Source organism: Aotus nancymaae, unplaced genomic scaffold, assembly GCF_030222135.1.
Source record: "Aotus nancymaae isolate 86718 unplaced genomic scaffold, 86718_ANA_hifiasm-v0.15.2.pri h1tg000062l, whole genome shotgun sequence".
Lineage (NCBI taxonomy): Eukaryota > Metazoa > Chordata > Mammalia > Primates > Aotidae > Aotus > Aotus nancymaae.
Window position 1 is genome coordinate 27,174,464 of NW_026988476.1, and position 122,356 is coordinate 27,296,819.

Sequence of the window (122,356 nt, forward strand, 5' to 3'; positions counted from 1 at the left end):
GGGTACTGAAGCTCGTGAGGTGAGGAAGACGTTGCAGAGGACAGTGTGTGTGCAGGTGTATATTTAAAATATGTGTGTATATACACACATAAAGTCCCCTAGCACTAGCTATTGAGAAAGAATAGGGTCAGACATCTCAATAATAATAACTGCATCTCATGTACAAATATCAGTTTCTAATTGCCAGTTTCACTAAAAGGTGGAGGAATAGCTGATTACAGAGCTGGGGCAAGGCAAGTACAGAATGAACTTGGAAAATCCTGTTGTGCCGAGAAGAAAGTGCTATAAAAATCATGGGAACATGCCAAAACAACACAGGAGACAACCTGAAGAGGCTCCTACTGACCAAATTTGGGATAATTTGAGATTTGGTAAAATAACAGATAATTGAACAGAAAACTATGAATACATAGTGATACTGAGAATTCTGATTAGAAGGATACATATATTTATACACACACACACTATGATGGCTGGTTAAGGTGGCTCACACCTGTAATCCCAGCACTTTGGGAGGCCGAGGTGGGCAGATCACTTAAGGCTAGGAGTTTGAGACCAACATGGCAAAATGCTGTTTCTACTACAAATACAAAAATTGGCCAGGTATGGTGGTGTGCACCTGTAGTCCTAGCTATCTGGCAGGCTGAAGTGGGAGAATCCTTTGAACCCAGGAGGCAGAGGCTGCAGTAAGCTGAGATAGCGCCACTGGATGCCAGCTTGGTTGACAGAGTGAGACTCTGTCTCTAAATAAATAAATGTATCTATCAATATCTATCTACCTCCAAAATATTTACACAGGGAAAAGTAATAGTTTTACAGTGGAGAAGCCTAGTAAATAGTACCTTAAGAACGTGATAAAACTGAACTTCAACAGAAATGGAGAAAATTGAAATTGTGTACTAAGTGATAGGATGCAACAAGTAAACAGAATTGCATCTGTGGTACTCCTGCTAAAAAGCACAAATGGAATCTAATTACGAGGAAACAGAAATGCAAATGTGGGGTATTTTACAAAGTAACTTCCCTATAATCTGTAAAAATGTCCAGAGTCACAAAAGTCAAGGAAAGACTGAGGAACTGTGTCACAATGAAGGAGACTAGAGACACTACAACCTAAAGCAATGCATGATTTTGAACTGAGATCCTTTAAAGGAATTAGGACAGCTAGTAAAACTTGATTGGGGTCTGAGAATTAGATAATAGTAATATGTTAATGTTAACGTCCTCATTTTCATGTATTGTAGTTCTACTGGAGCATTTTTTCTTCTTGGAACTACAAAAGTACTGGAAGGTGGGCAGCATCATGACAGCGACTTATTCTCGAAAGGGAATAACTTTATTTGTACAGTATTTACAACCCTTCTGTAAGTCTCAGATTGTTTCAAAATTGTTTCTTTAAAAAGCAGAATGCAGAACACTAATCAGTAGATTCTCATGATTAGAGTTGATAAAGAAATTCAACATGATATATAACTAAGAAAACATAATTTTAATCATGGTAAATTTTGTTCAGTTCCTGTGTCCATTGTGCACATGTTCTTCAAAACTGTTTTGGTTTTGTTATTAATTTCCTTAGAAATTTTTCTCATGCATGACTTTTTGAATCTTGTTTAAACACACATACACACACATATGCACACACATGCAATTAAGATAGCAAAATGTTCACAGATGCTGTAAAGTTATGTGAATTCTATTTTTAAAATAAAAAAATGTACATATTACTATAAAAATAACTTCTCCCTCTTGTGGCAAAAACTGAAAATACATTCTACTGGAGAACTGTAATAGAGAGGCACTTAGGTATTATTCCTTATAAAATATTTTCACATCATTTCATGTGAATCCCCCATGTTATCCTCTAAATGGAAAACAGTATTTACAAACAATATACTTAGAGGTAGCTTCACAGTTTTCTTTACATCCAGCATTGTCCAGACTCTATTTGGAGATTTTCTACAGGAAAAAGCTAAGAGTTACTTATTTTTCTAAAGACAAGGACTCACTATGTTGCCCAGGATGGTCTTCAACTTCTAGTCTCAGGTGTTCTTCCCACCTAGGCCTCCCAAGTAGCTGGGAAGCTGCAGACTTGATAAAAGTGCTACGATAAAAGGCCAGAGTTGAAAGGAACCAGTTACAGCATAAAGATTAAAATGATAGGCAGGCAAAGGAGGACAGCCTTACTTAAAGGCATCTGCCAATTGATTTACAGGGGCATCAGGAAGGCTTCTCACCTCTCAAAGCTTAATCTCAAAACTCTGAAAGTCCATCATTGGAGATTAATTCCTTTATTAGTTCTATCCAACCTTCACTTAGTTTATTAATATAAAGATACGCTAGAAGGGATATGACATTTTCTTCAAGATTCCCAACGGTGAAAACAAAGAAAGTCACTCATCTGAGCCAAAAATGAAACTTAACTTTCTTATTCCAGATTCCTGCTTCCTTTCTTAACTCTCCATATTTCCTCCTATTAAGTCACTAGGCACTTATAATTCAACGTTTTACTGACCTTTCACTGATTATAAAGTAATTTAAGTGGTTTTTGAAAGTAAACTTAATTCCAGTTTCAGACTTTTAAATTAAAAGTGGCTCAGTTGGATACTGTCTCTTAAACACAGTAATGTAAATATTAGTATCTTGGCTAAAATGAATTATTGACAATTTTAATACATGTTGCACAGTACATATTAATATAGAAAAATACATGTTATCAGCAGCATAATGTTGACCATGTTCTAATCCATTCCACCTGCTCAAATATTAGTGCAAATAATTATATATTTGTAATGCATCACTGCTGTCTAGCACAAATCTATGCCTTCTGAATAAATGACTTTCCTCTAGCTTGATTGCTATTTGAGGTATGTGATATATTCCTATTTAAACTGGCTTTGTATGGTGAAGCAGACTGCAACCGTCTAAACCACTTAGGAAATGAGCAAGTGTGTTTAATTACTCATCTTTCCCCGCAAAAAGTAATCATAAAAACAAAAGTTAATGATACCTATCAAATAATAATGATAAAATACATAATGCCTAGTTCAAAAATAGGAATTTTGTTAAGCCCAGGGGTAGCCTAGCTGCTCTAATTCAGCAATTAAAATTTATTTTCTCTAAATGTCATGTTTCTTTCCTATATACATTTGAACAGTTGTTTCCTCCCTAAATTTGTAAAGAGAAATGACTGATCAGTGGTAGAAATAAGAGTTATGACAGCCTTTAAAACCCTTAGCATGCAATTTTGATTACATGAAAATGACTACCTACTGTTAATATACTAAATGTTTTGCCTTATATTTTCACTCCAGCATTAGCTATTTAAAAATTACCAATGCACTAAATAGTTAACACAATTGGCAAGCCTATGATATTTAAAATAGTTTTGGAACATAAAAACACTGATTTCTTCATATCTTCAAGGTAGAGTTGTCATTTACTTCTATGTCACAAAATATAGTACAAAATATTTGGTCTCTTTCTATTGTGAAAATTATCAAGCTGGAAAAATATATAAAATAATACCAATAAAATTTGTGATAGACATATTTCTAATAGGTACAAACTTAATATTAAAGTTTCATGACCGCTTATAAAATTTTAAAAATCAGATTTAAAAAGTATGACCACACATCGAACATATTAAGAAAAACACAAGAGTAAATTAGATACTGACCCTATATGCTAACACATAATATAAATGCTACAATAAGACTCACATTGGATGAAAAGATTAAGTAAAACTAATGAACCTATCCAACTAAAGGATCAATTTAATGTTACATAAGGAGAATAGCATATAGAACCTAAAAGTGAGTGAGAAAAGATTTAGGTTTCAATCTGAGGATTTTACTAGCTGTAGACCTTGACTGGTCTACTTACCTTTCTATGCATTAGGTTTTTCATCTGTCAAATGAAAATAATAGTATCCAAATCCTAGGGTTGCTCTAGAATCAAATATTATATGCAAAGGACTTAGCACAGTGTGTGAGACTTAAATTAATACATCTAACTATAATTATCTTTATTATGCAGTAAAATTTTTAAAATTGCTAACTTTTAACTGTATGTATAATTATTCAGTCTAACAATATAGACTGATCTTTTCTTCTAAAGTACATAATAATGTATTACAGGGCAGATCAGAGAGAAATAATACAGAACCTGAATATAAACTAATTGAATGAAAGCACAAAATGCTTTGTGTGTAAAATTCAACAATATATGGGTAATGTGCAGAATATTTTTGAATTAAAAAAAGTTAAAATCTTCCAGATGTGAGCTTTGTTAGTAACAAATTATGTACTCACTGAACCCTGATGTCTCTCCAGCACAGTTCAAGCATGCCTTAGCCACTACCTTAGGAATCTAACCACTTTAAGGGGTTTTGTGGCATTTCAAAAATCAAAATCTCTTTATCCCAATACTTGTAAATATGCACCATCATAGGTAAGAAAAAGGCATTTTAGGGAAGCAGTGAAATCTCCACTTGGAATTAATCTACTGACTGATAATCAAATTATTTCACTGTGAACCAGAAGACTAGTATTTAAAAAGCAAAATATTTAGAACTGAAAGAGGGGAAAAAAAGAACAATCTACAATGTAATATAAATTAACCTAATTTAAATTAGATTTTAATTTAACCTACTTTGACAGTTCTTTTTAAAACACGATCCTAAGGACTTGCAACTATGGCAATCCTCAAAATTGGACCAAAAATTTCTTGGAATGGTCAGGTGGTCATTTGTCTAAAGATCCTTCCAGCTATTATTTAATAATTCTTCATAAGGACACTTCATCTACTCTGGTTGACTGTCATTTTCAACATCATAATTTACGTAAGGTAGGCTTCCTTTATTAAACTCGTATTCTGTATTTCAGATATTTCTCAAATTTTAGAAAAACAATCTGCAGTGTGTTAGAGTGTATTTTTTTTTTTTTTTTTTTTGAGACGGAGTTTCGCTCTTGTTACCCAGGCTGGAGTGCAATGGCGCGATCTCGGCTCACCGCAACCTCCGCTTCCTGGGTTCAGGCAATTCTCCTGCCTCAGCCTCCTGAGTAGCTGGGATTACAGGCACGCGCCACCATGCCCAGCTAATTTTTTGTATTTTTAGTAGAGACGGGGTTTCACCACGTTGACCAGGATGGTCTCGATCTCTTGACCTCGTGATCCACCCGCCTCGGCCTCCCAAAGTGCTGGGATTACAGGCTTGAGCCACCGCGCCCGGCCTAGAGTGTATTTTCAACTTCATTCAATGCATTACCTAAATATTGCATATTAGCTCTTGTGATACTGTGGAATATTGCAAAGATTGCACTTATTTAAATGTTGGTTAAAGTTACCTATATACAAAGCTCTATTCTCTACCTAAAATTCTACCATGTGAAAATGAAAAACATTTTACTTATTGATCATCTCTTCTGAGCCATAAACTTTGGGTAAAATTTTGTGATGGCTATAAATATGAAAATATTTAAAAAATCAGAATACAAAGAATGCATATTGCTTCACACGACACTTTTTTTTTTAACCCCCTTAGAGGAAGACCGTCTCTGTTTAGGCTAAATTTCTAGTCTTGTTTAGGAAAGTGAGAAGACCTATGCTGTGAAAAATTTTAAAAACCTTAAATTTTTAAATAAAAAATCATTTATAAAATTCAGGATGGATGGCTCTAAAATATAAAAAGAGTGAAATAAAAAAAAAACAACTGCAGGGAATTTGTTTATTGAGCATTAATGTTAACACTTCTAAATTAAGTATTCACTTACGAATTTTGTCACTGTCCTATCAATGGACATAATAGAAAATATTGCACAGAAGTCAAGCATGAAAATAATTAACAAAATAACTAGGCAACAAGTATATGCTTTACATTTTAAAAATTAATCCAAACAAAATAATTTGAAGCACTTCTCTGATTTGGAAGTCTTAAAATGTTATCTCATGTTTTATTTGAGATTTTTTTTCTTTTTTTCTTTTTTACAAATTGACACTGTACAAAGAGCTTAAGTGGCCAGTAAAACTACTGCCTTAAAATTGTTGGCTTTAAGTAACAGAGGTAAAATTTGAATTCACATCAGAGCTTTCTAAAATGGCAACAGTACAAGCATATGACTTTCTCTAGTATCCAAAACCTGTTCTGGCTCTCCCTTAGCTAGAAAACAAGACAGCCTTTTAAAGCTGCCTTAATGTCCTAAAATGCTTTGAAAGAAGTTGGTATACTTCATTCCCTTGCTTACCTTGGTAACACTGGACTAAACAGAAAATGAAAAAAATTCAGTCAATAGTAACTTAAACAGTACTAAGTTAGCTCTGGACATAGAAGGTTTGGTAAAGTTGATGACCTTCAGAATAAGGATCTCGGAAGAAAAGCAGTTTTCCAAAAATAGGCTAAAAAGCCTATATTAAAGAAAAAATGCCAAGAGTGAATTGAATACTTATCTGTTCCTAGAAGACTATGAACAACACAATGGGAACTGAAACACTACATATAATTTAAAATGCATTCTCCCAGAGCAAGTTCATAAGGTTTATAGAATAGTAATGGCCTTTCTAAATTTTCACTTGATGTTTAAAATTTTATAAGTGATTTATTATGTCATCAAATTAAGCCAATTCCGTAACTCTATCCAAGTAGGAATACCTTCAGAAATGCTTTGAAAAAGGATAATCACAGGCCTACAGACATGAAGAGCAATCGGTCTTTGCAAAGCTCATCTCCAAATCTATCATTCTCAATTCCTCTTAAAATAAGACTAACCATATGTTCAGCCATTCCATCTTATTCAAGTTTAGCATTATGATAGAAATCTTAAAGGGCTGCATTGTTGCTAAACACTGTCAATATTTCTTATATGTACAATTTAGACTATACCTCACTTTTTTTTACTTCCCTTTTAATATTAAAATAATGAATAAATATGGTCCTTCAGTTAAGGTCCTCCATCTTAAGTGAAATATAAATAAGGTAGTTTTATTAATTTCTTACTAGAATTGGCTTAAAATCTATTTACCAAATAAGAAATAGTAAACTTTTAAGTTTTACCCAGAAAGCAGAAGTATTCTGATCCACTCCTAATGTCTACATAAAACATTTCATCATTTCAGTTTAGTTTATGACATTTTTCTTGGACTAGTATTAATGTTGTACCTCAGAAAAAAAAAATCTAGACAACCAACTACAGAAAGTACGCTTAATTGTTAACTTTTTGAAAGAGGCAAAAAATTATTTAGGAAAACCTAAAATAATCTGATTAACAATTGATGCTGAAAAGGTCATTAAAAACTGAGGAATAATAAACGTGGTTTTCCTGTATTTCAACTGTTATTAATGCAAAACAGAATGGCAAAATTTCTAAATGGAATATGTTGAAGTACAAGAACGGAAAACACTGGTAACATTTCCTTTGCCTTCTGACAGCAACATTTTCTAGGATGAAAACAGTGACACGTAGTTTTACAAAATCTGAAATTTCCACATTCAAGAGTGAAATTAAAATTCAACTTAAGGGGAAAAAAAACAAAATATAGCTAGTGGCATCCAAACTTGAAATAAAACCTCAAAGGTAAGTATGGCTGCTGTTTTGTTCCAGTCATTGTTTCACAAAATATTGGCTGTGTCATAAGGTATCTCCTGTGCTTTCTATCAACCGAGGCCTACTGAAGAACAAGACATTCTTGTGTAAAGGAATTGACATTGAATTCCTTCAATCTCAGCTGAAGTGTCGAGCAAGGCGGGCAGATCTATAATCAGCACGAAGTTGTACGAAGGAGTGAAGTATGTTCTTGTCCAGATTAGCAAGTTGTTCTCCTGAGCAGACTTGCTTTAAATTATCTGGGGCAACTACCAGAAGATTGCAAAGAGCATGCAGAGTATCAAAAAGATGTAATACCATTGGAATCTGAATTGAGAGAATAAAGAAAGTAACATTGAAACAAAATAATTTCCAGTTTCACAATTAGCTTGTAACTTCTTACATAGTCAGGTGGGACTTACTAGTGTGGGAGGGGTTCAACATGTTAAAACTTTGTAAGATCACAAAGCATTAAAACTTAAAGATTTCAGTAGCTACTTAAACTTGCTATAATATTTTGAAAAGATTCATATGTCAATTTTCTTCAATAATAAGAATTATATATACTGCAGTGAACTAAAACTAGTTATCATTAGTATATATCATTTTTCGTAATTTAAATGTTACAGAAAAATTCAAGACATAAATGAAGACAGAACATTATTTTCCTAATGTGTGGCATATGCAGCATTAGTCATGGATGTCAGTAAGTCAAAGTCTGTAGAACTGAAAATGCAGCATGTAGCAAAAATGTGTTTAATATTGAATAGATGAGCCAGGCGTGGTGGCTCATGCTGGTAACACCAGCACTTTGGGAGGCTGAGGCAGCAGATCACTTGAGCCCAGGAGTATGAGACTAGCCTGAGCAACGTTGTGAGATCCTGACTCTGAAAAAAATAGAAAATAAAAATTTAAAATTAAAAAAAAAAGATTGGAACAACACTTTTTCAGGTAGAATGTGTTAATCTATCTCATACAATATCAACAAAACTTATAAACCTTTTACTAATTATAAGCAAATATCAATTTTTAATGATCTGACTTATGTTCCTAGGCCTATTTGCAAGTTTGATGTTTTTGTGTATACATACCTTGAAGTCTTTGGCACACTTCCTATATTCAGCTACATCACAAATTGCCAACATGCCACCCATACAACTGTAGGAATATTGTTGAAGATGCTCATAGATAAGTCGATGAAAACGTACTCCAAGTTCCATCAAAACTGTATCCACATTCTTCCCATCCATGGAATTTTTAATCTTCTCCACTTGTTTTCTTACATAAGCACAGACTTTTACACAGGCCTATAAAAGTTTTTCTACACTCATTACATAGGAATATATACCAGCTTAGCTAAAGAGGAAATACATAGTTTCTCATTAATCTGTAAGTATAAAAGAAAAACATCTAGGGCACAATAGGATACATCAATAAAAATGTTAACAAATATTAACAAATTTATTAACAAATATTAACAAATTTATTATTATTAAAAATTTAATCATTTTACTCACATTAGTATATTGAATCAAAACATTGTTTTCATCTTCTGGCTTAAAATCTGTTTTCTTTTGTTCTGCAGCCAAAATATGCTTCATCTGTCCAATCATACAATTTAATGTCCTAGAGAATTGAGAACACAGCATTATTTAACCCATCTAACTTATTCTATGTTTCTGTTTAATTATATTATTTATGCTAAATTAAATTAGTTATTTGATTTCCTATCACCATAAAACTCTTTTACTATTGATAAACTTTAGATATTAGAAAAAGTAAGCTCTACGTCTTAATATGAAAGAGCTCTTGGTTTTATTATCTTTCTGCTCAAAAGAGAGAGCAAAGATTCTTTGTGCAGTATTTCAAGGAAATCCTAAAATCTTAGAAGCCTGTCACTAATTTAATTCCTTAACAACTAAGGATCTTCAAAGTCAAACTATATACAAGTTGAGTATCCCTTTCCCAGAATTCTTGGGACCAGAAGAGTTTTGGATTTTGGAATTTTTCAGATTTTAGAAAATATCTGTATATACATATATACATAAGATATCTTGGGGATGGGACCCATTCTAAACACAAAATTCATCTATGTTCAATATATACCATATATATGTAGCCTGAGGGTAATTTTATAAAATATTTTAATAGTTTTGTACATGAAACCCATTCACCGAGCCATCAGAAAACAAAGATGTCACTCAGCCACCTATGTGGACAATCCATGGCTGTCTGGCATCACCATCATTCTTGACATTGAATTTACATGCTACCAATAAGCAATCATTTTCTTATACTTATTCACATGAGTACTTAACAGTAAAAAAGATGACATGCCATTAATACAGAGAAAAAATAACATGCTCAAGGTAACTAAACAGCACAGTAACATCACCAGAATACCCATATTGCCTGTTAAACAACAACAAACAATACAGCAGACACAAGAACACCCCAAGTGTAAAAGGAACTCAAACAACTCAATAGCAAAAAAACAAATAAGCCAATGTTTAAAAGGCAAAGAACCTGAATAAAAATTTCTGAAAGAAAACACATAGATGGCTAACACGTATATGAAAAGGTGCTCAACATCATTAGTCATCAGGAAAATGCACTCATCACTTCACACCTGTTAGGATGGCTATTTTCAAAAAGGCAACAGATAACGAGTGTTGTCAAAAGTGCATACAGACATTTATACACTGTTTATGGGGATGTAAATTGGTACAGCCATTATGGAAAAGTACAGAAATTCCTCAAAAAATTAAAAACAGAGCTACTATATGATCCAACAACCCCCCTTCTGGATAGCCAGGCATACCTTGTTTTATTCTGCTTTGTTTTATATTGTGTTTCTCAGATACTGTGGTTTTATTTTTACAAGTTGAAGGCTTGTGGCAACCCTGTGTCAAGCAAGTCTATTAGTGCCATTTTTCCAACAGAACATGCCCACTTTGTGTTTCTGTGTCACATTTTGGTAATTCTTAACAGTATTTCAAAACTTCTTCATTACTAAATCTGTTATGGTGATCTGTTATCAGTGATCTTTGATGTTATTTTAATTGTTTTGGGTACCACAAACCATACCCATATAAGACAGTGAACCTAAGTGATAAATATAGTGTGTGTTCTGACTACTCCAGTTAATGGCTGTTTCCCTGTCTCTCTCCCTCTTCTTGGGCCTCCCTATTCCTTGAAACACAATAAAATTGAAATTAGGACAATTAATAATCTTACAATGGCCTCTAAGTGTTCAACTGAAAAAGTCACATATTTCTCACTTTAAATCAAAAGCTAGTAATGATTAAGTTTATTGAGGAAGGCATGTTAAATGCTGAGATAGGCCAAAGTAAAAAACTTCAGGATTCAATAAAAACAACATTCTAATAAGGATGAAGACAGTAAGTAAAAATAAAATCAAATGTTGTAGCAAGATGGTAGAATTAAGACAAATAATTTTTCTTCTCTAAGAAGTATTTTCATGCTGCTATGATACGGTGTTTTTATAATTTAAAAAAATGCAAGAGACAAAACCAACAACTTGCCTATCAATGCCAGTATCCAATTTCATCTCCATTTGTTCAATTATTTCCTTTTTCTTCTGAAGGCATTCAGATAACTTAGGAGAAGAGCTATTGTATATTTAAAAGGAAAAAGAATCATATTAATAATCCAATATTTTCTATAAGTTTTTCATATATCTGTGGGTATTACGTTATATATAAATACATCCATATATACAGATTAATACTGTTAACAAATCCAAGACGCGTATAACAAGCAAAGTAATTATTTAGCATTCACTATGCACAATTCATTATAATAGTTAAGACTAAAAACAACCAATTAAAAGGGAAGAAAGGGCCCGGCATGGTGGCTCACCCCTGTAATCCCAGCACTTTGGGAGGCCGAGGTGGGCAAATCACCTGAGATCAGGAGTTCGAGATCAGCCTGGCCAATATGGTGACACCCTGTCTCTACTAAAAATACAAAAATTAGGCATTATGACGTGCGCCTGCAGTCCCAGCTACTCGGAAGGCTGAGGCAGAAGAATCACCTGAACCCGGGAGGTGGAGGGAGATTACAGTGAGCTGAGATTGTACCACTGCACTCCAGCCTGGGCGACACAGCAAGACTCCATCTCAAAAAAGGGAAAGACAATGACTACTTAAATTTGTTATTCTGAGCTCTGAGAAGACATCTCTCAAGAAAATAAATGTGACTTTAAAATTTTGTAATTATTTGGCTTTCTTTATAAACAAATATCTAGTGTAATCGTAAGAAAAGTTATAGACTATCACAAAGGTTTTAATAATACAGTAAATCATACTATAAAATTTGGAGGGTAACAGCCAATCCAGTTGTATTTTTAAATTTTTAAAAACCTAACATACATATTTGCCTTCTGAATGCTATCGGAATGTCAAAAGACCCAAAATATCAAAAAATATGCAACCCTAATAATTGTGTGAATTCTCTGCTTTGTGGTATAACAGCTCTTAAAAAGTAAATTTCCTTCCAAAATATGATTCAGGGATTACAAGTGACTCTTATCTTTGAGACTGTTTCTGGACTTGTCTTGTCACATCAATGTTTACAACAAAATGTCAAAAAAATTTATGTATTTTTCTTCTTCCATAAAAACACTAAAGGGATAGTTTTGTAAAGCATGCTCACATGTACACCATCTTACTGAATTCTCATAAGCTTTATAAGTTCACACAAATTGATATGAAGATGCGAACCAAACCTTACTTAATGCCTCATTAAAATCTGTCCTATTGATCTCAGAAAATTATTTGTATATCTTTTACATTACATCAAGTGGGTACATAAACTGTGTCTATCAGATCTTTTAAAAGATGTCAAATTTGCTGAGTTTCACTAAGCTGGAGGTCCTCTTTCAAATTAGATTTCAGTTTTAGGTGACAGATTAAATCTTTTGAAATACACCAAAATTAATAATATAGTGGAAAGAGAAAACAGAAATGCAAGAAACAGTATTTTATTTCCTAAGAACTTTTATATTTTTATTTCATACCACTTGTCCAGTCTGACATTTTTGTGAACATGTACTTTTTAAATTTAATAAATTTAAAACATGTACTTTTTAAACTTAATAAAAAACATGCAGAATATTATGTAGAATACTGTATTATTCACTGAAATATTAATAAATATCAGATAATTTGACTAACCTTATTAGTGGCATAAGGTGATCATTAAACTGCTTGTCAAAAAGATGAAAAATAGTATTGGCCTGTTGCACAACATCCAAAAAATAAAGATTTGCATTCCTAGAATCTGAAGAGGGAATTCCTAAAATTGGAAGGCATACATATGTTAGAATTATCCTTGAAATCATCCTTGAAGAAATTCATTTTGGCAACAAAAAAAGAATGTGGTTTTTAAATCTATAACATAAATAAATGCAACCACTGTTTTAATACATCGATAATGGCTTCTGTGGACAGAATAGGAAAATCAAGCTTAAACTTATTAATTTATTAGTAAAACTCATCCAAAGTTATTTTTATGCCCAATTTTCACCATCTACTTAGCCTTCATGATTCACATAAGCCATGAATACAGTTGCACCATTTTTCTTATAAACAGGCCTTTTTTTAATCTCTGATAATAGTTCAAATAATCTTCTCATTAGTCTTCCTCATTCAAGTCTCTTTATCTTTTATCCTAGATACTGCTGCCATAGTAATATGCCTAAACTGACACATTTCCCTTACTGTACTCTCCACTAATTCCTCAAAAAATACTCAAAATGTCCTCACTGACTACAAAATAAATTCCTGATTTTATTCTGGAATTTATTCAGAATAAAATAAAAAGAGAATCAAGCCACTCCATATTCTGACCTCAAATATCAGCTGACCTCTCTGGATTTCCATGTCCTCCTTTTTGTAAAGAATAACAGATGAACTCTAAGGTCCTAGATGTTTATGTTTCTAGCTAAAATTAAAACACTTAGACTAAGGAAGATATGCATAGCTAATGAGAAAATACAGGCTTGATACCTAAAGTTCTTTGTCCTATAATGATTTTTTTTTGTCTTAAAAATGGAAAACAGGGCTGGGCATGGTGGCTCATGCCTGTAATCCCAGAACTTTGAGTGGCCAAGGTAGGCGGATCACTTGAGGTCAGGAGTTCAAGACCAGCTTGGCCAAATGGGGAAATCCTGTCTCTACGAAAAATACAAAAAATAAAAATTAGTTGGGCGTGGTGGTGCATGCCTATAGTCCCAGCTACTTAGGAGGCTGAGGTGGAAGGATTGCTTGAACCCGGGAGACAGAGACTGTAGTGGACTGAGATAGCACCACTACACTCCAGCCTGGGTGACAGAGTGAGACTCTGTCTCAAAAAAATAAATAAATAAAAATAAAAATAAAAAAATAAAAAAAAGAAAACAAAGGTGTTCCCCCCCCATTAAAAGACAAGATTACCAACTTGTAAGAAAATTGAAGGCTCCAATTGCAAATGAACTTTATAAGAGAAAAAAATAAAATACATATGTAGAAAATATGAATCCTTGTTATTAATAAAAGACATAAAAATTAAGGAAATATTGATGTATTTTTTCTTTATAGGCATCAGAATTTAGCTACAATGTATGTTTTTAACCACAAAATTATTAAAAACTTTAAAGAATATTCAATAATCACAGAGAAACTGGCACACACAAATAGTCCAGCAGCAGCATAAGTTGGCAGGAAATGAAACCTTTAGGAAAAGAGTTTAAATCAAAACAAAATCTTGGGAGGCTGAGGAGGGAGAATTACTTGGAGCCAGGAGTTCAAGACCAGAATAGGCAACAAAGAGAGACTCCATCTCTACAAAAAAAGAAAAAATTAGCTGGGCATAGTGGCAAGGACTTGTAGTTCCAGCTACTCAGGAGGCTGAGGCAAGAGTATTGCTTGAACCCAGGAGTTCAAAGTCGCCATGAGCCATGACTGTGCCACTGCACTCTAGCCTGGGTGACAGAGTGAGACCCTGTCTCCAAAATAAAAATAAGGGCATATCAAAATTATTACATACACACACATTTTTTTTTTCATTTTTTTTTTCTGTTTCATTTTTCTTCATTGTACTTTCTAATCATTTGTCGATCTTTTCCATAAGAATGTAAACTCCACAGGTTCAGGAGTAGGCATTTAATAAGCATGTGTTAAATGAATGAATTTTGGTGAGTGGAGGCAGACATTAACAGATAAAAATTTCATTGTTATAAGTGCTATAAATAAAGTTAATGCAATGATAAGATAACGAGGATAACTAGGATAGGAAAAAAGGGCTACTTTATCTATGGTGATCAGCAAGGGCCTCTCTGAGAAGATAACATCTTTGTTGAGATGAGATGGTTGAAAAAGCCAGCCATGAGAAGAGCTGAGACAAAAGAATTTTGGGGATAGGATAACACCAAGTTCAAAAAGACTAAGCAAGGAAAAACAATGAGGGTCAGAGTGACTGGGGAAGTGAGAAGAAATGCAATGTGAGATGATAAATGCATACTAGGCCAGATGAAAAGTCACGCTTTTCTAAAGTTTGCTGTTGTTTTCCCCTTAAGAGTAACAGGGAACTACTAAAGATTTTTAAATAAGGAAATGAAATTAAACTTGCTGTTACATGAGTCAGTAACGTGGAGAGGCAAGAATGGATGCAGGGAGATCAGTGACAAGTAGACAGAGATAAATGGTGTTTAAATTAGGGTGACATCAGTGAAGATGGAGAAAAGTATATGAATTTGACTTATGCCTGGAAGTATATTGAGAGGATTTGCTGATGGACTGGCTATCAGAATTGATTTCTGAAAAGGAGGAATTAAGAAACTCCTCAGTTTTGTTGGGGCATTGAGCAACTGGTAAAATGGTAATGCCCTTTAAAGGAATCTGACATATAATAATCATGCATATTGGTAATGCCTTTTAATGACACAGGAAGAATGAGAAAGAACAGGTTTAGAGGGAAAATAAAGAGTTTCATTTTGGCTATGTTAAGTTTGAGATGACCACTGAATAGATGAAACAGACAATTGAATTAATGAGACTGGACTCAGGTCATTATTATGCTACTAACTACTAAGCCCAAAAGACCAAAAGCAAAATAAAATTTTAATTTGAATTTATTTTTTTCCAGACTTAGTTTTGAATACTTCTCTTTCTAAATCTTACATTGCTCAATTCCCCAACCACAACTGTTTTTGCCTTCATTTTTTTCCTTGGTATTTTCTAACTTACAGCATTGTAAGACATTGTGTCATACATTATAGTGACTTAGGTAGCTTATTATTTTATTATGCTGTATGTAAACAATATGAGAGAACTGTTCTGTATAGCTTTCAGCACCTGGCAAATCCTTGCATTATAAAAGCTCAAACTTCATTGTACTGAACTGAATCTGACATACAGAGATGATTATATGCAAAACATCATTTTGTATACAGTTTAAACAAGCAGGATCAAAGGAACTTAACACAAGTGTAACACAAATACACTCACCAGCAAGTCCTGTTTCCAAAGCATAATCAATATGCTCAATACATAAAAATTCCACAAGGATGGTAAAAATTCTGAAGGCATTCCTTGGTAAGTCAGATGGATCAGAGAGCTTAAAAACAAAAATCAAGCAATATCATTCCTCAAGTCTACCTTTTTAAAACGCCAATTTTTTAAGATATCCATTTTTTATAAGATACAGTCAGTATTTCAGGTATCAAAATAACTCATAGCTCTCCCCAGAACCCCCCTACACAAACACACATACATACAATTATAATGCTCCATATTTGTTTGTAACTCTCCTGACTTCGAGCAATGTTTTTCAAATCTGTATTACAATCCATTAGTAAAATCCAAGTATACTATCATAAAATACATACCCCACATACACATATACATGTATGTATACATGGGGCTAACTGTAAAATGCATTTCTTACTGCGGATCGAAGAGGTTTGAGAGCAACTGACTGAGCAAAGAACAGTCTAGTAAAACTCAGAACAAAAAGAATGCTTTGTTTTATTGCACAGTGGAGATGGAGAAATTAATAACAGATGCACCATAAAATATGACTGGCTCAAATAATATTTTTATCATTTCCTGATTAAGCGAACCTTTGAGATGTTATTTAACCCCACCATGCTTCAATTTCTTCATTTGTAAAATGGGAATAATATTAGCAGTACTTACATTCTAGACTTGAGATGAGAACAAAATACAAAAAAAAGCATAAAGTGTTTTTAGCACAGTACTTGCATATAGTGAGCTTACAATATTCATTTTGGTGCTGCTGCTGTTGCAACTAACCTAGCTATTTCATAAAGTAATTATTAGTTATGCTGGGAAAATAAAATTCTTTTTTAACAGTCAGAAAATTACTCTTGACTTCTTATAATTGCTTTCTATATTATTTATACATTGATTTTTGCTTCTGTCAAACCTATTTGGAGTCTTCATTAATGTACCCTCTTGGGGTTAATATTTATTATCTGATATACTAAATTTGAAGTTGATAAAGAATTCTATAACCCACTTTGAATTCCCACTGATTATAAATTTTGATTTGGTATTACTCAGCTTCCTTTGTGGTCTTATTAATAACTACCCCAACCATTACCCCTCTCTCATCAGCCTTTTTACTCCAACATTCACCCTCCCTTCTCTAATTACTGATGCTCAAAAATGCTGTTACCTTCTTCACAAGCCATTCTTACACTCCACCTATTTACATCCAAACATCCATGTGTAACAGACAGAAGGGGCAGATGGAAAATTGGTAAGAATACAGAAGACTTGAACACCATAATCAACTAAGCCTAACTGACATTTATACAATACTCCATCCAACAACATCACAATACATATTTTTCAAGTGCATAGAAAAAAGATGGACCATATTCTGAGCTAAAAAAAAAAAAAAAAAAAAGCAAGTCTTAATAAATTTAAAATGGGTTCACATACAAAGTATGTCCTCTGACTGAAGAAGGAGACCTAGGCATCTAGGACCTCCTCCTTGACTTCCACACTGCATTTCAATAGAAGAAAAGGCTGGCCGACTGGCAGTGCCTCTTAAATCACCATCCTATAAGATAGCAGGAGTGATATGGGGGAATCTCTAGGAAGACACTGTTTTTACTTAAGATTAAATCCCCACCCCATGCCTCCACTGGAAACCAGAAACCTTTCACATGTAATTCCTAAAATTGTAAACCCAAGACCCTTTCACATGTAATTACTAAAGCTGTAAACACAAGACCCTTTCATATGTGATTTCTAAAGCTGTAAACCCAAGACCCCTAAGGCTGTAAACCTAATATCTAGATCATAGGCATATATAAAGGCAGAGCTTCTCTTTGTTAGGGGAGCTTGGCCATTTGGACAAAACATAAAGCCTTGCTCCCAGGCCATATAATAAAACCCCTTCCTCTCTAGTTCAGTGTCCAAGAGGTCTGTTTCTCAAGGCCGCTCCTGCTTCATGACCACAATGGAATCAAATTTAAAATCAGTAACAGAAAGATATCTAACAAATTCTTAAATATTTAGAAACTAAGTAACATGTCTAAATCATGTTTGGGCCAAAACAAATCAAAAGCAAAATTAAAAGGATTTGAATTGAATGAAAATAAAACACAACATACAAAAATTCTGGGGATGCAGCTGAAGTAGTATTTACAGGGAAATTTATAAGACAAAACATCTATATTAGATTAGGAAAGAAGAAAGTTCTCAAAGCTTCCACCTTAGAAAACTAAAAAAACAGGGGACAGGGGCAGAGGAAATAAAACCCAAGAAAGCAAAATAACAGAAGTAATAAAAAGTAGAAACTGATAAAATTTAAAACAGAAAAACAATAGGGAAAAACTAATGAAACCAAAAGCTGATTCCTTGTGGGGGAAATAAATCCGTAAAATGAATAAACCTCTAGCCAAATTGATAAGAAAAAAAAATGACACAAATTACTAATATTAGGAAAGAGGTGACAACACTACAAATTCCACAGATATTAAAAGGACAAGAAAATATCATGAATAATTTTATTCCAATAAATTCAACAATTTATGTGCACTACACAAATGCTTTAAAACATAAAAACTATCAAAGATGACTTAAAAAGAAGTAGATATCCTGAATTGTCCTATATCTACTAAAGAAGTTGAATTTGTAATTTAAAATCTTCACACACACAAAAAAAATTCAGGCCCAAATGACTTCACTTGTGAATTTTACCAAACACTTAAAGAAAGAAAGAATACCAATTCTAAACAAACTCTTCCAGAAAATTGAAGGAGGAGTGGTTGATATATTTCCCAACATATCCTATAAGGCTAACATTACCCTGATACTAACACCAGACAAAAACTTCAAAGGGGGAAAAAAAAAGTCAATATCCTATGAACACAGATGTTAAAATTTTTTTACAAAAATTTAGTAAACCTAATCCGACAACATATAAATATGACAAAAGGTCAGCTGATGACCAACTGCAGTTTATCAAAGAAGGAATGCAAGGCCAACATTTGAAAATCAATCACTATAATTTACTATATTAACAGAATAAAAAAGTTTTGCACAAAATCTAACATCTATTCCTCATGCAAACACTCACCTAAGTAGGATAAAAAATTTTCTCAATCTGAAGAAGAATATCTATGAAAAACCCAATTAGTAATATACTTAATGGTGAAAGACTAAATGGTTTATTCTTAAGATCAGAAACAATGCAAAGTATTCACTCTCACCACTTCTATTCAGCAGTGTACTAGAAGTGTGGCTAGTGCAATAAGGCAAAAGAACAAAATAAAAAATATATATACTGGGACTGTCTTTGTGAGCTGATAATATGATAATCTATACAGAAAAGCCAGTGGAATATACAAAAAAAAAAAAAAAAAAAAAAAGCAAATAGAACCAATAAGTGAGTTTAGTTAGGTTGCAGATCTGAACCCAAAAATATGAGACAGGTTTCAATCAATTTAGAAAGTTTATTTTGCCAAGATTAAGGACATTCCTGTCACACAGCCTCAGGATTTCTGCCAACATGTTCCCATCTAAGTTGGTTGGGGTACAGCTTGGTTTTACAAACTTCAGGGAGACATGAAACATCGATCATTATGTGTGATGTTCACTGGTTCCATCCATAAAGGCAGAACAACTCGAAGGGGTAGAGGGTGCTTCCAGGTCACAAGTAGATAAGAGACAAACGGTTGTATTCTTTTGAGTCTTTGATCACCCTTTCACTGAATATACAATTTGTATGTCAGAGGTGGGTAGAGGAATAATCACTTATGCCTTAATCTGGATCAGTGAATCTATATTTTTACATAAACAATAGAACAGAGGAAGCAATCAGATATGTATTTGTCTTAGGTGACCTGAAGGATAACTTAAGTTCTCTTCTTTGTCCAGCAACCGTGAAGATAAGCTATCAATTTACATTGCCAAGGTGTGATTCAATAAAACTGTTTTAGGGGACAGATCTTGAGGCCCTCAGGAATTTCCTTATAGGAAAACTGTGAGGGAGATATGTAGCTTTTTTATCTTTATAGCTATCTTATTTAGGAATAAAATGGGAGGCAGGTCTGCCTGATGCATTTCCCAGCTTGAGTTTTTCCGCTTTGGCTTACTGATTCTGAGGTCCAGAGATTTATTTTCCTTTCACACAGGATACAAGAACAACATAAAGAAATCAATTGTATTTCTATATACTAACAACTAAGTTAAACTAGAAATTAAATATAAATTTTAAAAAGACCACTTACATTACACTATAATAGCACCTAAATATGTCAACTTCCCCCAAGTAGAACTATAGAGTCAATGTAATTCCAATGAAAATCTCAGACTTTTTCAGAAACTGACAAGCTACTATAAAACATAATATAAAATGATTTATATGAAAATGTTAGAGGACTTATACTACCTGATTCAAGACTTATTATAAAGTTACAGCAATTAAGAGAGTATACTACAGGCATACAAGAAGACAGACCAATGAAAGTGAAGGGTCCAGAAACAGAAGAGTCCAGAAACAGACCCACATATAAATGGTCAACTGATTTTTGACAAAGGTTCTAGAGTAATTCAGTGGGGAAAGGACAGTCTTTTCAATAAATGAAACTGAAACAACTGGATGCCTAATTGTAAAATTGTGAACTTTCATCCACAATATGTATAACTTAACTCAAAATTGATTATATGTCTTAATGTAAAGCCTCAAACTATAAAACTGCTATAAGAAAATGTAAGGTCTGTTTTCACCGAGGACGAAACGGAGAAACTGAGGCCAGCATGAAAATAATCCAATGCAAGGGAATTTATTCAGGCTCCCGGACGAGGTTCTGCGGTCCGGACAGGAAGGGCTGGAGAAGTCGCGCGGACTCCTCTCAGGCACGGGGTTTTATAGGGAGTGGAGGCATCCGATTGGCTGTGGCCAAGGTGGGTGGGACAAAATGGAGGGGAGTGGGACCCGGATGGAAGGAGGCGTGTCTGAGCTCCCGGCAAGGGGAGGGGGCGTGTCCGAGCTCCCGGCGAGGGGAGGGGGCGTGTCCGAACTCTCCACGACACAGCCAACCTTACAGAAAACATAGGAGGAAATCGTTGTACATTTGGTTAGGCAAAGATTTCTTATATATGATACCAAAATCAGCATCCAGAACAGAAAATTATTATTAAACTGGATGTCATCAAAATTAAGAACATCTATCCTTTGAAATACTGATGAGAAAAGACGAGCCACAGACAGAAAAAAAAAAAAATGTGCAAATCACATCTGATGAATTTTAACAATACAGAGAGCTCAAAAAAAAAAAAAAAACCAGACAATTTTATTTAAAAATGCACAAAAGATCTGAACAAACACTTCACCAGAGAGTATATATTGACGGCAAATAGCACATGAAAAGATGCTCAACATCAATCATCATTGCATTAGGAAAATGAAAACTAAAACTATAATGAGGTATCACTACACACTATTAGTTTGGCAGTTTCTTGAAATAGCATATGATTCAGTTATATCACTATATAGTATTTTTGAGATTTATTCATGTTGATACATGTAACTCTACTTCACTCATTTAAATTGTAGTCTTCTACTGTATGAACTATACCAGTTTAACAATTCTCTTTTTGATGGACACTGAGTTTGCTTTTAATTTTTCACCATGACAAAAAATGCTGTTATGATGTTAGACATATCAAAGAACCTATGAAGTTTCTGTAAGAAATTGCCAAAGTAATCCTCAAAGTAACCGTACTAAATTCACTCCCATTGGTGGTGTGCAACAACGGCTATTGCTCCACTTCCTTGACAATACTTGGTCATCAGACTTCTTAATTTATCCCAACCTAATGAAAATGGGATGGTATTTCTCTAAGTTGCATTTCCCTATTATTGAGACTGAGTATTGTACTGGTGATTTACATTTTCTTTTTTGTAAACTGCATATGTGTTTGCTTTGACTTCTTTTCTATTGATTTACATTCACATGTATAATTTAATTTACTGTCTCAATACTTATAGATTATGTACACCAACATAAATAATTAAGACTGTCTCAACTCTCAATCCACTACTGAAGAGCCATATATCTCAGTTCTTTATCTGCAAAATAACAACCTCACAGAGTGGTTATATGGTTATATGATGAAATAAGCCTGTATGATGTAAATATACACATAGGCTTATTTCATCATATAACCATATATTTATATATATACAAACACATAGGCTTATTTCATCATATAACCACCCTGTGAGGTATGTAATCTACATACAAGCAAGATATATATACATACACACACGCGCACACTTCAAGTGCTTAGAAGAGTGTCTGGCACTTCTCAAAAGAAGACATTTATGCAGCCTCCAAACATATGAAAAAAAGTTTATCATCACTCGTCATTAGGGAAATGCAAATCAAAACCACAATGAGATACCCTCTCATGCCAGTTAGAATGGCAATCATTAAAAAATCAGGAAACAACAGATGATAGAGAGGATGTAGAGAAATAGGAATGCTTTAACACTGTTAAAGTGCAAATTAGTTCAGCCATTGTGAAGATTCCTCAAGAATATAGAACCAGAATTACCATTTGACCCAGCAATCCCATTACTGGGTGTATACCCAAAGGATTATAAATCATTCTACTATAAAGACACATCTACATGTATGTTTATTGCATCACCGTTCACAATGGCAAAGATTTGGAACTAACCTAAATGACCATCAACGATAGACTGGATAAAAAACAAAATGTGGCACAGACACACCATGGAATACTATGCAGCCATAAAAAAGACTGAGTTCATGTCCTTTTCTGGGACATGGATAAAGCTGGAAACCATCATTCTCAGCAAACTAACACAGGAACGGAAAACAAACACTGCATGTTGTCACTCATAAGTGGGAGTTGACCAATAAGAACACACAGACACAGGGAGGGGACCATCACAGACTGGGGCCTGTCGGGGGCTGGGGGCTTAAGGGAGGGATAGCATTAGGAGAAATCCTAATGTAGATGAGGGATTGATGAGTGCATCAAACCACCATGGCACGTGTATATCTATGTAGCAAACTTGCATGTTCTGTACATGTATCCCAGAACTTAAAGTATAATGAAAAAATAAAAAGCAAAAATAAGAGTGTCTGGAACATATTATGTACTATAAAATTATTAGCTATTATTGTTTCATACAATCTTCTGCTAGTAGTATCATTTACAAATGTTGTACTGGCCCGAGCTAGAAAGTCAACACCAAGATTATTGCCGGCGGCCACGGAGGACTCCCGTCTCTCCAACCCGTGGCCCTGAAAGGAGGGTGTCAAGACGTTTTTATACCCATAAAACCACCTCGGGGGTGAGGGTGAGGGGCGGGGGTGGGGGTGAGGGGCTTCAGACATTCCGGAGGGCTAGTGGATTCTGTAAATCACCTCCTGGGCGAAGATGAGGGTGAGGGGCTCTGGACATTCAGAGGGCCAGGGGACTTTTGACATTCTGATTGTTACTTAAGGTTCACAAAAGTCAAGATAAGCATTTGTTTACACATTGTCTGGGTAGGGTGGAAATCACAGACCTTAATTACTTATTACAAGTCGCAGGGCCCAAGATGGCATGGGTTTGGATCGCTTGCCTGTCACATTAGGGGTTACAGAGAGCAGTTTCAACAGAAAGCTGACGTATGGTTAAGGTATGCAGTTTTATGGGGCTTTTACCATGTCACAAAAATACTTTGTCACTCTGACTTATCTGTTTTGTGGGTCAAGGTGGTCAGGGGGTGACCTATGTTAATTCTAGCTAAATAATTATAAGCTTGCTTGGCTCAGAGTATAGCGAAGTTTATATACCGAACTGTACAGTTAATTAGAAATCAAGCAGCAACAGGAGGCCTAAGGTAAACATCATCTGAGAGTACAGTGACACCAGGGAACACGGGGGTGGGCGGTGGTGGTTGCAGCAGGAAATACTGCTCTGGTCCCACGAGACTGCATGAGGGTCTCATAAAGAGGGCTTATGCAAAGATCTCTGAGAAGGGAGGCGACCTCTGCTCACAAGATCCGGGATGGTCTTTGCAGATGGGAGCTGGTAAGGAGGAAAAAAGCCTTGCACGGCAGAGATCACAGAACGCCTCAGGCTCGGCGTAGGTTCTTGGAATATGGAGTGATTTTAATTGCTCTGTGTCTTCAATGCTCTGGAGACAAAAGCCCCTTGATGCCTGGGTGTGGTCAAACCACATGCCATCCACTATGCTTCTAACGCAGCCACACCCTGATAACAATGGGTGATAAACTCAGAATACTAGTTTAGCACATCTTAAAAGGTCTCAAGTGCTGTTAAATGCTCAGAACACCAGCTTAGCATGTCTTAGAAGGATCTCAAGTGCTCTCCTCCCCATCTTACCTACCCCTTCACCCTCCACTTCTACCTCCGTAAGATCAATGAGATTACGCACATAATAAAAGTGTTTGGGTTTCCAGGCTTGCAATGGTCCCCTGGACCCATGCTATAAATTCTACTCTTGTGTCTCTGTCTTTATTTCCTTTTCTCAATCCCTCTTCACCCACATACCGGGTTGGGACTGGTACCCAACATGTTTATTTTGTTTAAAGTGTGCTTATTAGAGAGGAAATTCTAAGTTTTACTGGAGCCATGTGTTCATTCTTTCTCTTTGATGTCGATGTTCTTAAAACACTATTCTTTCCCTGATGTACCATTTCTTCATGAGAAAAGTGTAACTGACCCTTTCACATCTTCATTTAATCTTACAGGACAAAAATTTGATCTGCTCAACTTTCAAGTTATATTCACATTTATTCCTAATATTAAAATTATTCTGTTCTCCAAAACAAAATCCTATCTTTTATTACAAAAAATAGTTGCTCCTAATCAGAGAAAATTTATATCTTAGTACAACAAGGTAAGACTTAAAATACACAACTACATACAGTCAATTCTCCATATCTGTAAGGTCCTTATCTGTGGATTCTGCACCAGCAGATTCAACCAGCCACAGATCAAAAATATTCAATAAATTTACAATCACTCTTACCCTATGACATCTTTCAAAGGCTTGTTTGGTTTCTTGTAGAAGATTAACCACCACTTCTTGGGAAAGAAAAGTTTCCCCATGAGTATCAATACTTGGCCCAAGTGGCAAGTTGGTACGTTGCCTAATTCTCTCCTTCAAATCTTGAATACTAGTACATCATAAAGACAAATGGAAAAAAGAAAACACTTTACTTAGATTTCAACTTCAAGTACTTCCAAACTTAATATACATCAACAACAACAAAAATGGAACAATGGCCAACAGACCTCAGTTCTAATTCCAATAACTAGTTTTGTGAAATAAAGCAAGCCTTGATCTCTAAACAGAAGATTTTCATCTGATAAATGAGTAGATTTGGACTTCTAATTCTGAAGTCACTTTACAATTCAGCCTTACAATTCTGACTCAATAGCAAAACTTGTTGGGTTTCTTTAGGAAGTCAGCTATTCCAAATAGATTAGCATTCTAAATAACTAAATAGTTCTGTTTAAAAAGAAAACTTTACAATTTTAATAGTCATTTAAAAATTTTTCACATTTATTCATGATATTAAACAAGATGTATTAAACATAATTTAGCTATTCTTAATTACTGAGGGTCACCTGAAACACTTATATGGGGTATCTTTGGAATATTAGACTTTTTTTGCTCCTAGGATGTGTAATTCCAGACTACTGTAAACTCACACACACAAAAAAAATTCCTATTACTCATTAGTTTTTCTTCTCCCTTCCTTGCTACTACCTTTCAGGTATTACCTCTTACTACTAATTTTAACTCCCTCTAATCATTATTTAATACACAACAAAATGGGAAATAAGAAACTAGTTTGGATACATATGTGTGGGGATTCTGGACTCTGCATGACTCCGCTGTCTTTCTGTCTCCTTTTAGAATCAACTGGGTTCTAGGCAGTTAAAGCCTGGTAGCTGAGATGCCAACTATTCTTACAGCAAGTTATTTTCTTCTAGTCTGTGAACAACTGCAGGCTTTAAGGTATTAATTTAATAGTTTTTACGCTAAAGTCTCTGAATAAAACTCATCAATTCAAGATACTTAAACTGCGAACTATTTTCTATTTTTTTTCACACCTGCAACAATAACCAAAAAATGATGTGTTTCCTGGTCAATAACCTGGAATTTATTCTATCTAGGAAAAAAAAAAATGAAGGAAACTATGGAGCCTTTTGTATTACCATGTTCTGCTTTACTTTTGAGACAGGCTGGAGTGCAGTGGCTCAATCTCAGTTCACTGCAAGCTCCACCTCCGGAGTTCAAGTGATTCTCCTGCCTTAGCCTCCCAAGTAGCTGGGATTACAGGTGCCCGCCACCACATCCAGCTAATTTTTGTTTTTGGTAGAGATGGGGTTTCACCATGCTGGCCAGGCGGGTCTCAAACTCAAAATCTCAGGTGATCTGCCTATCTCAACCTCCCAAAGTGCTGGGATTACAGGCATAAGCGACCTCGTCCAGCCTACATTTTAATCATGTTACGTCAGGTCATTTCAATGTGGTTTAAGAGCAAGATTTGATCAATAACGTAACAATCTGAATTAAAATAACTCTTCATAGAAAATTCTAATAGTCAACATTTGATAAACTTGCCCAAATATAATAAAGTTATTAATGTCTTTAGTCTTAATGGTAATATTTAACAAAGACACTCACCCTCCTGTGCCAATAGATCTCTTTTGATGGTTTTTCGAATCATAATAGCGCTGTAGAATCATAGCACTTCTGCTTTTCAAATATCCAGTCTCCACCTCAATATAGTTCTCCAAATAGGAAATGAAAATGGATTTGATAAGCTTAGACAAGAAAGTCTGTTTATCAGTACCTAAATTAAATTCCATCAACTTGCTGGAAAGACTGCTGGTTCTTTTCATGGAAAAGAGGAAGAAAAACATTAACATATGCTTTAGGTATAGTAACAATACTAAGGAATACAAATTTTTATAACATGACTTTAACGACTTGTGTTAAGCCACTATTTCTTAAAACTATCAGAGAGGTACTTAGGATGCAGAAATCAACTCTACAGAAATCAACTCTACAGGGTTACATATAGACTGTAATATTATGAACAACTTTATGGTTTTGAGAACTGTTATAAATTCCTAGGTAAAGAAAATGTGAGGCAATGTACCAGTCCAGAAATAGCGACAATGACAGACTGGCCTCAAGTCTGTCTAATGCCATTATCTATCACATGGTACCCAAAACAGAGTACTAAGAGGTCTACTGTCTGTTCACCCTCTTTTGTCTTTGTCCCTGTGGACTTTCCTCTAATTTTCTATTTCCGTTGCTGAAAATAGGGTCATAACACTGTTGCTGTTGAGATGGACTTCCTCATTTGGAAAAACCTTCTCCCAAAATGAAGACACTGAAGAATAGTAATAGGATTGGGAAAAGTCAAGGAAAAAAAAACAAACAAAACTATATATGAAGCTTCTGAGACGACCTCTAAGTAACACTGACATTTACAGAAGCACAAGACAAATTCCTACAGCTGAAATTGTCATTTGTTAAGATTACATCACTTCCTTTTGCAGTTTCTAAAGTTTTGACTGCAGATAAATGTAATTACATTAAGAATTAGAGACAAGATAAAGCATATCCAACTCCTCAAGTTAATGTATTAAGAATGTTCTACAATACATTCTTGTATAATAATAGTCTATACAGCCAAGCATTTAATGCTAAAAGGTAAACTGCTGACAAACTTACTCAAAAATACCTGAATTCTTCTTCATTTTTTATCAAAAAAATAAAATCTGATTATCTATTATTTTCTAATCATTAAAAATTTTACCTTGTATACAGATCATAGAGATTTTTGAGATACTGCTCTGCATCAGACTTCCTACATTCTTCTAACTGCTCTTTCACGAAACTCTAAAAGAAAAAGGTGAACATTCTATTAGGTAAATACTAAATTCTGTAACTTCTCAAGATATTTTTTCATTAAAATTCACTCCACAGTATTGAACTTTTCTGACTTAACAATCCAATCAAAAAGGCAATGTACAGAAAACAGACCAATCAGAAAAAATTTTCAAACAGGTTTTTAAAATTTATCGCTTCTCATATTTACCTGTAGAGGATCTATATCAGTCTTAGGAATAAGTATTAAGAATTCAGAAATACCTTTTCTCTTAAACTGGCCTATTCTGTTCCATGAGGTACATCAAAAAAAAAAAAACAAAAAACAAAACTGAGAGTACAAACAATAGAGTGAATTCCTTAAAGCAGCATTTCCCAAACTGAGCTCCAGGCAACAACAGTGTTCTTCCAGACATCTATAGGCATGACTCTAAAATAGGCTTTCTTGGATAGGAAATGTGTGAAATGTTGTATATTAGAACCCACTTCTAGAGAATTACAACACACATTAGTACATTAAAAGACTATCAAAAGTCCTGAATTGTGTTAAAAAAAAAATAGCAAACATTTATTGAATGTTGTTTAATCCAGTAGTAAACATAGTTTAGGAAATGTTGTCTAAAAGTACAGTGATATGGGGGATAAATTAAATTTCTGTGTTTTCCCTTTTCATGTTAGTACCATATTATTAAAAATTCTACAGACAGCTCTTGTAATTCTTATTCAGTTTCACAAATGACATCTATTGGTGAAAGCAAGGACCAAAAAAAAAAAAAATCCCCAAGGCTATCTTACCACAATATGTTATATTACTACTACAATGAAATACAAATATCAAGCCTGTTCTCTGATGATACTTACTGATTAGCACTTTTCTCTTAGTGAATAACAAAACATTTTTTTTAAAAGCAGGAGGATTCCTTTCTCCTTAACTACATTACTATTTCTAAGGTCACTATATAAGTAAACTAAATTTTAAAGATACTTTTACAATATAGGGAAAAAATTACACATTGCTTTAAGAACTATTTGTTACTATTTAAAATTACCTGTAGTTTGATTTCAAATACATTTTGAATAAGTTTGGCCAGTACTGTTTCTGGATTACTGAAGACATCTCCAACTTGTTTGTTCACTCTTTGACAGAGTACTGCAGCATCTTCAAATACATCATTCCTTAAATAAGCACCCTAAACAGGAGAGGCATTTTACACAGTGAATATATAATTTCTAAATGATTTTAAAAGACCAATTAGCATAAAATAAAATCCAATAAAATGTACTGTTATGTTACCTCCTGGCACTGCTTTATATAAACATCAACACAATGGGAATAACCCTACAAGGAAGAAACATATTGTTATTATTCTGGTTCAATTACAATAATTATTTCAATAAAAGCGTTACATGCCATAAAGCTATGTCTATTTACTAGTAAATGGCCAATAGCAACAGCTATTGGACTTAAATAAAATTAACTGTAGAGAACCAATAACAAACATATCTTCTCCCTAGTGACTTCTATGATGAAATTTATCAGTTGGTACATATCCTTGTTGAACCTTAGACTGAAACAAGAAAGCTGAAGTATATAACTGAGTTCTTTAGAGTAATTTTTGTCCTATAATCATCTCCTTCCACTACAAAACATACCCACTCACACACACCCACCCACATGCATATACATAAACACACACACACAGAGTGGGAAAAGGTTTTACATATATACGTATTTTATATACATAGAAAAATATTTATTTATGTATTTAAAAGTGTGTGTATATATATATAAATTAAAAAGTATATATACAGGGATTCACTCCATCACCCAGGCTGGAATGCAATGGTGTGATGTTGGCTCACTACAACTTCTGCCTCCCAGGCTCAAGTGATCCTCCTGCCACAGCCTCCCAAGTAACTGAGACTACAGGCACACGCCTCCATGTGCAACACGAGCAACATAAGTGCACTACTGTTTCAAGAGCCAGTCTCAATACTCATTGAGATTGTACCAAAATGAAAAGTCCAACAAAAATAGCTTCCCTTTCCCCAATCTGATACAAATCAAATAAACAAATTGAAGGAAGAATCATTTCTTTAAGCACTTTTTTGCAGAAATATACTCCTATACAGGAATTCTCTCCCAAGTTCACATTCTAGGAAAACAATTCCATAATACAACTTCCTTTTGTATTACCTCCTGACGTCCCCTGGATTTAAGTCTTTTACTAGTCATATTCCATCTACTCTCTGGTTCCTATATTCTACCAGATATTTACGGTTAAGATTTCTTTCTTTTTACCTATATCATAATAAGTAAAAGCAAAAAGGCAAGCTGGGCATAGTGGCTCATGCCTGTAATCCCAGCACTTTGGGAGGCTGAGGAGGGTGGATCACGAGGTAAGGAGTTCAAGACCAGTCTGGCCAACATGGTGAAACCCTGTATCTACTAAAAATACAAAAATTAGCCGGGCATGGTGGCACATGCCTGTAATCCCAGCTACTCGGGAGGCTAAGGCAGGAAAACTGCTTGGACTCGGGAGGTGGAGGTTGCAGTGAGCCGAGATTGCGCCACTGCATTCTAGCCTGGGAAATAGAGCAAGACTCTGTCTCAAAAAAAAAAAAAAAAAAAAAAAAAAGCCAACAAAAAGCAAAAAGGCAAACAATATGATTTTATCAAACTATAAAGATATTTAATGGATAAATCAATTTTAATTCAATATTAGTATTATTTAATATAAAATCTTAAATATCTAACATTTAATACTACTTACAGAGTGTAAAATGTACAAATTACTAAAAACAATAAAAATTATTGCTGTGATATAGTTACATAATGAATGGGGGAAAATCAGAGACTATAATACATAGAACTTGTAAAACTTCCATAACCTTGAAAACTAGTCTTCATTTGTAATTCTTACTATTTACCTTAAAATGAAGTAAAACTGCTGCTACTTCTCTCATTCTGGAGATTTCACCTCTTCTTTGAGCACTGGTAAATTCCTGAATCAGCTGGCATTCTAAATCATGGTATTTACCTAAAAATAAAGTCATTCAGTTACACTGAGGCATACAAGGTATCCAAGTTTTTTAAGAGTATCTACATTATTTACAAATACAGTAAATATGAATATAGCTTTCTTTTGAAGGAATAACAAAAACAACATGAGATTACAGGCAGTGAACCTAGCCCCTGTTATATACTGTGGCATAGAAATCTACAATTTCAAAACAAAAGACTTCCAAACTGGTAAAACTACTGAGCTTTCCAGAGTCTTGACTGTCATTTGCCATTGTTACTTAAACCAGCAGCTGACTGGAAAAAATCCTCCAGATGCTATTTCTGATAGCAATAGATATGAAAAATCTTACTCATGAAGCTATGGAAAGGGTGAAAAGGACTACAGAACTCTTTCACAGAGTTCTGATGCCTCTACATGAACAATAGTGGATCGATGACTGAACACCAAATCTCATCCTGATAATATGCAGTATTCATATTTTTTTCCTTTTTCTTTTTGAGAGAGTTTCGCTCTGTCACCCAGTCTGAAGTGCAGTGACGTGATCTCGGCTCACTGCAACCTCCACCTGTCGAGTTCAAGTGATTCTCCTGCCTCAGCCTCCCAAGTAGCTGGGATTACAGGTGCCCACTACCCTACCTGGCTATTTTTTGTATTTTTAGTAGAGACGCAGTTTCACCATGTTGGCCAGGCTGGTCTCGAACTTCTAACTTCAGAAGATCTGCCCACCTCAGCCTTCCAAAGTGCTGGAATTACAGGTGTAAGCCACCGTGTCCAGCCCTATTCACTATATTCTTGAGGTTAATATAGTTCTTAATGAACACTTGAACTTCAAACTAATCTACTGTGATCAAAAATATTCTCAGCAAGTCTAACTAGCTGTGTCATCCTTATTTTAAGACTTTTTTGAGAAAATACGTGAATCTTTGAATTTTCTATGCAGTGGCCCACTCTAACAGTCACCCTGGCTACCATGGAACCTGCAAATTTAGTCGCATTTTCAAAAACCTAGAATGATCTAACCTAAAATAAAAGACAAGACGGGCAAGAACCAAACCAATCATGCAAAGAGTTAAATAGATACCAAAACACTCACATAATCTTAAAAAAGAAAGAGAGAGAATCTTATTCAGAGATACATACATGGAAAGCATACAATTTCCAAAATACACTGTTATATTAAAAATTAAAGTTATAAAGCTATTGTATAGTATGGTAACAATTATTTAAAAATAAATGAGGATAGAAGTACATATAAATACCTATACATATGCACACATATATATATGCACACAGATATATATAGAATTTATGTCTTACGCTTGTATACCCATAGATTATTCTGCAAGAATATCCAAAAAATTGGTAATGGTTGTTTTCAGGGAAGAGAAATCAAACTCAGAGATGGGGTAGGAAGATGACATTGTTCCCACTTCTTCTCCTTTTGCTGTTTTATTTTTACCCAAGTAGTTTTTTTTACTTATTATAGAAAAGTAAAATAAATACAAGATCACTTACTTGCAATTTTCGATTTAACTTCTGAAAATCTGAAAGACAAAAACCAACAATGAGGTTCGTTAGTTGTGACAAACATCCTATGCCAATTTAAGATGTTAACAAAAGGGAAAACCGAGTGCAGGTTATATGAGAACCATCTGTACTATTTTTGCAATTTTTCTGTAAATCCAAAACCATTATAAAGTTAAAACGTTATTGTAAAAAGAAAAAAGACAAAGTCAGAAGAGAAAATACTGATAGGAAGCATGCCAGGTGATAAAACTGAATGTAGGTAATTCAGATGGGGTAGCTGGTTCTCATTTAGGAAATTCACACATTGAAATTTGATTCCCTTTTAAAAGAATCAACTGCTCTGAATAAGGCACTAACAGCCAGTCCCAAAACTGAGTTACTGTTCTTACTTATATTTGCTGGCATTTTAAATAAACTTGATTATCTGTCTTCCTCCCCACTCCCATGGTTGTTGTTTTTAAAAATAAAAATAAAGTTCTATCACTATTATTTAAAAGAAAAAGATGATCGACAATCAAATAATATACTATATGATAATGATATATTAATGACAAATGATAAAAGGACCCAGCAATGTGCCTAGCAGAGTAGCCATTCAATCTTTACAAATTAAAAAGCTAAAATACCACACAGTAGGATTTTTTCAAATCTTAAATATCAAAGTGAAATGCATAGCATGAAAAAGGAATCTTTTAAGATCGTGTGTAATTGTTTGAAGAGAGGAGAGTAGCTACCAAAAGAGACACCAAAGACAAATGAAGAAGGAAATGAAAATCTAGAGTGTTATACAATGATGTATCAAAGTCATAGCAGATCAGATCGCCTATGAGGCCATCTTAATCTGTGTGAAAAAATTAAGTCTAAATAGGATATATATTCAACTCCAAGGCTTGGTGAAGAGGCTAAAACAAAACCATAAGAGAAGTATGTACCTGAGTGGTGGTGAATATGAGTATGAGAGTGAGAGAGAGAGAATGTGTGTGTGTGTGTGTGTGTGTGTGTGTGTGTGTGTGTGTATGCATGTGTGTTCTGGAGTGGAAAAATAGAATGAAGAGAGTATGGGGGGAGTGCAGTCAATAATTATCATGAACCTATTTTGAGCTAGACATTTTACCCATTTAAGTAAATAGTCCAATTCTGAAATGAGATAAAGTTAAAGAGAAGTGTTAAGTGTTGGTGGGTGACTTTAAAAATTATTACAGTAAGTTAAATCATAATGCTGGGCAACTACCATATTATTATTAAGAATGACAAATGATCATTATTGCTAATTCTTCATGGTTATCAGACTTGAGAATAAAACAGATACATTTTTGGGGGAATTCCATTGCATGTTTGGGAGATAATGGTTAAGCTTTAAGTATAGCAATATATCCATATTTTATCTGTTCCTAAGATTTTCAAGTATCATCAAAATATAACTGTTTATTAACATATATTATTTGAAATACAGTAAATCATATTTCCTTCAAATATTCACATGGAGGAAATACTATTTTACCAAGAGTTTATTAAAGAGTCTGACATTCCATAGACTAGAAGAAATCATGAAAAAATCTCCTTCTCAGTGGATAATTTATTTTAGGATGAAATCTAACTTAGCAATGGCTCTGGGGCCCTGCATTTTTGAAAAAGCGGTTCTTAACCTGAAGTCCCTAGGAAGAGTTCTGTGGATAGAGTCTAAAACTCCATGAAATTGTAAACAATAATCTGTGTGTATCTTAATTTCCTGAAGAAATGTGAGAGCTTTCATCAGCTTTTCAAAGGTGCCCAAGGCCCCCCAAAAGCACAAGAACCTTCATCAAGAAATAGAAAAAGTGTTTTCTCTATCCCCTACCTGGCTCTCAAAGTCCAAAATGTGAAAATCCAAATTTTACCTTAGTCGATTTCAAAATCCTCCATCTATTTTTTTTAGAAGACAGGGACTGAAATTATTTCAAGGCCTATCATTAAATTTAGATATTAAGAATAGACTATACTTTTTCAATAAACTATTTTATACTGCACCTTGTACAAAGTGAATGAACTAGCAAGTAAATAAACCAGCAAGTGCTCAATAAATTCTTGTTTAATTAATAAGCAAAGAAAATCGTACAGGAAAAAAACACAATTTTAGTTTATAAATTATACTATACATTCAAATTAACTCTTGAGAAATGTACTTGCCTATCAAAGGGTAACTCTTGGGCAATCAGGTGCAACTTCTGAATGATGTCTGCTGCTTCCTTTATCTATTAAAAAATAAATAAAAACAATAATTAAAAAAACTTTTAGGCATATCATATCAAAAAATATATATTTGAAATTAGTAATATCTCCCTGTATATGTCCACAGTCCCTTTCCTAAAAAGTTTCCTTTAAAAATCCACAACAAATAAAACTTTATGAGCAACAAGAATATATCTGGGGTGTTACCAATAATCAGTCAATAAAACATAAACATTTATCTTTCTGGTACTGAAATGCTGTGATTTTTTTTTTTTTGAGACGGAGTTTCACTCCTGTTACCTGGGTTGGAGCGCAATGGAGCGATCTTGGCTCACCGCAACCTCCGCCTCCTGGGTTCAGGCAATTCTCCTGCCTCAGCCTCCTGAGTAGCTGGGATTACAGGCACGCGCCACCATGCCCAGCTAATTTTTTGTATTTTTAGTAGAGACGGGGTTTCACCATGTTGACCAGGGTGGTCTCGATCTCTTGACCTCGTGATCCACCTGCCTCGGCCTCCCACAGTGCTGGGATTATGGGTGTGAGCCACCACGCCCGGCCCAATTCTGTGATTTTTTGATGCCACAATCCCTTCCCAATAAAACCTGTAGTTCAAGTTTATTCTGAAGAAATTCTGGAAACCAAGTGTAAATCTCTTCTAAGTTGATGAATCCAAAAAGGATAAACAAGATTTATAAAAATGATTTAGGGCATACGCCACATACATCCTACATTAAGCTAAATGCCTATTATTTAATAATCATATGAATTTATAACACCTGTAAAAGCAAAGATAAAGTTTAATATAAAGCCCCTGGATGAACTATAATATAGAAATGTGCGTATTTATTCAAGTTATGGAACTAAGGAACTTAGGCAAGAGTTTTAAAATTCTTTAATGCAGTTATCTGTGGTTATTTACACAAAATAGTATAGGGGAGTTCTATAATGTTCATTTATTCTTTAAATTTCAAATTAGTTCTTAGTTTTACTTTGACACAATTTTAAAGCTGATTTTATGAAGATTCATTTTATTTTACATTTGAAAAGACAGTGAGACTCATTAACACGAACAAGAGCTAAGAACATCAATATAGATTTTTTTTTCTTATTTTTGGAGACAGTCTCGCGTGGTCGCCCAGACTGGAGTGCAGTGGCGTGATCTCGGCTCACTACAACCTCCATGTCCCAAGTTCAAGCTATGCTTATGCCTCAGCCTACCAAGTAGCTGGGATTAAAGGTGTGTGCTACCACACTTGGCTAATTTTTGCATTTTTTTAAAGTAGAGATTGGGTTTCGCCATGTTGGCTAGGCTGGTCTTGAACACATGACCTCCAGTGATCTTCCCACCTTGGCTTCCCAAGTGCTGGGATTACAGGCTTGAGCTACCATGCCCTGCCCAATATAGATTTTTCTAAGTAGGCATGTGAACTCTGACAAGCAACTGTGAATAACAGCAGAGCCTCTTCCCACTTCTTGCTCCAAATTATAGTGAATATAGCATTTCTGCTTCAGTTATCTCTTTTCTCCTAGTCAGCAGGTCCCTGTCATTTTCAACTACAAAACACTAACTCTGTCCTGCTGTATACAGGCACAGATACCACCGCAGTATCTGTCCTCACTATGCCATTTAGTTGTATTAGCAAAGTCCATAATTTTCTCCTCACCAATACCTCCTTCAGAAATAATATACTTGGCACACAGCCTGCTCTATGTTTCCACCAGGAGTTTGTTTTTGTTATTTCAAGAAGTCATCATTATGTGCTATTTGCAAACTTTGTTTAATGTACTAACTAGTTGTTTTTATTGAATTTCCACAGGGAATTATTTTATAAAAATTGTGTAAAGCACAGGTAGCTCTTAAGGCTACAATAATATGACACATTTAGTCAGTTAAAACATGCTACAACAATAAGTAACAAAAGCTGTCAAAACTATAATCTAATAGTTATTGATATTTGGGTGAGGTAAGAGACTACCCTTGCTAATAGTGTTAAAGATAATCACAGTCATCAAATATCATCCACATAAGAAAGAATAAGCTGCCACTCCAGGTGAAAAAAAAAAAAAACGAAGAAAACCCAACATACATGTAAGGACAGAGGTAAACATATAGTAAGTTTTTTTTTCTCAGATGAGAAGATTCCCTTTTTTTTTTTTTTCTTGAGACAAGGTCTATCTGTCACCCAGTCTGGAGTGTACTATTGCAATCACAGCTCACTGCAGCCTCAACCTTCCGGGCTCAAGCAATCCTCCTGCCTCAGCCTCCTGAGTGCCAGGACTATGGACATGTGCCACAACAACCAGCTAACACGCCCACACACACACACACACACACACACACACATATATATATATATATATATATATATATGTGTGTATGTATGTTATGTAGAGACAGGGTTTCACCATGCTACCTGGGCTGGTCTCAAACTCCTAAGCCCAAGCAATAGTCCTGCCTTGGCCTCCTAAACTGCTGGGATTGCAGGCACGGGACACCATACCCAGCCAAGATTCTAAAAAGGAACAATTAAAAAAACAAAAATGACTAGGGGGCAAGAAGAAAAATAACATGATGTGTTGATATCTTATCCCATTCTAATTCCTCCCATAATCACACATTGGTCTAGCTCTGTGGGTGCTTTTTCCTTTTCTTTCCATTGGAAAGGTGACTGGTACAGAGTCCAGAAATTGAGATAGCTAAGAGTTCATCTAATAACTGGTAATCTAATACCATATGAGTTCTGAAGGATGGCTAAGTGGTAGAACCAGGCCAAAAATGAATTCAACTGCAAAGATATGGAAAAAATCTAAGTACCCATCAACGAATGAGCAAATAAAGATAAATATGGTATATTTATACCATGGAAAACTACTCAGTCACAAACAGGAACAAAATAACGTCTTTTGCAGCAACATGGATGGAGCTGGAGGCTATTACTCTAAATGAAGTTACTCAGGAATGGAAAACCAAATACCATATGTTCTCACTTATAAGTGAGAGTTAAGCTATGAGGACACAAAAACATACAGAGTGATATAATGAACTTTGGGGACTCTTAAGTGGGGAAGCTGAGAGGGGAGTAAGGGATAAGACTACATACGGGGTACAGCGTACAATGTTTGGGTGAAAGGTGCACTAAATCTCAGAATTTACCACTAAAGAACTCATCCTTATAACCAAAAAACTACCTGTACTCCAAAAACTACTAAATTTTTCAAAAACACCTTTTATTTAGAGGAATTATCAGGACACACAAAACTATTTTTCAAAGAACTCTAAAAATTATAAATTCTATAACCCTATAGAGTTATATTTTTAAAAAATGTGTTGTTTGATTCAAACTTAGTGTCAATAATACTTGGCCTTTACATTCCACTATCTGAAATATTCTATGGAGTAAATCTAGAATAATTCAGAAAGACTGTATTCAATACATGAGTGGACAATGTTGCAACATACATATGTGATCCATAAGAATGTCCATTTTCTCACCCATTTTGTTTTTTTTCCCCTGAGGGGAAGAAAGTGAGCTAAATTATCTTCTTTCAAGATTATAGAGCAGCCAATACCATGTACCCTTAGACCAGGAGTAAGAGACTAGTGCTATGAAAAGGATTAACAAACAACTCAGAATTTTTTTCAATTCATCTTGGTCCAAACTGCTTTAATTCTTTATAAGAGATCTTTATTCAAGTAATAAAAAGCAGAAGTTCTGAATTCCTTATTCCTTTACAGAATGGCATCTCAGCTTATCAATGATTTATGTCAGACCACCACACCACCACCCAATGGACTGTAACTATTTAAAGACCACAGAAATTCTATTATTGAAAGACATCTGTGAGATACTTATGAACACAGTTACCATAGCATTTTTAAGCTACAAAAAAATTTCATCCAAAAATGCCAGAAAATTTCATCAAAAAATGCCAGAACAATAAAAGCTTTTAATAAGTCAGCTACTCAGTGATTTGAAGTCTAACTCTGGAAAGTCATTATTGCAGCTCATAATTACGGCAGTGACTGGTTTTATCCTCTGACAGCACTTACCTTTTCAGAATTTATAAAAACATCAGATTTCAATTCTCCATCTAGAAACTCATTAAAGTATTTCATCAATTTCTGAGCCTCCACTGCGCGTTGTCTGGGTGTGTTTACCCCCTCCAACTGGTCTCCAAGGTGACAGACTTTAGTTGCTACATAACTAATGTGCTCATCCAGTTCTTGGAAATGTTGGAAGGCAACCTAGGAAAAATGTGCATAACCATAAAATATAATCAGTGTGCTCAGTTTGTAAGTAAATACACATCAAAACCAAACCAATCTCATTGCTACTAACTAATGATAACAGAAGTTATATATGAGATAATCTAAAAATTCATGCTCATTAGGGTGATATGATCTGAAAACGTGTTTGCAAACTATTAAAAATAATCATATTTATCATGAGTACACTTATTAATCAACAAAAAAGCAAACAAAAAAAGCTATTTACTTCTTCCTGTTTTAACAAAAAATTCAACACCATTTAGCCCCAAATAATGATTCTGAAAACAATTAGCTAAGTATCAATAGGATCAGACATCTAAAGAGCTCTCTTGCCACTAAACTGAAAAGAATAAAAAATATGTCAGTGGGAGGCCGAGGCAGGCAGATCACTTGAGGTCAGGAGTTCGAGACCAGTCTGGCCAAAATGGTGAAACCCCATCTCTACTAAAAATACAAAAATTAGCTGAGCATGTGTGGAGGTGGGCACCTGTAACCCCAGCTAGTCAGGAGGCTGAGGCAGGAGAAGCACTTGAACTCAGGAAGCAGAGGTTGCAGTGAGCCAAGATCGTGTCACTGCACTCCAGCCTGGGCAACAGAGCAAAACTCTGCCTCAAAAAAACAAACAAAAAAAAAGTCAGTAGTAAAATATACCAATTTATTTTAAATATTTACAAAGTGATGTTTACATATAAAGAAAAATAGTTCTTTCCCAGTTTTGAAAACAGAAAAGTAGTAATTATACTACTAAGGCAAAAGTATATTTTACTTTCTAGAAAATTCTTTTCCTTCTCATGGGGTACACTCATTGGCCTGTGGCATATGGAAATTGTGTGCAATGAATGCCTTGTAATTGCCAACAGAAGAATTGCTGATAATCTAGTGTGGGACTTTTGTTCTAACCTTAAATTGAGGTGAAGAGCTGTAAACATTTATTGAGGACTTTATCTATGCCAGACTAGACACTGTTCTAAGCATATTACATGTAGGTACTTATATAATCCTCTCAACAACACATTTTACAGATTTAAAAAAAAATGAGGCATGAAAAGGTTAAATTGCTTGAGATTACACAGATCATAAGTGGCAGAGCTAAAACTCAAACTCAAGCAGACTGGTTTCAGAGTTTATTAGCTTAACTATTAATATTATTATTATTACCAAGGGAAAATTGCATTAGAAGTACTTGGTTCATCCATGTCCCTACGAAGGATGTGAACTCCTCGTTTTTAATGGCTGCATAATATTCCATGGTGTATATGTGCCACATTTTTCCTGTCCAGTCTATCATCGATGGGCATTTGGGCTGGTTCCAGGTCTTTGCTATTGTAAACTGTGCTGCAATGAACATTCGTGTGCATGTGTCCTTATAGTAGAACGATTTATAATCCTTTGGATATATGCCCAGTAATGGGATTGCTGGGTCAAATGGAATTTCTATTTCTAGGTCCTTGAGGAATCGCCACACTGTTTTCCACAGTGGTTGAACTAATTTACACTCCCACCAACAGTGTAAAAGTGTTCCTATTTCTCCACATCCTCTCCAGCATCTGTTTTCTCCAGATTTTTTAATGATCGCCATTCTAACTGGCGTGAGATGGTATCTCAATGTAGTTTTGATTTGCATTTCTCTAATGACCAGTGATGATGAGCATTTTTTCATATGTTTGTTGGCCTCATGTATGTCTTCTTTTGTAAAGTATCTGTTCATATCCTTCGCCCATTTTTGAATGGGGATGAACCTGGAAAACATCATTCTCAGCAAACTGACACAAGAACACAAAATCAAACACCACATGTTCTCACTCATAGGCGGGTGTTGAACAAGGAGAACACATGGACACAGGAAGGGGAGCACTATACACGGGGGTCTGTTGGGGGGGAGGGGGGATAGCGGGGGGGTGGGGAGTTGGGGAGGGATAGCATGGGGAGAAATGCCAGATATAGGTGAAGGGGAGGAAGGCAGCAAATCATACTGCCACGTATGCACCTATGCAACAACCCTGCATGTTTTTCACATGTACCCCAAAACCTAAAATGCAATTAAAAAAAAAAAAAAAAGAAGTACTTGGAAACTGTCACCTTAACTACTTAAAAATGCATTCCTTATTAAATTACTGACTTCCTTATTTTTCATAGCCACATATGTTTAAGTGATGGAATCTAAAACATTGAAACTTTAGCAGAAATCAGTTTGCTAATCCCTAACACTAAATAACTAATGATCCCTGGGAGGCAGCAAAGCTAAACAATCTTCCAGATTATACTAAGGCCAAGAGCAGTAGCTCAAACCTGTAATCCTAGCACTTTGGGAGGCCAAGGCAGGCAGATAACCTGAGGTCAGGCCTTCAAGACAAGCCTGGCCAACATAGCAAAACCTCTACTAAAAATAAAAGAAATTAGCTGGGTGTGTAGTCCCAGCTACTCAGGAGGCTGAGGCAGGAGAATCACTTGAACTTTGGAGGTGGAGGTTGCAGTAAGCCAAGATTACTAAACCACTGCACTCCAGTTTGGGCGACAGAGTAAAATTCTGTCTCAAAAAAAAAAAGGAGTGGGGGGTGGGGAGGTAATTAAATTCCAGATAAAGCCCAGCCTGTAAATGGAATTCAGAGGTTCCAGATTAAGTCTAGGACCTAAGAAAGATTAAGAAGTTTGGCCTGCTTAGCCCCAGGACCAATCTAGTGATTTGGTTTTACTCCAAAACAGATTGAGGCAGTTTTTCCTATAGTTACACTAGAATTCTCACTGATGCACATCTCTTATGACTTCTGTAAAACTTTCCAGACCAGGTTTTCTTTAGGGAAAACTTAATCCAAACAATAGCTCATTTCATATTACTTTATGATTAAAGAGAATGCAAATGACTACCTAAATATCCAAGCTAATAGAGTCCCTAAAACTAGAGGTCTACTGAGGTGTCACTCTTGAAAGTTTTTATTGTTAGAGGAGAATCAAGGACCACACTCAACTGGATACAACTCTATCCTGAGAAAAGAGTACTGTGATCCTAAACCAACGCTCTGTAGAAAGCGAATGCCAAGAGTACCTGATAACAATTCATTAATATTTCATCCTATGGAACTGAAGCAGTAGAGAGAAATCTTGACAGTTACTATCATCTGACTAGACTTTTTTTTTTTTTTTGAGACGGAGTTTCGCTCTTGTTACCCAGGCTGGAGTGCAATGGTGCGATCTCGGCTCACCGCAACCTCTGCCTCCTGGGTTCAGGCAATTCTCCTGCCTCAGCCTCCTGAGTAGCTGGGATTCAAGGCACGCGCCACTATGCCCAGCTAATTTTTTGTATTTTTAGTAGAGACGGGGTTTCACCATGTTGACCAGGATGGTCTCGATCTCTTGACCTCGTGATCCTCCCACCTCGGCCTCCTAAAGTGCTGGGATTACAGGCTTGAGCCACCGCGCCCGGCCCTGACTAGACTTTTTTTAAGAGCTTAAAACTGGAAGGAAATCAAGATATTATAGCATATATAAAATACCCATTTCTTAACAAAATGTTTACCTGATTGCTTTTCTGGAGCTCTTGTACCTTCTTGGCAAATTCCTTGGCTTCTTTCTGACATTGTTGCTCTAGTTTCTCTACTTTCCTTTGAATCCTTTCATCCATTATCTGGAGTTCCTGAATATGATTTACGAATTCTTCTAATAATCTAATAGAGGAAAGTTTGAATATGTATCAATCTACCTATTATTAATCCTTAGGAACTGATGAGTTCACTTATAATCATAAAGAAAGTCTTAATAAGAAGAGTTCCTAGAGCTTGAAATGATCATGTTAACTTTCTCTATAGCATCTTGTTAGAAATTTCTTCATCAAAAGATAAAGTTGTTCTGTAACTTCATAACATCCTCATAGTTTTGTCCAGGCCACATGGCTTTCAAGCAAACATGACATTTGAAAATACAGCCAGGCTTGGCCGAGCACGGTGGCTCACGCCTATTATCCAAGCACTCTGAGAGGCTGCGGTGGGCGGATCACCTGAGGTCGAGAGTTCAACACCAGCCTGACCAACATGGAGAAACCCTGTCTCTATTGAAAATACAAAATTAGCCGGGCATGGTGGCACATGCCTGTAATCCCAGCTACTCGGGAGGCTGAAGCAGGAGAATCACTTGAACCTGGGAGGCGGAGGTTGTGGTGGCCGAGATCATGCCAATGCACTGCAGCCTGGGCAACAAGAGCAAGAAGAAAGAAGGGAAAGAAGAAAGAAGGGAAAAGAAAGAAGGGAATGAAAGGAAAGAAAGAAAATATAGCCAGACTTTTGACTTTTTGATGAAATAACTCAGAGGTGAATGAAAACCTCACCCAGAATCCCCAGTAAACCCCTAGAATAGAAAGACAATTTTTTTTAAATAGTTCTTTTTAAAATAGTCAAGAAGGTAAATGTACCATATAAAAATATACATTCCAGAGTTCAGTGACTTTCTGTTCTCCAATGTACAACTATATTTAAAACAATAACATTTAAAGTTTTTATTTTAGAAGTATAACCAACCATATCGAATTTATGACTTATTAGAAGAAATGTTAAATTCTTATACTCAATAAAATTCCTTCTGCATACCAGTTAAACTGCTTCTTTAAAAGAATGTCAAAGAAAAAAGAAAACCTCAAGCTTTTAATGCTCTGTTGTATTGTATCTTTTATTGGCCAATTGTTAACTAAAATCCTTGCAGAGGAGTGTTGAAAGCAATCTCAATAGTCATCTCCATTCTAACACTAATGTGTACTAGATTAGATCCATGGGGAAACATTTTTTTTTCACTTCACCTTTTAGGATCAAAAGCTTCAGGTCCACCTCTAGAGCCTCCTCCTGGGGTTCTCCATACAAGACGTTCAATATATTCATCTGCCACAAAAGGCTCCTAGTTTATGAAATAAATACACTTTAACAAAGTTTCATATACAAGTACTTAATATTATCTATAAAATTAAAACAGCTTCTACTAGGTACAAACTTGAAATTAAATTACTAATTACTTAAATACATCTATATTATTAAAATGTGCAGGTATTTTTTTCAATTAAAAAATCTTCTGACAAAGTTTTCTTCTTTTAATTATAATGAGCAAGGCAGGAAAGGATAAACTGAAATTCACACTCTCATTATTGTTAGAAATGTCAACAGGTATAATCTTTTGGAGGCCACTGGTAAGTATTAGGTAACATCAACAGTGTTACAAATGCTTGTAGACCCTAACAGTAACTCTACTTTTAAAATCTAAGGAAAAAGCATATATGAATGCAAACATTTCTGCAGAATGTTCATTGAGCATTATGTATAATACTAAGAAATTGTTTACATAAATAATATTCACAAAGCCATAACTGACAAATTAGGGTAAACTTACAGGATGAAAAACAACGTTCCTATTAAAATCATGATCATGTAAAAAGTTTAGAAATGAGAACAAAGTCTAACATATAAAAGCTGATGAAAAAAGCAAGATACAAAATCTTACAATTTTCTAAAATAAAAAACCAAGTTTTTAAAAAGGATATTAGAGAAGGTTCAATCAAGAAAATAAAAATTCGAATGTTCACCATCAGCATATAATACATTTTTAGACTAATACACACTAATTTACATACTTTTCATACTACCCTCTATCATGTAAATGGATATCACATATTGCCTCCTACCTAGCATGTAACTTAAACTAGTGATCAGCATTTGCTAGTGATTCCAATTTGAACTTTTATATCTACAAAGATTTTTCTTAAACTTTTAAAGATATAAAGTACTGACATGTTTAAGAATTAAGTCCTAAGGATGAATATTCTTGCAAAGTAAAATATTTGGCACTCTGAAATACAACGAACTCATTTAGCAACATATCATCATTTAGATAATCAGCCTCTAGTCTGCCTCACTTCCAATGAAACAAGAATTAATGCAAATCTAATAATGTTTAACGTACATCTAAAATTGAGAAATATTGACTAAAGATGAATTTATATTTACAGTACTTAGAACTTTAGAAACTAAGCTACTTAAAAATTTTAGAAAATCTGGCCATCACATGAAATACCCTATATAATGAAATGGTGGTGACAGCTAAAGTTTTTAAGTACTTACTAAGTGCCAGGCACTGTCTAATATTTTACACTTGATCACACTCAATACGTATTATGGTAAGTAGTAAGTCTACAAGGCAGGTTCTATTAATACCAATTCATTTTACAGCTGTGAAATTACTTGAGGAAGTAGTCAGCCCTTCCAAAAATCTACAATACTTCCATTAAAAAATTTCATATAGTAATCATGTTCCTTTTCCCTATCATTTTATTGGCATATATATTTGTGTAAATTCTTAGTAATCAGTTCTGATGTGCCTTTTCCCAACTGGTCTGCCTAGAAGACTGGCCTTTTTGCAGTGCACCTACTCAGAGGGGGAGTCTTTTCCTAATGCACACAAAGGTGCCTTATGTGAGGGGCAACCATGGTTCAAAGCACATTTTGACTCATGCTAGTAGTACTACTTCAGACAGGTGGCTGTACATATTTATTTTCTTCAGTCAATAATTTGAGAACCCTGACTCTGCAGCAGGCACTGTGCCAAGTGTGGCAGGACTAGTGTGACAAAGTCACAATTCCCGCCTACCTTCCTCCTGGGAATGCCTATACACAATAATAACTCTCCTATCCTATTCCTTCTCTCAAAAGGAGCTTCAGCCATTTACTTTAATAAGGAAAGGAAAACACGCAACTATTTTGAAGTCTGTTGGATACAGGGTGCTACGTGGCCCTAAAAGCATCATAGACCATGTCAGAGAGAGAACATATGGGGGCCAGGTAATAGATTCCTGGCCAGGATCTGGCAGAATCAAACCAATATATTCATGAGCACACCTAGTGGTCATTTCTGCAGTCTACAAATGTTTAACAGTGACAGACACACTTAGTAGCTGATACGACTCCAACACTTGGGTCCTTGGTCTACAGAATAAGAACTATTATAATGAGGAAGCTGAAGTAAAAAATCTGTAAAATTGCCCCTGTCCAGCCAAGGTAGTTAATCATGTGGGATGGCAACAATTAATGCTACCCTTAAGAATCTAAAGTAGGCCAGGCACAGTGGCTCATACCTGTAATCCCAGCACTTTGGGAGGCTCAAGTGGGTGGATCACAAGGTCAAGATATCAAGACCATCCTGGCCAACACGGTGAAACTCCATCTCTACTAAAAATACAAAAAATTTCCTGGGCATGGTGGCACTCGCCTGTCGTCCCAACTACTCAGGAGGCTGAGGCAGGAGAATCACTTGAACCCAGGAGGTGGAGACTGCAGTAAGCGGAGATTGCGCCACTGCACTCCAGCCTGGTGACAGAGTGAGACTTCGTTCAGAAAAATAAAAAAAAATCTAAAATAGAGATCTACAATTTTTTTCTTAAAAGACCAGATAGCGAGTATTTTAGGCTTGCAGACCGTAGAGTCTCTCTTACAATCATTCAACTCTACCACTCTGGTACAAATGAAAACATATACAACACATGAATGAGCATGGCTATGTATCAATAAAACAGGATTCTGGGAAGATGGCAGAGTAAATCTGTCTCCCCATCAAGGTAACAACTGCACTGACAGAATCTTTCTGTTTTGGAACTCTGTAGGATAATGAAGGCTTATATCTTCCCAGGCGGAGGCTAAGACAAGAAAACATGGTAATTTTGGTCAATTTCAGCTCTTAGCACTATAGCAGCTACCCAGGTCCCACCCCAGCCCTGTGGCAGAGTGCTGTGCACATATTCCTGGAACAACCTGCACACAGCTTTGTAGGAGCCAGCATGGGCAAAAAGGACCCTGTCCTCCAAATATCTGGGATCCCTTCTCTGAGGGTTAATTGCTGCTTCAGCCAGCAGAGGCATAAAGAGGTGAGTGGCCTTTGTTGTTGCACCTTCTCCATTTTTGCAAGCCCCTCTCTTTCTGGATAAAGTGACTGCCAGAGGATTTAAGCCAATGGATCAAAGAAGGAATTACAAGGCAAATTAGAAAATACTTAAGAGATGAATGAAAATAAAAACACAACATACAAAAACGTAAGACACAGTGATGACAGTGCTAAGGAGTAAATTCATAATTAGAAACATTTATATTAAAAAATAAAAAGATCTCAAATCAACGTAACTTTAAAACTTAAGTTACTAGAAAAAGAAAAACTTAAGTAACAACAACAATAAGAAAAACGAAACCTGAAGCTAGCAGAAGGAAGGAAATAATAAAGATTGGAGCAGAAATTAACAAATTAGAGAATAGAGAAATAGAAAAAAAAAAAAAAATCAATGAAACCAAAAGTTGGTTTTTTGAAAAGATCAGCAAAATTGAAAAGCCTTTAGCTAAACAGACCAAGAAGAAAGAGAAGGCTCAAATTGCTAAAATCACAAATGAAAGTGAAGACATTACTACCAATTTTATAGAAACAAAAAGGCTTATAAGACAGCATTATAAACAATTATATGCCAATGAATTTGATAACCTAGATGAAACAGAAAATAATAGACCTATAACCAGTAAGGGGACTAAACCAGTAATCAAAAATCTCCAGACAGAGAAAAGCCCTGGAACTGATGGTTTCACTGTAGAATTCTGCTAAACATTTTATAAAACTAATATCAAGCCTTCTCAAACTTTTCAAAAAAAAAAATTGAGAAAGAGGAAACACTTCCTAACTCACTGTATGAGGCCAGCATTACCCTGATATGCCAAAGCCATTCAAAGCCTGTACAAGGAAACTACAGACTAATATCCCTTTATAAACACTCATGCAGAAATCATCAATGAAATATCAGCAAACCAAATTCAACAGCATTACTAACCTGATTATATATAACCTACAGAACAGGAGAAAATATCTGCAAACTATACATCTGGTAAGGGGTTTACCTAAAGTATATAAGGAACTCAAGCAACTCAATAGGAAGAAAACAAATTACCTGATTTTTAAAAATGTACAAAGGGTGGCCGGGAGTGGTGGCTCACACCTGTAATCCAAGCACTTTGGAGGCCAAGGCGGGCGGATCACCTGAGGTCGGGAGTTCAAGACCAGCCTGACCAACATGGTGAACCCAGTCTTAAAAAAAATAAAATAAATAAAAAATAAAAATGTACAAAGGGCACGAACAGACATTTCTCAAAAGACATACAAATAGCCAACAAGTATATGAAAAAATGCTCAACACCATTAATCATCAGGGAAACGCAAATTAAAACCTCAGTAAGGTATCACCTCACACCTATTAGAACGGCTATTATCAAGAAGACAAAAGATAAGTGTTGGTAAGAATGTGGAGAAAAGGGAACCCTTCCACACTGTTGATGGGAATGCAAATTAGCATAGCCATTATGAAAAACATTATTGAGGTTCCTGAAAAAATTAAAAATAGAAATACCATAAAGATCCAGCAATCATACTACTAAATACATATCCAAAGGAAATGAAATCAGTATATCAAAGAGATATCTGCACCACCATGTTTATTGCAGCATTATTCACAATAGCTGAGACACAGAATCAATCTAAGTGTCCATAATGAATGAATGAAGAAAGAAAATAAGGCATATACTCACAACAGAATACTACCCAGTCATTAAAAAGAAGGAAATCTTGTCATTTGAAAAATACGATGAACCAGGAGAACATTATATTAATGTTAACATTATATTAAGTAAAATAAGCCAGGAATAGAAAGACAAATACCACATGATCTCACTTATATGTGGAACTTTAAAATGTTGATCTCAAAGAAATAAGACTAGATTGGTGGCTACCAAAGGCTGGGAAAGGCAAAGTGCGGGGAGAGAAGCCTGGTTCTCTCAAAGAGAGCCTGGTTAATAGATACAAATACACAGTTAGATGAAAGAAAAACTGAAAAATCAGTTGGCATTTCTATATACTAACAATGAATAATCTAAAAAGGAAATTAGTAAACATTTCCATTTACAATAGCATCAAAAAGAATAAAGTACTTAGGAAAAAAATAAGGATTAACCAAGGAGGTTAAATACTTGTACAATGCAAACTGTAAAACTTTGAGAGAAATCAAAGACATATTAAATGGAAACACATCCTATGTTTACAGACTGGAAGACTTAATGTTGTTACAATGTCAATACTACCCAAAGTGATCTAGAGATTCAACTCAATCCTTGTCAATATCCCAATGACTTTTTTCGTTTTATTCAAAAATAGACAAGAAACCCCAAAAAGCCCAAAACAATCTTGGAAAAGAACAGAGCAGCAGGGCTCACACTTCCTGACTTCAAAACTTACTACAAAGCTACATTGATCAAAACAGTATATGATACTGGCATAAAGACAGACACACAGAACAATGGAACAGAGTAGAAAGCGTAGAAAAGGCTTTCGTGGGTAACCTCTTTGAGGTGTCTTTACCTATGTTTCCTTTAGTTGCACATAGCCTAATTCTAAGGTTTTGGTATTTTGCAAAAAGGTTTCTAGAGCAAAAGCTGAATCCTTACTTTGTGACTTTTTTTTTAATGACAGCTTTGACTTTTAAAAGTGAAACCAAATCTCATTGGGCAGATGTGGCAGCCAAGTGCATCTCTGTAACCCTGGCCCCTGGTGCTGCTGGCCTGGCACCCCCACTGCCAAGGGTGGGGTCTCAGGAGTCAGGCAGGGCCAATACAGGTGTGGAAGGGGGGCGGGTGGGTGAAGGACACAGAAGGGGTTGTGCTATGGATCATGTTGTGTAAGTGAACCAGACCACCCTGATGACACCCATAGTAATGTTGTCAAGGTTGGACTGGCCAGGGGTGGGTGGATTAGCAGCACTTGGGAGTAGTGGCCAGCGGCCCCGGATGCCAGCCACGGAGCTGCTGCACAGAGCCTAGTGTCCATAAGCTTCCAGGTCGGAGTTGGAGCTTGGGATGAGCCCCTGTGGCGCCTTGGCCCTTCGGTGGTCCCTGCCAGGCTCTGACCTGTGCCAGTCAGTCATTGCTGGACTCTGGCCACACATTTTGGTGTTCTCATCTACTTGGAAATAAGCCAGTCTTTTTTGCAAGGTCAGTTGACCAAGAGCATATTTCCCCTCTGTTGTACATCGTTCTTTTGTGTTTTTGTTTTAAAGGTGGGTGGAGGGAGGGCAGGGTCTACATTTGTTGCTTGAGTTGATGGGTCAGAACTTTAGTATACACATGTGTCCTGAGTGACAGGTCATTTTGTTGAACATAAGCACCTTGGTAACTAAACCCTTCTAATAGCTACAAAGGCTTTAGTTCTGTATTGATTAAGTTACTGTAAAAGCTTGGGTTTATTTTTGTAGGACTTCATGGCTAAGAATTAGAACATAGCAAGGAGGCTCCTCTGCTGGAGAAATGTAAATTGTAATTATAAATAAACACACAAACCTTTAAAACTTAAAAAAAAAAAAAAAAAAAAAAAAAAGAAAGCTTAGAAAAAAACATCCTCACATATTTGGTCAAATAATTTTTGACAAGGGTGCCAAGACCATTCAAGAGAGAAATGGCAGTCTTTTCAGCAAACAATGATGGGAAAACTGGATACTCAAACGCAAAAGCATTCAACAACAAAAACAAGTAATCTGATTCAGAATTCAACAACAAAAACAAGTAATCTGATTCAAAAATAGGCAAAGGACTGAATAGATAGTTCTCCAAAGATATATAAATGGTCAATAAGCACAAGAAAAGATGCCCAACATTGGCTTGGTGCAGTGGTTCACACCTGCAATCTTAGCATTTTGGGAGGCTGAGGCAGGCAGAGGCAGGAGAATCACCTGAACCTGGGAGGCAGAGGTTGCAGCGAGCCAAGATCACTCTACTGCACTCCAGCCTGGGTGACAGTGAGTGGCTCTGTCTCAAACAAAAAAAAAAAAGGTGCCTAACATTACTAATATTTAGAGAAATGTAAATCAAAACTACCATGAGATACCACCTTACACAGGAAATGGCAAATGGCATAGCTATCAGAGGAGTAAGTAAAATTGTAAGACCAAGGACAAGGATGTCTAGAGTAGAGGCATATGGACAATAATATGGAAAGAACTGTCCTCCCAAAACTCTTATGTTGAAGCCCTAACTCCCAAACTGATGGTATTTGGAGATGGGACCTTTGGGAGGTAATCAGTGTTAGATGAGGTCATGAGGTAAAGGCCCACATGATGGGATTTATGTTCTTACAGGAAAAAGCAACCTCTCTCTGCACACACAAAGAAGAGATTACATGAGCACAAAGTGAGATGGTGGTGCCTACAAGCTAAGAGAAGAGACCTCAGCATGACAACTACCCTACTGGCACCTTGATCTCGGCCTTCTCAGCCCCAGAACACTGAGAAATAAATTTCTGTTGTTGAAGCCATCCAGTCCATGGCATTTTGTTATGGCAGCCTGAGCTGACTAAGACAGACAGATATATGAGATTGGGTGCAAAGTACGAAAATCTTTGCATAACATGTCAGCACCAGAGAACATGTACCATGAAAGAGGAACTAAGCAACCAAGTAGAAAAAAATAACTTTGCTTGGCATTATCACATTGAGCACATGAACAAAGCAGACACAGTACAGACAGAAAATGGCCCCAACTGCAAGGGGTCCTACTTCCTAAAGCTGATCCAGCTACTGTGAAACCAAATATCTAGCTTAACAGTGACAGAGATCAACTCTAAGCCCCTAAAATAGCCCCATTCAAGACTAGCCACATGGTTGGCAAGTTGACTACACTCGGCCCTTTCTACGCAAGAAGAAAGAATATTTTACTTTGATAAGAAGAGAAACATTTGAGCTGGGTTTGCCTTTCCTTTGTAGATGTGTTATCCAGATCGCCCTTCAAGAAGCAACTTGCCCTAACTGCTAATAGTGCTGTCAACAAAAAGCCTTCACGGGCAGTATTTTCAGGGACCTCATCAGATGCAAAGAGCCACTTCACCCAATGTCATGCCTTTCCCAATGTAGCCCATATCCAATGACTGATTAAGATGGGAGTATAAGGGCCAGACCACTTTGGTCCAAGGCAAGACAACTCTGACAGGTCATTTTAGTTTCAGACCTCCCCACAGGAGCCATCAACACTGCCATTGGACCAGTACTGTAACTCTACTTCTCCGTGTGCCCAATCTTGCATCTGTGCTCTGCCCCCTCATAAATGTTTATCCATGGCTACTTCCTAAAAAATATTCTGCACACTAAACTGTCTCAAAATCTCCTTCCCAAAATACCCAACCTGCAACACCTTAGTAGTCCAGTCAACAGATGGCAGTGACTCAGATGAAAGTAGCAGTGGCCAAGGTGCTGAGAAACAGTCAAGTTCAAGAGGTTTTAAGGTATGCATTCATATAAGTTGCTGATAGATTGGATATGTGAAGAAAAAAAAGAAATCAAAGATTACTCATAGAGGTAGAGGTTTGCAGCCATAACAACTTTGTGAATGGGGGTGCTAATTACTGAGATAAGGAAGATAGCCAAGGAGATGGATGAGGGAGCATTGAAATGAGTTTTGTTCCACATATGTTATATTGTAGATGCCTATTAGATATATAAGAAAAACATAGAGCATGTAAATGGAAAAACAAGTTTGTACTACACAGAAGAAGATGGAGCTTGATAAAATTTGAATCATCAACATATAGATGGTTACCTAAGGACTGGATGAGATCATCTAGAAGGAAGAAAGCCATAAACATTTGGAGAGGAGAAAAATAATCCAACAAAGGAAAGCAGGAGGCACCAAAGAAAATTAGAGGTCCAGTGTTCTGGAAGCAAAGTGCATGTTATCCTCAGAGACAAATGATCACAAGGGTTTAAGAGAAATCGGCAATTGATCCCTAAGGGATGGAAATCCTAAAAGAGCAAAAAAAAATTTTTTTTTAATTCTGCTTATAAAAGCAAATAAATCCTAATGTCTCTGCTTTCTAATACTTTACCTTGCTGCAAAGGTGCTTATGAGAAAAAGATAGCCAAATTAACACATCATAAGACCTCTAAATGACCAAATCCTCCCAAGAGACTGCTCAATTCCCTGTAATACAAATACCTGTAAACAATTTTTTAAATCCTTTAAAATTTTATAAGCCTGACAAAGGTATACCTTCACTTTGTTTTACTACAGTAATCAAAAGAAAAATTATCAAGCCAAAACAAAAATCTAAGAATTATGCACTAAGATACTATCACATGAAATTTAGCTTTACATAATTGGTTGTTATATTGCTCCATTAAACTGATTTTATATGCTTTACAAATGTTATCAATTGTAAGATTAAAATATGGTGTTTGTCACTGTGGAAACAGTGTGGTGATTCCTCAAGGATCTAGAACAAGAAATACCATTTGACCTAGCAATCCCATTACTGGGTATATACCTAAAGGATTATAAATCATTCTACCATAAAGACACATCCACACATATGCTTACTGCAGCACTGTTCACAATAGCAAAGACTTGGAACTAACCCAAATGCCCATCAATGACAGACTGGATAAAGAAAATATGGCACATATACACCATGGAATACTATGCAGCCATTAAAAAAGGGCAAGTTCATGTCCTTTATAGGAACATGGATGAAGCTGGAAACCATCATTCTCAGCAAACTAACACAGGAACAGAAAACCAAACACCGCATGTTGTCACTCATAAGTGGGAGTTGAACAATGAGACACATGGACACAGGGAGGGGAACATTACAGACCATGACCTGTCGGAAGATAGGGGTCCAGGGGAGGGATAGCATTAGGAGAAATACCTAATGTAGATGATGGGTTGACGGGTGCAGCAAACCACTATGGCACATGTATACCTATGTAACAAACCTGTATGATCTGCACATGTATCTCAGAGCTTTAAGTATTTTTTTAAATGGTGTTTGTTGTCATTTCTACTGAAAAATCCCTTGGATGTCAATCCCTTGGTCAGAAACATAAAGCCCTAATTTAAACAACGTTGCTTCCTTGACAAAAATCCAACTTTTATATTTTCTTCTATCTCCATTCCCAAAAGTAGATCCAATAGATTGTGTTGGAACCACCCACACACTCAAAGAAACTAGAATATTTTCCCCTATCCTAGGTTAAAAAAAAAAAAAAAAAAGTCTCAGGTCATTTCAGAGAGATATTTCTGTATCCTGTTAAACCAACTAACCCATTGGTTCAAAAATACTGCCTATCATATATTTTCCTTAAATTTATTATGGATACCACTGTCTAACAAATCATTAAAACACTACCTCCTTTTAGTCAGAAACTTCCCTATATAATTGCTACTACACTATCAAATTCACATACACTTTTTTTTTTCTTTTGAGACCGAATCACTCTATTACCCAGTCTGCAATGCAGTGGTACAATCTCGGCTCACTACAAACTCCAACTCCTGGTTCAAGCATTTCTCATGTCTCAGCCTCTTCAATAGCTGGGATTACAAGTGTGCACCATCACGTCCAGCAAATTTTTGTACTTTTAGTAGAGACAGGGTTTTGCCATGTTGGCCAGGCTGGTCTCTAACTGCTGGCCTCAAGTGATCTGCCCACTTCAGTCTCTGAAAGTGCTCGGCTTACAGGTGTGAGCCACCACACGCAGCCAAGTTCACATTCTTATGCCTACGCTTTAGGGTTCTTAACTTATACCACCCACCCAAATTGCTCTGTACATCAAAACGAATAGCCACACTTCCATCAGACTATTCCAGTCTTCTTTTCAAGCCCACGCAACTCCTGCTTCCTACCCTGTGGCCAGGTAACTCACCCCACCAAGTATGCCCTTTCTCCTCCAACAAGTTAAACACTGCTAAACCATCACTCAAAACCTGGCTTCGTTCCTATTTCTTCTTTGAAGGGTTCCTTCCCTACATGGTCTCCACTGATTTCTCCACTCTTAAACCCCTATGAAGCTTAAAAGTTCAAATCTCAACAAAGAATATTACTAATTGTCATTTTGTCATTTATTGACTTATAATCATTTTCATAAGTTTCACTCTTTTCTCCATACTTAAATTGAAAGCAAGGGGAGCTGTGTCATACATTTCTCTTGCTTTTCAGCTGTAGTCAACAGAACAATGCCGAGCACACCAAAACACTAGTTAGTTGGGGGCCATGGCTGGAACCCCTCATGTCTTGAAAGACATGCTCCTGATCCACATATCCAAAACCAAAAAGGCAAGACCACCACCCCACAACCCAGAAATAAAGAACAGGCATTACATGCTACTATCAATCTGAGATTCTAACAGAAACAAAATATGAGCCTAATACAATTCTGGCATGACAAAGAACTAAAATAATTTTACATTTGGCCTCTACTTTCTAACCCCATTTTCTTTGATTTTCAATGAGATTCTTTACATGTTTTCTGCATATTAACAAATAATTTATTGACTACCGATTTTTTAAAAAGCATCACACAATGTTTTGTCTCAGGCTACCAAAATGGATTTCAAAAATAGCATGAAAAGGTAGAAAAATAAAACACACTAAGACACAAATGTAAGACAAATTTTGAAACAGTACGTTTGAAAACTACTTGCGACACTACAAGATAAATAATTTTACCTTTTAAAATTAAAGTCAATTTTAACATCCAATCTTGAAGCCCCGTAAACTATGAAATTAGCCAATTAATCATGTTATCAGAATTGTTTTGAAGACTACCTAAATGATGGTAGTTTATAGACTCTTACAAAATATTTTAGATTCTCTTAAGCAAAATATTTTTCCAGGCTAGTCTATATCTCATTTTGAACAATAAAGTAATATATCTGATGTCTATGTCCAAAAGGGAGAGGTAACAAAATGTTACAATTCCTTTTATACTAGTCTCAGCAGAATCATATAACTAGATTTAAAATTTGTAGTGCAAGAATGTTTAAATATCATCATAGCCCAGCTATTTCACCTCATTTTTACATATGAGGAAACTGAGGAAATGAAATTTAAGTCTTTTAAAGGTACTAAACCAGTATTCTAACCCAGAGATTTTTCCCACTCTATTATAGTGCCTTTAACATTATATAGACTGTGTAAATTATTACTTAAAATATTTAATAAAATCTGCCATTAGTATTTCAAATAAAATTAAGTATATTTACAAATTTACCCATTAAATATTTTTACAGGCATTTAATAAACACCTTTGAGATGAAATTAAACAAGAGAAGCAAGGAAACATTTGCTTCTTTGGTTTATTATATCCTGAATAAGCAAAGATATATAAACAACTATATTCTCTTATTATTTTCATATTTCAGCTTCAAGGAAATAGCATCAGAAAAGTTTGTGAAATTTAAAAAATATATGTTAAACTATTAACAATCAAACTTTCAAATCATATATCAGTCAACTAGAACTTTCATTTAACTTGTAAGTTTTATATTTGCAGGGTGTTACATTAAATTGCAATCGACTTTTAAAAGAACAAGGCAATCAATCACTCTTTCAAATCTCTCTAACACACCCCTCAACTATCTAATTTCCTGGGAACAACAGGAATTCAGTATCTTAGATTAATTACACACGTGCATTCTATAATACTGTCCTCAATTTAATGACTTGCTTATTCCAAGAGTTCACTTCCAAGTTGGTCTGACTGGAGAACTCCAAAGCATAAAATACCTAAATGGAATTCTATTAATCTTAAGCATCAACCTCTACCTCTATCACTGTCTCCACTAAGACCAGAATAAGGTTATTAGATCTTGGTGTAAATAAGAAATCAATCAGCCTCCGTTCCAGTTATCTATTGCTGCCTAACAACCACTCGAATACTTAGCAGCCTGTAATAGCAATAATCATATTTTCACAAATCTGTGATTTGGGAAGGGCTCAGCAGGGAAATGGGTCTCTGATCCAGGTGAAACCAACTGGGGCTGCCCAACTAGGCTAGAAGATACTCTTCCAAGATGGCAAGTAGATGTTTATTGTTAGCTGGGAGTTCAGCCAGAGCCAAGGGTGAAGGGCCTTGGTTCTTTCAAAGGGCTGCTTGGGCTTTCTCTTGGCATAGCTGCTCAAGTCTAAAAGGTTAGGTCATCAAAGGTGATCCATCTGGCCCTCTATGGGGCCTACCTTTGTAAATCACTATAAAGCATCACTTCTACTGTAGTCATAGGCCTGTACAGATTCAACAAGTGAGCACAGACCCTACTTTCCTATGGGAGGGGCATAAACTCACAATGTAGAATGGCAGATCTTGGGGCCATCCTGAAAAATATAACCTTCCACAGTCACTTTTTGTAACCCTCTCCTACTATAATCTCCTATCTCTTAGATCAATTACTCTGAGTCAGCTTAGACTGAGAAGACTGAAAGCTTTCCCTCCCTAACAGATATTCAATCTAGTTCTCATGTGAATCCACTTAAATTGAAAGAGGTTGCCACTTAATTTTTCAAAATGGATACTACTCTTTTAATGGTACTCTCCTAAGCAATTTAAATTTCTCAACTCAATTTAGTAATCAAAATAAACTTCTGAAGTAGATACTATTATTTTCACCATTTTACAGATGAGAAAACTGAGGCACAAAGAGGTGGGTAACTTGCTCAAGATCACACAACTAGTAAGGGGCAGAGCGGATAGATGTCATCCACCTCCTGGCTAAATTACCACCCATATAAAATGATAATTCCTAAACTGCTATCTCTAACTGTGATCTCTTTTTGAGTTACTAACTCATATTTCCATCTGCCTTGTGGACTTCTTTACCAGAATGTCTTGCTAAAAACTCAAAGTGTAAATATGTACATATTTTTAATGAACGTATTATTTCTTCCCCCGAAAGGGTCCTTCTAATTTTCTCTATCACAGTTAATGAATCACCAACTACCTACTTTCCAAAGTTCACAAATTTGGAATTTTAACTGCTCAGTAATCAAATTCTTTTGATTCTTCCTCTGAAATGTCTTTTCAAATTTCTTCTCTGCCTCCGTTGAATTAGGTTAGACTTTCACCTGCCTAATCAGTCAATAGATAATTCTGGAACACTACCAAATGACAAGAACTGTCATTACCAAATGACAGAAACTATGTCAGGTTGCCCATGATCCCTATTTTCCCAGCTAACAATTTCTTCCCCATCGAAGGCCATTCTTCACACTAACATTAAAATTGTTTGTCTCACCGACCCCTACCCAAAAAAAGTAAGGTCAGCCCTCTTGCATGATGTATAAAAGGCCTTCTTAAAACTTCCCCTGCCCCCGGCTAGGCACAGTGGCTCAAGCCTGTAATCCCAGCATGTTGGGAGGCCCAAGGTGGAAGGATCACTTGTGTCCTGGAGTTTGAGATTAGCCTGGGCAATATGTGACATTCTGTCCCTACAAAAAATAAAATATTAGCTAAGCATCGTGGCACATGCCTGTAGTCCCAGCTACTCAGGAGACTGAGGTGGGAAGATCGCTTGAGCCTGGGAGGTCGACACTGCAGTAAGCTGTGATTACACTACTGCACTCCAGCCTGGGTGACAGAGTAAGACCTTGCCTCAGAAAACATAAAAACTGATGGTCTCAATGCCTTGCCACCACTCCTATTCTTAAAACATGCACATTCACATCCTAATTGTTCTCAACTGCCTCACCTTACAACAAACTGGAGTCATCTTGTGTCCCTGCCTTGGAATACCCATCTCCTTAAGTTTCTAGTCATCCATGAACATCCAATTTCTATATGCCATTATTAAATGAAACCTTTCCTAATAATACCTGGAAAAGATTCTGTACTCCCACTGTATTAATGTATTAACATGTCCATCTCTCTCAACCAGATGTTTCATTCACCATCTTTTAACTCTAGTACCTGGAATGATGTCCAGCCTAGACATTCAATCAATGTTTGCAGAAGGAATACATTTTATCATATACAAGATACTACAATTGGTAGCCAAGTTCTATAAACACTTACTTAACAACTAATATGGTTAAAATAAGTATCATTTCAGCACCCTGACAGTAACGGGGTGCTCCTTACTTGTATATCTCATGTTCAATAGTATATACCTGGCTAGCTAATTGAACAGGAGACATCGTTTTCAACAAGTCTGTTTAAATAGCTTTGGTAATTTAGTTTGAAGAACTGAGACAAATAAATGTGGGAAAATGTGTTCTTCAATATTCACACTTTAATTTGGAAGTCAAACAACCATTGCTATCACAGCAAAATTACCTGATCTCAAGCACTATTATCAAAGAACCTATAGTTACAGAAAGAAAAAAAAAATGAATTTTTAATCCTGACATTTAGGACCTCCACAATTAAACCCCAATTTACCTTACATGCCACTCTTCCTCTTTACGTGTGCTATACTCCAGCCAAAATGAACACTCCCCTTATCTCCAGGGCCTACAACCCTCCCTTTGTCTTGGCTTTTATTGTCTGCTTTACTGAAAAGTCCCTCCACCCAGTTCCACAAACTGAAATCTAACTTATCCTCTGCAGGTAATTCAAATGACACCTTCTGATCCTTTCCTTCTTCTAGAGGTAATCTTCCCATCCTCTCAATACCTATTGCACTTAATCCAGACCTCTCTGAAACCATTTATAACCTTATTTTTAGAGTAAGGAATCAAATATCTAGCTACCTTCTCTCCCTCTATTTGATAATAAGGGCAGGTTCTATACTTAATATTTTCCAAAATATGTAATTCACAAAATTAAGTTAACAGGCAGTAAAAAATAAAAGTCTCTTAAAAAAAAAGAAAGAAAACAGTCTCATTGTGAAAAAAGTTTGGGAAATGGATTTCTCAGACTCTTTAACATATTAAGGTATACTATAAATCTCCAACAAAACAGACTATGCTCATTTCCATAACTTATTTGGTCACTGAACCCTTTTTAGTTTCTGCAGCACATCTCGTAAGATTAATATTTCTATGACATGCACTTTGAGACATGCAGCCTCGTTAATTTCAGAACCTTATCTTGAACTTAATAGGTACTCAACAAATATTTGTAGAATTAATGAATAATTAACCCTAGTTACCAACCAGGAACTCTTCCATAATGGTCACCTACACAGAGAAAAGGGAAGATTCTTGAAGAATCATGGGGGAAAAAATAAGCAAATGAGAAAAGAAGGTCCTCAGTAGTACAATAAAAGGAGAGAGGAATATTTGCAACAACATAAAAAGAACTGGTGGGGCACGGTGGCTCACGCCTGTAATCCCAGCACCTTGGGAGGCCAAGGTGGGTGGATTGCTTGAGCCCAGAAGATCAAGACCAGCCTGGGCAACATGGTGAAACCGTTTCTGCAAAAAGTTTTTAAAAATTAGCTGGGTGTGGTGGCAGACACCTGTAGTCTCAGCTACTCTGGAGGCTAAAGTGGGAGGATGGATTATGCCTGGAGGGTAGAGGCTGCAGTAAGCAGTGATCATACAACTGCACTCCAGCCTGCGCAACAGAGTGAGACTCTGTCTCAAAAACAAAGAAAAGAGAAAAAAATTTAAAATTTCTGAGCCCAGCCACTTTGTATATGTAGAAGATATAATTTATCCATACCACATAAGAATCCCTATTTAGAATGTCCATCCTGAGATTTAAAAACACTGTAGATGGATCTTTTCAGAAAGATCTGTCAACAAAGGTTGAAACTAAGAAGGTATTCTGAGAAACTTCCAGGATATACACTATTACAATAGCCAAATCATCTATTACTAAATCATTTCGGTCAACTGAGAAAACATTAGTTTGATTTTGTTACATGAAGTTGTTTTTGTTAAGAGTCATGGGACCAAGAAGATTTTAAAAGAAGTAAGAGGCAGTGGCTCACGCCTGTAATCCCAGCACTTTGGGAGGCCGAGGCGGGTGGATCACGAGGTCAAGAGATCGAGACCATCCTGGTCAACACGGTGAAACCCCGTCTCTACTAAAAATACAAAAAATTAGCTGGGCACGGTGGCGCGTGCCTGTAATCCCAGCTACTCAGGAGGCTGAGGCAGGAGAATTGCCTGAACCCAGGAGGCGGAGGTTGCGGTGAGACAAGATCGCGCCATTGCACCTCCAGCCTGGGTAACAAGAGCGAAACTCCGTCTCATAAAAAAAAAAAAAAAAAGAAGTAAGAGTTAACACAATTTAATTTCATGGATTCAAAAGCTTTATTTTGTTTTCATTTAACTTAACATGAAAAATGAAAGCACAATTCTATTTAATAGTGCATGAAAATCCGGATGCATAAAAACTAAATATCCTTGACTACACCTTGCCTTCTGTTTCCCACAGTTCTCCAGCTGTGACTAAGAAAGGCAAGCAGGAGAAAAAGATACTTCCTGTGATTTGTACTACAACCTAGATGCTATGGCAGGAAACTGCGCAGTGATAGAATTTTTTTTTCCTCCTCCCTCCAAAACAAAGAGATCAACTTTTCACTTGGAGCTGAAAACTTACACAAGAGTAGAGTCCACTGGAGGGCTGGATTCATAGCCCTATCAGAAAAGATAGATGCACTTCTTAATTGTAAGTATTAAAACTTAATTGTAACTATTACGCTTTTAATATGAAGCAACAGGCTACGTACAGTCAGGAAAAAAAATTACATAAGTTTTAAGATCTGTAAATATATTTAAATTTGTTCTAAAAATCCTCTGGCCTAAGCGTAGTCTGAGGACTACTGTCTCTATTATCATTGAATCTTTCTGGCTACCATGTAACTGGAGTCACTAAATTACGTTAAATCCTAATCTGGTTTCACTACTTAACCTAATGGCAGAACCCCAGAACGCTAAAATATGTATTTCCCCATCTCCTCCCCTTCCCCTCTGGGGGGGGTGGGAATCAAACATATTTCCAAATAAGTTACTGAAATAATGTAAAACATTTAAATAAAAATATACATAAGATGGTCTGGTCCAAGGCACAACTGAAACTGTCAAGCAGGATAAACTCAAAGGATAATGTCTTATGAACTGTATGACAACATATATAATAGTTTTCTGATAAGAGCTGGCTTGTCAGCAAATGTATTAATTAAAGATCTCAAACAACTTCATCGTTTTCTCCCTTTATAAGATGTGAAAAATAAAACAAGGAACCACAGCACTACTTAGTACTTTGCCCAGGGACTCAGTAAAAGTTCTTAGCAGGAAAAATGTCTCCTCGTTCTTGTGTCAATAAACGGATGACACAATTTTGGAATTACAGAAATTAATGTAGCATATCTCTCAACATTTATCTGAGAAAATACAATATCTCTTAAGTCTTTCTTGTAATTACAATCCTTCATTCACAAATTAGTCTTATTACAACTTATTATAACAATAACATATAAGTTACTCCTCTCAAAAAAAGTGTTATCTATCCAAAAGCTGACTGATATGCAAAATATAGTAACAATAACAAATGTAAAGTTCCATTTGTTATTAAAACTGTGGCATTCAAATTTTAAGCCACAAAAGCTGCTGAATCTTAGGCAGAAAAAGGATACCATTTTCATTTATGAAGAAGAATCTTAGGCAGAAAAAAGATAGTTTTCATTTATTGTAGATTACAGTCTTAATTATTACACTTTTGTTACTCAATGTGAAACACAAGCATACACACAAAAAAGGGGTCTTTCTTTTTTTATCTGTTTTCATTTCTTTCACACAAGGATATGCTTTATAGGTTTCATTGTTTGGTAGTCCAATTAGAGTTTTCCTATTCTATTATCTCAAACTTTTATCACAGCTTCTTACAGCGGACTTCACGAAATTAAATTTTAAGGTTTACACACTGAAAACGCTCGAGGAAAAACATTAGTATTTTCACTATTAAGTGTTAAGGATTCTCTAGCTTGCAGGTAGGTGATATTACAATACACGTAAATGCATATAATACACTTAAGGTGTATTATATATAGGAAACGTTAGTTTTATAGTGTTCATTTTGGTTTCATTTTATAATACACGTAATTGCCTTGAGTTTATTACATGAAATAAAGTGTTCACTTGAATTTTGCCTCCCTTCAGTCGAAAGGGGTAAATAGGTCCTATTGTCCAGAAAAAAAAAAAAGTCCCAGCCTTTTCAAATGCAAGGTTAAACTAGCAGGCACATGAATGCCACCTGCAACCTTACTAATGGAATGATTATTCAAAACGAGAAGCCCCCAAGAGCCCCGATCTCAAGTGGCTTCCTCCTATTATTGCCGCGAGGACCTCAGCGACAAGACAAGGCTCGCCCAACCTGAGGCTCCTGGCTCTCTTTCCTCGTCCTGAGTCAGCCCTTCCCACTCCTCATCCCGTACAGACATCTTCCAACACCCGAACCTTCCAGACTCTCCCTCTTGCTCCCGCAGACAAAACCAACCTTCCTCCCTTCGGACGCCCGGCTTCCCCTCTCCGCCGCACGGCCGCCCAGCCCACCTCGGCCCCAAGCTACTCCTTCCCCATTTCACGCTCCGCCCGCGCTGACACGGATCCGCCACCCCAACCCCTCAGTTTTGCACCTCTCTCCCGAGGGCTCCTCCTGGGCAGCCAGCGAACGCCCGCTCCTCGGCCCGCCCACCCAGCTGCCTGCAAACCCCGGGCCTGCCACTCCCTGAAGAGCCGCCGGGGCCCACCTCGAAGAGCTCGGCCGTGGTAGCCATCCCGGCCGGCTGAGAGGCTCGCCCCGCACTGGATGCCGTCTCCGCTTCACATGCTGCGCCTCAGAGGCGCGGCGCACAGGTCTCCGCTTGGCTCGCCAGCTCCGGCTCCAGGCCGCCGCGGGCTCCTCGACTCCCCACAGATCCCAGGCGGGCCGGGAGAGCGGCCATGAAGCGAAGCCGCAGACGCCTGTCAGCTGCCTCCCGGCGCCGCCCGCGCTGCTCCCATTGTCACCGCCTCATACGCCGGAAGTGGAACTGCGCGCGCCCGAGAGGTTGTCGGGAGGGGCCAGCAAAGAAAACGAGCGGCGGGCGAACCGAAGAGAGGCTTGACGCTGCGGTGTATGAGGAACTGTGATCCTTGCGGGCCACCATCCCGGAAGTGGACTTTAGAGGAAGAAAGTACCAGAGTTGCAGGGGATACATGTTTCGAGGTTTTAGACGGGGGTTCTTAGAACTTTCTGCGGTATGTGTTGGTCTGTAGTAACTTAGAAGTGTTAGTCATCTCCCATAAAGGAGCTACCCTCTCTGCTGAGAGCGACCGGTATGTGGCGCAGGAGGAGCCCCGGGGCTTCTGGTAAGAGTCCATCTGAGAAAGCCGGTCTGCGCTGTTCCTTGGTGGCCACCTTAGTTCTGAGATGAGCTAAAGCTTTAGTGGCTTACCATGGCTCAGCGGGCAGTGTGGCTCATAAGCCACGAACCGGGAACTCCACTTCGTGGCACCGTGAGATTCTCCAGGTAAATGCAAATCTGAATCCTCGGGGATGATGGATCAGAAGATCGATGAAGTAGCTTAGTTTTGGGGATGCTTCGTGGCCCAGATCCTCCACGAACAGCTGCTTGACCTTGGTCTTGCCAGTTAACAGACCTCTGTTTCGTCTATTAAATGGAGATTTTAATAGTCCTACCTTACAGTGTTGTGAGAATTGAGTTGATGACTCGTACCGTTAAGTGTTACGATATATGTTTTCTATTGGTATTGTGTTTTAAAATGACCTCCGTCTGCTTAGGATTGATGCGTAGATGACTAAAGGAAAGGAAGAAAATTTACTGAGCACTAAACATGTTTCAGATTTTTCAACTTGCATTGACAAAATCGTTCTGGAACATTTTAACTTACTCTACTGATAAATCCATGATAAGTTATACCAGACTTTATTTTTATCTTGTTAATATGTGTCATTTGGTAGAAATCATTAGTTTACAGTTCCGAATTGTTGAAGAAAATAGAAATACAAAAAAAATTAATTGTATTCGCTTTTTCGTAGATTGTGCTAAGTTGACCTGGTCCCACTTTTAGAATTTGCCCTGTGTAATCAAAATAGCTCTGTTAAGAAAACTATACAATAACTAATTGTAAAATGTTGGTGGCAATCGAGTAATCTATTTCATCTTTTATTCTCTGGCCATTGATAGTTCTTTTTTTGTCACAATTCGTTCTTCCCTGAAGAAAGCTTATAGGGAAGTGTTAGCATAGTAGAATTGAGATTGAGGCCAAAAAAATGATTGTAATTTTAAATTAAAATTGGTTGGCAATGGATATATGAAAAATTCCTTCTTTGCAACCTAAAAAGATTTTATTCCTAAGGGCATCGGAGTTGGAGTTTACTGTTTTCCCCCAGGATTTCTGGCTAACCTTGACCCCATCATTTGTTGTTGGACCTCAAATACAGGAGATTAACATTCTTTAGTCCATGGTTTTATCAGGCGTATCAGTCCATCCATAATATCTCTCATTTTACTTTCCCTTTGGTTACCTATTTCTAACTGCTGTTACCCTTCCTCTCACAGGTAACTCTTAAATGTTCAATGTTACCCTTTTTCATTGTGTGCATTTTATAGATTACATCATTAAATGTGCTTTAGACTCCACTTCCTAATGTTAAGTTTGTCAGAATTCTCAGTATTATTTTAAAGAAACATCCATGATACTTTATGTTCATCTAGAACAGCATGTCCTATGCTCTATGATGATCTAAAGGAGAAATGTTCTTAATCTGTACAGGCTAACACTATGGCCACTAGCCACGAGTAACTGTTGAGCTTTTGAACTGTAGCTAGCATAACTGAGAAACTCAATCGTTAACTTTTAGTAATGTTAATTAATTTTTCTTTAACTTTAATGGCCACGTGTGGCTAGTTCTACTATGTTGAACAGTGCAAATCTAGGCCATTGTTTCTTCTTGCTCTGTAGTACTCCATGGTTCACATTCTTCTCATTTTACCCATCCCCTTTCCATGTCTATGCCAATTTTGATTAAATACTGCCAAATAATCTGCTCCACAGAATGCTTTCAGCCACCTGAGCAAGAAGGGGTTCCTATATCTCCATTCTTTTCCTAACATTGACTTTTTGCCACTAAAGGACCTCTTATTTGCGTTTCCATTTCTGTATGTAGTAATTATTGTTAGTCCTTTAAGTTTCCTCCACTGTGAATTACCTGTGCACATCTTGTTCTTTTTTTCTTTCAAAGTTGCTTGTTTTTTCCTGTGAATTTGTAGGAGTTTGTTTTGTATTCTTCGTATTAGTCCTATGTCATTTTTAGATAGCACAGATATTTTCAGTTTTGTTTTAGTTTGGTTTTTTGGTGTCCCTGGCTGGGCCCTAACCAGATATTTTCTTTAATTTGCCATTGTCAATTAACTTTATGTTGCACTTAGTTAAACTGAAATCACTAATTTTGATGCAATCAGAATAGTTAATGACTTTTGGGAATTTGTTGAAGTTTTTCCGTATCTGTATTTCCCAAAAATATCTTCCTACATTATCTTCTCTTAACTTTATAATTTCATCTGTTACCTTTAGGTCTTTAACCTATATGTAGTCCATCTTTGGATATGGTGTTAAGTAGAAATCCCATTTTGTTTCTCTCTGTACTGTGGGCCAGTTTTTCTGACATCATCTTTTAAGCAGTATGTCATTTCTTCATTAATTTGTGGGGCTATTGGTAATGTTAATTATGTCCCCTTATATAAATGTTGGTCTGTCTGAGTTCTACTACTTTGTCTTGTGCCAATACCATATCTGTTGCTTTGTAGCTTATCTTAATATCTCATAGAGGTGACCTTTTTACTGCTTAAAAAAATAAGTTTCTTAAATCCTAGTTTTCAGAATGTTTTTCCACTGTGCTGAGGCTATGATTTCAGAATAAAAAGTCAGATATGTTTGGATGGGCTTTTCAACATGTTTATGGAGGTAGCAAGTTGGTTCAAACAATTTAATTCTGTATCATTGAATGAATTAGTTAAATTTCATTATATTTTTAGTTTTCTGACCTGTTGGGGCTGGTGTTAGGGCTAAATAGATATGCGCTGACACATCATCCACATATATGCCAAAGGGAAGTGGCCAGTATTTAAGATTTAAGGCTGGGTGTGGTGGCTCATGCCTGTAATCCCAGCACTTTGGAAGGCTGAGGTGGGCAGATCACCTGAGGTTAGGAGTTCGAGACAGCCTGACCAACATGAAGAAACTCCATCTCTACTAAAAATACAAAATTAGCTGGGCATGGTGGCACATGTCTCTAATCCCAGCTACTCAGAAGGCTGAGGCAGGAGAATCGCTTAAACCCAGGAGGCCGAGGTTGAGGTGAGCCAAGATCGTGCCATTGCACTCCAAACTGGGAAACAAGAACAAAACTCTGTTTTAAAAAAAAAAGAAAAAAAAAAGATTTAAGAAGGCAAATGATCTTTCCTCTATCTAAGTACTTATTTCCCATAACAAAACTTGGTTCAGATTCTGGTTTAAAGGTTTGCTGTCCAGATAGTAATAGCATCAGCTTACATCTGGCTTAGGTTGGTATCATACCCCATAGTTGTAGGGACATTTAAACTTTGAGTTCTTTTTAGAAAAAGCATATAATAAATTTGAAATGATAGGTTGAGTCATCCAAGAAAATATTTATTTAACACATATTAGGGCATTGTATAAGGTCCCAGTCAGTCGTGAAACTTTTATACTTAAGAACTTTAATTATCCTCTAGAAAACTAGATAAGAGATTGGACTAGAGTTTCATCCAGAGATCTCTACTATTCATATACAGAGACTTAGAGAAAAAAATGGCATTTACTTGCTATGCCATTACTGGTGTGCTAACTAATGTTTCCCCTTTCTCAATCAAGAAAATGCATCATAATGTAGGTGAGATTTACCTACACATGAATAACTGTTCTTTTTGGGGTTTTTTGTTTGGTTGGTTGATTGGTTGGTTGGTTTTTTTGTTTGTTTGTTTTCGGGGTGGGGGGTGTGTGTGTGTGTTTTGAGATGGAGTCCCACTCTGTCTCCCAGTCTGGAGTGCAGTGGCATGATCTCGGCTCACTGCAACCTCCCAGGTTCAAGATTCTCCTGCTTCAGGCTTCCAAGTAGCTGGGATCTCAGGCGTGCACCACCACACCCAGCTAATTTTTGCATTTTTAGTAAAGACAGGGTTTCATCATGTTGGCCAGGCTGGTCTCAAACTCCTCGCCTCAAGTGATCTGCCCACCTGGGCCTCCCGAAGTGCTGAGATTACAGGAGTGAGCTACCGCACTCAGCCTACATATGGATAACTTTGAATACATTCTTATTTATGTTTTTAAAAAATATTAGTAAACATCAATATTTTATTAGTAGAAAACTGTTTTAGCCAGGTATGTTTTTGATTCTTAGTAAAAACTGCTGATTTGTTGCTACCCCTTTATTTTACAAACAAGAAAATAGGCTAAGGAAAGTTAAGTGATTTACTCAAAAGTTAATAGCTGATAAAATGACATTATTCTGGACTTTGAGTGGAGGGAGAAGGAATGAGACAAAGTACATGTTTTGGAACTAAGAAACTGTGATTTAACAGATTTCTGTAAATGAGCAAAAGCATCTTCTATTCCGTTTTCAACCGGAGAAAAGATAAATTAGTAACTGCTTACTGTTCAACTCAGAACATGCAAAAACTTTCTGATTTTATTCTTTTTTATTGCTAAAAGTTTATTCCAGGGTCATAGAGATAAACCATTATTACTAAAATGATCTTTTATGTTTTTGTAGGGATTGGCAAGAAGACACAGGGTACCTGTCATTCACTGTAGGTTGAGTAGAATAGAACATTCCTTTTAAAATTGTACTGTCTCAACTAATGAATCCAAAATTGTGGAGGGTTAAATTGAACCACTTTGTTAGTCCTACTCTATCTAAGATAGAATCAGAAGGAAAAAAAAATCTTATAGGTGCCTAAAGTGGTTCAAGTATATGCTCCTTGCTTACCAAGATGGAATCTGAGTGGCTGAGAGACAAGGATTTTGAATTAGAATCATATACTCTACTTAAACTAAATAACTAAACTGAATTAAGCATTTTCAATAGTAGATTCTATACCAAGTATGAAACAGTTACTCTAGTAGTAACTTAATGAGCATTATAATTTTTTGGTTGTTGGCTTTTGTGGATGTGTGTATATATTTGTTTCTTGTGTAGTTTATTGTTATTTCAGTTTCCCTTATATTTGGGAGTTTTTAAAAATTCTTTCATCTTGATTTTACTTGGAAGAATTATTTATAATGTTTCTGTTTCCATAATGTAGACGGTATCCAACCGTTGAAAAACGAGCCAGAGTCTTCAATGGAGCAAGTTATGTGCCTATTCCTGAAGATGGTCCCTTTCTTAAAGCACTGCTCTTTGAACTTAGATTATTGGATGATGATAAGGACTTCGTGGAGAGTCGTGATAGCTGTTCACGCATCAATAAAACATCCATCTATGGACTCCTGGTAGGAGGTGAAGAACTCTGGCCAGTTGTTGCTTTTCTGAAGAATGACATGATATATGCTTGTGTTCCACTAGTTGAACAAACTCTGTCCCCTCGTCCACCATTAATTAGTGTTAGTGGAGTTTCACAAGGCTTTGAACTTCTTTTTGGGATACAGGATTTTCTTTATTCAGGTCAAAAAAATGACAATGAGCTAAATACAAAATTGAGCCAGTTGCCTGACTTGCTTCTGCAGGCCTGTCCATTTGGTACTGTATTAGATGCCAACTTACAGAATTCATTAGATAATACCAATTTTGTATCTGTGACTCGGCCACAGAAACAGCCAGCTTGGAAACCTGGAACTTACAAAGGAAAACCACAAGTTTCTATTTCTATCACCGAGAAAGTAAAATCCATGCAATATGATAAACAGGGTGTAGCAGATACATGGCAAGTTGTTGGAACAGTGACTTGCAAGGTGAGATTTTTCTCTGGTGTTTGCTTTATCATTTTATTTAACATATGGAGAAAAGTAACATTTGCTAGTTGTGTTTTAAATGACATTTTTTATTTTTATCTTAAGCAGCAGTTGTTAAATGGCAGAGTAATATAGAATTTTATAATGTTATCTTTTTATATACGTTACCAATTGTATTAGTTATCTGTGACTGTGTAATCAATTGTCTCACTATCCCCAAAATAGACATTTATTATTTTCATAGTTTCTGTGGGGATTTGTTTAGCTGGAAACTTTCAGCGTAGCATCACTCATGAAGTTGCAGTCAGGTTTTCAGTTGAGGCCGTAGTCATCTGAAGGTCTGACTGAGGCTGGAAGATCGACTTGCAAGATGACTCATTCACATGGCTAACTAAATTGGTCCTAGTTATTGGAAGGAGGCCTTAGTTCCTTTCCACATGGACTTCTCAACTGGTTGCTTAAGTGTCCTCACACTTGATGATTGGCTTCCCTCAGACCAGAAGATCTGAGAGAGAGACAGAGAGACAGGCAGGCAGAAGTTATTCTTTTTATTACCTAGCCTGAGAGATTACGTAATATCATTTCCACTACGTTCTGTTTATTAGAAGCAAGTCACTAAGTGCTCCATATTCAAGGGGCATGGAATTAGGCTCCACCTATGAAAAGAGTAGTGTCAAATAACTTCAAGACAATGGAAATAACAATACAGTTAGCAGTGATTAATGCCATGTTGAATAATGATCAAAAATAAAATCCATAAAAAAAAAATAAAATCCTCCAAGTAAACTTTCTACAGGTTTATATCAATAGTATTCTCCTTTCTTTATTTTTCTATCTTCCTTTATTCTCTACAGTTATGTACACTTTTTATATATCAAATTTAATGTTGTGTGGCTATATATAAATCTTATCAATAAAACTAGATTTCAAGAGGAGAGAATTAGAACGGTCCTGACACAAAAATTGGGTCTATTATGTTCCTGTTTAATGTTAAAATTACCTACAAGTTTTTGTGTCTATTTTAAACTCACATTTATCATGGTCAAAAATACACTCCAGTTTTTCACTTTATTAGAAATAACTATTGTAAATGGCTCCAAAATTGAGATGTTCATGGATGATGTCATTCTTAAATTTTACAGTAGTTGAATCTTTTTTCTCATAAGTTCAGTGAAATGAAAATAGAAAAATAGGGCCCAGCACAGTGGCTTACTCCTGTAACACCAGCACTTTGGGAGGTCAAGGTGAGTGGATCACTTGAGGCCAGGAGTTCAAGACCAGCCTAGCCAACATGGTGAAACCCCATCTCTACAGGAGCATGCCTGTAATCCCAGCTACTTAGGAGGCTGAGGCATGAGAATCACTTGAACCTGGGAGGTGGAGGTTGTAGTGAGCCAAGATCATGCCACTATACTCTAATCTGGTGACAGAGCTAGACTCTGTCTCAAAAAAAAGAAAATAGAAAAATTCATCATTTCTGGTTTTTTTCATTCTGTAGCAATAAACAAAGAATATGTTCTATATGATGGAATACTAATTAATATCATGGCATTTAATGTCTCTTTTCATTGATAGGTTGACCCTAGTTTTCTCTTAGGGGAATTTCAGATTGGTTTCTACTCTTAGTTCTGATACAGATTATCATGATGGACAACTTTTTTGTTTAAAAAATGTTCTTAAGGGGAGAAAAAAATGGGGGTATACCTTAACCTATATACTAAATGTTTCTTTAAGATTGCATGTACATAATATAACTGTTAGCCAAACATTCTTTAAGTAGTTCAGGAGCTTACTATTTAAAGGAATTTTATTGTGAAGCCCACTGTAAGTGGAAATAATCATCTTTGTTTTATCCTACTGTGATAGACAACCTGGTGAGCCAAAGGCCAGTGAACCAAAGTTCTAAACCTCACTCTACCACTAATTTTCTGTTATGTCTTTAGAAGGTTACACAATTTTGTGAATCTTTTCTAATTTTTAAAATGAGATAAACTCTTAGGTGCCTTTTTTTTTTTTTTTAAACAACTTCTACTTTTAAAGTTTGGATTTACATATGCCAGATTGGTTTAAAGGGTAGTACAACAATTCCTTCTAGAATGGATGTTCTCATCCTATAGTAAATGACTGATGATCTGGCATTTTAAGTGCATAGATAGATTCATTGGCAGGTTCCATGATGGTTGATGTTTCTCTGACCCTTTAAGAATGTTAAGAGATTAATTTACTAAGTATAAACTGAATATTTTGAAATTTTAATGGTATTTACTATTGATGTTTGCTTATTTTATCTCCATAAATATGTATCAAAAAGAAAATTACTTTCGCTTATTCTTATTAGTTCACATGTAGCAGATGTTTTAAAAGTTGAAACCCAAAATTTTCTTTAAGTTTTAAAGTAAGATTATTAGGCCAGGTGCGGTGGCTCACACCTATAATCCTAGCACTTTGGGAGGCGGAGGCAGTTGGATTGCCTGAGCTCAGTAGTTTGAGACCAGCCTGGGGAACACGGTAAAACCCCATGTCTACTAAAAATACAAAAAAAAAATCAGCCAGGTGTGGCAGCATGCGCCTGTAATCCCAGCTACTTGGGAGGCTGAGCCCGGGAAGTGGAGGTTGCAGTGAGCTGAGATGGCACCATTGCACACCAGCCTGGGTGACAGAGTGAGACTCCGTCTAAAAAAGAAACACATAAAGTAAGATTATTTGGCATATTTATTTTTAATGTGACTGCCATTATTGTAATTGTCACTGACAGACCTTAAAAAGGCACCTATTATATATAGTACTCTTCGTAACGCCTGCCTGCTCTTTAAGTACTTACATTGTACAGCAGATACATAGTGAATACCCACACATGTTGAACAGTAGATAAAACATTAAAAGGTGAAACATTTCATATTAGAAATTAGAAAAAGATAGCCACTCAGCAAATGTTTTTTATTATTGTTTCCTATGCATAGAAATGTGTCAGGCACTAGAGATACTAAGAGAAATGTAAAGATTCTTGCTTTCAGAGAATTTAAACTTTGAAGAGAGAAATGGACACAGATACCTGTAGATAGTGGACGGTTAATGTATGGTGCAATCTATATATATGATGGTGCATTTGGAGCTAAGTGTTATGCTTTCAGAGTTCACTAACTCTTAAAATATTGTGTAGTTCTGGTGAAACAGAAGATATCAGTAATTCTTATAGGGCTCAGTTGGTCAGTTTGATTTAGGCTTTAATAGAGGTGAATTTAGAGTTGAGGTACAAAGACCCTGACTACCTACACAAATGCAAGTGAAGTGTGTCAGTCTGGTTGGGCCAGAAAAAGCCACTATAAGATTTATGGGAGTAAAGATGTTTAATATAGAAATTAGGGCTTATTCAAGAGACACTGAGGGAATAAGTCTTTGATCCTCTAGTTGTAGCCTTTTAGAAACAGTCACTAAAGACTTTAGTCTGGAGACTGGAGGAGCAAAAGTTCACAAAGAAGTCTAAGAAATTTCTGTTACTACCTGACAGTGGAAATTCAAAGAAAGGTCTGCAGAAGCGCAGCATCTGGCCTCTTTGGCCTCAAAGTAGGAGCTCAGGGACAGGTGTGAGAAGCTATCTTATCTGGCTTTAAAGACTTTTCCAGAATAATTACTTCCTTTTTCCTTTTCCCTTGTGAATCCCTCATAAGTACGTCTCATTGGCAAATTAACCCACACTGCATAGGGAAGAAGATCCTGGGCTTCTCTACATAGCAAAGGTAGGCTGTAGAGGTGATACAGAATGTAAGGCTTCACAAAAAGCATCAAATGAACTAAGACCTGAAGAATGAAAGCATTTACAGGGAGAAAAGAACATTGCAGGTGGAAGGAATAGGAAATGCAAAGGTACATATGGAGGTATAAGACAGTATGATTTAGTTAGGGAAATGCAAGAGTCCAATATGACTACGTGTGAGTTGCACGGTAGAAAATGATTAAGGAGGTAGATGGAAAAAAACATTAAAAATTAGGCAAAAGGCATGAACAGACACTTCTTAACAGAAGACATACATGCAGCCAACAAACATGAAAAAAAACTCAACATCACTGATCATTCAAGAAATGCAAATCAAAACCACAATGAGATACCATCCCACACCGGTCAGAATGGCTACTATTAAAAAGTTAAAAAACAACAGATGGCCGGCAAAATTGCAGAGAAAAGGGAACACTTTTACAGTATTGGTAGGAGTGTAAATTAGTTTAACCATTGTGGAAGACTAGCGATTCCTTAAATATATAGAGGCGGAAATACCATTTGACCCAGTTATTCCATTACTGAGTATATACTCAAAGGAATACAAATTATTCTGTTATAAAGATACATACACATGTATGTTCATTACAGCACTATTCACAATAGTAAAGACATGGAATCAACGTAAGTGCCCGTCAGTGATAGACTGGATAAAGAAAATGTGTTACATATGCACCATGGAATACTATGCAGCCATAAAAAGGAACAAGATCATGTCCTTTGCATGGACATGGATGGAGTTGGAAGTCATTATCCTCAGCAAACTAGTGCAGGAACAGAAAACCAAACACTGCATGTTGTCACTTATAAGTGGGAGCGAAATAATGAGAACACATGGTCACAAGGGGGGAACAACCACACTGGGGCCTGTCAGTTGTGGGGGCTGAGAGAGGGAGAGCATCAGGAAGAATAACAAATGGATTCTGGGTTTAATACCTAGATGATGGGATGATCTGTGCAGCAAAACACCATGGCACACGTTTACCTATGTAACACACCTGCACATGTCCCCAGCACTTAAAATAAAAGTTGAAGGGAATTAAAAAGGAGGTAGATGAAAGCCAAACAATGAAAGGCTTTACAAGTAATACAGAATTGAAATAGAATCACTGAAAGGATTTGAGCATGGAAAAAATATAATAAAAATTGTGTTTCGTTAAGATAGCTCTGGCATTGATGGAGGATTAGAGGACTGACTAAGGGAAAGCAAGTCCAGAAATATTTAGAGGACTATGGCAGAAATTGTAAGGGCCTATATCAATGTGGTTCAACAGGAATGGAGAGAAGTCAGAAGATTTAAATTATCTTTGTAACAGAGTTTTAGAGATAAGCAAAGGAGTATATGAGGGCTCTCCTGGTCTGCGGCTTGGGTGTCTGAGAACATGATAAAACCATTAATAACACAGAAAGCAAAGAAAACGGTACCTAGAGAAAAGTGAGTTAAATTGGGGAAAATGACTGATAAATTTAGAAAAGCCTCAAACAGATTTGCTTCTAAGATTTTGGTGATAATCTTTCTGTTTGCATTTCAGTGTGATTTGGAAGGAATCATGCCAAATGTTACCATCAGCTTGAGTCTCCCCACCAATGGATCTCCACTTCAAGATATTCTAGTTCATCCTTGTGTAACTTCTCTTGACTCTGCAATTCTGACTTCTAGTAGCATTGATGCAATGGATGACTCTGCATTTAGTGGGCCTTACAAATTTCCATTCACTCCACCTTTAGAGTCATTCAACTTATGCTACTACACTTCCCAGGTAAACAACCTTAGAATCATTGAGAGTTTACTAATCTTTATATTCATAAATACTCTTGATAAGTAAATAATTCATACTCGGTTATGAAAACTTAGAAAAAGTTCTATTTATCAGACAATAATTGATGGATGAAGATGAAGATTCAGGCCGGGTACACTGGTTCACACCTGTAATCCAGCACTTTGTGAGGCTGAGGCGGGTGGATCACTTGAGGTTAGGAGTTTGAGACCAGCCTGACCAACATGGTGAAACCCTGTCTCTACTAAAAATACAAAAAAATTAGCCGGGCATGATGTCGCGCGCCTGTAATCCCAGCTACTCAGGCAGCTGAGGCAAGAGAATTGCTTGAACCTGGTAGGCAGAGGATGCAGTGAGCAGGGATTGCAAAACTGCATGCCAGCCTGGGCGACAGAGTGAGACTGTCTCAAAAAAAAAAAATAAGATGAAGATTCACTTCTTTGGTGTCTGTAATTGTTTGTAAATGGCTTTCAAAATAATTTATTTTTTTAAATGTTCCCTAAAAAGGAGTTCATGGTCATGGGATAGATTTTGGTATGATTTAGTCATGGTTTTAACCATGAACATAAAATAACCTCTCATTGCAAGCAACCTGAATTACAGATATATATTATCATTAATAGCTATTTATTGTTTATTGAATAACTGCTTCTGTGTCAGACATTGTCCTAAGCACTTTACATGTATTTTCTCTAGTACTGTTAATAGTCTTTAGAATAGACATTATTCCCATTTTACAGCTAAAGAGAGTCTCGAAGTGAAATGATTTGCCCAGGTCATATAATAAATGTCACTACCTGGATTTGAACCCAAATTTTTCAGACTCCCAAACCCCTTTGCTACTATACCAGTTTATCTCTTGTCCTAGTTGTGAATGAGTAAGTTAGAAAAACCTACTCAAGCTAGCTTAAGTAGAGCAAATTTATTTTGAGAGTGCAACAGGCAATCTCATTGCCATTTAAGGATAAGAAAAGAAGCAGACCCACTTGTAATGGGACTAGAACTAGAAAATTAAAATCAATACCACTCTGTACTCAGAGTGCACTCCGTCACATCTCTGCTTCTCAGTCGTCTCTTTCAGCTGGCTTTCTCTGCTTACACATGACCTTATGGCTCTAGGGCTTGCACTGTAAAAGTAGTCTTTCTGTGTCTTACTTCAAATGCACCAGAAGTCATGATTGGCACACCCTAGGCTACAAGTTGTTTCCCTTTCAGTCCGTTATTCATGACCAACCAAGTAAGTTACTGCTGAACTAGGGGATTGGAGAATTTATGGGATTCAGTTGGAGCAACAGGAGCTGTGGGCAGGTTGGCAGTGATCAGTATGCCTACTGCATGCCCTATGCTGCAGGTCAGAGAACATGGAGGCGGGAGCCTGGACAAGCAAGTATAAGAACAAGAATGCATTGGACACTTTTGTAAAGCAGTTTTCTCATCTCTGAAAACAGAAAAAGAAGAATCCTTATCCTTATAACGAATATAGATTCATCATTGTTCTTACCAAAACGACTTGGAATAACCTCTAAGTCATTAAAAGTAACTATTTTCTCAGTTACTTTTGGTATTTTAGACCCATTAACCTGAGAATTATATAGACATTTATGTTTCTTTTTAGGTCCCTGTCCCACCAATTTTGGGTTTTTATCAAATGAAGGAGGAAGAAGTACAACTAAGAATAACTGTTAATTTAAAACTTCATGAAAGTGTGAAAAATAATTTTGAATTCTGTGAAGCTCATATACCTTTTTTCAATAGGTAGGAATAAAATACATACTGCCATAATTTCTTCCTTCCTTAATACATTCCCACTGCCCCGTAATACATTGTCTTTGTCTTTTACCTTATTTTTAAGGCCTAAAGAATTTTATTTTATTCAACTGAATGCTGATTTTCATGATATAGTCATAAAAATAATCTGTTTACTTTTAAGTATGTCTTTATCTTTCTAGTTAAACTTACTAGTAAATTATACTCTTAAGCCATTGTAGCTTCCTCAGGAATTATTTTTTACTGGCTTTATTTCTAGCAATTTTTCTGTATACAAGTCAAACCAAACTGTCAACATCTGGTGAATTAGCCAATTATAATATTACTTTCTTATCAGTTCTACTTTTAAATTTATTCTGCAGCATAGTTTTTTTTTGTCAAAGTATGTCTACATATGTAGTAAAATCATAGTTTTAATGTTATAGCAACCCATGTGACTATATTAATACATTTTGTATGATTTCATAGTTGTCTTAAGGATTAATAATGAAATACATATTATCACCAAAAATATTTCTGTGGGTTTTGGTGTTTTTCAAGATTTAATATTCATTATTTGTTCTATTCAGCAAACTTAAATACAGATCTGCTTTTATGATGTCCTTGTATTAAGTAACAGTGGCCAAGTTTGACTTAGATCTCTTAAAACTGTTATATCTATGATCTTTCTCTATTTTGCCCTTTTCTTTTTAAAGAGGTCCAATTACACATTTGGAATACAAAACTAGTTTTGGCCAGCTCGAAGTATTTCGAGAGAAAAGCTTATTGATCTGGATTATTGGTGAGCAAGTTTTGTTTATTGATTTTTTTCTTATCATTTACAGTAGAATCTACTTAATTTAGAATAGTTGATTAATATATTTGTGTTTTAGGCCAGAAGTTCCCAAAATCAATGGAAATTAGTCTTTCTGGAACTGTAACTTTTGGAGCCAAGAGCCATGAGAAGCAGCCATTTGACCCAATTTGTGTTGGAGAAACAGCATATTTAAAGGTAAACATATTTATATGGCTCACTACAGTAGAGCCCCTTCCTTTGTTTCTAAATTGCATATTTCTAGTTGATTTTTTTATATTTTCCACCAATTATTTTAGAATTCTGTTCTTTTCGTCTGGGCTAAGTTCTCTTTTGGATTTTTGTTTGATCTTTGTTGTTATTGTTTAGTATTAATCATTCTACTTCACTTAATACTTGAACATTTTAAGGAGCCAGGCATGGTGGTGGGTGTCTGTAGTCCCAGCTATTGGGGAGACTAAGGCAGGAGGATCGCTGAAGCCCAGGAGTTCAGGGTTACAGTGAGCTAAATTGTGCCACTGAACTGCAACCTGGACAGCAGAGTGAGACCAGGTCTCTTTTAAAAAAGGGTTTTTTGTTTTTTGTTTTTTTGTTTTTTTAAAAAAGGCAGTTAACCTAAATACCCTAACTTAACCTAATTCTACTCAGCTCTCGGTTATCAAATTTGAGATTTGGGCCAGGCATGGTGGCTCTCACCTGTAATCTCAGCACTTTGGGAGGCCAAGGTGGGTGGGTTGCTTGGGCCCAGGAGTTTAAGACCAGCCTGGCCAACATTGTGAGACCCTGCCTCTACAAAAAATAGAAAAATTATCTGGGCATGGTGGTATACACCTTTAGTCACAGATTTTTGGGATGCTCAGATAAGAGAATCACCTGAGCCTGAGGAGTTTGAGGCTGCAGTGAGCCATGATTGTGCCACTGCATTCTGGCCTGGGTGACAGAGTAAGACTCTGTCTCATCAACAATGACAAAAACATGGACATTTATACACAAAAAAATAAAAGATGTAGTTCTTGCCCTCCAGAAATTTTTCAGTGTTGCATGTCAACTATTTATCAGTGCTAACAGCTTTGGTATTTCAAGAAAGAAGTGCTACATATAGCTGAAGTTGTGGAAAGCTTTACAGTGGAGGTGAAGTTTAAGCCAAACTCTGAGGCCTAGATATGCATGAATATGAAGACTTGAAGGTTGACTAACATTTGTTTAGGTAAAGAAAATACTTAAAAGAGTGAAGATAAACAAGGCATGCTTAGAAACCAGTGCTAAAAATAGTAATACTATATGAGACTGGATACATAATTTAGATTCAAATTATAGGAGGTTTGAATCTGACTTTTATTCCTTTGGCTGATGGTGTATTTTTTTTAAGTAGGGGGGTAGTCTTTCACAAGTGATACCTCATGAATGTTAATCTGGAATGGATGTAAGGAAGGTAAGTAAAAATCTAGAGACAAGCCATTCTATAGCATATTAATATTCCATATGAAAGGTTAATATTATAATGAGTTAATAATGCTGAGTTAGTGTAGTGTCAACAGAAACAGAAAGGAAGAGAGAAAAGTGAAGGGACTGCTGTAAAAGCCGTGATAAAAGTAAAATCTTGACCACTAATTAAATACAGACACAAGAAATGGTATTGTTCAAAATCATATGGAACTTAAACCAAACTGGACGCTTTTTAGGAGGGTAGAGACGTGAATTCATTCATTCATTGTTTTATTCCAAATGTCTAGTCCAGGACCTAGCACATAAATATTTGCTGAATGGATGAACATACTTAAAATAAAATATAGATGTGGAGAAAATTGGGGAGGAATGGGTTTCATATCATATTTCTTGCTGGTAATAGCAACATAGCCCATTGTAAATGTTCATTGAAAGCTAAAAATCTAAAGCTTGATTCTTAAGAGAAGGCTCAGCTGTATACAAGGATTTAGGAATTATCTACAGAGAAGAAATAGTTGAGGCAGTGGAAATAAATAAGATCAGAAAAAGGTAAGATAATACAGGAAGATTCAGAAGAACAAATGAGGGAATCGAAGGAGTGATTAGAAAGGTAGCAAGAAAACCTAATTAAAATGGAGTAAAGAAATCAAAGATGAGAAATACAGGCGATTAGGTGAAGTAGTGAAGTCAGAAGTATTCTGGTGATAATTCATTTCTTCTATCTTGGCTTTACCTATGTCCAGAAGCTTTGTTTGAAGGATTATTATAAAAATTCCTACTTCAGATACCTTTCAGAAAATGTAGAATGTTACCACACGTTGTATGTCCTTCAAAGGAATTATAATTTTTCTATTCATTCCCATCACTAACCAGTTGCTCACTCACACTGAAAGCGTGTAGTACATATTTGTGTTCACTGAATGATCTAAGTGTGTTTTACAATATCTTAGTTGTGTGAGAGTCAGTCTTGTCATAACTTCTAGCATTCAGAATTATACCAAAAAAGCAAGCAAAAGCCCTTTATTATCAGAGATCATTCGAGTTGCAACAGGAAAAAAATTGCTGAGAAGATCTGAAAATTGCATTACATTATAAATCACATCTTATGCATGTGATCAGTTAGTTTGATAATTAATGGAGAAAGTTAGGAAATGGGAGAAATTTGCAGAGAATAGAGATAGGAGAAAAATACATAAAAAGGTGTCAGGATACTGCAAAAATCTGGAGCATTTAGCAGCAGAGATGAGGAGAATCACAGCAAAGGAGAATTGGAGCTCCATGAAACAGATTTTTTCGTAGGCCATGTGAATGTCATTGTAACTTAGAGGCACCCTGGTACTATGTCTTCAGAGGAGGTACTAATGATTCACTCTCTTACAGCACAGTATGATAATTGACATTTGTAGTGATAGCCCCACATTGTCAATGAAATCCAGGAATTATGGAGTATGTTTTAGAAAGATTTTCTGGGTGAGGGAAAAGGTAATTCCTAAGCTTAGTTCTGTAAAAGTTAAATTTCACCCTTCTGGAAAATTAAGTAGAGCAGCTCATTCCTCTTAAACACAAGCTAAACTGATGTTCCTGTTTTTGTAATTACATTTTATTTTGCTAGAAGGTGTATACTTTCCTGCCTGTAAAAGACTTATGATCTAGAATATATCATAACCACATAGCCCTAGGGATAGAAGAGAATATACAGTATACAAGACAGCAGCATAGGGGGAGACAACACCAGCTTTTGGAGTCAGTGAGGTGTGATTTCAAATGCCAGCTCTGCTGCCTACATGCTGGGATGTATGTAGTCCATATTTGTACATCCTTGCATCTTTGAACCTCAGTTCACTCAGCATACCTTGGAGTATGTATTAGAGCTGTTAGTGAAGTACATATTATATGTTAAGTACTTCATTATGACAGCCTTACAAAGAAATGGCCCTAATGCAAACGGGAAAAAAATTTGTATGTGTGTTTGTTTGTATACACATGTGCATGCACATATACATGCACACACACACACAATTCAAGTTTAATATTTATGATTTTTATTTTGTGAACTGTGTAAAATAAATTCCCTAAAATTGAGTCAAGGGAAAAAATGTAACCATCCTTTTTACCAAATAATCACCTTAATTTAGTACATTTCTCTCTCCTTTCTAGCTTCATTTTAGGATCTTGGATTACACACTCACTGGGTGTTATGCAGATCAGCATTCAGTTCAAGTTTTTGCATCAGGAAAACCAAAAATAAGTGCATGTAAGTTATACAGACTCAAACTAACTTAAGGGAATTAAAATAGTGTTTGGATTTATTTCCTAAGGTAAAATTTGAATGTAACAGAACTTAGACATTGGAGAATAATCCCAATTTATAAAATTCTGGGCTGATCCTACCCCATATAACAGTTTGTATACTTTATACTGCCCTCTGCCTTCTCTTGTTTATAAAGTGGTGTGACTGAGCAAAGATTGGGATAGAGGTGAACTTTAGTGTAAAATTAGATTTGTTTTTCTCTGGTTATTTTATTCAGAGGTGGTTCACAGAGACTGTGGTGTTGGACAGACAAAACTTAAGCCTGGCTCAGCCATTTCATTAGCTGTATAACTTTGGGCAAGTTAGTGAACTTCTCAAAGTTTTAATTTTTTTGTCTATAAAATGGAAATAATAGTGCAATTTACCTCAGCATTGTTATGAGGTTTAAATAAGATTATATTGACTTAGTATGATGCTTAGCATATAGTATAGATTTAGTAGATACTAGAGATGATTCTTATTTAAAATTTTTAAATATCTTTAGCAAATGTTACAATCAATAAGCATTATCTAGCACCTTCTCTATTCTATCAATAGGAAGACAATAAAAAAAGATGCTTCCTGTCTTTAGTATGTTTAATGGTTAGTAGAGTACGGATCTTTATGTGTATATGCACACACACATGCACACACACACACACACACACACACGAAACACAGGAAAATATGATGAGACAAAAAGCAATTTATAAATGAATCAAGATTATTTAATTCAGATAAAATAGAAATATGTAACAAAAAAGTAGCTAGAATGAGGTAGAATTATCTAAACTTAAGCAGAACTTTTTTGCCTCATACATTAAGGAGAATAAAGCTATTATATATGTGGATAAGAATCCTAATTTACACACAGTTTTATTATTATAGTTAGATAAATATTTCTTAAACTAAGGATTAGGATTCTAAGAAGAATAGGAAAGGACTCTCCCTGAACATTTCAAGAGACTTAGAGAACTTAGAACTACAGCATTCTAAGCAATTACTTGTGCATGACAATATAACTTCTGTGTAATGTAACCAGAATAAATCAGTATTCTTTACTTCCCTAGGCTTACCCTGTGTTTTCTGTTACATCATTTTTTGTTGTATATATGGGAGACCGAAAGCAAACAGACCAATAGTTTAGATTGCCTATGGGAAAATATTTTAATTATTTATGTTAATTAAACATGTTGCAGTAATTTCCAGAGTGCATAATACATGATGGGAATATACCTGCTCCTTAATACAAAATATATTGAATGAAAGAACTCATTTTAAATTAATATTGTGACCCATCGTTTCTTTCCTCTGTTACTTTCAAAATGTGACTGCCAGTTTGTGCAATTATGTAAGACCTTTATTTTGCCGTCATCTTGACAATAAAATCTATTTTTAAAATATACAACTTAGTTTAAAAATAGTTTAGTAATACTAATTTAAATAGTGGCTAATATTTATTGCTTGCTATATGCTAGGCAAAGTTCTAACTGTTTTATGTATATTACCTCATTAATCCTCACAGCACCCTATGTAAGTGTTAGCTTCATTTTACAGATGAGGTCACTGATGGAACTGAGAGATTAGGGTCCCATAGCTAGCAAATGGCAGAACTGGGAGTCAAATACTCAAGCAGTCTGGCTCTGGAACCTGTCTACTTAACAGTATGCTGTCTTGCCTCTCATTATTACTGAGTTCTCAAACTTTGAAGAAAACAAAAAGACAGTATAGTCTATATTCTTTTCATTATGAAGAAGGGCACGAAGAAGAAAGATAGAAAAGGCTGAATTGGATATTTATGTGTGTGGATATTTATGTGTGTGTATGTGTGAATTTACATGTGTAACTGCAAATGACCATTATTATCTCAACTTTACATATCAGAAAACTTTAGTTCAAATAGGTTGCCATTTTTATAGAGTTTCAAAGCTATTTTTTTAAAAGGCTTAAATTGATCAGAACTATAATAAGAACCCAGTGAAGCAAACTATTTAGAATGTTGCTACGAAGTTGGGTGTTATTTTATATCTCTGACATTTTGGGTAAAGAATAGCAAGACCTGAATCAGGGCCATGGTAATAAGGTTATTGAAGAGAAACCAATGTAAAATTTTTAATGTTTTTGCAGTCAGAATAATAGTCCATAAGAAAAAGATTTTAAAGAAAATGTGAGGATAAAATTGGCAGATTTGGCATCAATGAGAGATATTTCATATAAGGTTAAAGATGGATTGTTCAGATATTAAATGAGTCCATATTTGTAAAATGGTAAAAGTTAAAGCCTCGATAATGTCAAATTAAAATGAATAATTCAAAGTATTGCCTTGGATAACTGCATTTCACAATTTCTGAAAACCATAACTTTGCTTTCATTGAATTTTTGCTAAGATAAAATAGTCTTATCATTAATTTCTTTTTCTTTTCTTTAGACCGGAAACTAATTTCTTCTGATTATTACATCTGGAATTCTAAAGCCCCTGCTCCAGTAACATATGGATCATTATTACTGTAATATTCTCATGTTTAAATTGGATTATATAATAGTTTAAAGGAAATCATAATCTTATATTTTTAATGTGGATGCATATAACCTATGAGTGAAAGACCACTGAATGATTCAGTTGCAAAACTACTCTTATTTAGTGTTTGTAGTCTGATGGAGTTTGAAGGGATGTTTTGAAAGCTAATGTCTCCAATTTTGTTACCCTTTGATTTTATGCCAGTATAATTCAGAATGTAGAAAAGTAATTATTCTCTTGGGCTCATTTTAGACTAGTTCTGGGTCACCCTGCCGCACTTGTTTCGTAATGTTTCTGTGGCAAACATTGCCAATCAATTACAGCTCCTTTTCTATACTGAGCCTTGAATAAAGGGTCAGCCTCTTTTTTAGTTCTGAGATTCAGGTAGCCACTCCTAGTGGGTAGTAGATGATGTGCAAGATAAAAACTATTTTCTCTTCTATATGTAAATACTAAGCTCCTAGTATAAGATGTTGTTATAGAATACCAGAGACTGTGTTAGAAACAACTACCTCTTCAAAAGCAGCCAACCGAGACAAAGGAAAAATTTTTAAATAGTAACCTGTTCTTCTTAATCAGAACTACCCTATTGACTAATAAAGAATCTGCATAATTCTATTTAAAGTGTGTAATCTCTCTTCTAGAGTTAGTTTTTAAGTAAGCTTGTTAATCTGCCATGTTGACATTTTGCTTAGGATGTCAATAGCCATATTAAGATGTGTGGGATACCTTCAGAAGATGATCGTAGTGTTTTGTAATCGTTTAATGTCTGCAGCCAAATTTTTTAAAGATAATTTAGATATAATATTCCTCTTTCTGTGTTTTATTAAGTTAAAATTAATGAATTCAGGTAAAAATTCAAAAGGCACTCTTTGGGTAGAGAGTATCATTTAAGCTTATTTTAGTTACATGTAGTATATATATCCTTAAAGCTGTCACTCTTACTTTCTTACCATTCTCTTGATTTCTTCAGAAACCATCTAGTCATCATCTTTATTCTCTACCTGCTTCTGCAGTTAAGTGTCATATTGTTTTCAGAGCAGTTCATTGTCAAGTTGGACTTTAAGTGACCATGCAAGAAAAGATGAAATCTCAAGAACCTCGAAAATTTATTCATGACAAGGTTCTTTTTACAGATGAGAAAAATACATGCATTAAAGATTAATATTCATTTTAATTATATCTTTGGTTCTGTTTTTTTAATGAGTCTTCTAAGGGAAAGCTTAGAAAAGCTGCTGACTCCTCAAAAGAGAGCATGATAGTTTAAAGGGATAGTGCATATAAATTTAGGATTTGAAATATGATTTTTAAATTAAGGTCAGTCCTAATCATTATAAACTCATTTTCTGCAAAGCATTATCATGGCATAAGGTTCTCTGTTCAAAATCATCCCAAGTAACAAAGAAAAGAGAGTAACTGCCTGACCAAGACTTTAACTTGTTATTCTAGCTTAATCGTAGGTAATCAGCAGTAAAAACTTTCCTTTTGAAAGAAGATATCATTCCCTGTAAGTTATTTGATCTCTCTTAAACTCAAATAAAGCTTAACATTTCACTTATGTTAATAAGTTAATGATAATGGAGTCATTTGGAATCTTGATTGTATGTTTACCAAATACAGTAAGGTGAGCAAGAGGCATTTATCTAGTGGGTAGGCAAAGAGTTAATATAATAATCCTATAGGCAAAACTTCATAAGCAGTTAAAAAAATCAATGAATCTTTGATTTGACATTTCTAGAAACTGGAAGAAAATCTAGGGTGTCCTGGAAAAGTGGTGAGGTGTTGGGGAACCTGATGCCATCTGTTGCCATTCCATTCTAACGTAGTGCTACAGAACTAAACCAACTTAGGTTTTCATCCCATTGAGATCAGCTGGGCACACTGTGATGCTTTTGATTTTGTCTAGAAACCTGTCACTTCAGGATAATTTCTGAAGACAAAGTCTGTTTCCCGTTTGGTAGGTGACCTGTTTAATGTTTTCTCTGTGTCTGGGAACTCCTTAGTGTAATTAGCGACCTTTGAACTCCACAACTAATCCTGAGCTATTTTGTATTCCTTACTCATCCTTAAGGCTGGACCTTTCTTTTCTTCAGAGTCCGCTGCCACAATTAAAGAAGAAACAGCTGCATTTCAAAGGGATTCCGATTCCAGAAGCTTAATCGTGATTGACATGTTCTTATTCTAAGCTATAAGACACTCTAAGAGTCCTTTCTTGGGTTAAAACTTCAATCATTTTCTAAAAAATTATCTCACTATGGATTTTATTCATTTTCTTTGATAACTATTCTTTGCATTTTTTAACTTGAAAGATGCTTTGCATTTGCAGTGAATGTGAGCAACTACTACCAGTGAAGTAGACCTACTCTAGATGCAAAATTGCTAAATTCCCTTTTAGTGCCAAAATATGATTATGAAATCTGATGTCTATCACACAGGTAATTATTCTTCAATAAACTCAAAAGGTTAAAAAAAAAGTGTTAAATTTTTTAGAATAAACTACAGAAAAGATGGTTCATCTTTTAGTAAACCACTTCTTTTCTCCATTTTTTACTAAACAATATTTTAAAAATTTTTTAAAGCCAGCAATATAGTATTTAGGCAATATCCTTACAGTGGCGGCATTTTTTTTTTTAACTTTTTAAGTAATTGATTCAAATGTCAAGTTTGAAGTAGTTCTGTCAGGAATTCTGATAACAGTTATTTGTTCAAAAAATTTTTTTGTTAAACGTTAGTGTGTCCCATAAAATAGTTTAATTTTTTCACACCAATTCAGTGTTTCTACTGGATTAAAATTATGGTGTTTTATACATTGTATAATTTTAAGATCTTTCAAGGCAGACATTTATACTTAGTAACAATTGCCAATATTTTTCTTCTGGTTTTTGTTACAGTTTTCAAGATACTTCATAGACATTCATAGACTCCTACACTACCCCTGGGAGCTAGGTAGGTGGAATTATCATCCAGGACCTCTGTAGGGACTGCTGCCACAACAGAATGGTTGTTCCTAAGACAAAGGTCAAAAAAGGGGTGTTAATAAACAGTCCTCAGGTTTAAGGGACTTTTTTAGGATTACATCTTAAATTCCAACAAATCAGATTTAGGAGTTACTGAAAGTGAAATTGATCCATCCCTCATCCAAACTTTGCAATACTTTCCTGTTCTGACATCATTTAGATAGTTAGCTGTATTATCAGATTAGAAACCATTGTACCAGGCTGCTGAAAGGAAAAGGAGGCAAAAAGCTAAACATGGGATGAATTCTGAACCTTTTAACCTGGCTGAAGTACGTTGGTCCCTGTTATGCAAATACCTTCAATCCTCTACTAAGTTCAGTGGAAATAATTTTCTTGAATGACAGGTTTATTCAGCAAGGATTCAGTTGGTGATTAATCCCCCTTTGATCTAGGGTATTTCACTTAACTACCAGTTACCTCGTTCTGACAAAGTGCAACTGAGATTAGGGAGATCACTAGAACACTACCAGGGTGTGCATTTATTCTCTATAACCTTTTAAAGCAAGGGCCAAGAATGCAATTTATTTTCAGTATTTGAAGATGTAAAGTCCTGTCTGCTAAGTTAGAAAGTCAATTGAATACCAAATGAAGTTTATTTCTTACGTAATAGAACAAACATTTCCTTTTGCTTTGCCTAACAATGATATTAGGAAACATAGGCTTTGAAGAAAGAAGAAACAAAGACTACATTCTAAGTATTGCTTCTAGTTTTGTTTCATGCAGTAGAGTATACTTACTGGTCCTGAGATAACCCAAAAATCAAAGCAGTGGCTACAACTTAGGCTAAGAAAATGCCTCTGTTTTATTAAGCTGCATGGTTTCTTCTCACCTTTCCCCTTACCACCACCACCACCACCATTAGAAAATGTCATAGTGTGTGATAAAGAAATCCAGTTGAGGAAAATGTGTTGCAGTACACAGTTACCCACCTTAAGACTTCTGATTTTGAAGCTTTGTTTGTTAACTCTTTCTTTTCTTGAGGCAAAGGAGCTTCTTAGATTTCCATTATAAGAATAATCACATTCATTTTCAGAATACTTTTTTTCAAAAGAAAATGACAGCATTACCAAAATACTCGAATAATTAAATTTTTTCTGCCTGCCTTTCTCTCAGTTATCTGAGTAGCTCTTCTTCCATAATTTTAAACTTTGAAATATTATATGGAATTTTGCACAGTATTTTGAGAAAAAAAAATTTAATGTTTCATGCTACGTTTCTCAATTTACTATTTAAAACTATTTGAATAGCAAGTCAGTGTTTATCTTTTAAAGTGTCAAATTAGAGGATTTATTCCTCTAGTATATTTTAAGACCTTTTAAAAAAGAAAAGTATCATGATTTGTTATAAAATATGTTTATTTAAAGATTAGATTTTGATTAGTGATTTAGTTATAGACAAAGCATTTTAATCCTTAGTAATTACTATTCTAGTAGCATTTTGCAATACAAGTGATGTATTTAGATTATTATACTTTTTTTAGCTCAGACTTCTTGTGATCTAATTTATAAATTGAAACAATTACTCAAAGAAGTGCATATGTTTAACTTATGTCTGTGCTAAGCCAGCTTCCTCTAGTTTCAATGTAATAACTAGTTTCAAAATATATTTTGAAAGCAAGTTTCTAAACCACAGCAAAATTGAGGATCAGGAGAAATACAAGATATGGCAGGTCTATAAAGAGGGCAGGTTCCCATGGCTCTGTTGCTAAGAAACTAGTGTTTTTAATCATTACATTCCATGCAGTTATATTTATTCAATAAAACAGGATATATATCAAAATTCACCATCACAGAATATACATACACACAACATGTATATACAAGTATATGAATTTATGTAAATGTATACAACACTAGTGTCTGACTTGGTTGGTTTCCCTGTGAAACATGTCAGTATCATGTAAGATGAGGAATATTTTAAGGTCAAATATTCAAATATCTTTCTTCCAAACACAGTTAATAGTTGTGAAAGGATTCATTAAAATGAAAATTGCCAAGGAACTTGTGAGATTACTCTTAACAAAGTGATTAAAACTCTTAGGAGCTGAAGGCTTTTCAGCTAGCTGTTAACTTTCCTCACCAGCTGTTTTATGGATATAACATTAGTGTTTGTGTTTAGCCTGGAACAATGCAATGCTGTACCTGTATCACTAGTTTCTTGCCTTATAAGCAGGTTACTGCAAGGTCTGGTTGATTTCTCTAATGCCCTAGCTGATCTGTATAATTGACATCAGTGTAATGTTGATGTATTGGACGAATGCTCCACAATAAAAACCACCTGCTAAATTTTTTTTCAGTAGGGTGTGAAAATTTGCATGTCTGTTTCCTTTAAATGGCCTCTTTTAAATGATAGTTTATGTTTATAAATTTTATTATAATGAAAAATTTAAAAATTAGTTATTCCTCTTAAATTTTTCCTTTTTCCTTCAAGGGACTTGGGTGCCCTCTGCAGGTTATAATGAGATAATTAATGACCATATCTATTTTTAAACACTGTGATTTTTTTTCTCTTTCATAGACATAGCCTACTTACACCCAATTTCAGAGAGAGTGTGAGCTAATTTATTTATATTGACTCTATTGCCAGTGGTTGAAGTTGGAGTTTCTTTTCTCCACACTTTTTATAGGTGTGTTTAGTGTGAAGAATGTGATACCATTGAACTTTCAGGCTACTTAGCTGGGACTCTTTAAATTTTAACTATAGTAACACACATTCCCTCACAGAAAGGAGAATGGGAAAATAACTATTTTGAAATGTATTGCAGATGTAGGGAATAGCTTGTTTCCCATTATGTTGTTAGAATATTACACATTTGGAATAAGCCTTGCTTTTTCAACATGCATCATGTAAAATTACATGAAAGAAAATAGTTCAAAAATTGCGCAAGATTTCTCTTTCTTGATCTTGATGATGATGGTGATGATTGTGTTCTAGTTCAAAAAACAGACCTTCTTAGAATTTCTTTTTTAAAAAATGAGTATTAAACAGATAATGCTTTGGTACTGCCTATTGCAGACATAGGTCTACTAAACTAGAAAGATTATTTGAAGAGCAAATAGCAAAGGTTTCCTCACCATCCTGTGGAAATACATGAGTTACTTATTTCAGTACATCCCTACTTTCTCAACAGGTGTAGCAGATTTGTTTCTAAAGGATATAGGAGTTCATTTTGTATATGAAACTCTAGAATTGAAGTGCTAATGGCACTTCTGATTCAATTAACTTACTTGGTGAAGCTGCCAGGGAAACTAAATATGATGAGAACAAGAGGAATGACTGGATCAAATTAATAGAAATAGATCTTTTTGCAAGCAACATAATGATTCTGATCATCAACCTTGAAAAGTAAATTAGAACAAGCAAATTGCTGTTGAAAAATTCTTTCAGCACTCTGCTGTTGCTACTCAGCTAGTCATAGCTCAGCCAGAGGGAAGGAAAAAATGCACTCAGTTTTGCATTAACAAAGGAAACATTATTAAAGTGAATGTTTACATTGTGTTTATTGAAGTGTTGAAAGAATATTTGTTGCATCTTCAAGCAACCTGCTGCTCTCCAGACTATTACAGTGCATGAGTGATAATAAAAATGAGTCAGTCACTTGTACATTTTAGAAAAAATAAATAACTTTTAATGTAGTATTTCTCAACTATGTTACTTCAAAATATTTAAGTGCTAAAGTCAATGTTACCTTCTCTGCTAAAGACTTGTCTCTAGGAAATATAGTCCATTAAGAAAAAAAAAAAGAAGAAAGAAACTCATTTATTTGAATACACCTTCCAGTTACTTCCAGATGCTTTATTAACTTTCCTCCTGGAAGCTACAATACATAAGAAATAATAAGCTGAAAATAATCAAAAAAGGAAAACAATTGTGAAATTACTGAAATGAGTATGTAATTGAGTATGTAATATATGCATTGGAGAAATTCCAGTTGATTATGATAACTTTTGAGAGCTACAGTTATTTTGAACTACCTCATAAAGACTACATTGAAAATGAAAAAGCTGTTGAACAATAGATGTACCAATCTGACCTTTAAATTTCAATCTTTATTATGTGCATTGATAAATGGGAAAGTTAATAATTAAAAATTTAGAAAAAATTTTAGCTTTTACCTTTTTAAAATCAACAATTTAAATCACTCTTATACTTTAGAAATTGAAATATAGTATTTAACAGGGATTAAAATACTATATAGTACTTGGTCTGTTAGTATTATTGAATACAAGTTTAGTGTTCTGTAATCCCTTAAGGATTGTCTGATTTTTGAAGAACTATCTTCTTAGATTTACCAACAGGACAAGTTACCGGCCTTTTCCCACATTTCACCCTAAACATGGTATCCTTCACAGTTATCAAAGATTAGCCCTTGCTAAAGGCTCTTAAGGAACTCAGCCTGTTACTTCATGACTTACCATTTCTAAGTCTAGAAACAATAAAAAGTTCTATCTTTGTCCATAATCAAAAAATATTTAAAATAAAGTAGATGCCATGCCTCTAATTCTGCTTTTGCTAAGGCAATAATTAGTAGAAGTGGCTAGTAATATTTGTAGCTTGTTAACTAACTGACGCAAGATGACTTTTTAATATGAATAACAGTGGTCTTGTGCCATACGTACTTCCCTCATATTAAAATAGCACATTATTTTATTTAATATTGAAGGCCTAAACACAATTGAACATAAGGTATAGCTTGGAATTTAAAACTGCTGAGCAGTATAGTTGAGAGGGAGACCATATTTTGGCCAATAAAAATTCATAATTAATGTTAAGCTTTGTGTGCATTATATACCCTTCTGGGATTAGACACAAAGACAAAAAACAGTCCCATATTCTGAATGATACATTGTACCTCCTGCAGTGTATTAGCATTGCAATGTAGAAGACTATTTCTATATGTTGTTAGTACAGAAACTGTCCAAAAAGGTGATGGCTGAAGTTCCCCAGCCAGTTAAAGGGCACACTGCGGGGACAGCATATCTCCATGGGTCTATCTCTAGCAAACAGAATCCCAGAAACCTGAGCATCTGATATAGCAGGAGATAAAGATTATAGTAAGTATATTCATGAGAGAATTTTTTTTTGCCTCCAGATGTGTGTGGTTTGGATATGTAGGGTAAATATAAATGTCTAATGAAAGTGATTACTATTATATTTGATATTTAATTTATTAATACTGAAATACTAAGTTAAATAGAAAAACATTCCTACATATGAAGTATACATATCTCCCACTGATTCCCCTCCTGCCCTCTTCACTGACTTTGAATGTGTTCTCAATTTGCTAGTATGAGATTTACCTCTGCCTTATCAATAAAGAAAATATGTCTATATAGAATTAGAAGAAAATATATATGTGAAGAAATATTATGTAATCTAACATCTGTATGCTGTTGTGTCTTGGATTTGCCAACTATCCTAATGTGTAGTCAATTGATAAACTAAATTTTTCTTTAGGATAGTTCATGTGATAACCTGCTTTTTGCCAGCTAAAACTAACTCTCTCTTTCTCAGACTAAAAGCTGTTCAGGCTTCATGATAGCTTCTTGAGCCAGACAGACTCCATCTTAGTGTCTTCATTTTAGTTATTTTCCCACCATTAAGTATGTAACTATAGTATGTAGCTGGGGCAGGCTGGCACTGGGTACCTCCAGGAATGCATTTGTTGATAAGAGGCTAAGTGGTACCAGCAGAGCCTGGGGATGCAGGTGCTGTTGAGTGCCCAGAGCCCCCATTATCTATAAGTTGTATGTCTTTCATGACAGCTTTACCCCTTGCACCTGGCACTGTTTTATTTCTCATGTACCAGTTTATATTTTAACTTTTTTGCTTACTCTGCTTTTGTGAAAAATTTGCTTCAGCTAGGTTCCCCCTCCCTTTTAAAACTAGGGTGTAAAAGACCACCTAACTTTTTTTTAGGGGCCGGGAGATTTTTGGGCGTTAGCCACCTCTCGGTCACCGGCATAATAAAGGACTCATAATTCAATCTCAGAGCGTGGCACATTCCTTGACTCACTCGGGCACAACATTCACATCCAGAACGTCTGCCTTGGAACACATTCTTAGCCTTGTTTATTTTGAATATGTGTGTGTGTACATGTGTGGAAAACAAGAAAAATACAAGATCTGAGTAGCAGCCTCACATTGATTATATTAGTGTGCCAGTCTTTCCTCTACCTCCGTAATATTTCAAACTTCTTGTGGACAATGACATTCATTTTCATATTTTTGTATTTCCGGTGCCACCAGATACACAAAAGCAGCTTAGTGTTGATTTAATAAAGTAGAAAAATGTTAAATGCATAATAAAGCAGATTGTCCTGTCACCTAAAACAAATTAGTGATGTTTGAGTAATTAGGATTTTGCATGTGTATACAAAAGCCATTGTGCAAACAAGCAGTTTAATCTGTATTGGGCACAGGTGAATTCTGCCCTGTGATTGCCATCTTTAACACTTTTCAGAGAATTTGTTGCCGTTTATGACACTGATCTTCAGACACACTGTGTAGAGCCTTGGCTTAAACTGTGAGACTGGCAACAGCTGAGGCTGCCCATCATAGGACACATTCCTTGCAGTTATGCTTCAGTGAACCTTAAAGCATTTGGCACTCGTGTCTTAGAAATGTCATTCTGAAACACTCTACAAACTCTTTGTGGGCTCCCTACTATTTACCAGAGTCAATCCTGATTTTGTTTGGTATAATATGACCTGATATGCTATGACTCTCCCTATCCTACCAAGCCACAGCTTTCAGTGATCCTCGTATACTGATGAAATGGAGTTACCAGTATCCAAAAATTCCAAGTGATTATTTAGAACATTTCCATTAACCATAAAGGCATAGTAGTATAGAGAAAATAATAGTCTTTGAAGTCACACAGGCCTGATTTCAAATCCCAGCTCTGCCATTTGCAAGCTGGGTGGTCCTGGATAAATTACTTAACCTCTGTGTTTAGTTTCCTCCCAACTTCGTAGGGTTATTGTGAGAATTGAATGATACCAAGTTCTAAGTGCATAGGTATTCAATTGGTGTTCATTCCCTTCTATAGCAAAGATTTATAATGGCCTTTTCATGGAACTGTCTCTACCTACAATTATGTGACTGTGCCTTCAGATTATCAAAATTATATGAATTGTCCATGTGCCCTTGGTTTTGAATGTTCAGCTCTGTATTGCAGAAATGCCTACTCAGTTGCTTGAATGGATTTTTGGAATTAATAAAATGGCTGTAGAATTGAGGGGGTGTAAGTGTTTTATAAAGTTTACTGAAGTTTAACAGTTCATCATTATTCATGGAAAGACATTTACTCAAAATTCACAAATTATAAGAAAACAGTTATCTTCTACCAAAAGTGGGATTGAGTGAAAATAAAATTTATCCACAGGAACACTGAACAAATGTGGTAATAATGCAGGGACTATTGATAGAGCTCAATTAACTTCTGGGGGTCCTTTACATTGTCTAACATATGGTCTGTGTACCATTTATAACAAATTGCTGTTTATGGAAGTCATTTCTTTTTAAGATGAACCATGATCAAACTTGAGTTGGATGTCTGGTAAAGAGATGAATATGTTCAGAATATTCTAACACGTGTATTATTACATAAGGTACCAGGGCCAGGTTGGGGTGCAGGGCGGTGGGGGAATGTACAATTAGAATAAGTATCTGCTTTCCTAAAATTTACAGTCTAAAAGATGTAGAAATGCTTTGAGTACCAGCTGTTATCTCTTGGAATTTCTTGACTTTTTTCATAAAAGAAATAGAAAAATATTAATTGACAACATAAAATTCTTTAGTATCAGATGCTTGATTTATTCATGTGGTGAAACATTTGAGTTGTCAAATTTAGCTTCCTGAAAATCTGAAGTTTCAGAACAAGGGCACTTAAATTTCAATAATGCTAAAAGAAATGTAATATAATTTGTTTTCTTCTCACAGAAAAGACACATTTTGTTTTATTCTACCAGCATTTTGCCCAAATTTTCTCCATTGAATAAGGTATCCTAAACTGCAGCTACAGATTACTGATGGCAGTGGATATATTCATTCCATCTTCCCTAGGGCTGCATCTCTGCTATAATGCCAAGTTTCTCTCATGTTTGAAAGTAGGAAAGTAAATTGAAAGACATTGAAGCTTGGATTTGACCCCTCAGAAACTCCCAGAGACCACTCTCCTACTACACTCGGAGCTTCCTGACTTCCCAGTCCTGGGTAGCAGGCCCCCCGCCCTCCAGGGAGGCACAGTTGGTAGTGCCTGAGAGCGTCTTAGGAACTACATTTATTCCCATCCTTTAATAGTTACTTCCTTCGTGTCTTCTATGTCTGACAAACACATTGGTTTTACATTTTTAATAGTGATTTAAAGTTCTCTTTAGATAATTTAAAATGAATTCATATTAAAAAATAAGTAAATTTTTTTGGTGGAGTATAGCTAACATAAAGGCTAAAACTCAAATGAGTGCACAGTAATCTTGGGCCTTTGTGAAAACCAAAGGTTGATGCTTAGGGAATCCAAAAGAAAGATAACTTTTTATTATGCTGCCTAAGACAGTTTTTCATAAAGCCTTTGGAGGGCTTAGTAAGCAGTGTAGTCAGTGGAGAATATACTCTGGCTCTAGCATTAGATGGGCCACATTTCAAATGCCATCTCTACTTAAAGAGGTCTTCTGGGGCCCAGGGACCTCATTTATAAGATAGGAATTTTACCTCTTCAGATTGGTGTATGAATTAAATGACGCAGTACATACAACATGAATGCTACATAGGTGATACCCATTCATTCCCTTTGACTCCCCTCAAATATCAATGTCAGCTGTTTCAATTAATGACTTATGAACTGAAAATAGGTCACAATTATTTGCATTCCAATTATTGTTTGTAATGTTCTAGTAAAATAGGGAAAAGCCAAGTATTAAATCCTCATGTTTACTGCAACACATAGAAATCAAAAGTTTGTGTCAAAGGCAAAATCAGGTTTAGATTTTCATCTAGTTAAGCTAAACAGTGCCACCTCCCCTGCACACACACACACATGCACACACAAACACATTAGTATATATATGCTTATAACAGATTATTTTCCTCTCTGGTTTGGTAAGTAGGAAACTGAGAGCTGAAATTCCTTTCTTTATTAGAGGTATGCAAAGCCTTTTCATGTATATGATTTGTTAATAGCTTTGTATTGTCTTAATTTTTTTTTTTTTTTTTTTTTTAGCTAGGGTCTCGCTCTGTCACCTAGGCTGGAGTGCAGTGGTATGATCATGGCTCGCTGCAGCCTCAGCCTTCCAGGCTCAGCATTCCTCCTGCCTCAGCCACCCAAGTATCTGGGGCTATAGATGTACCACACCATGCCCAGCTAATCTTTAAATCTTTTTTTTTTTTTTTTTTTTTGGAGAGATGGAGTCTCGCTATGTTGCCCAGACTGATCTGGAACTCCTAGCCTTTAGCAGTCCTTCCACTTCAGCCTCCCAAAGTGCTGTGAGTACAGGTGTGAGTCACCTCTCCCAGCCTCAATCTATTTTTTATATTGCATCCTATTGTACTACTACCCTATCCTATTGTACTGATCTTTATTAATGTTATACTACTATATCCTTTATAGTTTTCTCAAATCATTTTTGGAATGAGGCTGAGGATAATTATATATGCAAAAATAATGTCAATCCACTGCTGAGTAATGTTCTAAGCCAAATTTAAGAAAAAAAAGATTGGGGAAAATGTAATGTGATCCTAAAACTGATGTCAGATAATTCCCTGGTGGTTTCTAAATTTAAGCATTTCATTCTTGCCCACACACATTTGTGTTACGCCACTGGTTGCTGCTTTAGATCAATAGCCATTGAAATCTATTTGATTATTAAAAGAAAAAGGAGGACTCACATCATTAACAACTCTACCAGTTCAAATACATGTCTTTCAAATTAGCCTCCTCCAGAGATGATTCCAGTGTATCATAGCTAGAAAAATATTCAGGGACCTCTCTTGCAAAAGCCTTTGAAGCTAATTTAGAAGCTACAAAAGAAAAATGAACCTCATAATTTCCTCTTCTGTTTAAATAAAAACCATTTTATCTTACATTAATTAACCACCTTATATTCATGAGGCTCAATAAATCAAATATTTGGAAGAATGTGCCACATGGTTTAAAGGCCATTCACAAAGGAAAAGAAATTCCCAGAAAGATCTGGCACAATGGCAGAATCGTTGGAATAAGTGTGTAGTTAACCAAAGACTACTTTGAAGCTCAGTTGCAAGTTCTGGTGTGTTTGTTTTTAAATGAATCTCAATAGTAGGGACACCCCATACAGCATAATCCTTCATGTTTCTAGGAAACCAAAATATTCGAAATATCAATATTTATTTGGGTTCTGTTTGTACAAAGCATAAAGATGAATTGTAAAAATAAAAATAATTATTTGGAAGTCTTTTTTTTTTTTTTTTTTTTTTTAATAGAGATGAGGTTTCACCATGTTGGCCAGGCTGGTCTTGAACTCTTGACCTCATGATCCACCCATCTCGGCCTCCCAAAGTGCTGGGATTACAGGCATGAACCACCTGCCCAGCCCTGGAAGTCTTTTATAGCAAATACCTATTTTGACAGGAAAATTACAGCAATTGTACCTGTAGTGTATAGTTTAGCACTGGGACTGCTTTAAATGAAGGGAAAATAAAAGTATTTGTGTATATGTTTTCATGTTCTAATTTGAAATACTCTATCAAGAGAAACTAAAAATTATGTTTTACAGGTCATTCTCATTCTTATGGCAATCTTGTGGTTATTTGTATTTAATGTTAAATATTTTCTGGTATTTTTTATTTTAATTATTGTTAGCTATTCACCCACAAGTGCAGTAAGGCTGACATAATTACCCCCTTTAATTCACAAAAGACATGTGTTTACCTATTTGTTATAATGCTTCTTATGCTGGCATGCTGTTACTGTGACAAGACTACTTTGAACACACAGTAGGTAAAATAATGTATATTGCACAGCAACTCCAATAACTGAATGCTAATTTAACCAATCAAGACAAAGTAACTGCAATAATAAGAGTTCTTATCTTTTAACCAAATTAAGTGGAACTCACATTGGTCTTAAGTCGCTCCTTGCTTTAGCAATCACTAGAAAAATCAGCCAGTGAAGGTACAAAGTGTATTTGCAAAGCTGCAGCTAATTAAGAGATCTGAGTAGAAGATCTCATTGTATTACCAATGTTGTAGGTATTAGTGTCATATCTAGAGTATTTGACACCTAAAGTGGATTTTTTAAATACCCACCTCCACAGAACAAAATTATTTTCAGTAATAATCATGAAAGGAACAAGAAAGATGGCTGAAAAAGGAGTGCAGATACTGAAAATGGTCTTTTATTGAAAATGTGTGTGTGCATGTATTCATAATAATCATGCCAGTACAAAATTTTAAAAAGGAAATATTATAGAATAAAAAATACCAATACTTTTAAATTATATTATGTATCTCAAAAAGGGGGTAGAGTTTATACCTACATATTAGTCTGTTTCAATAATGCATAATAACATTACAGTAACTGATAACTGAATTTTAGTAAAACCAAATCACCTGCAAAAGGTACAGTTTAGACAACTAGATTACACCACTGATGCAACATTCTGTTTTCTTGAGTTATTCTTTAGTTAAAAACAAATGGTTAGGCCAGACACAATGAGTCACACCTGTAATGCCAGCACTTTGTGAGGCTGAGGTGAGAGGATATTTTGAGCCCAGGAGTTCAAGACCAGCCTGGGCAAAATAAGGAGACCCTATCTCTATAAATAATTTTTTATTTATTTATTTTTTTTTTGGAGACAGAGTCTTGCTCTGTCACCCAGGTTGGCGTGCAGTGGCGTGATCTCGGCTCACTACAACCTCTGTCTCCCAGGTTCAAGTGATTCTCCTGCCTCAGCCTCCCAAGTAGGTGGGACTACAGGCATGTGCCACCATGACCAGCTAATTTTTTGTATTTTTAGTAGAGACAGCGTTTCACCATGTTAGCCAGAATGGTCTTGATCTCCTAACCTCGTGATCCGCCCACCTCAGCCTCCCAAAGTGCTGGGATTACAAGCACGAGCCACCGCACCTGGCCCCTACAAATAATTTTTAAAAATTAGCCGGGTGTGGTGGTGCGAGCCTGTGGTTCTAGCTACTTGGGAGGCTGAGGCAGGAGGGTTGCCTGAGCCTGGGAAGTCGAAACTGCAATCAGCTGTGATTGTGCCACTGCATTCCAGCCTGGACAACAGAGCAAGAGCTTGTCTCAAAATTTAAAAGAAGGATTAACAATAAAGTAGTACCATTCAAATTTAGTAAAAGATGATGCTTGAAATAAAATTTGCACTTCTTAAAAACATTACACCTCAGAGTTGGCATGCTGCTTCACTGTGGTAATAAAAACTACACAGAATGACCTAACTGAAGTAACTCAGGTTCTGTTTCTTCATCTTTAAAATCACGGTGCTAAATTGTTAATTTCAGTTGTACTGCGCAACATAGAAATTGCCTTCAAAGCAAGTTTCAGCACTTCTCAATTGTTACTTACTCTAAAAAATAATAGGTGTAGCAGACCCCTTTTGTGGGGGATTAACTGTATAATTGGAAATTGTCCAAATTAATTTACATGTAGGATACAATGTTTATTAAAGGATGTTATCAACATATGCTCATTTGAAATTTTCATACGTTTTATTTCAACTCAACAATAACCAGAGCAATTGTTTAGAATTTAACACCAGGTAGTTTACAGGATTATTATTTATGATTTGTATAGTTTAGAATTGGTGATACATAGTGATAATGAAAAGCAGACAAAGATTTGGTCAGTTTTATTACTGTGTACTTCTCTAAAGACATTGCATCCCCTTTGCCTGCATCAGGAGGGGACAACCGTGCCCTCCAACACTTTACTACATACCCGCATTTCATCTCTGCTGACAAAAACATGCTTTGTTTTTTGCCAGGGGCATCCAACTGCAGAAAACATTCAAAGATGTGCTGCACCGATCTGGAACACTATATGTTTATCAATATTCACTTAGTGAGAAGGAGATCCAAGGGTGCTATCTGTTAGTAAATTAACAATTCTCAGATAATTGTGTGTCAACCATATGCTTCCCAGGGCCTTTACACAACATGATTAGTTCTGCATCATATCCCACCATTAACACTATGCAGACTCCTTTGACCCATTTTACTGGAGAGGAAATTCAGAGCCGGCCTTAGGTGGGCAGTTGGCCCTCAGCATTTTTGCTTTCTCTTTGAGTACATTACTAGTATCCACTCTGCCCCTTCTCCATACCTAACATCTCAGTACTTGTGTGTGCCTAGATTTTGGGAATTACTTCCAAGTCTCTGTGTCCCCACTAAAGTTTTAGTGCTTTACGTGCTCTAATATCAGAGGATTTGCTTTTCAGATAAAATTGCAAAGTGAGTAAAGCCGAGCAAAAAGGCCAATGGTGCAATTTCTGACATTGGGAGTGTTTTATATTTTGGACTATACGGTGTCCATAATGTTAGATACCTTTCAAACTACACTACGTCAGTAGCACCTTATTCATCCTAATCATGTGGTCCACCTTGATAAAGGGACAGTCAAACTGATTACTTGTGATTGCAAACAGGGAGTTAGGGCTCATGAGCGTATGGGAGCTTCTGTCCTCATGAGGACAGGTTATCAAATCTTTATAAAGTCACATGGCTTTTCTATCTTAAAACTAAAACAACACTCCCCAAGATCCACATAGTGCAAGTAACTGTGCAATCACAATTACATCTGTTTTCAGTGTCTAAATCTGAAAAATGTGGAACTGAGGCAAGATGATTAGATGATCTGTTTTTTATCCATCTTTTTAAAAATCTTTTAAAAAGTCGATCTCTTTTTTTTAATTGCGTCTCTTTAAATTAGCATAGGTATCAAGTTTAGTTATTAGTAGCCATGTAATTTTGAGAGATGAGACAAATTAATGAGAAAAAAGTAATGGTGATGATGATAGGGCTCATAGTTAAGAAAGGAAGTTGAGTTATAAAAATCTTCACCTTCTATAATTTTGGGGGTTGGGTCACAAGTTTTAAAAATTAATAAATTTTATCTATACATAACTATTTGTTGAGCATCTACTATGTACCAGGCATTATTCTAGCCACTGGAGATCAGCAATGAATAAAACAAAATCCCCTGATCTCAAGGAGCTTAACTACAGTAAGAGGAGCTAGAAAATAAAGATGTAAATGAGTAAAATACATAGTATATCAGGTGGTGATAAATTCTTTGGAGTTGAAAGAAAAAGAGGGGAGAGGGAATCAGGACAAAGAGTCCCAGGAATGGAAGTGGGGTACAATTTTTTTTTAATTTATTTATTTTACTTTAGGTGCATACTATATTTGGCATTTCTCCCCATGTTATCCCTCCTCACCCCCCACTGTCTCTCCCCTACCCCCACAACTGCCCCCAGTGTGTGATGCTCCTCTCCCTGAGTCCATGTGTTCTCGTTGTTCAACATCCACCTATGAGTGAGAACATATGGTGTTTGGCTTTCTGTTCCTGTGTCAGTTTGCTGGAAATGATGGTTTCCAGATTCATCCAAGTCCCTTCAAATGGGGTACAGTTTTTACAACATAATGTATAATGGTCATAAAATGGGGGAGAGGCAGGTGGCAGGGGGCAAAAGTGAACCCTCTAATGATTAGGAAAAGAGAGGCAAGGGCTGGGGAAGGCAAAATCCACACACCAGGAAAAAGAAGTGACCCAAGCTTAATCATCACAAGGACATCTAGGCGTCACAGGACAGGTGAAGGTATCATTGAGAAGTACTTCTACTTCTCAAACTCAATATCTTGCTATTTCAAAAGATTTTTTAAAAAAACAACTGTTGTAATTTCACAAAACACCTAAAGCCTAATTGCAATTGTCAACTGCCTTCTGAAATGCCAGTGTAAAATCCACAGGTATGAAGGATACTGCTTGAAATCCTATATCCTAAGCAAGACTGTTTCTCAATAAGAGAGTCTGCTATTTGACTTTTTTTTTTAAGCTTTCTATTGCTAACTATAATTGGAAGTCAGAGGTTGGAAATTTTCAATTCAGGAAATCTGTTGAGAGTGTTTTGAGCAAAATTGTGGGGAGAGGGAGCTGTAATCATGAAGTGACTGATCCAAATTTGCAGAGGCCAACTGGTACCCTGGAGGATGTGGGGTATAAAAGGGAAAGAGGCGCACGTTAGAGCTGCACTGCACCTTGGTCAAAGTCAGTTCCAAGGAAGAGAAGTTGGGCTTTGTCTAAGAACTGCTTTGTCTTGCCGAGAGAGGTAGGCAGTAGACCACCCACTTTTCAACAGACTCTGGGCTGCAGTAAGGACCAAGAGCAGTAGTGGTCTGGTGTGGTCAACATCTGCATTCCATTCAATTGGGTGCACAAGTTGGGCCAAACAAAAGCCCCTTGCATTTTTGGATAAATGGGGAGAAAAGCCCATTATTTTCCCATATCTATCCATATATTTATGAACAATTTGTAGAACAGATCAGACATATTACATCTCCAAATTGTATAAATATTCTGTACTTCTTCTTAAACAGAGAGGATCTTAAGTAAAATATTTAATTACTAACACCCAAGTAAGTCTGAACATGGAAATTTTGGCAAAGGAGATGTTGAGAGTATTCATTATCACACATATTTACTTAGGCTATACAAATGCATTGTGTTGTAAGCTAATTCTGAACATAGATAATACCTAACATTTGTCAAGCACTTATTATTGATTAATCCCTGTAGATTTTCTCTTTTAATCCTCCCCAAACTCGTGGAAGTTTGTTCTATTAGTACCTCCATTTTGCAGAGGAGAAAAATTGGGGTTCGATGAGGGTAAATGGTAGAGCCAAAATGTGAATACAGGGGAGCCTGTCTGGGGAGCCTGACTCGTTCTCCCTCTAATACAAGGCCTGCCAGGAGCAAGCCTGACTCTTTGGCAATTGCAATGCCAGACCTTACATCTATTTTTATTCTTCAGTGATCTTCTTTCTAACTAACGCAAATAACACTGAAGCTAAATTACTCACATTGATCCAGTTCATATTTTCCTTAATTGGATTGGTGTGAACATTTCTCTGCAGATCTTTCACCTTTCTTAACCCTCCCTTTTACTAATGGGGGCATTCAGTTGATGTGTGCTCTCTGGCAAGCCTGCCAATGATGCTTTGTAGTCATCTGTAAACGAACTTTCCGCCCTGACTCCCTCCATTTCCACAAGCAAATGACTCACTCAAATTCCAGAGGCAAGAGGTGAGAAAAATGTAAATGGCATTCCTTGCAATGTCTCCTTCAGGTTCAGAGACCATACCTTGCAGGGGCTAATTGTCAGAAAGTTTAATTGTTACCCTGCAACTTGAGCTTCCCTCGTGTGCTGGGGCACACCATAGGTGCTAATAGTGAGGAAATGTGACTGTGGCTCTGCCGTGCTCTCTTCATTAAGCTAATGGAACATTTTCCTCTCATTTTCTCCCTAGGGTGGCTGTAGGAGTGCAACCTTATAATTGTTACTCTTACAGTAATTGGAGGTAGTAGGAGTATATATAATCTTACTGTCTTTTCTATGCAATGATAGTTTATTTATGACCTATTGATAATTCCCAGCCAGCAGTAGAAAACTCAGTGAGTATTGCATTAGCATCCCCTCCTAGGAGAGTGACTACTAAACAAAGACTATTATTAACCAAAAGAACACATACTACGGATGGCCCATCATCCCAAATATAAACGTCTTTACGACCAACATCGACCCCTCTGGGAATCATGGGCGTTCATTTTTTTCCACTAGAATTCATAAGCCTTAATCTTTACCTTTCTTTAGATATATGACTAGGCTTCATGAATCATTTTGGGAGGCTCTCAAAGTCCACTTCACCGTTCTTCAATATGGTAGGGTGTTCTGTTTGGCCATTAAAGTCCTTAGAGTATAATAGGCCAGGAGAAAAACATCAAAATTCAGCATTCAACCCCTAAATCAGAGTCACTGGGCCAGCTGAGTGGCCAGCAGATTTTGGCCAACAGAACCCTCCCCAAAAAGAAGGACACTGGGATGCCCCTGAAGCCTGTTAACCTACACACAAATGGGGAGATGTGCTAAGGTACAAACTCCCGTACTCCCAAATCTTGACCTCCTGCAGTGTATGTTGATGAAATAACCCTTTGATTACCATCTATAAGATGGAGCATTCTTTAGAACATGGAGTATTCTTTGAAAATTCTCCACAACCCTTGGTTATATTTGGTCTTCCTTTACAGAGTAACTGGAAACGATGTGCATGGTGGCAATTTTGCTGCTTAAAATAGTTCCATCCAAGAACTGCCCTTTATTTTTGGATTGACAATCTCTATCAAGGTAAGTACAAAGAGCTCATAAGTGTGAAAACTTGGGTTGGTATTCACGGAATACACTATTATGTATTCTGCTCTCCCAGGATATTAAACATCCAAAAATGTAATGCTAGACCGGGTGCATGGTCAAACATCTGAACTGATAAAACTTAGAAACTTAAAATCAGCATTAACCAGGTATCTATTATGTGGCAAGCACATTGCTAAGAACATTCACAGAGATCATTTTATTTTATACTTTGGTGGTAGGCAGAATAAGGGTCCCTCAAAGATGTTCATATCCTAATCACCAAAAACTGTCAATATGTTACCTTACATGGCAGAAGGGACCATGCAGATGTTAAGGATTTGATGTGAGATTATCCTCGATTACCTGGGTGGGCCAGTGTAATTAGAAGGGTCATTATAAAAGGGATGCACAAAGGTCAGAGTCAGAAAAGAAGATATAACCATGAGAGAAGTCAGTGATATGACCATGAGCCGAGGAATGCAGGCAGCCTCTAGAAACTGGAAAGGGCAAGGAAACGGCTTCTGCCTCTAGAGCCTCCAGAAATAATGCAGCTCTGCCAACCCATTTTGGACACCTGAACTCCAGAACTGTGGATAATAATTTTGTGGTGTTTTAAGCTACTATGTTTGTGGTAATTTGCAAGCCACCTGATGGACTAAGTAGGATACTGTCTTAATCCACTTGGGTGGCCGTAACAAACTACTGTAGACTGAGTGGCTTACAAACAACACAGATTTATTTCTCACAGTTTTGGAGGCTGCGAAGTCCCAGAGCAAGGTGTCAACAGATTTGGCATCTGGTGAGGGCTGGCTTCCTGGTCCATAGGCAGACATCTGTTCATGTAACATCATGTGGCAGAAGGGAACAGGAGCTCTCTGGGAGTCCATTTTATAAGGGCACTAATTCCACTCATGCAAAGGTCCCAGCTCCCAACACCATCACACTGGAGGTTAGGATTTCAATGTATGAACTTTGTGGAGGGATATAAACCTTCAGTTTATAGCAGACACTAATGTAGCTCCCAACAGTTTTATGAAACCAAACTATCATCTCAATTTTAAAGGTGGAGAAACTGATATTTTAAACTGATTTTCATAACTGGTATTTCAAGGAATTCAAGTGGCTTGATTCAGACTTCAAGGAATCACACAATGCATAAGGTGTGGCTATTTTTGAGTATACCTGAATTCTCTCTTGAAGTAAATTAACTTTACCCAGGTCTGAAAAAGCTGCAGAATGCATAAATTAGCTGACAGGCTATTCATTCTTTTGTCTTCAGTCATCAGACCAGTAGATGACTTTTTAATGAATTTAGCAGAATTTTTATTTTTGAAAAAATCTGTCAAGTTGGTGAAGATGAATTCAGCATTTCTGAAATCAGAGCTTGCTGTATTGCCCCTGTTCTCTCATCATTTTAGTTTGGGCTCTCAAACAGTTTATACCTGAGTGAAGTAAACCGTCTGTGAGGGAAAGGGGCTTACTGTGTTTCCTGATATGCAAAATAGCAACTTTAATCAGGTAGGGCCTTAGAAAAAGATTTCATATACTAGTCTCAACTTTGCAGCCTGTGTAAATTGAGAGTGTATTTTTGGATAGTTAATGGTCATTTTCCATGTACCTGGCATTTTGCAGTTCACTGAGTTCTACAGTAGGTCTCTGATAAAGATCTGAGCCACAGGGATTTAGGAGGGTTGTTTTAACTTTGAGCCTATTTGGCTCTATAATAGATATGTGTTCGTGGCCCATCACCCCTAGCTTAAGGGAATTCCTTCCCCTTTCTATCTGGTACAAGTGAAGACAAGCTAAATATCCTCATGTGACCTAAGCCTAGCCAATCAAAGTACTCTACCTTCCAACCATAATGATTGGTTCAGGGATCAGGGATGGGTACGTAGCCCAAGATGATCCAGAGTTCTTTTTTGGACTTTACTACCAGAGAGAAAAGATATTTTCTCTTCCTCCTTAGCAATCCATAATAATAGCTTGTAGCCATTGTAAGCATGTGACTCATGCATCTTGCAGCCATTTTTCCAGAATCTTAGGGGGCAGCCATCTGCTGTAAGAGAATGCAGCCAACACCCTCAAGCTGAGAGTCAAGAGTTAGAGAGGAAAGAGAACAAAAGAAAGTCCTAACTTATCCAGCCATGCCTTATGCAGCTAGTCCTGCTCCTGGACTCTTCAGGTACACAGGCCAATACAACACCCTTTTCAAACTTACGTTAGTTTGATATGGATTTGTGATTACAATAGAATAGTTTTGGGGTTTTTGTTTTTGTTTTTTGGGTTTTTGTTTTTTTTTTTTTTTGAGGCAAAGTTTCACTCTTGTTGCCCAGGCTGGAGTGCAATGGTGCCATCTTGGCTCACTGCAACCTCCACCTCCCGGGCTCACGTGATTCTCTTGCCTCAGCCTCCCAAGTAGCTGGGATTACAAGCATGCATCACCATGCCAGGGTAATTTTTTGTATTTTCAGTAGAGACAGGGTTTCACCACGTTGGCCAGGCTGGTCTCGAACTCCTGACCTCAAGTGACCTACCTGCCTCAGCCTCCTTAAGTGCTGGGATTACAGGCATAAGCCACCGCACTTGGCTAAAATAGAATAATTTTTAATCTAACTTTTTAAAAATATGATATCATAACTCAAGGAATAGGTATATAATGAATGCCTTCTCTCCAGTTTATTCCCATCTGCCCAGTTTCTACCCCACATTCTCATTTTTTAAATGTAAACTTTTAGATTTTCTTCAACCATATATAAGCAAATGGACAAATATGTCTCTATTTCCTCTATTTTAACACAAAAAGTGCACATTAGACATTGTTCCTCACTTTGACTTTTTTTAATCTAAGAATCTATATTGTCAGTCCTTTCCTATTAATGGATAGAGAGCTTCTTCAGTCCTGTACACAGCTATGTAACATGACAAGATCAATTCTGATCAGAAGGAAAAGCAGGTTGGTTTTGAGAAATGGAGTCAACTCTATGTGAAAAAAATAGTGTATCTATGGCAAAGAGCATATAGAATTTTTGGCCCACTTTTTTAGTAAGTAGAGATTTCCCATTTTAGCATCCTACTAAGCCTAATATTTCCCAGAGATGACTATCAATCGTTGTGGCTACATTTGCCATGACAATTATGAATGACCCTATATAATCCTGAAAAAGGAATCCAGGGCAAATAGAAGACTATAGCACAGGTTGCAAACTGGAGACCTACAACTCAGCCTGCTTCACAAATACATTTTCTTTGGCCGGCATAGTATTTTTTTTAAAAAAACCTTTAGCTACTTGTTAATGTTTAAAATATTTTAATTGGTCTATTTCATATTAACATTTTAATATTTTGTTTTAATATCTTATTTTTAAATTTCATATTAAAAATACAGATTTCTGGTTTCCCTTGACAACTTGGATTATTCATTTCCACGAGGCACCAACGGGTTGTAGTTCAATAGCGAGGACCCTCTTTAAATAGGGTATTCCCTCTTCAGTTCTCCCCAGCTCCTGCTGCTTTCCGTGGTCCCCTAACTCTAAGGTCAAGGGCCTTCTGCCATATATTATGTCTCTTGCTCTGTTGCTTCTCTTTCTTTATTCCCAGTTTGCTTCTATGGACATTTGACTATGTGACCTTAAGGTCATTTTATTTGAATCCTGGGAGACTTGAACACCCCTTCAAAGAAGAGTTCTTTTCCCATTCCCAAGACTATCTTGAAAATACTCAGGGAAAAAAAAAGTTTTTCTCTTTTTCATCTTCATTAACTTTTTTGGTCTAGTAGTAAAAGGAAAGAAGAAAAAAATTATTACAGCATATAGAAATCTCAATACATGAAGTACCTAAGAAAGATTTTCTTCTTCATTGTAACGCACAATTATTACATCATGTTTCTTTCCATCTTTGATATGAATCTCACTCGTGGGAAAATTAGCATCTTGAATTACTCAGTCTTTCCTAAGGCCAATTCTAAATCTCAGGTTGAAACTGAGTCCTAGGCCAGGCGGCAGTGGCTCAAGCCTGTAATCTCAGCACTTTGGGAGGCCAAGGCGGGTGGATCACGAGGTCAAGAGATCAAGAGCATCCTGGCCAATATGGTGAAACCCTGTCTCTACTAAAAATACAAAAAAAATTAGCTGGGCGTGGTGGCATGTGCCTGTAGTCCCAGCTACCCAGGAGGCTGAGGCAGGAGAATTGCTTGAACCCAAGAGGCAGAGGTTGCAGTGAGCCAAAGCCTGGCGCCTGGTGACAGAGCAAAACTCTGTCTCAACAAAAAAAACCTGAGTCCTGACAGTGATTCAATTTCACAACCCGAGGGAACATCTTTATATTCCCTGTTGTTCCTAGCACAGTCCAGTCCATGGTAGGCCCTTTATAAAGACATATTGGATTTCCATCTAAAGATGACAGTTTGAACATACGCATGTCTTCTGTCAGCCTTAACAAAATGCACAAAAATAACAGAAAAAGGGTTTTTTGTTTAAAAAAAAAAAAACCTGGTGCAGTGGCTCACCCCACTAATCCCAGCACTTTGGGAGGCCAAGGCAGGCGGATCACCTGAGGCCAGGAGACCCTCAGGTCAGGACAAATAGAAAACATAAGAGTATTTATTTAAAAATCAGAGGAGAAATACAAAAGATTCAGTGTCTGAATAATGGATAACAGGCAAAATGGAAAGTTAGAAATCACCAAGAAAAACAGTCATGAGAATTTTCCAAAGTTGAATTAAGAATATGACTTTCTGCATTCAAAGGGCCTGGTATGTGTCCAGTCGAATAAATAAAAATAGACTTGCCAGGTGGGCGGCTCACGCCTATAATCCCAGCACTTTGGGAGGCCAAGGCAGGTGGATCACTTGAGGTCAGGAGTTTGAGACCAGTCTGGACAACATGGTGAAACCATGTCTCTACTAAAAATACAAAAAATCAGCAGGATATGGTGGTGTACTCCTGTAACCCCAGCTACTAGGGAGGCTGAGGAAGGAGAATCGTGTGAATCCAGAAGGTAGAGGTTGCAGGGAGCTGCGATTGTGACATTGTGCTTCAATCCCAGGCAACAGTGCAAACCCTGGGTGACAGTGCAAGACTCGGTCTCAAAAAAGACAAAGAAAAAAAAACCAGACTTATGCATGGCTCATAATTTTGAATTTCAGAACTCAGAGAACAGTGAGAAGATCCACAAAGTTTCTAAAGAGAGAAAACATTAGACAGTATTGGATCATACTTCTTAAGAGAGCACAGAAAGCTAGAAGAAAGTTGGTTGAATAATGCTACAAAATTCTAAGGGAAAATAATTTACATTCTAGAATTCTAGGCCCAATCAAAATGTCACTTAAATGAGACTTTAGAGATTCAAATTTTCCAAAGTTTGCTTTTTTATGTCTTCTTCTTCATGAAACTTCTGAAGGAAGTCCTCCATTAAAAAGAGAGAGAGAGAGAGAGAGAGAGAGAGAGAGGAGAGAGAAAGCCAGTTAAGAAAAAACTTAGAATCCAATAGACCAACAGACTGGGGATGGATCCTACATATTTAAGAGGCAAAGATAATCCCCAACACAATAGTAATTACAGGTGCCAGTCCAGGTTATATCAGTATCACAGTTCCGGCCTGTGCTAGATCAGGCAAATCCTTCTCATTAACCATCAGCTTAATACAAAACATGGACTTCTTCAAACCCAACTTACAATATGATTACTAATATACAGAAGGGTGAAAAGCTTTGGGTGTGGGGGTAGGGGGAGGCATTTTTCACAAATCATGTATGCTTTTTGGATAGATAATTAGTTCTTATATCACATTTTCCTATACTGCATCCTGAATTTCCCCCCAAACCTATCAAGATCTATGTAACAGAAATGAAATCTTAAATATCTTTTCTTTTTTAAATAAATGTTTAAATTTTAGAATAGTTTTTGACTCACAAAAAAGTTGCAATAATAGTACAGAGTTCCCTTATTATACCCCTCACCCAGTTTCTCCTGGTTCATTTGTCACAACTAGGGGACCAATGCCAGTACATTACTATCAACAAAATTTCACAGTTTCTTCAGTTTCATTAATATTTTTTTTATTCCAGGATCATATTTCCAGGATATCACATCATATATACTCATGATGTCTTTTTTAACCTCCTCTATCTATGACAATTTCTCAGATTCTCCTGGTTAGGCATTTTGTAGAATGTCTTTCAATTTGGGTCTGTCTGCCTTTTCTTAAAAAATCATGGTTAGTGTATTAGTCTGTTCTCATACTACTATAAAGAAATACCCGAGACTGGGTAATTTATAAGAAAAGAGGTTTAATTGGCTCACAGCTCCACAGGCTGTACAGGAATTGTGGCTGGGGAGGCCTCAGGAAACTTAATGATCATGGTGGAAGGTGAAGGTGAGGCAGGCACGTCTTACACGGCCAGAGCAGGAGGAAGAGAGAAGCAGGGGGGTACCACACACTTTTAAACAACCAGATCTCATGAGAACTCTACCATGAGACAGCATGAGGGGGATGGTGCTAAACCACTAGAAATCATCCCAGTGATCCAATCACCTCCCACTAGGCCCTACCTCCAATATTGGGGATTACAATTCAACACCAGATTTGGGTGGGGACACAGCAAAATCATATCAGTTAGACTGGGGTTATGAGTATTTGGGAGGAAGACAATGAAGGTAAAGTGCCGTTCTCATCATACAAAGAGAACATGCTATCAACATGACTTTGCACTGCTGATGTTTTGGAGCCAGGTGATACATTTCTCCACCGTTGTTATGTATTTTTCTCTTTCCAGATTCTACTTCTCACAAGTAAGTCACTAAGCACAGCTCAAACTCAAGGGGTGGAGAGTTAAATCCTACCTACTTGAGGGGTGGTGTTGAGTTTCTATGTAAATTATTTGGAATTCTTTTATATAGAAAGATTTATCTCTTCTCTCCTATTTGTTTATTCAAGCTTTGACTCATGAATATTTATTTTATACTTTGGGTTATGGTGTAATACTAATACTACTGTATTTATTTTGTTGCCCAAATTATTCCAGGTTTGTCCACTGGCAGCTTTAGTTTCCTCTGACATGCCTCATTTTTTTTGTTATGTGTTTTGAGTACTTTTTTACCCTTTAGTTTTACAAGACGCTCTAGGTTCCATCTTGTATATTCCCTGCATCAGCTCTATAATCAGGCATTTTTCTAAGGCGCTTGGCTCCTTTAACTGGAGTCTGTTATGTGCCTCTTGTTTATTGCTGTGATTTGTTTTAAGGCTCAACTCCTTCTGTAAAGTTAAGAGCTATTTGGAAGATCAGGGAAGGAGAAAGATACTGATTACTTTCCTCATGATTAGCGTCTAATTTACTTTAACATCTTAATCTGGCTTCCTACAAGACAGAGACAACATTAATTGTCACTTATCCTAGGGAAACATTACTAAAAGTTGAAATTTTCGTTCTTAACCTTATTCCCTTTGAAATATTATTTAACTAGCAATTTATAATCCATCTGAAGAATACTAACCAGGTATTGTAAGAATCAGATTCTGTATTACTAAGTATCTTAAAAGCAAGGGCCACATAAACATATAGGATAATTAATATTCTTAGTCTTCACATTTTTATTAAGAATAGCTAACAGACTAGCCTGGCCAACATGGTTAAACCTCATCTGTACTAAAAATACAAAAATTTGCCAGGCATGGTGGCAGGCGTCTTTAGTTTCAGCTACTTGGGAAGACATAGGAGAGTTGCTTGAACGCAGGAGGTGGAGGTTTCAGTGAGCTGAGATTGCACCACTGCACTCCAACCTGGGTGACAAAGCAAGACCTTGTCTCAAAAAAACAAAAAAGAAAGAAAAGAAAAGAATATCTAACATACTTTACAAAGTCCATATTCTGAGTCATTAAGTCTGTACACAGCTATTGTCATTTATTTTTTTAACGCAGCTTAGGGAAAAAAAGGATATCTTCATTCTACACATAAAATGAATAACAAATACTAGGCCTAAACAATTACTTCCTAAAGGAGCAGTTAAGTTAAATTAATCTGAAATCTATCCAATGTAAATGCAAATTCAAAGTTAATTATATTTTTTCCCAAAAAGCTACATTTGCACTTACAGATACAGGGCTCAACTCAACTGTCTGTGTCAAATGACATAATCTGGTTATTAGACTTATGATGGGATTTAAACATTTTAGTGAGAGGAGAAAAATAAAATATTCTTTTGTTTAAATTAAGTTTGCAGTTTGAAGGATTTGTTCATTTGATTCTCCAACTTTTACCTTTCAACATGAGAGAGTCTTGAAAGTAGTATCTTTGCTTCAGAGGCTTTTGCTTTCAAATTTAACTTTTACTTTGAAACTAACTGAAAAGAAACTAAGCGTATCAGAACAGTACCTAATCCCCTAAGAGTCAGCATTGCATCGAGTTTATTAAAATTAAACACTCCTCTTTTTTCCTCTCCTTCCCAAATAGACATCTGGTAATAAAAAGCAAATCAGCTGGGCTAGGATAAAACAGGAAATGTTTTTCCTTCACTAGTTCATTTGGAGAAGTCGCTTTGCTAATTGAGAAAATTTTTAATGAATTTTACTTGTATTAAAATAAAAGTGATTGCTTCATGGCAACAATGTACTCATTTGAGAAAGTCATTACATTTATGTATTGTGTTGTCATGTAAATACTTTTGCCAAAAATGTATTAACAAGAAATATAATATTATGGTTCATGGTTCATGTAGTATCTGAAGAGAATAATTGTATAACTAATCAGTGAAAACAAAGCAAATGTTCCTCTTGGGTTTGTACAATAAAAATGGAATTAAAATTATTCAGGCTCAAAAGTGCAAATATAACACATCTCTACCAGCAGAAAAATAAAAGTTTAAAGGCAAAACTTGTATATTCAATTCCTCTAAAAGTCTTAGTTTGATTCCCAATTCCCAAGCCTTTCTCATCAAAGTTCATGCATTTTTTACAAAGTAGTCAAATATTTAATTGTTTTAAAAACAAAATTATTCATTTTCCTGAACAAGCTCGCTGATACTCAGAACACATTCTGGGGGAAATTAATGCTAATCAGTGCAGTGGCAGCAAGCAAAACGGCACTTTAATGTATCAAACAGTAGCATAAGATTAAATTCACAGTAAACTTAAGAGCAAATAGAAAATATCAATTTAAACACATTAAATCTTGGGAAAAGGTAAAAATTAGAAATGATCTGAAGTAATAACCAAATTCTTTTGCAAAGTATGGGCCTTATATTAGACAATAGCACCCCCTACCGGAAGCTTGAGTCTGCAGGGACTGATGGGCCGGGCAAACAGAATCTGTGAGACTGCTCAAACCTCCACCTGGCAGGTGGAGCCACCATGGAATTCAAGTGCATCATCAGTATCATCAGTGTTAGAATCATCTCTTTTCTATCGCATAGCCACAAACTTCAAGTTCATCACCTAGAACTTTCATTGTTCCCTCAACTGTAACTGGGCAAGAAATTGATTCAGAATGTTTTATTGGCGAATATTTGGTATGTCTTTTTATTTGAGAAAGCTAAAATTCCGTGATAAATACCTGACAATAAAAAAAAAAGAGATATCTGGTCATGCAGTGATCTCGATTAGACTTCCTTGGAATTTCCCCACAGTGCTCAAAATGGTTTCTTTTCTTAGTAGATAATATATTTCTGAGGGTGCTTTGTTCTGAAACCCCAATAAACATGCATGATGGCTATACTTATACATTTACATGAAAATATTAATACATGCAAACACACACACATACACACACACACAACATACACACAAAGTGCAACTATGGTTCAAAAGGGAGCAACATAGCGCCTAGAAGCCTCAGTAAAATGGAAAGTCTTTGCCATCAGTTTACCCTCCAGTGTTCAGGTTTATGGCTTTTTTCTATGATATTGTTTGGGTGAGTATGTATCCTTAACAATGACTTACAAGAGAAATATGAAAACTTCTGAGAGATGATAAAAGGCAGTAATTTGACAAACAGACTAGCCAGATCTACAAAACACCATTTAAAAAATATTAACATATGCATAGGTGATCTCTAGACTGAAAACAATATTAATATGAAATGCCCAACAGTGTTTTGAATGCAGCAATTAAATAAATCAAATCTCTAAACTGGGTTATGTGCTGTTACTAAAGGAAACCTGAGTCAAGCTGACTTGCTCAACATGTGTACGTGCCACAAGCAGTAAGCTCAGCGATCAGAGAAATAAACTGAAGAAAAAAACCAGGAGGGATCATTTTTCAACAGATGGTGCAGATCTGTAGAGAGAATGGAAGAAAGAGGAAAATAGAAGCAACCCTTAAAACCAAATTGGGCTTGAAAAGAAGTCCATATTACTGTGAAAAAAGATGGGAACAGCTCTGAGCTTTGCATTTTACTTTGTGAACACCCACCCCGCCACCTCCAGTACCAAATGCTTTAGTTTCGTGAGTTTCATCTGAGTGATATTTATAAAAATACACCAAGGAGGCACAGTACCCAACGAAGGCGATCCGATCTCAGACCATGTTCACTCTCCTAGCCAACTGAGAGGAGAAGCGGACTTTCTTGTCCTTCCTCGGAAGTTTTGAAGTGCACCGAGGAGGCCGGGGGCAGCCAAATTGGAAGGCACTCTGTTTAACCCTCTTGCTTGAAATACAGAGTAAAATCATTTCAGAAAAAGGGTGAACACCTACTCAAAGTTGTCTACAGGTGGGAGTGTTTGTTTCCCGAGGTTAGAAGCACATCACAAGCCAGGCACAGTGGCCCATGCCTGTAATCCCAACACTTTGAGAGGCTGAGGCAAGCAGATCACTTGAGCACAGAGTTCAAGACCAGCCTCAGCAACATGGCAAAACCCCATCTTTAGCAAAAATACAAAAAATTAATCAGGAATGGTGGCATGCACCTGTGGTCCCAGCCACTCGGGAAGCTTGAACCCAGGGGAAGGAACGCTTGAACCCAGGAGGCAGAGGTCGTAGTGAGCTGAGATCATGTCACTGAACACTAGCCTGAGTGACTGAGTGAGACCCCAGCTCAAAAAAAAGAAGCAGCACTTTACGCATTCCTCAAAGAAACGCAATGAAAAGTATTTCTGCATAGTAGTTGGAAAAAGCATGGAGTCAGGACACAGGAGCCCAGGAGCCTGTCCCAGTTTGGCCCCACTATGTGCCCCTGTATGTCATTCCACCGCTCTGTGCCTTAGTTTCTTCTTCTGTAAGAATGAAGACACTTGACTACATTTCTATCTCAGTCTTTGACGACAAACAAGTTTTTTTTCCTTTTTTTTTTTTTGACAAATAAGTTTTTTTTTTTTTTTTTTTTTGAGACGGAGTTTCGCTCTTGTTACCCAGGCTGGAGTGCAATGGCGCGATCTCGGCTCACTGCAACCTCCGCCTCCTGGGTTCAGGCAATTCTCCTGCCTCAGCCTCCTGAGTAGCTGGGATTACAGGCACGCGCCACCATGCCCAGCTAATTTTTTGTATTAGTAGAGACGGGGTTTCACCATGTTGACCAGGATGGTCTCGATCTCTTGACCTCGTGATCCACCCGCCTCGGCCTCCCAAAGTGCTGGGATTACAGGCTTGAGCCACCGCGCCCAGCCGACAAATAAGTTTTAATGAGGATTTAGTGTTCAGACAAGACATGGTCTAACAGTGCTTCATAAAATGATCGTGGTGCAAAAAGGGAGTGGGCTTCCCAGGATCAAAGAACTATAGTTGTGATGGATCTTCCCTGGATTCACTCATTCATTTATCCTTCCATGGGTGTTTATTAAGGGTCTATCATGTGTCAGACTCCAAACCAGTTAATAGAATACCAATTTGAATAAGACTCACATCTCTTCTCTCAGAGAACTCGCAACTTAATGGGGAAGAAAGACAAATCAATCTGTATTCACAATGGAGGATAGAGAGTTCTCTCCTAGCATATGCTGGCGTATTGGGGAGCCTGTCTGGAGGATCTCAAACAGGGAGGAAAGGGTGAAAGCTGTCACTAAGGAATGCATGGAGGAGGCAACCATAAGTCTGACCTTAAAGCATGAACAGGAGTTTGCTGGGAAGAAAAAAGAAAGCAGGGGCATTTTAGGCAAAGGGGGCAGTCTTTGAACTGAAGCCTAGACCAGGGAGAAAATGTAGAAGATTCTGGCAACTTCAAGCAGTTCAGTGTGGCTTGAGATCAGGGTGTGTCCAGAGAAGCTGCTGTAGAGGGAGAGCAGGTGGAGGCTGAAGGGCTGAAGGAAAAAGCTCATTCTACCCAGCATAGGGGTGGGAACAGGATAGAACAGACTGGAGGCTTTGAAGACTGGTGGCAAGAAGAGCACCAGTGACAGATCACGATAATGATCTGCACCAAAGCCACAGCAGTGGAAATACAGAGTGGGAAACAAAATTGCAAAATATTTATAAAATAGAATTAACGTGGTTCAGTGATTGTGTTTGGGTGAGGGAGAGGGAGATGTTGAGGATGACTTACTTTCAGATTTCTGGCTTGGGTGGCTGGTGCTGGGACTAGCAATGCAGAATGGAGATCAGATTGGGTGGGTAAAGATGCAGAATTCTGCCTGGGCTGGGGATGAATGAGACATTAGGGTGAAGATGTCTTTAGGGTTTCTGGAGGATAAAAGAGTTTAGAGCAAAACAAAATATTCCAAACACCCTTCTGCACACCAGCCATCATCTTCTGAATAAGAACTCACTCTCATGATCACATCATGAAAGTGTATTATTCTGGAACTCCTCCACTGTTCTTGCAGTTCTAAACACAGCCTTCTGTCATCTTGCCCCTGTCTCCAAAACTCCCAGTCTCATACTCACTTTACCTAATCTTCAACTTCATCCAGGACTCCAGTTTGCAGGTTGCTGCACATTTTCCCACCCTACCAGGTTGTTCCCAGCTTGACTTTCTTCACTTTCTGGAGAAGGAAATCATATGTGGTCTTATTTGATACCATCCAGGATCATGAGAAACACATAGGAGACACTCACCCTGACCATACAGAATGATCTCTTAGACTCGAACCTCAATATTCACACGGTCGCTAACACGTCTTCCCTCAAAAAGCCAGCATTTAGATGATGCCCCACTAACTTCCACACAACTACCTCTGCATCGTCCCAAACCAGGTATTTTGTTTGTTTGTTTGTTTTTTGTTTTGTTTTGTTTTTTTGAGACGGAGTTTTGCTCTTGTCGCCCAGGCTGGAGTGGAGCATGCGATCTCAGCTGACTGCAACCTCCACCTCCTGGGTTCAAGCAATTCTCCTGCCTCAGCTTCCCGAGTAGCTGGGATTACAGGCATGTGCCACTACACCTGGCTAATTTTTTGTGTTTTTAGTAGAGATGGGGTTTCACCATGTTGGCCAGGTCAAACTCCTGACCTCAGGTGATCTCCCTGCCTTGGCCTCCTAAAGTGCAGGGATTACAGGCGTGAGCCACCGCCAAGTATGTTTTAAAGTTGCCTGAGACTGCATTTGTAGGCCAAATCCTCTCCCTTTAGAAAATTCAGAAGCTTCCAGGGAAGATCACCACAATTTTAAAATGGCAGCTTCTCTGAGCCATTAGACAAATCTCACGGTTGCTAGACTTGATGAGTTATTCCGTTTATTCTTTCAGTAAGTACTCAATAAATATGTGTTAAGCAAATGGTATTTTCAAGGCATGTCTGTAGCCTTTAAAATTTGATTCTAGGCTGGAAATGGTGGCTTATGCCTGTAATCCCAGCACTTTGGGAAGCTGAGGTAGGAGAATCACTTGAGCTCAGGAGTTCAAGACCAACCTAGGCAAGATGGTGAGACCTTGTGTCTATTTTTTAAAATTATTCTATAAATATTTTAATAATAAAATACTTAAACCTTTTAGCTCTCTGCCAAAATGCCAGACCCACAGAGACCACTGATAAATATGACGATAAAGAGAAATAAAGGTACCCAGTTACCCCTGGAGTTAAACTATCAGTATCCACATATAATGAACATGAACAGCCATCTGAGGAAGTAAACCAAGACATCATTTATAAATATGTGACATAAACCCTTACAATTGGGAACCCACACAATCCCAATCAAGGTGACCTGGAAAGGATGTTTAGAAAGGAAAATCTTATATAGCTGATTATATGGTCCCAAAATAGACTGTATGAACTGTCCTGGAAAGAGCGTAACCCATCTGAATGACAAGGCTGCATACACGTTTAAATCCTCTCTGATTCTGCTGTTTGTAAACTTCTGATTTTCTTTTTGCTAGCTGTTTGACTACAGAAGAGGATATATTGGTTGTGCAGATGGAAACATACCGTCTTCCTGGCAGTTATATATCATATTGCCAATTAATACATTTGTATTAGTCCAACCATCTCTACTGGGTTTAGTTATGTGAGTTGCCATCTCCAAATCCTGACTATGTAGGTGAATGCACGTTCTGCAAACTCTAGGGTTTGAAAGCCCGAGAAAAATAAATTCCACTTTGTGAAACTCTCTGGCAGAAGGTTTGCTAACCCCTCCAGCCATATACCTGAATGTGACCCTACAGAGCAACTTCTGTAACATTGGAATGGCAATGCCAATTGGTAGTCAACAAATAGTTATTGACTTTGCTGTACATATGAGTGATTGTCAGCAATCACAATAATCCTTATTTGTCAAATGGCTACAATGTGTCAAGAATAGCTCTAGGTTCAACCAAAAGTATGTAAAACTTTTTCCTTAAAATCTTATTTTGAGCAATTCATGCTCTTTTGAAAAAAAAAGAAAAACAATCTTATTTATAACAGTGGAAAACTGAAATTAGCCTAAACATACAACATACAATAGTAAGGGGGAATCTCAACTGGTAAAAACACATTCATGCAAAGACTGAAGAGCTACACATCAAAAAGTTAACAGACAGAATCGAGTGTCTTTTTCATCATCGGTTTTGTTCTTTTATATATTTACATGTTTTCTGCACTGAATATGTACTTTATAACTGAGAAGTTTTCATTCACTGCTAATTCACAAAAAGAAACTTCAAAATTATTGTGTGTCTTCGGAGTCTTCTTTGGGTCTTATTATTTCAGTGGAATGTGGTGTTCTTAAAAAAATTACATTGAATTTTTAGATGAAGTACAATTAAATTATCCCTTTGGTTTACTAAAGAGTTAATCGGTCAGTGTGCTTGCACGTGTTTGGCCTCTCTTTCAAGGTAAACCCATAGAGCAGCATCAGCCCAGTTTTCCTTCGTTACCATAGCAACATAATAATGACAAAAGCACAGCACTCCTTCCGTCCCTCTCACACATATGCCCTGCTACTGTTTCTTTTTCACGTTTTCATTCATCGCCATTTTCCTCCATCTATATTTTTTATCCTTTTTCCTATATTGGCTTTCTTCTTCCAAAAAAAGTTTATGTGTGGCAAAAGAAAAAAAAAAAAGAGTGTATATCACTAATCATAACACCCTAAATTTGAAATGCCAGTTTGTTTTTTCTGTTTTGCACTCTTCAAGACTCTTTCTAGTCAACCACAGATAAGGAGCAGTTATATTTTTCCCTGGGAAACTTCTCTAATCAATGCTTTTGAATACGAATAATTTCAATATTCAGAACTTAATTCAAATGAGCTTTTAGGCAGGAGGAAAGAGTGCGTACTGGGGGAGCCACTAGCAGTAACTGCATTTTATTGGGCACTTCCCTTTTCTCATCTTCCCACACGTATACACCAATAAATCCACTACTGGTTCTGGTAGTGTGGAGAGATGGGACTGTAACAGGAGCCATCAGAGGTAAACGTTTCAGTTGCCCTTCATGCAATCAGGGACCTGGACAGTGCTGCACTTCATACAGTGGGTGTGCAGTGACCACGCCTACCAAGGCCACTCTACACCCTTCTTTCCTGTTTTTTTTTTTTCTATGTCCTTTACGTCTTCCTAAGAATTCTGACTTCACTCAGGTATCTTCCCTTTTACTGGAAGTCATACCCTTCAGGAGAGACTAGTCCTAATTCCAAGCTTAAATTGAGAGTCTTGATTGATGTAAGCTAACCATGATGATGCCTACCATTCCCTTGTCAAGGTTGGCTTAGGCATGGGTATGCAATACTTTTCTGGCCGATAGGGCTTAAGAGGGAAGTCTGACCGTGGCTTCTTGAGGGCCTTAAGAATAGTGCTTCCCACTATACATGTTCCACCTATTTCACAATAGCAGAAAGTTTAGCTGGGTACAGGGACGTCCAGAATAAAGGATGCATTTCTCAGCCTCTTCTGTTGCCCGATAAGTTCTGGCTAATGAGATAGAAGCAGAAGTGTAGTAGGGCAGCTCCTGAGCATCTTCCCTATTGGACAGCCGATAGGTGCTTTTTATCTACTTTTTTTTTCCTGACAGGGTCTCATGCTGTTGTCCAGGCTGGAGTACAGTGGCATGATCAAAGCTCACTACAGCCTTGAAGTCCTGGGCTCAAGCAGTCCTTCTCCTCAGCCTCCTGTGTAGCTGGGACTACAGGCATGCACCACCACATTTGGCTTATTTTTATTTTATTTCTTATAGAGACAGGGTTTTGCTGTTTCCCAACCTGGCCTTGAACTCCTGGCCTCAAGTGATCCTCCTGCTTTGGTCTCCCAAAGCACTGGGATTACAGACGTGAGCCACCACACCCAGACTCTTCTGGGGTTTTTAAAATTTTTTTTTTTTTAATTCTGCTATGTGGATGTGGTAGTTGGAGGTAGAACAACCGCCTTGAATCATGGATGACCTTGGGAATGAAGACTGTATGGCAGAACCAAAAAAAAAAAAGCCATACTAAAGTGGCTGTTATTTTAGATTTCCTGTTATTTGTAGTCAAATCTTATACTAACATATACAAAGAAAGAGATGGCCCATTTTCAGTCTCTAAATGTTGTTGTATCTAGAAGTTACGTCTGGAATGCTGCATCCATTTTGTAAGCATGAGAAGAACCAGCCCAAGGTCAACGTCAAACATAAGGTGGCGAGGGATGACGCACAGCTAGCGTCAGACAGCCCTGCAATCCCCTTCCTGAGGATGTTTTATTATGCGAGAAAATATACCTCAGTATTGTTTAAGCCATTGAGTTGATCATTTCTGTTTCTTGCAGTTGAAAGCGCTCTAGTTGTTAGAGATATTAATAGTTTCTTTGTTTTTTTTTTTAGGCAGAGTCTCACTCCGTCGCCCAGGCTGGAGTACAATGGTGCAATCTCAGCTCACTGCAACCTCCCCCTCCCGGGTTCAGGTAATTCTCCTGCCTCAGCTCCCCGAGTAGCTGAGACTACAGATGCGTGCCACCACACCTGGATAATTTTTTTCTTTTTTTTTGCATTTTTAGTAGAGATGGGCTTTTGCCATGTTGCCCAGGCTGGTCTTGAACTCCTGACCTCAGGTGATCTACCTGTCCCGGCCTCCCAAAGTGCTGGGATTACAGGCATGAGCCGCCATGCCTGGCCACAGATATTAATAATTTTCTAATGATTATAAACTGTAAGTTCCTTCAGAAAAGACTCAGCTAACCAAAGATTTGGAAGTAGGAGTAAAGATGAAGGTTTGAGGAAGGTGTGTTATAAAATGTTTAGAAAATAGGAAATGGGAGGAAAAAATGACACCAGTCCAAAATAACCAGGATGATAATTTGGACTTCCTAGTCTTTAAAAAAAAATTATATATAACTACACATATTTTTACATGTAAGTAATCACATGCATGTTTAACTTTACCTCTCCCACCGAATATAGATAAAAACTACAAAATTCAAGAAGCAACTGCCTGAGAACTCTGAGAAGTATACCAAAACAGTTTGAGGAAGAAATTCAAAATTCAAAGAGCAGCTGTG

At 36.5% G+C, this 122,356-nt stretch overlaps 2 protein-coding genes across 2 annotated transcripts; one reads left to right on the plus strand and one right to left on the minus strand.

Annotated features, from left to right (window-relative positions):
- Window positions 1-5,711: 5,711 nt before the first annotated feature.
- EXOC5 (exocyst complex component 5) lies at window positions 5,712-63,663 on the minus strand. The gene is made up of 18 exons (XM_012450981.3): window positions 63,551-63,663; window positions 43,834-43,928; window positions 42,565-42,712; window positions 38,832-39,026; window positions 34,739-34,803; window positions 32,561-32,589; window positions 30,951-31,060; window positions 29,314-29,358; window positions 29,069-29,209; window positions 27,949-28,031; window positions 26,805-27,014; window positions 25,137-25,284; window positions 16,088-16,196; window positions 12,776-12,896; window positions 11,123-11,209; window positions 9,095-9,203; window positions 8,669-8,884; window positions 5,712-7,904 (listed from the first exon to the last, which is right to left on the minus strand). Exons 1-18 carry the CDS (start codon window positions 63,575-63,577, stop codon window positions 7,716-7,718), a joined length of 2,127 nt encoding a protein of 708 aa, XP_012306404.1. The 5' UTR covers window positions 63,578-63,663; the 3' UTR covers window positions 5,712-7,715.
- A 273-nt stretch (window positions 63,664-63,936) lies between these two features.
- On the plus strand, window positions 63,937-94,395 carry AP5M1 (adaptor related protein complex 5 subunit mu 1). The gene is made up of 8 exons (XM_012450982.3): window positions 63,937-64,312; window positions 69,128-69,773; window positions 75,081-75,308; window positions 76,942-77,081; window positions 77,789-77,874; window positions 77,966-78,084; window positions 81,490-81,586; window positions 84,051-94,395. Exons 1-8 carry the CDS (start codon window positions 64,239-64,241, stop codon window positions 84,131-84,133), a joined length of 1,473 nt encoding a protein of 490 aa, XP_012306405.2. The 5' UTR covers window positions 63,937-64,238; the 3' UTR covers window positions 84,134-94,395.
- Window positions 94,396-122,356: the final 27,961 nt, after the last annotated feature.

Excerpts from the sequence above, each read along its gene's own strand:
- EXOC5 (XM_012450981.3), bottom strand. The coding sequence starts at position 63,577 with ATGGCTACCACGGCCGAGCTCTTCGAG. Across the intron at positions 27,015-27,948 it reads CTCTATGATCTGTATACAAG|AACCAGCAGTCTTTCCAGCA; the intron begins GTAAAATTTTTA and ends TTCCATGAAAAG. Across the intron at positions 7,905-8,668 it reads AGTGTGCCAAAGACTTCAAG|ATTCCAATGGTATTACATCT; the intron begins GTATGTATACAC and ends CTCTCAATTCAG.
- AP5M1 (XM_012450982.3), top strand. The coding sequence starts at position 64,239 with ATGGCTCAGCGGGCAGTGTGGCTCATAAGCCACGAACCGGGAACTCCA. Across the intron at positions 64,313-69,127 it reads GGCACCGTGAGATTCTCCAG|ACGGTATCCAACCGTTGAAA; the intron begins GTAAATGCAAAT and ends TCCATAATGTAG. Across the intron at positions 69,774-75,080 it reads TTGGAACAGTGACTTGCAAG|TGTGATTTGGAAGGAATCAT; the intron begins GTGAGATTTTTC and ends TTTGCATTTCAG.